Below are 144,179 nucleotides of genomic sequence, written 5' to 3'. Positions count from 1 at the left end.
ATTGTTCCAAACATATCAAGACTGAGGTCACATAGAAATGGGCTTAGAACCCGAGAATTCGTCGAGACGATCTACGGTTTGAACACAGGGTTATCCTACACTCAATCTACACGCAATCTACATTCAATCTAATTAAAATCAGATCTTAGTTCTCGCTACCGCTAAACAAAGATCTGAGGACATCCAAATAGGGTCACGTCTGAACGACCTTTCATCCGACCAATCAGAGCGTCACTTACCAGATCATGAGTGAGTGAGTGAGTTAAAGTTTAACGTCACATCGGCAGTATTTCAGCCATATCGTGACGAACCAGATCATGAAAGTGACAGTCGGAATGTGATTTCTAATCATGCAACCTCGAAAACTTTAACACGGGGTATTCCGAACGATAGTTACGGGCTTAACGACTGAATCCATACAATCTGGACCATCTATTGGCCATTCCAGAATGTTCTTGTGTTCAGGTTTCAATTTTTTTTATCGAGAACTTGTATGTGAAATATGTTTCGAAGCGTAGTCGCCAATTTGAAATTAATGCCGTAAAGAACGAGAAAGCTGCCTTCTGATTGGCTAATGTCGACTTCTTATCAGTCATTCCATTGGTAGGTCAAAGTTCGAGCAAGGTCAGTCTGACGTGACCCGTAATGGGATGTCCTCAGATCTTTGTTTGCGGTAGCGAGAACTAAGATCTGATTTTAATGAGATTGTCCCTACACTAAACATTCTTTTTCACATTCTGTTAAAAGCATGTACTCAATATCGTAACTCTTATGTGTTTAGAATAATTGATCGCAATATTCGTGCAATAATATTGAACGCGACGTTAAACCCATTTCACCTCACTCTATCAAAGAGATTTACATTATTTTTGCATTTTTCTGACATTAAAAGCTTTAGATAGATATTAGCTGAGTGTGTGTTTTTTTATCGTAAATATCATGTCAGGAATGACTATGTTTTATTTATAATCTGTGATATTTACGATGCGGAAACACACTAAAAATTAATCGATGTTTAAGACGTGTTTTCATTGTAGACTGCAGAAAACGCGTATGAATATAATGTTTGAGTAAACCGCCTTATTGATCAAGTAGTGCCAAATGCTTTACAACCATGTTTATCTAAAGAAACACAGTAGGAAGACCAATCTTATCTTCTTGAGATCAGCAGACACTAATATTTACCAAGCAGACATTGCATCGATGTATTGAGCTCAAGGTAGTGTCTGAAACCCCGTTTATCGGATCGGTAAGTCGCATCGATAACACTATCAATATACCATCAGTATCGCAAGCATATGGTTTATGCAATAATCCATAACGTGTCATTGTTCAATGATAAACCTCTTTAAAGGGATTTCAGTGTGGTTCAAGTGGCCACGGATGAGACAGGCGCTACAATCGATGTACAGAGTTAAATCTACATATAAACTGTATGCATACAGTCGACCTCACGTCTTAAAAAAAACAATGTCGTAATGCGAGTTTTGGTCAGATGTAAGCCACGTACTATTAGTGTAATCAAATATATATAAATTGTCAACGCAAGAGAATAACCAGGCCAGATTTCCCGCCAAAACAGATTTCATCTGTCGCAAAGTGCAGATAGCTGTTGAAATTATATGAATGGACCACTAAAAATCAATAATGACACCGGGTGTTCGCGAAAAGAGTGACGATGTCCTGTCCTACAAAAAAATCAAAGGAATGTCTGTCAATCATGTATGGATGAAGAAAGAAATTACACGAGCCTCCACATCCCTGTTTCAATCAGTGTTTCAATATAATACACAGATAATCTCTTTGTCTTAGAACTGTGCATTTAGATCTTTCACAAATAGGGAGTGAGTGATTTGGGTTTAACGCAGCTTTTAACAGTGTTCCAGTTATATCATGGCGTGTCAGCTTAATGTGGGGGAGGAAAGCCCGAAGTGGTATGGTGCTGACAAACCTAGAAACATAATCGGGGCGAACCGGGATTCGAACCCATAATCATAGGTTTCTGGCGTGCCCAAGGGACGCAACTCTGCACAGCGAATCGCGGCACCTTGGACGACTGGGCCACCCGTGCCCCCTTTCACAAATATCCCTGTGCGCTTCAGATATTGTAAGTAAACTTCATTGCAAACATACATATTATCAAACAAAGACAATACTGCCCAGATAATGTTTTGGTGGAATATTGAATAATTATGATATTACACACATGTTGCCCAAGCGTGTTAGGAACCAAGAATAGTTGTCCTGTAGCGAACGCATTGGCAATCATTCTGCTCAATAAGTTCTTTGCGGGGTGTTAATGTATCATGTGATATCACAATTAGCACTACCAGTGCAGGATGCAGTTTGGCACGCGTGGAGCATTAAGCACACACGTGTCATCGCCATCTGCCTGACAATAACAACTGATTGAATCAGTGTCCGTTAATCGTATAGCGAACGTACGTGTCAAGGTGTAATAACGCATTTTGTAAACAGAGTTTGACAGTGTTGTGTTCACAGCACATTGCTGTTTACATTATGTGTTCACTAATCTAAAACATGCATAGGAAAAGCGGGTGGAAAGAATTTGAAATGATTATTTTAAGAGGGGTTTGTTTTTCCATAATAAAGTGACATATTTTGCATTGTCTTGAAATGATATCCGTAGAAGTGCAGTGTAGCTTTATGTCGTATTGCTTCAACGCCTGATGTAGTTTCATACCAGTTGTGACACGTTCGCTTTAAGTTGATGTATTGTAGTATACCGCCCGATGTAAGCGGACCTGGACCGCCCGCGTGGTCAAGTGGATAAAGCTCTCCCGGGGAACGGAAGGCCGGTGGTTCGATCCCCTTTCTAAATCAGACCAAAAGACATAATGTTAAAAGATGGTACTTGTTGTTACCCTGCCAGGCGTTGGGCGTAAAGGGAATAAGACAAGGGATAGTCTGCTGAGAGTATTCGGGGTCTAAGTGGGGTATCCATGTTTGTATCTTCACAAAATTGCAGTGCAATATTCCTTGTAAGTTTATCAAATTTGTTGTGCAATGTTCGTTGTATGTTTATAAAATGTTTTGTGCAATGTTCGTTTGTATGCTCATAAATGTTTTGTGCAATAACCCTTTTATTGTCAAAATAAGTTTTGATTTCATGAAACGTATATGTAGATATGCAACTTTATTTATATTTCATATCAAATTAGAACTAAAGATTGTTGACCCCCTCTGTGTGGCATGATAATGCATGCTTATACCCTGAAATAATGTGCCAAATACCCCCGAGCACAAGCGCCGTGCTTTGACAATGGTAGCCCAGGGCGTACGATTAGGTCATTGTTGCACAACGCACATACCTCCTGCTTTAACAGGGCATTAATGTTCATTACCGCCGACAAAAGCATTTTGTTCTAATTTGGTTTGGACAAATCTAACTTAAATACTTATACTCATATACTTATAACGTTTTATTTTTGTAATCTTTTATTTGATCTTGAATATACTACTCAATACTGTCGAATCCTCGATCTGGGCCTTTGTTGTGACTGCTTCGCACGAATGGTCGTCACGTTCGTGCTCTCTGTATGGGTTCAAAACGCACAATCGCTGGTCCCTCCTACTGCTATATCAGCACCATACCCGTGCTCGTGGGTTTCACCGAAGTGGTACACGTCTGAGACCTGCATCATTTCGGGCTTTCCTCCCATATTAAGCTGACGCGCCGTGATATAACTGGAACATTGTTAAAAGCGGCGTTAAACCCAACTCACTCACTCACTCACTTAAAATTCACAACTTTTGAGGCGCAGCCGAGTATCCTCCTTCAAAAGAACTTCAAAGAGCGTCATCCGACTCCTGCTCAAAAATTGTTTGATCAGGTTTACAACATTCAAGGCCTTAGTTAAACGCTAGTAACCTCCTAAATGATTCCCTTTTTCTGACCAGTACCATATTTGTTGCTTTATTTAGATGAAGAATTGACTTCCCTTTGCATTTGTTTGACGTGTGCCACCGTACGCTTACCTTTTCCCGAAGACCTGGTACTGTCACGAGTGCTTCACAGGCAACTGAGTGAGTGAGTGAGTATTGTTTTACGCCGCTTTTAGCAATATTCCAGCAATATCATGGCGGGGGACACCAGAAATGGGCTTCACACATTGTACCCATGTCGGGAATCGAACCCGGGTCTTCGGCGTAACGAGCGAACACTTTAACCACTAGGCTACCCGACCGCCCCACAGGCAACTGCTTATGATATGGTCGGAATCGTACAATAGACGATTTCTTATGATTATGGAAAGGTTTTTCTACTTTTTTAAATGACATTTAATAACAATTCTGGTACCAACCACAGTATACATTAAGTACGCACCACGTGACTACTGTTTGTTTTCCGTTGTGTTCTCCCCATTCATAATGAATAAAATAACATGTATTTTCATACTTTCTGTTCGATTTTCAAGTTATCATTGGGAAAAACATAATTCGATCAGATTAAATAATTGAATACAATAAAATATGTTATTAAGTAATACATAATATTTACAGCTAACCTGAACTAAATTAATTTGAATCTGGTAGGAATTTTAAGGGACCGGATTAACGGAGAAAACCCAACTATATGCATTATTGTCCTTTCTGTGTTCATCTACTTGAGACCGCCTCCGTGGTCTAGTGGTAGAGCGTCCGCCCGGAGAGCGGAAGTCCGGGGTTCGATCTCCGACAGCGTCATACCAAAAGTCGTTAAAACATGGCACTAACGTACCCTGTCTGGCGCTCGGCATTAAGGGGCTAAAAACAAGGACTGGTCGACTCGGAGTCAGTATACTGTGTCTGAGTGGGGTATTCATCTTCAACTGAGGCATGGTTTCTCGGTGGGCTAGCACTATAAATCGGAATCAGTCCGGACTAGTACAAGCAGCCACACGCACACACATACACGTACATGCACGACGTTAAACCCCATTTCACCTCACCTTATCCCCTTGAAAGTGAGGTCATCAGATTAAGGAGGTATGTGCTATGGGATTCCGCTGAATTTTGCTTGTCATGTTTTACTAACGCCAGACGCCCTAGCGTTAGCGTTGCTTTCACCTGTAATAAATCACTTACGACGCCTCGTGAGTAAACCAAATATCGGATTCCCCTTATAAAGATAATGATACAGTCAGCTGATCAAACAGTACCGAACGTCGATACACAGTTCCTGATGGCCTGCTTTGTCTTTGTCAAAGAAACCACATCGGTACACTAGTAGTCGTCAATATAACCGTGGAAACGATATATGATGGATGATGTCTGGGCACAGCCCCCAAATCACCATCCAAAACAACAGGTCTTTACTTTGTTCAGAGCTACAGGTTCTAGACGTGTAGCGCTACAGTCTGACGTGCACCACCTCTATCCATCACCGCTATCTCGAGTTACAGAAGCGACCGGGACAGCACTTAGCATTCATCACATTGTCTTTACCTGGGTAATGGTTTCAAATGTAACTTATACCTTTGCTTTCATTTTTCCTTCCCCGTTACGATTGATTAAACAATTGTTCGATTTGTGCGGGATGCTTTGGGACCTCATAGTAGCGCCATATTTGATTGCGGAAGCAATTTCTACCGTCGTTCTCTTAAACATTAGGCGAAGCAAAAATTCTGCCGTCGTTCTCTTAAACGTGTAGACGAAGCCTTGTAAATTGTTTTGTGGGATTTATTCGTCAATTATGGATTCGTAAAACCGTTCGAAAGACACAAGTATGATATAATGAGAAATATGGATCGTGTCTACGGTCAGTTACCAACGTTGAATCTTCGATCAGACCGACCAAGGTGTATTGTCCTGTTTAGCCTCGTTCTCGGATCAGAAACATGACCCGGATGGTCCGTTATTACTAAAAATAGGAAAACTGTAAATAAATATTTTGTTGACGTGTACGAAAGTATTTTTTTACAGTTGCCTAGGTAACGGCGCTTGCTTCGAAGTTATTGTGGGAACACAACTCATTGTATTTCCCAGACGGTTTGATTTAGGCAAGGCCGTGGAACATGTTTACGCACATAACGTGTGCGGTGGTTGGTGGAAGTCACGACAATAGAAATAAATAATTTTATAACGGTAACTTAATATTAATATTTTACTGGTGTTATATGCAGTCCGGTTTAGACACACTGCGATTTCAACCGTTAAGATCGGTATTTGAAAAAATGTATGGAGAGATAAAAATTGGTTCAACATGGACAAAACCCATGTGCTGGATTGGTACCCATGCGCGGTACCCTTCCAGGTCCTCTGTCCTGAACCACACCTCTGTGTGCGTGTGCGTGCGTGTGAGTGTACGTGCGTGCGTGCGTGCTTACGTGTGTGTGTGTTTTTTTACACAACAATATTCCAGCTATATGACAGCCGTCTGTATATAATCGAATCTGGACCAGACATTCCAGACTAACATCCTGACCATCGATACGATGACATGCATCAACCAAGTCAGCGAGCCTGACCATTCGACCCTGTTTGTCACCTTCACGGTCGCTGGAGACCAATTAATACCTGGATCTTCACGGGTGCTTCACGCTGAACCACGTATGGTGTCTCTTCGTGTAAATGTCTTTGTTCGAATTATGCCTCACTTCATCCAGCAGCGAATGGATAGGATGAGATGCTAATTTGAATGCAAAACCTAATCTCTAGGTTTTGTACTCCCCAGGAAGCTGATAATGTAATCTGAGTATGCATCAGGGGTGACAATAATCGAACGACATGAGTATGCATAGTACGGTTTGATACGATGTACTGTAAATATGCAATAATAACTATTGTATCAAATAATAACTATTGTTTCAAAAAGAAATGTGCATACCTACCTCGAATTCCGCCACTGCCTCCACCCACACGCTCTGCTGGCCACTGACCAGGGTCAGTCTTGACCAATGGAAATGGAGCATCGTCTCCACCAAGAACGCCGACATGCCCGTATAGGTGCCCGTTGTCCTTAGAAAGGTTGGATAGTGTTCTTTGTTTGACAGGACGTCACTCTCACAGCCGAAACTGACGAGGGGTATTCCCCATTTCCCTGCCAGCCGGCCCGTAGAGAGACACACGTCGTTACAGGAAGGCCCTGTGGGTGGATAGACACGCTTGTTAAAGGGGGTCTAAACTCTGAGAAACTGTCAGTCCTTGCCTTGTATGTTTGATATACTTCAATGCTATGTTACTTCTATAAAAGTTTGGGGCGGTCGGGTAGCCTAGTAGTTAAAGCGTTCGATCGTCACGTCGAAGACCCGGGTTCGATTCCCGACATGGGTACAATGTGTGAAGCCCTTTTCTGGTGTCCCCCGCGGTGATATTGTTGGAATATTGCTAGAAGCGGCGTAAAACCATACTCACTCACTCTATTAAAGTTTAGTACTCTAACACTTGGTCATGACCTTAAATGCATATACACACACAATGTCTCAGGTTCACAACGGAAACTAATTACAAGTATCCTTTGAAGATCCGTATAAGAATCTTCAGCAACCCTTGCCTGTCGTAAGAGGCGACTAACGGGATCGGGTGGTCAGGCTCGTTTACTTGGCTTTGATGCATGTCATCGTATCCAAATTGCATAGATCGATGGCCATGTTTTCAATCACTGGATTGTCTGTGCGGCGTTAGACAACAACAAAGACTGCTTACAAGGTCGACGATTTGGCTGGAATTTGACACCTGGGCCCACTTGCACAAAGCGATCTTAGCGCTAAGACTATCGTAAGCCTATTGTAAAGTATGGGAGTTACAATCATCTTAGCACTAAGATCGCTTTGTGCAAGTGGGCCCAGGCCGTGAAGCAGTGTCCAAGAAAGAATGGATGAGTTGTTGTACACCGTTATCAAGAATATTCCAGATATATTATGTCGGCTTGTAAAGAATCCATGCTAGATCAGGCAAACGGTGGTTGAAGGAACAATTCGCATTGTTGGGTTGAACGACACACATTAGCCAACATGAACCGTCATGATGTCGAACAAGAAGTGGCCTCACTGTTGTTGGCTCGTCACGCCAAAGACTTGAGTCTTCACGCATTGCACCCATCAGGGCCCGTTCAGCAGAGCGATCTTAGTGCAACGACTGCCGGAAGTCTTTGTTAAAATATGGAGTTGCAATCGTCTTTACGCTAAGATCGCTTTGTGGAACGGGCCCCTGGAACGTAGTGTGACGAACTAGCACTTATAACGTCAAGGACGAGTTATTGGATAACAAGGACTCTCATATACCGGGTATTCTGTACGGTATTAACGATACCCGGGTATAATGAATTTCAGTGAGGATTTATCAGATCAACCGAATATGATGCGTTGCTTCTAGACGCAAATGTTATTCAAGGAAAATACGTAACGCACTGAATCCCCGAGTCTATACAAATATCGTTTCTCTATTATCTCTATTAACGGAGGGCACTAATTCTACATGATCATCCATTCTAAAAGCCATCGTCCTGTACCTGCTTGTATTATTCAGACAATGATATTACTTTATCCATACCCGCTTAGAGTCGAATACACTAGTCTGTCAGTGATGATGATGAATTTGAAGGGTACGTTGAAACTTCATTAATCAGGACATGTACAAGTCCAGTAAAATTGTCCGGATTGGCAAGTATCCGAATAAACGTACCAAGTATCAACTGTATGTCTTTCTAAATATACACAAGCGGGCTGACTCCGTGGTCTAGTGTACAGAGACCAGAAGGTCGGGGGTTCGATCCCCGGCCACTTCATACCAAACGACGTTAAAAGATGGGACTTGTTGTTACCCTGCCTGGCGCTCAGCATTTGGGGGCTATAAGGAGGACTGATCGGCTCGGAGTCGGTATATACTGAGTGGGGTGTTCATGTTAAACTGTTAAGCGGGGTATCTCAGTGGCCTAGCACTATTAACCGGCATTATGCTGAACTAGTACGCGCAGTCGAGGTCGCCTGTGTCTCATAGGGGTATTCATGTTAAGAGCAGTGGGCTAGCACTAACAAATCCGCATTAGTCCGTGCCACGCACACACGCACACACACACGTAACGTGACGGGGGGCCCAGTCGTCTAAGGCGCTGGTATTCGCCCTGCAGAGTTGCGTCCCTTGGGCACGCCAGAAACCTGTGATTGTTGGTCCGAATCCTGATTCAGCCCGATTATGTTTCTAGGTTTGTCAGCACCATTTCCGAGCACAAAAATGGTAACGTCTAAGACCTGCATCACTTCGGGCTATTCTCCCACATTAAGCTGACACGCCGTGATGTAACTGTAATACCGTACAAAACAGCGTTAAACCCAACTCACTCACTCACCACAAGACTACTGGGGGCAGAACGAGCATGGCTTCACAGTAATTGTATAAGTGTTTCAAATTTATCAGGATGACGAACAATATACACTCTTATCACCACCATCGCTGGCAACAGTAATTTCAGTTGTAAGTGAAAATGGTTTTATGCCGTTATTTAGCAAATTCCAACAATATCACAGCAGGGCACACCAGACAAAATGTTAACACATTGTACGCACGTTGAGAACCGAACCGACATTGACGAGTAAACACTTCTACCAATCGCCAACACACCGACCCTTATTCAAAATGAAACCGTATTATTTATATAAAGTTGACTATTATTACTGGTGCTTTAATTGTAGCAGGAACAATAGTCTTTCTAAAGCCTACGTGTTTAAGAATCAGAAAATACGGTATTCTTGAAGAGAAATCGCAAAGTTGCAAAGTAGAACAAAAGTTTCAGTTTGATGCCAGACTCTTTGACATAAGAAAATATTAAGATCATAATAGTGTGTACGTTTCCCCGTCGCAATTGCCCACAAAGCATTAATTCCTGAATTATTGTCATTATGTTATTATCTTCGATTTCTAAGATTACCTTGAAACACATTTTCTACTACCAAGTAGTCATTATCGTTTATTGTTGTAAAAGTAAAGTTATCGTCAACTGGGGCACCATTGCTGTCCGAACACTTTGATATATGATGTGAACGATATGTAATCTAGTCTTTGATGTCTTTGCCACAAGCAACGTCACGCTCTATTCCACCAATACCACAACACCAGAAATGGGTTCTACACAAAGTGGGGAATCGAACCCAGGTCTATAGCGTGAATTGCGACGCTTTAACCTCTAGGATATCTCATCGCCCCCAAAACAGATAGGACGCGTTGGGAATAGTCTAGTTGATAAAGCGTCGCAATTCACGCTGAACGCCTGGGTTCGATTCCCCACATGGTTTCAATGTGTGACGCCATTTTCGGGTTGTGATATCTCTACAAAGGACGTTAAATAATACTCAATCACAGTATCTAGATCGGTCAGGTAACCATGCTCGGAATTCTGTCACTAACCACATAGACGTGACGCTCTAATACTGAAAGGTCTTAAACTGTTACTTGAACCTCGAATAAGGCATTTACATCATGGATATCCAATTACGCCCTGAGGCCTTTGCACACAGTTCGAATCCAGACAAACAACCATATGATACTAAACATTGACATAATTAGAATACCCATAAATCCGAACTCCAACAACCCGATATGGCGTTTTAGGCGATGTGATGATAAGTTTCCGCAGATTAATTAACGATCTTAAAAATACAACCCGCTTGTCACGAACTACGGGTTTGTTTACTTGTTTGTTGTTTAATGCTGAACTCAGACTACACAGCTATAGGGATTAAGATCACAGAAACTGAAAACGGCGTAACCATATCTTTGTTCCAGCAATTGCACGACGGTCCATAAGACCCGTGAAGATACGGGATAGAATGGGTCTTCAGCAACCCATGCTTGTCCACGTGGACCATTGCATATATCGATGCTTATGATATCAATCCCTGGATCGTCTGTTTCAGACCGGATTATTTATATTTACAGACGCCTTTATAGAGCTGAAATATTGCTGAGAGCGGCTTTAAACAACAAATATACAAACAGTATCTTAAATATGTGAACACTGTATACATAGTTTGCAATGAGAACCTTTTCGTTTTAATATTACAATTTTTTCAAGATGGTGAAATAGGTGAACTATAGGTTGACAGCATGAGTTCGAATGACACTCCAACGCACGATGACGAATCATTTAGGTATCTCAAGGTGTGCGGGTAGCGTAGTGGTTAAAGCGTTCGCTTGGCAAGCCGAAGACCCGGGTTCGATACCCCACATGGGTACAATGTTTGAGCCCATTTCTGGTGTTCCCCGCCGTGATATTTCTGGAATATTTCTTAAAGCGGCTTAACATCATATTCGCTAACTCACTTTAGGTATCTCTAGTGAGTGAGTGAGTGAGTTGTGTTTAACGCCGCTTTATACCCTATTTCATCTATATTCGGGCCTGTTTCCTTGATGTGCTAGGATAACCCGACGTGGTACAGGTCTTAAGACATTTAAGGTCACTGTGTTGATAACCAGGAACATTATCAAGACGAACCGGGGTTCGAAGCTAAAGAGGCCCTTTAGTATTGAGAACAGGTGAAAATTGAAATCCCTCAAGTGTCACTTGTCATTAATAGCTCTTCAGCAACCCATGCATGCCGTAAAAGGCGACTATGCTTGTCGTAAGAGGCGACTAACGGGATCGGGTGGTCAGGCCCGCGGGCTTGGTTGATGCATGTCATTGTATCCTAATTGCGTGGCTCGATGCTCATGATGTTAATCACTTGACTGTTTGGGCCAGACTCGATTATTTGCAGACCGCCATCATATAGCTGACATATTGCTGAGAGTGGCGTTAAACAAATAAACAAATAAACAAACAAATACACAAACTGCAGCAAATAGCTGTACCTTTGACATGAGAATATATAGCAGTGGTACCTACCAATAAAGGCGTGGGTGTTCTCGAAGGCGATAGTCATATGGGTAACCATTTCCACGAACTCAAAAAGCCCCTGTCCAGAATCGCAAGTTGTGTCTTCAACGACGAAGGAGAATGTGATGTTCTGCTGTCGTAGTGTGGTCAGGTTAGCGTCGTAGTTGATTCGTTCGATGGAGATGTTGACGGCGGTGTAAACCTCTTGTCCCATTCTTTTTGGACCCGTGATTGGCACCAGGATCCCAAGATTTATGACTTTGGGGGATACTGAAGGGACTCTCACCATGGCGACAAGTACCAAAGGTACTATAATCTTAGCCATTGAGAATGACATTGATGAAATATAATTAACAATGATTTCTACCGTTGTAATATCCCATGTTCACTGTGTCTTCATTAGTGACTGAACTCACTGATATTGTTCAATAAGATTTCGTCATGTTTCCACATTTATCCAACACATCCATCGTAACGTATGTTTTTAGACACACTGGACACATCACTGTTTGAACCTTGTCAAAGAGGTTGACATAAAGAGTGGCCTAACCAGGGTGGAGGCAGTAAGCGTTGTCCGACAAAGTATTCCTGGAGAACCAAACTACCAAAGTACAAACTGTATCTATTCACGATCACATAGTCCTTGTAAGGCATTAACTGTGAGCCATTTGCAAGTTAGAAAACTGTGCCAAAGACCCACCCAGCGGCTCGTTCCATTACAAGTAAGATCAATACCTCATCACTGACATTAACCCAAGGGTCATCTCGGAGCATCGCAGAAATAGACATGCATAAATGTTCAACCAATAGACCACCTGCCCCTTCTTTCCAAATTACTGGCTGCCATTACTGTCATTAGTAGAAAAATGACATCCTGGTTTGTAAACTTAAATTATATAAACTCATATCACCTCAGTAATCTTATGTTACGTAGTACAAAGCAATTGATAAATTGATGGTATACATATATTAATTAAAAGAAATAGTCACTCGGTCTCATATTTCAAAGCAAGGAATATGGAAGAGTTACTTAATCCTGTTTTCCATTAGAACATGTAAAAACTATCCTAATAATGGTATATGAGATGTCAGGTAAACTCTTTTAACTTCACGATTATATCGCTCTTCGGAAAAGCTGCATTAAGTACGTCTTAAGAAAATAATAAATTAAATGTCAAATTCACGTTTTTCATGATAAGTGGTTGCTGATTTTAACCTATGGTAACTTTGATTCGAGTAGAAATTGGAATTGTTTATCCAAGTCGTTATTAGATGGAATTAGCAAACAATTCCATGAACACAATGTCTTTTGAGCACGCGAAAACATAAATGCCATTTGTGATTTCTGTAGATCATTTCAAAACTCCCTGCTCCAATGTGGCCTCACATATATAAAGTTGCGGTAAATCTTGTTCTCCAAGATCGCGAATTCATCCACCACGAAACTTACTTGAAGAACAAAACAGTTTTATCCACACCCATTCATTGCGTGAAATATTCCATGAATTTATGTCCTTTCAGCGTCGTAAGCAGATATCACATTATCGGGTCCTCGGAACATTTCCTGTCGGTTGTCGGTACATCCAAATCTCAATCCTGGTCCTTCTCCTGAATGTCGGCAAATATCCTAAAAGTGTCACCCCGTCATTGCTGATCACGTGGTACTTGTATGGCGATAATTACTAGCCCTAGCAGTCTATTAGGTGTTGGATTAACCGCTCCACCTGCTACCTATTTCTGTGCATGCGCTCTGCGTGTTCTGGGAATAAGTGAGACGGAACCAAGCTTCCCGTCATTCGCATGCGAAGCTCAGGCTTTTTTGTTTTTCAATTTCCTGGTTTACGACCCGACCAAAACAAAAGGGAATGTGCAAAATATCTAATTGAACGTTTTCTTATTAACGCCGATAATAATACTGGCTATTGAGAACAGTGGTAAATGATTAATAGTCAGATATTACTTTCTTAAATGCTAATCATAGTTTTATAGGTAGTCCTAACAGTGGGTGATTTGTAGGAGTGTTTAAAACTTCAGCCACATTGCACGAAAAAGGGAGACAGAGATTTCCTATATCATTTTCATCCTATATTCTTACAAACCCACCAAACCGAAAATTCGGATTATAGTTGTATGCTTTTCGACCACCGACTAAATATTTTGAAAGTAAAAATCCGCATACGACTTATATGAAACGAAATGCTTCATGGTAGTACTACAAAATTGCGATATCGATGACACCAAACAGAAAACACGACACTCCCGTAGTGTAGATCTCCACTGTTATGTATACCTCCCAGTATATCTCACTCTCGATCTCGTTACGGCATTCTACGCTTTAAGGGTACAATCCATTTTGTAACAGTGTTACTTTAATCACTTAGGGTCTCACAGTTTTCCGATGATCGTGCAGATAGTGTTCTATGAATGGGACCAGATTACTGTTAGGTGGTGAACGACCTCTGTGGATACATCGTTATATTTGGCGATCTGCCTGAGGGTGTGTTGACACGTCTACCACTACGACCACCTCTTGCCGCTAGTAATAGACACCAGGTGACACAATAGCATCAATGAAGCGGTCGGGATTATCGACTTGTAGAACTCATTGTACAACACAAGTCATGGGGGTGATTTTCACCGATTTGGATTAATGAAATCCGCTGTCGGCGTCAAAGCTCTTAGTCGTTTCTCGGGTTTGGGCTGAAATAACAAAAGGTCCATGAGATATCAGTATTGATATTATTGATGCATTCATCACAGCTGAAGGAGTTAATGACATTTGCTGCATACATGTGAGATGGTGTGTGCTTCATCTTGACGCACTGAATGTGTGATGCATTATGCACGGATTTGTAGAATGCTGCTTTCAGATCAAATAATTAACTGATTTATTTCATTTGTATCTTCCACGTATTTTTATCTTAATATGTATGGAAATATGCAACAGCAGGTCGATTCATGATCGGTTTCTGCAAATTGGAAAATCTATAGACTTTGAAGATTGCAGGTGATATTGAGTATTCGATTCTAAGAAATAATATTTGGAACCGACGTTTTGGACTGGATTGATAGACATCAAGGATATTTTCAAATATATTGATAAGTTTGGCAGATTTCCTGGCTTCGAATCCCGTGTCACAAAGTCTTCATACCATGAGACAGACTCCCGTGGAGCTGCCATCTACACTGGGGTGTTGTTCATAAACTAACATGGTACTTGTCATATAGCCCCACACGCATGTGTTGTTGTTTAACACAATGCACATATCGACCCGATTGGAAGGAGGGGTGAGGGTGAGGTAAGGAGGAGTGAAGGTGGGGTTAGGATGAGGTGAGGTGTGGGTGAGTTGAGGTGGGGCGAGGGTGAGGTGAGGTAAGGGTGAGGTGAAGGTGGGGTGATGGTTGGGTGAGGGTGGTGGGAAAGAGGGGCGAGGGTGAGGTAAGGGTGGGACGAGGGTTGTGGGAAGGTGGGGCGATGGTGAAGGGTGAAGGTCGGGCGAGCGTGATGGGAAGGTGGTGCGAGGGTGAACGGTGGAGGTCGGGCGAGGGTGGTGGGAAGGTCGGACGAGGATGAAGGGTGAAGGTCGGGCGAGGGTGATGACAAGGTCAGGCGAGGGTGAATGGTGAAGGTCGGGCGAGGGTGGTGGGAAGGACGGACAAGGGTGAAGGTCAGGGGAGGGTGATGGGAAGGTCGGGCGAGGGTGAAGGTCGGGCGAGGGTGAAGGTCGGGCGAGGGTGGTGGGAAGGTCGGACGAGGATGAAGGGTGAAGGTCGGGCGAGGGTGATGGCAAGGTCAGGCGAGGGTGAAGGGTGAAGGTCGGGTGAAGATGGGGCGAGGGTGAGGTGAGGGTAGGGTTTTGAAGGTCGGGAGTTGTTGGGGTGAGGGTAGGGTGGGTGGGTAATTTTCCTAAGGTTAACAGATATTTCATCAGTTGTTGAATGCCCTGAAGAAAAGCGACAATACCCTTCCCATATTCGTAAGAAACATCTTCTAAAAGCAGAGTCGATGTTACGATTCCGACTATATCACGAGCATGTGTTTATGAGTAGCTATCAAAGAGTGATGAAGGAAATGTTAGTACTTGTTTCCTCCTTCAAGATAGGTGGGTTCGAATCCCGGTTCGCCCCAATTATGTATCTAGGTTTGTCAGCACCATACCCGTGCTCGTGGGTTTCACCGAATTGGTAAACGTTCGAGACCTGCATCACTTCGTTACTCCTCCCACATTAAGCTGACACGTCGCGATATAACTGGAATACTGTTAAAAGCGGCTCACTCACTCACTCATTCCTTTCAGATAGAAACATTTTTCTTGTTGAATTGATCAAATCGGAAAACATATAAATCCCACAAAAATACCTATATGCTGTGTTCCAAATACGCGTCTGCCCGTAGGCCCGTGTCGGGTAGATCACGTGTCGGGCCCTTAGTTTCAAATTTGTATGGCTCCTTATGACCGGCAGTACATTGCAGTGTTTTTATAGGGCCTGAAGAATTAAATCATGGCCTGCAGCCTCGAAAATCTGTTGGTCATGATGGAAGCCTGTTTTTTTTTTATTTCACAAACTGCCTTTATGTCACTTTTGTACGAAAATGTCAATACTATATAACCCGCAAGTGAATTAAATTTTTTTATGTGGAAATCGAGTAAGTTTTATCCGGAAAACAGTGTTAATAGAACCCCAAATCATATTGAAAAACAATTTTTTTACGTCTGTGACAATTATCGAGACCGGCTGGGATATGACATGACCAATCACCTGTTTCCCCGTGCAAGCTTAAGGAGGACTGACGTACACGCAAGAGTTGGGTGACCAGCCTACTCCGTCAGTATGAGGTCACACTGAAACTTTAGCTGATTTCAAAGGCGAGATTCTGTTTCAAGGAAGTAGAGACTCCAATTAATCGTCTCAGTATGTAATCAGTACGAGAGACCGGAGAAAGGTACAACGATATATATATACAGGGATATCATAATTCCGAGTTAAGGAAACGTTAGAAAAATGCCTCAGACAAGGTACACCCAAACTATTTTTGCAGAATTTGACTACATCTGGTCTTGTTTGATAGGCATTTCTTAGACGTTGATGGATGACAAAGTAGACGAAATGTATGGATAACTTCCTTATAATACTGTAATAGCAACGTTTCGGTTTAGATCCTCATACCCTTGTCAGCCTTGTTTGACAACGGTATAAGTGTCCGTAAGTGTTTCATAAACAAATGCTTTTTATATAGTTGGAATCGTACAATGGACTATGCTTTTGATTATGGAAAGGGCTTTGTAACTTATATTTAATAACATATTTAATTAATGTTGGTATCAACAACTGTAGACAGTAGGTATGGATTGTGTGTCTGATGTTTGTTTTTCCGTGTGTCACCCTATTCCTTATGAATAAAATAACAATGATATTAAAAAATGCCATAATAAAATATGTTTTTGGTTTACTAGCAGAGAATAATAAGTGTAACTGACACTGATTAGACCAATATGACACTAATTCTTGAAAATACAATATCCTCTGTTGGTGAAGCGTATTACTCCAGCGACCGGCTTCAGTCGGTAGGTAATGGTTTTTAGCTCTGAATTTTAAAGTAGGGTAATACTTAGCCTTTGGCATAAAAAGATATTTTTTAAAACATATATTTTGTTGTTGTATTGATAATAGCTTTTCGTGATAGAACTACGCCAACTTTGAAAAATTTGATCTTTCATTATGTTTTCGACCATTGAAACCAACCAAGGTGTAGTATATTGATGCGGAGTATTAAACACCTCATTAAAACCACACTCTTTGAGTATTTCCTCACAAATAATATCCATCGTAACGTTTCAGCAGCATTTGAACCATTTGAAGAAATATATTTGAAACTTAGAAGTTTTGGCGGGGCCACTTCAGAAGACAACAATTTTTATCTTGGAAATAGTAACCACTAACTAACTTCCATTATGAATAATATTGTTTAAATGCATTATGTGGCTTTCGTAATTCTAATGGGTCATCACTAAACAAAACAGCAGCATCAGCACATAATAAGACAGTGACCTGTTGCCGTAGCATTACATGCTTGTCAGCCATATATACTTTTTACCACAACCCGGCTCGCCAGACAGTGTCGAATGCTTTTGTAAAATCTATAAATACGGTTTAATCATACCTATAAGCCAGCATTCAGGGACAAAACCGGATTGCAGCATTAAATTGGGTAAAGTGTTCGCTCGTCACGCCGAATGCCCGGGTTCGATTCCCCACATGGGTACTATGTGTGAAGCCCATATCTGGTGTCCCCCTCCGTGATATTGCTGGAATATTGCTAAAAGCGGAGTAAAACCATACTCAATTACTCAATTCAGTTAGATGTTACGTTTTTTCAATATCTATATTCTGACAGGATTGTTTATACTTACTGTTGTGACACTGATTAGGCGGGCCTGTGGATGTATTGACGTACCCTGGGTTCACAGTGATTTGTGATTGTTCATGGCTGTTTGTGTGGTGCTGTGGAGATGATAATGTGAAATGAAGAGGACAATTGACATCTGACTATAGAGCGCTGTGTTCACCTGTAATTAATCATCTATAAATCACCTATTTGATAGTAATTCATAAACACATTCTCATGATATAGTCAGAATCGTACAATCGACTTTGCTATATGTCAATTTACATATAAATGGAGTACTGAAGTGCGACATAAATACATCATTGTATGTCTGTCTGACAGTTAGGGAAAAATTATCCAATAGTGTGTATACATTATTGCGTTATAAATGCAATTATAATTATTCTAACAAGCGGATTTCAGCAATTAAAACATTCTACAATAGTTGTTGGATAAATTCATTTCCATGTATACCAATGTCTTCTAAATGTATGGTGAAGACACGTCATGAAGATAAGTTTTCAATCAACAATGGCCCCATTTTATGAAGACATCCTTAAAATCTAGATTCTATGAACTTTATACAATTAAAAGACCAGGCAAAGATACCATTAGTTAAAAGGATATGTCCGTTCTGCACATGCACTGACATTGTTGATAAGTATCATTACATCTTAATTTGTTTGTTACCTTTCGTAGAAAATATATTCATTCTTATTATACTGGAAGTCCTTGAATGTTTTAAAATGGTGAAATTATTTAAGTCCATAGATACACTTACCATGAAGAAGTTTTCAATTATCTGTAAATTTATTACAAATCTCTCTAAGTGATTTTGCACACGTAGACAGACAGACAGACAATTCATTACAACACTGTTACATAATAAAATAAAATACATGTATTGGCCACTCTGTACAGAGTTAAGAGAAACCGTTCTAAAAATATATTCTCATATTTTCCTCTTATGTAAAATGCCATTGCAGGTTTCGGCGGTAAGAGGACCCATACCATTATCTGACAAAATATACGCCAGACAGGGTAACAACAAGTACAATTTCTTAACGTCTTTTGGTATGACGCGGCCGGGTATCGAACCCCGGACCTTCCGCTCTCCGGGCGGACGCACTACCAGTAGGCCACGGAGGCGGTCCCTACAAACGATGTTAAACAATATTCTATCGCCGTCATGTACTACAACGTATTTCCAAGTATTATGGTATTGGCGCTGTTTATAACAAGATAACAAAAATACAATATCGTTTCCGAAAACGTCATACCACTTTTTCATTCTTGGAAAAAAACAGAAACGCATAGAGTTGCATGACCCAGTGAACACTCTCTACTCTTCTTCTTTCACCGTTTGTCAGCACCTTACCCGTGCTCGTGGGTTTCACCGAAGTGGTAAACGTCTGAGACCTGCATCACTTCGGGCTTTCCTCCCACATTAAGCTGACACGCCGTGATATAACTGGAATAAAATTAAAAGCGGCGTTAAACCCAACTCACTCACTCTTCTTTCACCCTGTTTAATTTACATTTATGTCCAGTGTTGTTTATGTCGTGATTTATATCCCAATTCCACCAATCGGCGCTCTGTGGCGCTTTTACAAATGGCCATATAGAGCGCTAAGATCTCCAAAAGCGTTAATGGATCGCTCTCTGATCTCTAACTGGTCGTCACGGTCGCAGCCTGTCGACTTCCCTGCACAAAGATCCGTGGCCAAAAATGCCGTCAGATCGCTTCTTGATCGCCGAGATCGCCATCAGAGCGCTACTTAATCGCCAAGGTCGCCATCAGAGCGCTACTTAATCGCCAAGGTCGTAATCAGAGCGCTACTTAATCGCCAAGGTCGTAATCAGAGCGCTACTTAATCGCCAAGGTCGTTATCAGAGCGGTATCCTATCGCCTTAAGCTAAAGTCACACAGACAATGCGACCGCGATGCAACCTCCTAGCGACTGATTTCCTTTGCGACCGACTGCCGATCGCTGAGACCGTTGCAACTACGTATGATCAATCAGCGATAGGTTTTGCAACTTGTCAGTGGTTGATCGACAACTGTTCACCGCACATACGGCGAAATGTTTGCAACCGGTTGAGATCGATCGGTGACTAGTTTGCGAATCTTCGGTGACTTGCTGCAACTGAACAGATACTGGTCGGTGACTCGTTGTCGACCGATCATCGATCAAAACAATGCGTATAAAAAGTGTGCTTTTCTGAATCAAATAATTTCTTTGCAAGTTGTCCAGATGTTAACAGCAGAACAGTTGCAGTTGCTCCGCCTGCAAAGAATAAATCAAAATGCTGCAGTGATGATGTACAGAAGAATGAGAAGGACAAGGCGAAATCAGTATTAGCTGAAATCTTGGATTGCGAGAAGGCCATAGCCAGGAGACTATGAGAATCTGATGGCAGAGTTGGAGAGAGAAAGTCGTGGTGATTTCATGGGCTACCTCAGAATGGAGTCTGCCAACATCGAACATCTCTGGCGCTTCCTCTTCTCTTTTTTGTTGAGAAATTGTTGGCTCTGGCTCAATTGTAGGAGACCTGTGCACCACAACAGTTGTCCCTATTGAATATTCTACAATTTCTGGTTCTTTTAAGTTCCTGCCTTTACGGGCCATAGTGATGAATAAAAATAATTAATGTGAATTCTCTGAATTCTTATGACAAAATGATGCTGTAATGCACAGACAGGTCTTTTTCCAGACGGTAACATGTTGCAAACCCAACGGCGAATGATCGACGCACGCTTGGAAACCACTTTGCAACCGATCGTCAACCAGTCACCAATGAAGCGCCGGTGGATCACCGCCTCATCACTGATCAATCACCGATAGGTCGCCACCAGGTTGCAAAGAGTCAACACCCTTGTGTAGACGACATAGATCGCCGCACAGTGGAAACCAATCTGCGATTAGAATAACACCACTTGGGGACCTCTATGAGACCAATGAAACCTCCGAGCGACCAAATCGGTCGCAGTCAGTCTTTTGTGCATGTTCAATGGGTTTTGCGACCGCGCTGAAACCTTGTATCGATCTCAGTGAAACCTTTCAGAGACCCTTAAAACCTCATTGCGATTGTCAAATAGTTTGGTCGCCAGGAGGTTGCATCGCGGTCGCATTGTCTGTGTGACTGAGGTTTTAGAGCGCCGCCGATCGCCACGAAAGACTAGGACCTGCCCCTATGCTGCCAAGCGTAGAACTGATGAGCGCCAAGATCCTTATCAGATTGGGGTAGAGCGCATTAGATCGCAATGATTGCCATCGGAGCGCAAATAGAGCGCCATTGGATCGCATCCTGATCGCCTTGGATCGCAAAAGCAGCGGGAACTGATCGTACAAGATCGCCACATTTTGGGTTGTTTGGTTAGGGTCTTCAAGTCGCTATCGGATCGTAAGTCAGATCGTAAGTGCCCCTAAAGATAGCCCTAATGAGGAGACCTATGGCGCTCCCCCAAAGCGCGTCGCCTAATGGAACAGGGTATTACTAAACACGGTTTATATGTTACAAGAACCCAGTCCTATCCCCAATCAATGTACAATGTTAATACATGTATAATAGATTAGGTTCCTAGTATTTATGAGGCCGGTACCATTCCGCTGCTAGATAGATAAGACTGACTGATGTTTAGCACTATGTGACTGAACTCATGCAAACAATCAGTGCATCATGCAATTTTAAAATACAATGATCCTAAAAAGTCTAATCCGTTTTTATTCTCATTAATCACTTGTGATACAAAGAGGTATTACCAGTATATATGCAGGAAAGCAAAGCATAAACCAACTACGCACAGCGCAGTCGCAGAACTGGCGTCTCTATGTGCTCAATAATGGACACTACCAACGTACGCTAATGCCAGCTGCAGTTTATGGTTACGTGAGGTTGGATGCCATCAAGGAGTAAGAGCGAGTGCGTATGGTTTTACGCCGCTTTTAGCAATATTCCAGCAATATCAAGGCGAAGGACATTAGAAATGGGCTTTACACATTGTACTCATGTGGGTAATCGAACCCGGGTCTTCGGCGTGACGAGCGAACGATACACCCACTGGGCTACCACACCATCAAGGAGTAATAAATGATATGGGGAAAAGGTGATATGTAAATAAAGTGATGTGGGTGCGAATCTTTTAGTTTTATGTATCTTAAGGATTCGCAATTTGCGGTGCACATTGAATTTTGGTGTGGTGCTACTTATGTTTATTAAAGGGATTATGATTGAGGGATGGTATGAAAAACTGACCTGCATCCTCCGGGGATGGTTGGAGATGCTAAACGTTCTAGAACTGATTTCTGAACTTCGTTCACCTTACCCAATCTGAATAATGCAACTTAACAGTAGCGTGTATGTAGTGCAAATTTGCAAATTTCTTCCCACGTGCCGAGGTGGCAGATGAACCAGTCGTGACCGCCCTCCGAAACAGGCATCACAGGTCTTATGTGCTAAGAATGACAAGGGTCCTAATGTGTCTTCCTTTCGACATGTGTAGCGTTAAAGAGATGATGACAGTTACATGTATGATAATGCTGTGACATGTAGATTTGTGGCCAAGTCCGCAATTTGAATCCGTAATAGTTAAACTCCCCTGCAATCGCACCATGGGTTGCATCTGAAACAATTTACATGTACGAGGCACAGGATGAGGACGATATTCAAAACGTCAGGATGGAGACAATTAACCTCGATTATCTGCCGAAACAGACCCAGCTTGGCACGAAAGGCCAAACAATGACGAAAATCATAAGAATTGATCACTGAAAATCAGTGATGACACCAGGTGTTCGCGAAAACGGCACGCACGTACAGCTTTACCAGTAGCACCCGACACTCACTCAATTTGCATTGGACCCGTGAAGATTCCGGGGTAGAATAGGTCTTCAGCAACCAACACTTGCCGTAAAAGGCGACTATGTTTGTTGTAAAAGGCGACTAACCGGATCGGGTGGTCAGGCTCGTTGACTTGGTCGATACATGTCATCGATCCCAATTGCGTGGATCGATGCTCATGATGTTAATCACTGGATTGTCTGGTCCACACTCGATTATTTTACAGACCGCCGTCATATAGCTGGAATATTACTGAGTGCAGCGTTAAACAACAAACAAACAAACAAACAATTTGCATAGAGAAGTCAGATTTAGAGCCTGTTTGTTTCCACAGGCGGCACCCAACGACAGCGACCTGTGAACAATCGAGTCTAAATCAGACAATCCAGTGATAGCGACTCTGGAAATGTAATTTCATTTGAAGAGCATCCGCCCAACAATTTATATCTAGTTTGATAAATATGTTCCCAATATTGATTTATTATCTATTCACTTCAGTGTTCAGAAACGTTAACAACAAACGCCCACAGCTGCAATTATTTTTCTCAACCTTATATTTTCTGACAAATGATCATATGTATGTCTCATATTTTGTTAAAAAGTTAACCGTCTCTAATATGTCGCCTGTCGCAGGATCGTGTGCAAAGAGCAATACCTGTAATGATTCAATCGATAACGACAATTTGGAAAGTGATAATAAGTACACCTGTCGGACACCTGATGAGATAAATTAACAGCTCATGTTAGAGGTCAAGGACAGATGTTCGTTAAGGAACACAAATAAATAAATTACACATATTTTCGAGCCACTGGGGTGAATCAGTGCATAAGTGATGGACACACCTTCATGAATAATCTGCATCACCGCTTCCTCCGGTACGAAATTAGCTAGTTTCATAAAGGAAAGATACGGTTTAATTAAGGATAACAAACAGAGGCCCTATCATTTTGCACCGCTAAGATGCTAACCCATAGCGAAGCATCGGGATATTTTAAGCAAATGAATTATCTATGAAATGAAAACAGTCATTATCAAGCCATTATCACGTTCCTTCCATGATCGGGATCCAATGCAGAAACCACCAGACTTACACATAGACGGTGATATCCAACTTTCCCTACACAATAACACAGTACATTTATCATTTGACCTTTGACGTTTCAGTGATTCCGTATTCCGTGTTTAAAATGCATGCTGACACGGACGGCTCCGAGTTTTTAGTCCAACCTTTAGCATTCAATATTGACTAACGTTACTCGTAGGGCTGAATTCGTTTTGTGCAAGTTGGCAAAGAATTCTTTTACCCGTAATCAATTATGGACATTCTATACATGCAACAACCGACGGCTGACAACGAACGACCTTTGCCTATAACGGGCACTTCCGGTTGTACCGGATGTGCTCATTCAGTTCAGCTTCAGCACTGCTGCCGACATTATCCGTGATGTTTCAACGATTCCACTTGCCTTGTTGTTGAACCACTGTTTAAACTGTGCCATTATTATTGACAATTAAACGCAGTACAAGCAGTACAATCTGTCAACGGTGCCAGATAAATGACTCTTCTATGCACAGACTTTGGCATGTATTTGCCGCGAAAAGATGGAATATTGCTGATGCGGCTTACACCAACATTTACTTACTCCCTATTTGTTCGTGGAGTGTCGGAGCAGGTAAAGTTCCAATGTAGCACACTGAGTTCAATAACCGTTAAAAGATTAAATTTTTGGAACTCAGTGAGTGATGTCATCGATGGCACTGAATTAAGAATCTTCAAGACAAGTTGGGGCGGTCGGGTAGCCCATTGGTTAAAGCGTTCGCCCGTCATGCCGAACACCAGGGTTCGATTCCCGACATGGGTACAATAAGTGAAGCCCATTTCTGGTGTCCCCTGCCTTGCTGGAATATTGCTAAAAGCGGCTTCAAACCATACTCACTCACTCACTCACTCACTCACTCAAATCAGATGACAAGACTAAAAGCTTATTAAATCTAAATATAGGTACTGAACATATTTACTGATTCTAAATTCACTTTCGCAGCAAATAATACTCAATATATGTATATAGAATGTTGACCAGTGGGAGGAGGGGTCGAGCAAAAGTCTCCTTGTGAATATTTGTTGATGGTCCTGTTCGGACCTGTACAATGTACTTGCAGGGCATGTTTTATAAATAAGGCTTCATTATGATACCCTGATAATCACCTCCTTACATACTATTGCATGACATTGCATGATGAGTGATCGATGGACAGCAAAGGCAAAATCTCATTACGTGATTAAAACAACCATTGTGTTTTCCGAGATCTCACTGTCATTGTTGATACGCATTGCTGGGCACGTCATCACTTGTGTGAAAACATGTTTTGGTGTGATGGAGTTCTAAAATACGTCTGATGAATACGATGATTATTCAAATATCATTCCCTCATCTTTATATATTCTTTGCCTCCCCGACGCTAACTGATGTTTAGTTTACATTATTTATAGGCAGATGCATTAGCACACGTGCGCTGAAGTGGAGGTGAAATTGGTTTGCGATTAGTATTGTGCATGTACAGTCAATAGTCATGGAAGACATGGTTTAAAGTGTGATGTATAATGGAAATTGTGTTTATTGCAGCTATCTGTGAGTTTCATAGTAAAACGTCACACACATGGAATGGTAGTTTGTTAGCTCTGCATATATGCATAGTTTGGGTTGTTGATGAGCAGTGTTAAAACGGTCTTATATCAATACATTATTCTGCGTTTTGAGGACACTTAATGGCTCTTAGGAACTCACTGGGTAATCTAGATACGTGTAGCCACTTGTTGACAAAGATGTTGAAATTTCGAAATTGTGTCTTTCCTATCAAGAATACAAAAGTATAAGTAATTCTGTTGGTGGAGCGACTCGCACTGTACACATTCAGTGAAGGTGTTACACACGTCTAAATAAAAACCCGACAAATCCTTTTCCATTAACATATGAACTCAGTACTAAATGCAGGGTCAATTGTACGATTCCGACTATATCATGAGCATGTGTTTATGAATCGCTACAAACTCAGGCCCCCAAAATCGCCAAAGCGGGTATAAATAGAAACAAAACCATTTCAATATTCAACAGAAATCACTGCTTAAAGCAACGTTGTATGATTCCGACTATATCATGAGCATGTGTGCATGAATCGCTATCAAATAGTGATGACACCAGGTGTTCGCGAAAAAATAAGCGTAGCCTGCTCCATAGGTGACACCCGTCATAAACACATACAAAGGAAAGTCAATTGTTTTGAAGAAAACAGGGAAACATATGGCACACGTCATGAAAGGGAATTTCATCGGACATTATTTTGTCACCGATGCGTCACATTTGGAAATGTCCTCCACGTGTCTACCATAAAACGTTCTGAACGTTACACTGTCTAGCGCTCGGCATGTAGGGGTTAAAACAAGGACTGGTCGGCGCGGTGTCAGCATACTGTGTCTAACTTGGGTATTCATGTTAAACTGCTGCTGTATCTCAGTGGGCTAGCACTATAAATCGGCATCAGTCTGGACTAGTACAAGCCAAACATACACACACACACCGACCGCACGCACGCACGCACGCACGCACACACGCACACACGCACACACACACGCACACACACACGCGTTAGACCCTATTTCACCTCACCTCACTTCTTCTTCAAGTAACATATGCCATATGCGCAGCATGATTCAATATGTCCCATGTACCAAGTTCTATGATCGCAACGATTCATATGCATGTAGTGATGCTTATGTGATGATTACCTTATGTGATGCCTTGCCAATGGAAACGACTACAAACATGTCATGTAGGTCAACCAGACTTCGGATGACAACTAGCTGAGACAGAATGGGTTTATTCTAATTCTGTCTCCTCTTTGTCAGTTTGTTCATTCTGCCAATGGCAGCATCTCACACTCTGAAAAAACATTCAACAGGATCAATGAAACCATTCTATGGCATACACTTCGACAACATCCACAATGGTTTCAAAGTTTGTGATCCATGGCTGTTCGCGATGTTTTAGACCTTTTGGATATCCCATCAGTAAAACGACATCCCGGAAACAATCTAGCTCCCTTACCGATCGAAGGATATCGATGCTAGTGGACACGCATTACGTTTGGAATTGTTTGTAGTATCGATAATAATGCAATACCTAGTCGTTGCTTCAATCGCAATAGATCGCATTACTTGTGCAATTAAGACACGACGAAATAAAGTGAGTATTTATATACACCGAGACATCGATATTCCAGTAAATACCAGCATCACCATTTGTTGATTGGACGAAACAAGACGTCCTTGTCATTAACATCCTCACACAAAGAACATGTTAGACAATAGCTCCCACCAACCTCGATCTCCCCTCAATCCCTGGTATTAACCAGTTATAATGGGAGGTGTGGTTTGATTAACGTGGAGGTTCTTCGTGATAGAATTGCATTGTGCAATTGTACACCGATTTATTTGTCTGATGATCCTGTTAAGCATATCAAGACTCATGATAAAAACAAGGCATTCCACAGTTTTCTTAAACGAGCCAAGAATGAAGGATATCATCTCAATCTCAATAACGATTTTGTTGATGCTTCTGTACTGCTTGACGATAGAGACATAAGTGGCAAACCAAGCGAAGTGCCATGCCAAATTGGTACAGGCAGTGTGTTGAAAGGTGTAGCAACCTTGTAGAGTCCTTCGCTTGGATGAAGTCGACTTGTCTGAAAAGTGAAAAAGAAGGCTTTCTGTTCGCTGCTCAGGACCAGTCACTTCCCACTCGAAACCGTCAATACGCGACTTTGCTCCACATTGTGTACGTGAATTCGACAATTCCGGTGTCGGTAGTGTCATGGTGTGGGGGGCTATATCCTACACCACCGGATCTGACTTGGTTGTGGTTCAGGAAAATTTGACAGCAAATCGCTACATGAATCAAATTCTTCAACCTCACCTTCTTCCAATCATTGTCCGCCAGAGGAAGCTATTTCAACTGGACGCTCAACCGCACACAGCTTGTGTCACGGTAGACTACCTTCATAATGCCAACATCAACGGTTTGCCCTGGCCGTCGATACCTCCAGGTCTCAACCCAATCGAACACCTCTGGGATGAACTCTATCGACGAGTACGTCAACGTCAGAGCACGCCGCAGACACTCCCACAACTGGCCAACGCGTTACAAGCAAAATGGCGCAGAATTCCGCAGGACAAAATTCGTCCACTTATCCAGTCAGTGCCGAGGAAGTGCAGAGCCGTGATTGCTGCCCGGGACGGTCACACGAGATACTGCGTAGCATTGTGGCCTTATGTGATATGACAATGAACAGTTTTCAATACCTTTGTACAACGACAACATGAGGCAATCATGTTCCCATTTTCACCTAAACCCTCTTTACTGCAATCTTAATTTAATCTGTAAAAAGTTTTGTTATTATCATTAATGTGTATAGTGGACGTTCCAATGTATAACTGCTCACATGCTGACCATGACAGTGAGTGAGTGAGTGAGTTTGGTTTTACGCAGCTTTTAGCAATATTCCAGCAATATCACGGCGGGGGACACCAGAAATGGGCTTCACACATTGTACCCATGTCGGGATTCGAACCCGGGTCTTCGGAGTGACGAGCGAACGATTTAACCACTAGGCTACCCGACCGCCCCTTGACCATGACAGATCTTATTATTACCCCGGTGACTGGATCAATGTGCACAAGATTTTAATTCTCAGCATCATCTCCATTACACAACCCAACAGCCTGTGAGGCACTAGAAACCATCTTCCCGAGGCAAGCGAGTTAACTAAGTATTAAAGTCCAGTTTCCACCCTTGCCGAACTAGGCTGGTATTTTGGAGTTACATTTTGGCTGGACTAACAAGACTATGCATAGTCCAATCAAAATCGCGCACCGAAATCGAAATCCGGTTTGTAAAGTGTCATGCATATTTCGGTCGACTGCATGATTTGCAAAGCATGTGCACCGCTAAGTCGTTGTCAACAGATATTTTCTAAATCTTTTCATGCTTTTAATCAAAGTGCTTACGTGATTTGATGCACTTCGCGATGTAAGACTCGTTTAATCGCAATATAGATCTTGATTATCCATCAGATCGTCTTGACTGGGCGCCACCGTTTTGTTTGTAGCCATTGCAAGTTATGCGAGAGGTTGAATCTGATTGGTGAATAGGAGAGGCATAGAAAGGACATAACTCGTAATAGCCACTGGTGGCGCAACGATCGAGCCCAGGAATTCCAGCCTAGTTAGGCAAGGTTGGAAACTGGACTTTTAAAGTCAGTTAACTCTCTTGCCTCGGGAAGATGCTAGAAACTTGCCCAGGGAGGAACCACGTGTTACATTAACATCATATACTCTACCCACCCTGGAGATTGAATCTAAGTGGCGTTAACCCCATCGCACCTACGCACAATTATGCCTAGTAAAATACCAGTACTTAAAACCATCTCGTTACAATACCAATACAATGCGGTGGGATCAGAGAAGTAATAAGAACTGTTTAGGATCTAACCATGTACATTATTGTGTTAAACAGCTGAACGTGTTTAGGGTTAAAATATTGAAGATGCCCGTATGCATCCTAAACATGTTTAGATCATTAGGATAATGCTCAATGATATGCACTTTGTCATAAACATGTTTATATTCTAAACATGTTTCGATAATGAGGATATTGTGTTCATGTGGTGTTTACGCTGTGAGACGATTGTTCATTTCATATGTTCAGACAGGGAACGTGTGCAGCAAATATGTATTCCGTTTCGGATTCAAACAAATTCCTTAACATGTTCAGACATAAATAGGTCTTGTATGTGATTACATTTTTTACAGTGCAAAAATGCGACAAATATTATTTAGACAAACAGGCTACCTCACCTCCTTAATCCTGATTCAAACGAAGCGTATTTAAACTAAACTGCTGGGTAGAAGAAAATTGGATTCGAACAAAATCTACAAACGTTATTAAAATGTAACTACGTTGAAAACAGTCGCCGAAACACTTCAAACTTAATGTCCAAAACAAAAGAGAGAGAGAGAGAGAGAGAGAGAGAGAGAGAGAGAGAGAGAGAGAGAGAGAGAGAGAGAATAATGTTTATTATAGTGTCACATGCTATATACACTTCATACTAAAATACGTATACAAACAATAAGATATAACATCACACACACACACACACACACACACACAAATACACGCAAACCCCATACGTACAGTATACCAGACACACGCACGAGCACGTGCACACACACATACCATACATACATTGTAACCCCCCCACACACACACACAAACACACGCAAACACTCGCGCACACACACACACCATACATACATTATACCCAAACACACATATACACACGCACGCACTCACGCACACACACACCATACGTACATTATACGCCACACACACACACACACACACACACACACACACACACACACACACACACACACACACACACACACACACACACACACACGCAAGTTCTATCCTTAAGGGGGACAGGGGGACGACTGTAGCTCATTTTTTCAATGTTAATGGGGAGGCTGCCACTGTGTAAAAGTACCAAATATTTTCTGGTGTTTCTATGGATATAATTTGATAAGACATAGGGCTCGGGCGCTAGATCCTTCCTTAGCAATCTATAGGCCCTCAGCTTATTACCATTAGGGTTATTAGCATCATTCCACAGCTCTGAAAACCAACAGTTTCATCCACTTGAAATATTTTTTGCTTAATGAGAGTGAACTGACCACATCACCATCGATTAACCATTTCTTGTTGGTTTCATTTTGAGTAAACATGGGTGACTACTTTCTTTTCCCAGTCAGTATAACTTGTTGAATATACAATATTATAACTGGATTATCAAACTAGTGTAAATATATGTTGTCAATGCCAGAGGTGTTAAGAGAGGTTAGAATAAAAAGATCAAATCTTACATTGACAGTGTTTCTTAAATGACCTAGGGCGGTCGGGTAGCCTAGTTGTTTAAGCGTTCGCTCGTCACGCCAAAGACCCGGGTTCGATTCCCCATATGGATACAATGTGTCAAGCACATTTCTGGTGTCCCCGCCGGGATAATGCTGGAATATGGTTAAAACCATACTCACTCACTCACTTAAAATGATGTCATGATTATGTCATTGCAAATAAGGATGTGCTCTTTCTCTTTCGTCGCCACTATAATAATTATTTTCCTGACAAAGTAACAACGCATGACTTGATAAATCATATATGAGTTCACATTCCGATCGACTGCTTCTCGAGAAATAATTTAACCGGATGTCCGAGACGATGTCCTTGCTGCATGAGTGTCAGTTTGATTTGTTTGTTTGTTGTTTTACGTCGCAATATTTCAGCTATACGACGGTGGTCTGAAACTAACCTAGTCTGGGCGTGACAGTCCAGTGATTGATATCATGAGCATCGATCTAGTCAACAGAGATACTCGTTTACGTAAGGCCATATGAACATGACCCTTTTCGTTTCCAGGTTCATGAAGGACTGGACTGACCAAGTTTCAGTTGCAGCAAGTTACATGTAAAATGTTATGTTTACAAAATGCCCTTTTGGACACGAGACCTCCAAGTCCGATATAAAACTTCTTGAACATGAACATCGTCTAGACACACTCTTGAACAGCAGGACAGATTACTCGTGAACACCAGGACAGATTACTCGTGAACAGCAGGACAGATTACTCGTGAACAGCAGGACAGATTAGTCGTGTTCAGACAGATGCCTATACTGGCGCATGTTGCAGTTGTAACAGGGTGGTCCTCCCTGTCTTCACTTCATCGCTGATAATGTCAGCTGCTGATATTCAGTGAGTGAGTGAGTGAGTTTGGTTTTACGCCGCTTTTAGCATTATTCCAGCAATATCAGGGCAGGGGACACCAGAAATGGGTTCACCCATGACGGGATTCGAACCCGGGTCTTCGGCGGGACGAGCGAACGCTTTAACCACTAGGCTACCCGACCGCCCCGCTGATATTCAGTGTCAATAACCTTGACTAATACTGTTGTTCTCAGACACTTGTGCTCATTATAAAAATCAGAGAAACATGAAAAACAACTTTCTGTCTTGCTTGCGAATGAGAGAAATTGCTGTGTCTGTAAGATGATGCGATGGGAAACTTGAAACAACAGCAACACACACACACATTCTACACACAAACATACACACACGCACGCACACACGTACACACACAAACACACACACAAGCCCACGCACGCACCTTACACACACAAACACACACGCATGCACCTTACACGGAGATACACACAAAGAAGCACACGCACGCACAACACACACACACACACACACACACACACACACACACACGCCAGTGTACCACGCTACGACTTCTATCCAGTCATGACGATATGTCCGCTTGCAAATAATCTCTTTTAATTCTGTCCTTGTTAATATTCCCACGTTAATATTCATGGTTCGTGTACAAAAGAATTAATGTATATCGAAGCAATCTTAAGACTGAAACAGTAGCCCACACCGGAAACTTACCTTATTTGCAGGAACCAGAGCAGGTCACACTAACAGGACATTTGCAAGTTTTTGGGATTGACAGGTTGTTGTCGCACACCTGCTTCTCCTGATGCCCTTGAATACCTTGCACGCGACAGTGTACTCTTCTGAACTATATCACTGTCCTTCACGGTATGCCGCTTAACCACAGTCGTGAACATTACCCAACTGCCATAGTCTTAAAACAAGCTCTAACGGGTGTTTAGATATTTAAAAACACAATTACACGATCTGCGCGTGCAAGAAGGTGTCTTCTCCGAGGTCCGCTTCATCTGCTTGTCGCGTGCCGTAGAAACGCAGATCAGGCATTTCTTCCTGTAATTAATGATATAATCAATAGTAGGTCCGAAATGGGATTCGCTAACATTTAGAGTATGTGGATGGACAGGTTGTCTCTTGTAAATCGCCTGGGGGAAAAGGGTCAGCTGATATGATCGAAACTCACTAACATGTGACATGTCTCGCAGCCCGTGTTCAACACATTGGTACATGTAGGTCGAAGTGTAATTGGTATCAGTTACCGTTTGATCGATGTAGGTTGACAGTCAAACTTACTTCAACCATGAAGGACATTGTGTCACGTCCGGGGGAACATAGCAAAATGCCATGGAACGCATAATGGCTATTCTCGAGAACGTCTGGTGTCGGGTATCAGCTAATGATAAAATAAACGATCCATTTTCTTCATAATTTGCGTCTACCTGTCGTCAAACGATTAACTTAATGATGTTCTGATTTTTCATATTAAATTCTTAAGGAAGAGGAGTTTGTGGTTAATTTTATTGCACATTTAAAATGGTTTAGTGTGTATTCTTACCCTTTGTCGTTCATTAAATACATTCCAATGCGTTCTGGAAATCCAGTACCAATAAACCTTGTTTATTCAATACCACGCTTTAATTACTTTGCAATCAAACAAACATAATCGCATACACAAATAGGCTACTTTGCAGATTGTATCTGACAGCTATTAAAATGTACAATGGTAGTAGTATCATTTACGCTTGGAAATGCTGCGTCGGAACCCAGGATGGTTTTTGACAATATGGTTGTGTCCATGAACGATTTAGCTTACAAGAGCTACACATTATTATCACATATACAGCGCGTTCAGAACAATAACCTATCTCTACCTGATTTGATATAAATCAACGTGTTTTTTAATAATTGTTAATGGGTACACAGACGGATATGTTGGAATAGAATTTGAATGATAAAGACAATGCCCCCCACCTCGCCGAATCTGTTACACATTGGTCTTATATACAGACTAATATCCGATGAGATTACCTAATAAAAAGATTTTGATTTAATATCGACCCCCGATCCCGTGTCCAAATACATATTACCGTAGATACACACAGTAGATGTAAGTATTGACCTAACGGGGCGGTCGGGTAGCCTAGTGGTTAAAGCGTTCGCTCGTCACGCCGAAGACCAGGGTTCGATTCCCGACATGGGTACCCTTTATGAAGCCCATTTCTGGTGTCTCCTGCCGTAATATTGCTGGAATATTGCTAAAAACGGCGTAAAATCATACTCACTCACTATTGACCTAACACGCGTAAAACCATGCCCATTCACTCACTATTGACCTAACACGCGTAAAACCATACCCATTCACTCACTATTGACCTAACACGCGTAAAACCATACTCATTCACTCACTATTGACCTAACACGCGTAAAACCATACTCATTCACTCACTATTGACATAACAGGACCCACGTACACAAAGCGATCAAATACTATCTTTGGTAAAATTTGGGAGCTATAACATTAATCTCAGAGCTAAGATCCTCTTGTGCAAGTGAACCAAGGTCAAATGATTGTAGGACCATGTGTCATGTACTGCACATACGCCATAATCAGGTAAAGTTGAACCACGGCGAGTAGTTGGATGGGAGATCGTGTTCGGAAGCTTGAATTATGAGGGTTTCTAGGGCTTCTGTCTTGCCCCATATTGAAGCACATGTATTTGTTTCTTATTTTGTTGTTTAACGCCGTAGTCAGCAATGTTCTAGCTATACGACGGCGGTCTGTAAATAATAGACTCTGGACCATAATGAGCATCTATCTACGCAATTGGGATACGATGGAATGCATCTGCTAAGTCATAGAGTCAGACCACCCGATCCCGTTAGTCGCCTCTTAAGTTAAACATAGTCCACGTAGGCAAGCTTGGGTTGCTGAAGACCTATTCTACCCCGGATCTTCACGGGTCTTATAGACCGTCGTGAAATTGCTGGAACATATATATATATGGTTGCGCTGTTTTCAATTTCTGTGAACTTAATCCCTATAGCTTTGTTCGCTGTGGTCACCAATATTCCAGCAATTATAAACCGTCGTGAAATTGCTGGAATATTGGCGACGACAGCATACACAGCTATAAGGATTAAGATCATAGAAATAGCCAACCAAATATATGTTCGCACACTTTCTGATTGTACATTCAACGTTAGATTTTAATTTAATTCATTTGAAGTCAAGGCATCTCAGATTTGTTTGAAAACATCTGAAACGTGGGGATATAGAAATATGTAGAAATTATAGAAAAGGATCACCTTAATATTTCAAAACATACCTCGGGAATTTCCCAATGGCATTACATGAGGTAGAACCAACAGAGGTTCACATACCTTATCCAACAACGCTGGAGTGCCAGGATCCCACTGGTGTAGAAGACCCGTGAAGATCAGAGGTAGAATAGGTCTTCAGCAACCCATGCTTGCCGTAAAAGGCGACTGTGCTTGTAGTAAGAGGCGTCTAACGGGATCGGATGGTCAGGCTCGCTGACTTGGTTGATGCATGTCATTATATCCCAATTGCGTATACACCATCTCGTGGTTCAGATCATAAAGGTAATGATGATGTTTGAACATAACTGTCTCGTGGTGTAGATCTTTCGGATAGTGATGCAGTTTGAACATAAGCGTCTCGTGGTTTAGATCTTTCGGATAGTGATGCAGTTTGAACATAACCGTCTCGTGGTGTAGATCATTCGGATAGTGATGCAGTTTGAACATAACCGTCTCGTGGTTTTGACCATTCGGATAGTGATGCAGTTTGAACATAACCATCTCGTGGTGTAGATCATTCGGATAGTGATGCAGTTTGAACATAACCATCTCGTGGAATACAGATGCAGTAAAATGGGGTTCAACGTCGCGCGCGCGCGCGCGTGCGTGCGTGCGTGCGTGCGTGCGTGCGTGCGTGCGTGCGTGCGTGCGTGCGTGTATGTGTGTGTGTGTGTATGTGTGGCTGCTTGTACTAGTCCGGACTAATCCAATTTTATAGTGCTAGCCCACTGAGATACCACGATGCAGTTTAACACGAAATATCCCGAGCTTTAGATCATCAAGTTTATGCTGTACTGTATGAAAGAAAGAAAAAAAAATCTCGCGCTTGGTTTAGGGAGCTGACGAAGGGTCCATAAATAGACACATTACGGTAGAAAATCTGCATGCACACAATGCATTCAATCTGAGTAATAAGCAAATGACGCCAAGCAATACACTACTTACGTCCAATTACCGGACAATGTAAATGGTCATTACGCCGTGAAAGGCTACGCAGTTCTTGCATGACGTTAATGGTCCCTAGTGATTCTAAGTAGACATTTTTCAGTTTAAAAATACTGTCCCATGTAACGTTACTACTAAATAGACAAGCGCCGTGCCCGTGGACACAGCCGTGATCATACACCACACGCAGACAGATAAACCGTTATGGGAGTCCATTATACAATTGTGTCTGCTATATGGACGAATGATTGCCTTTATACGCTCGAGCTAATATTGCACATCATGAATATAGATGGACACTGATTGCTCCACTTATACCCCAAACAGCATTTTGATCTCACAAATATCTGACTTTGCTTCACAAGTATAATTAAGAAAAGCTACCACAAACTTGTATATCTATGGAGGGGTTAAAAATTGTAACTTCTGAAGAGGTGAGGTGAGGTGACATAGGGTTTAACGTCGCGTCCAAGAGTATTGCATTTATATAGCGACGTGCATGCACGTGTATGCGTGGCTGCTTGTACTAGTCCGAACTGATGCCGATGCCGAGCGCCAGACAGGGTAATAACAAGTACCATCTTTTAACGTCTTTTGGTATGACGCGGCCGGGGATCGAACCCCGGACCTTCCGCTCTCCGGGCGGACGCTCTCCCACTAGACCACAGAGGCGGTCAGTAACTTCTGAAGATGTTGATTTCAATCAACAAACACATATTTACATTAATTAAATTTCTTGGATTTGATTGATCATATGGAATATGGATTTGAATTTATGAACTAGAGAAATTTGAATTATTCATTTATGAAATATGGAGTATTGATAATCATCAAAGTTATCATCACCAATAAAAAGATTATATTCGTCAAAACTATTGTAACCTTCTTGGACAAGGTTATTGATAGACTATGATCGTATCAAAACATTACGAACTGAAACTGTTAGAAGTACTCTGCGAAATGGGTGTTTTGTAACATCATGGAAACCGAATTAAATTGGTAAACTATAAGAAATCCTACAAGAAAGAAACTGGCTACACCTGTATGATTTAGACACCAACCTCCAATCTATAAGAATTATGAAATGATATTAATTCCTCTTGCACTGAATGTTCCGAATACAGCATCACGAATCAATAGAGCAAGACCTGGGAGAATACGCTGACTGTCAATATGATGTGGAACATCATTAGCAGAATTAGTGTTGCACTCAGTGCTGAGACTATCTTCCCGACGAGATCTAGCATTGACCGTATAAAGAAAAGTGACAAAACCCTCCTACAGCCACAGGACTTCGCTGTTCACGCATGGCGAGGTAGTATAATCTCTGGGCGGCTTTCGACGTGTATTATTATGGATTATATTTTATCATATTATTTTGTTACATAAGCTATATCACTGAACCTAGCCTTGCTATTGATTCAATACGGTTTGGCAGCTGAGGTGGTGCTGCTTATTCTTATAATAATCCACTGGAGACCCGGGTTTGAATTGGTCTAAAGATATTATTACTGTGTATAAGGGTTGACTTTGTTGGATCATTGGTGGAAGTCTTTGGTTTGATTGCGGTCACCGTGACCCGACAGGGGGGATCGCTGCTGACAATTGTGCACGCACCGACTCGATTATCTCGTGGCCTCAGTGATATAGCTTAGAACATCAGCGTCTCGTGGTTTAGATCATTCGGATAGTGATACAGTTTGAACATAACCGTCTCGTGGTATAGATCTTTCGGATAGTGATGCATCATCATCATGGTCGTCATCATCATCATCATAATTATTATTATCACCACCACCATCAGCATCAGCTGCACCATTATTATTACATGTGTCCTTATTTTGATTTTATTCCCACGATCAAATGTGAGAAAACAAAACTGGCATAAAGAGATTTGAGATAACGGTTTTGTAGCCTCGATTGTCGCCTATTGTCTCCAAGGTCTCTACAATATCTGGGATATAGGCACTCAGAGCATCGATATCCTTTCATTAGACTGTTGATGTAGCAACATTTCGTTCAGAGACCAGAGTACAAGTTTTTTATGTGCGTAGACTGTGAAAACAAATTATCATTAATGATCCCATTCAGATGGCAATCAGTCCCCAGGGAACAGTTGTTTGCCATAGCGTTATCACTGGTTGGAGGTTTACACAGCCTTCAAGGAGTCGCGGGATAAAGGGCACGTTACAACAATAAGTCGATGGCGTACACATCATTGTACCTGAATTCCATCCTACAGTCACGGTTACGGAAGAGCAATTATGTGTCGATTTATACTTTACTAAAGTGGGAATATTAACAAGGACAGAATTAAAAGAGATTATTTGCAAGCGGACATATCGTCATGGCTGGATAGAAGTCGTAGTGTGGTACACTGGCGCGTGTGTGTGTGTCTGTGTGTGTGTGTGTGTGTGTGTGTGTGTGTGTGTGTGTGTGTGGCTGCTTGTACTTGTCCGGACTGATGCCAATTTATAGTGCTAGCCCACTGAGATACCATGCCACAGTTTAACATGAATACCCCACTCAGACACAGTATACTGACTCCGAGCCGACCAGTCCTTGTTTTAGCCCCTTAAGGCCGAGCGCCAGACAGGGTACGGGGGGGGGGGGGGGAGATGAAGTGAGTGAGTATGGTTTTAAGCCGCTTTTAGCAATGCTCCTGCAATATCACGGTGGGGGACATCAGAAAAGGGCTTCACACATTGTACCCACGTCGGGAATCGAACCCGGGTATTCGGCTGGTGGAGCGAACGATTTAACCACTAGGCTACCCGACCGCCCCGGATTTTGTTGAAAGAAAACCTGCACGAATCTGTTTTCATCTCTTCTTCTACCAACACGCACGCTGTGACATTTGTTAATAAGCCTGTTTGTGCTGACCTTGTGCGAAATCCATGCACTGCTATTTGTTTGACAATCACAACCAGTGCACGAACCCAGACCGGAACAGGAACGACTTTATCCGTCACGAACATCGCTGCCTGGTCATCAACTATCGAGCTGGGCTAGCTGATTCAGATCGGGTGTCATCAAGTTCAATGATATCGTGAGGAACACAGAACGATTTCGTCATAATCATAGAGTGAATGTGTGAGTGAGTTGGGTTTAACGCTGTTTTGATTTGTTTGTTTGTTGCACTCAACAATATTCCAGCTATGTGACGTTGGTCTGCAATTAATCAAGTCTGGACAAAACAATCTTATATCTCGGCGTGTCAGCTTAATGTTGGAGAAAAGCCCGAAGTGATGCAGGCCTCAGAGGTTAACAACTTTGGTGAAAACCACGAGTATGGTGCTGATAAACATATTCGGTGCGGACCGGGATTCGAACCCACGATCAATGGATTATGGCGTGACCAAGTGACGCAAAACTGCACGACGATTTGCGGCGCCTTGGACGACTGGGCCACCTATGTGTCATCAAAGGACTTGCAGAGTTAGTCTTACGTTGACTATCATCGACTCATACCAGAGGGCTTGAAGACCTGAAATGACACGTGACCTAACTACAATGGAATTCTAGACACGACCTCAGCCCCGACAGATTAAACATACTTCGCAAAACAATCAGTTAATTGACTAAACTGTGTATATAGTGCCCCGTTTTGTTTCACAAATCCGACACCCAAACATATATATATATATATATATATATATATATATATATATATATATATATATATATATATATATATATAAAATATTCCTCTCGATAGCTGTGTTCAAGGTCTAATCTGTTCTCATCGTCTAGATACTTAAACATTCATCCAAACAGGCATCATGAGGCGAGCAAAGCAAAGCAAAGCAAAGCAAAGCGAGGCGTGGCGTGGCGTGGCGTGGCGTGGCGTGGCGTGGCGTGGCGAGGCGAGGCGTTGCGAGGCGTGGCGTGGCGTTGCGTGGCGTGGCGTGGCGTGGCGAGGCGTGGCGTGGCGTGGCGAGGCGTGGCGTGGCGAGGCGAGGCGTGGCGTGGCGTGGCGTGGCGTGGCGTGGCGAGGCAAAGCAAAGCAAAGCAAAGAGAAGCGAAGCGAAGCGAGGCGAGGCGAAGTGAGGTGAGGTGAAATGGGGTTTAACGTCCCGTTCAAGATTATTGCACCCGTGTTGCGACGTGTGTGTATGGCTGCTAGTTTTAGTCCGGACTAATGTCGGTTTTATAGTGCTAGCCCACTGAGATAACATGCAGTGTAACAAGGATACCACACGCGCACATTATAGAAATACCCAGTCCTTGTATTATCCCCTTAATATTATCACCGAACATCAGGCAGAGAAACAACAAGTAAAGTACTTGTTTTGACGTGGCCGGGGGTCGAACCACCGCTCCCGACCGTCAAAGCTGGCGTTCTATCCGCTACACCACGGATGTAGGCAACATTTAAATGTCTTTGTCGATACATTTGGTTAAGCGACGTTCTTTAGGTCTGGCGTCTTTTTTCCAAATATATTTGGTCGCGTAATGAAATCCGACGTCTGCATCGAACACTTAAAAAACATTAGGATGGAACATGCAGAATGATACAAACAGTTTATCATTGCACAGAGAAACACGGATGTTTATCAGGTGAAAGTAATTAATCGTAAATGGTGCCTGGGGTAGGTCGACAGAGTGGACTGTTGTTGTAAGGTAATGGTAAATTATGTATTAATGGGTAGTGCACCATTACAAAACAATTAAATGGACGTAGGTTTTATTATCAGGAATTTACAAAGCATAGCTGTTCAATTAGCATCCTAAATGAAGATACTGAGAAAAAAAATTATGCACATTATGTCATTAGGTGACAATGAAACAATTAAAACACGGTACTAATGGGTCCTTGTCACGCGATAACACTAACAATGAACATATTGCACATGCACAAGGGCACTCCGGGAGAACTACAGCATAAATGGCTGAAGGAGTTCAAAGCAACCCAATACCATTAGTGATTGCGATAAAGTAAAGTAAAATAACTGGAATATCTACAACGACGTCATTTAGGCCGTGGGAATGAGGTCGTTCCAACAGGGATTTGTTATAACAGTTTATAACATTGGAGTATGAACATCGTTTTTATAACGTGAAAACATGGTAGTTTTAAATGAGCTCGTTTCCAGAAGCTATTCCAGCGGCTACAGCCTTTGGTGTTTACGTTTCACAACTTTTGAGATACAATTAAGCATGCTCTTTCTACCAAGATTCCAAAGTGCGTCTTACGACTCTTGCTCAGATGGTTTTTTTTATCAAGGTTACAACATTCAAGGCCTCAGCGAAGCTTTCAAAACGTTTAATGGTCGACATGTGGAGGAAATTCTCTAATTCTGACGCATTAGTGACAAAAATGATGTCCCCTGCAGTTCCCTATTTTGACTTGTACGATATGTTCCCTTGTTTCTTCAGGAGAATAACTGACTTGCCTTTACACGTGTTTGTGCCACCGGTGGGGCAGGATACTCTCACCTTTTCGCGAACACCTGGTGTCATCACTATGTGAAAGTGATTTATAAACGCATGTTCATGATATATTCGGAATCGTATAATAGTATCGTTTGTCAGAATGGCTGTATGCCTGGTCAGTCAACAGATTGGGAGATACCAAACCTAAGGCGCCGAGAACAATGGGAGTCAGACAAATTACTACTTAGGATGCAAACGTGACATTTCGAAAGTGAGGTCCGCATATTTCAAATACATTAGTGTCAAAAGGGACAGAGAATTCAATGAATTAAATGAATTCAATGGATTGAGGAAAAAGGAAGAGATCAGGTTTGTTGGCCTTGATAGGTCTAAGGCTGTATACAGGCCTATTCCAAAAGTTTTTGTATTTATCATTTTCCATCCTGGGTCGTACCATGGATGGACATGTCTCAAAACCACAAGCATGGCGAAGACGGTAATAAACGGATCGAGCCACTTCATCATGTCGCTTAAGATTTTGTGCCAAAGCTGGGCATTAATATTATTCATATTTTTGTTTCAACTGGACATCTGCTAATCTGGAAGACTTCAGTGGGAACGACGACGTCCGAAGTAGTGAGTGAGTGAGTGAGTTGGGTTTAACGCCGCTTTTGACAGTATCCCAGTTATATCGCAGCGCGTCAGCTTAATGTGGGAGGAAAGCCTGAAGTGATGCAGGTGTTAGACGTTTACCACTTCGGTGCAACCCACGAGCACGGGTATGGTGCTGACAAACCTAGAAACATAATCAGGGCGAACCCACAATCATAGGTTTCTGGCGTGCCCAAGGGACGCAACTCTGCACAGCGAATCGCGGCACCTTAGACGACTGGGCCACCCGTGCCCCCCGTCCGAAGTAGCCAGGTTTCACTGTTTACAGATGAGTATTATTCATCAGCAGGTGTACGTAACCTTGTTTTCACCCCTTTCCTCTCTGGTGACCTAACTGATATATCACCTTATACATACATAAAGGGGAACACATAGAAAGAGATACACGGCTGACAAATACAAGGATGGCATTGTATGATAATGTTGTGACACCAGGTGCTAACATGTCACTGTGCATTACTTGGTTCATAAGTAAGAAATACACTGCCGGGCAAAAGAAAGTATACATCCATGTTTGATGGTGGCTCAAAATGAAGCGAACAAGAAATGGTTAATTTATGGATATGTATTTCCTATAATGGTTTTGTTTTGGACTTGAAGTTTGCAGTGTATCGGTGACTGATTTCAACCAAGAAACGTTTTGATAACGTAATTGGAACAGGAACAGGAACAGGAACAGGAACGACTTTATCCGTCACGAACATCGCTGCCTGGTCATCAACTATCGAGCTGGGCTAGCTGATTCAGATCGGGTGTCATCAAGTTCAATGATATCGTGAGGAACACAGAACGATTTCGTCATAATCATAGAGTGAATGTTTGATTGAGTTGGGTTTAACGCTGTTTTGATTTCTTTGTTTGTTGCACTCAGCAATATTCCAGCTATGTGACGTTGGTCTGCAATTAATCAAGTCTGGACAAAACAATCTTATATCTCGGCGTGTCAGCTTAATGTTGGAGAAAAGCCCGAAGTGATGCAGGCCTCAGAGGTTAACAACTTTGGTGAAAACCACGAGTATGGTGCTGATAAACATATTTGGTGCGGACCGGGATTCGAACCCACGATCAATGGATTATGGCGTGGCCAAGTGACCCAATACTGCACGACGATTTGCGGCGCCTTGGACGACTGGGCCACCTATGTGTCATCAAAGGACTTGCAGAGTTAGTCTTACGTTGACTATCATCGACTCATACCAGAGGGCTTGAAGACCTGAAATGACACGTGACCTAACTACAATGGAATTCTGGACACATAAAATATGCCTCTCGATAGCTGTGTTCAAGGTCTAATCTGTTCTCATCGTCTAGATACTTAAACATTCATCCAAACAGGCATCATGAGGCGAACAAAGCAAAGCAAAGCAAAGCAAAGCGAAGCGAGGCGTAGCGTGGCGTGGCGTGGCGAGGCGTGGCGTGGCGTGGCGTGGCGTGGCGTGGCCTGGCGAGGCAAAGCAAAGCAAAGCAAAGAGAAGCGAGGCGAGGCGAGGCGAGGCGAGGCGAGGCGAGGCGAGGCGAAAAGAGGTGAGGTGATATAGGGTTTAACGTCCCGTTCAAGATTATTGCACCCGTGTTGCGACGTGTGTGTATGGCTGCTAGTTTTAGTCCGGACTAATTTTTCGGTTTTATAGTGCTAGCCCACTGAGATACCATGCAGTGTAACAAGGATACCACACGCGCACATTATAGAAATACCCAGTCCTTGTTTTATCCCCTTAATATTATCACCGAACATCAGGCAGAGAAACAACAAGTAAAGTACTTCTTTTGACGTGGCCGGGGATCGAACCACCGCTCCCGACCGTCAAAGCTGGCGTTCTATCCGCTACACCACGGATGTAGGCAACATTTAAATGTCTTTGTCGATACATTTGGTTAAGCGACGTTCTTTAGGTCTGGCGTCTTTTTCCAAATATATTTGGTCGCGTAATGAAATCCTACGTCTGCATCGAACACTTAAAAAACACCAGGATGGAACATGCAGAATGATACAAACAGTTTATCATTGCACAGAGAAACACGGATGTTTATCAGGTGAAAGTAATTAATCGTACATGGTGCCTGGGGTAGGTCGACAGAGTGGACTGTTGTTGTAAGGTAATGGTAAATTATGTATTAATGGGTAGTGCACCATTACAAAACAATTAAATGGACGTAGGTTATATTTTTCAGGATTTTACAAAGCATAGCAGTTCAATTAGCATCCTAAATGAAGATACTGAGAAAAAAAATTATGCACATTAAGTCATTAGGTGACAATGAAACAATTAAAACACGGTACTAATGGGTCCTTGTCACGCGATAACACTAACAATGAACATATTGCACATGCACAAGGGCACTCCGGGAGAACTACAGCATAAATGGCTGAAGGAGTTCAAAGCAACCCAATACCATTAGTGATTGAGATAAAGTAAAGTAAAATAACTGGAATATCTACAACGACGTCATTTAGGCCGTAGGAATGAGGTCGTTCCAACAGGGATTTGTTATAACAGTTTATAACATTGGAGTATGAACATCGTTTTCATAACGTGAAAACATGGTAGTTTTAAATGAGCTCGTTTCCAGAAGCTATTCCAGCGGCTACAGCCTTTGGTGTTTACGTTTCACAACTTTTGAGATACAATCAAGCATGCTCTTTCTACCAAGATTCCAAAGTGCGTCTTACGACTCTTGCTCAGATGTTTTTTTTATCAAGGTTACAACATTCAAGGCCTCAGCGAAGCTTTCAAAACGTTTAATGGTCGACATGTGGAGGAAATTCTCTAATTCTGACGCATTAGTGACAAAAATGATGTCCCCTGCAGTTCCCTATTTTGACTTGTACGATATGTTCCCTTGTTTCTTCAGGAGAATAACTGACTTGCCTTTACACGTGTTTGTGCCACCGGTGGGGCAGGATACTCTCACCTTTTCGCGAACACCTGGTGTCATCACTATGTGAAAGTGATTTATAAACGCATGTTCATGATATAGTCGGAATCGTATAATAGTATCGATTGTCAGAATGGCTGTATGCCTGGTCAGTCAACAGATTGGGAGATACCAAACTTAAGGCGCCGAGAACAATGGGAGTCAGACAAATTACTACTTAGGATGCAAACGTGACATTTCGAAAGTGAGGTCCGCATATTTCAAATACATTAGTGTCAAAAGGGACAGAGAATTCAATGAATTAAATGAATTCATTGGATTGAGGAAAAAGGAAGAGATCAGGTTTGTTGGCCTTGATAGGTCTAAGGCTGTATACAGGCCTATTCCAAAAGTTTTTGTATTTATCATTTTCCATCCTGGGTCGTACCATGGATGGACCTGTCTCAAAACCACAAGCATGGCGAAGACGGTAATAAACGGATCGAGCCACTTCATCATGTCGCTTAAGATTTTGTGCCAAAGCTGGGCATTAATATTATTCATATTTTTTTTCAACTGGACATCTGCTAATCTGGAAGACTTCAGTGGGAACGACGACGTCCGAAGTAGTGAGTGAGTGAGTGAGTTGGGTTTAACGCCGCTTTTGACAGTATCCCAGTTATATCGCAGCGCGTCAGCTTAATGTGGGAGGAAAGCCTGAAGTGATGCAGGTGTTAGACGTTTACCACTTCGGTGCAACCCACGAGCACGGGTATGGTGCTGACAAACCTAGAAACATAATCAGGGCGAACCCACAATCATAGGTTTCTGGCGTGCCCAAGGGACGCAACTCTGCACAGCGAATCGCGGCAGCTTAGACGACTGGGCCACCCGTGCCCCCCGTCCGAAGTAGCCAGGTTTCACTGTTTACAGATGAGTATTATTCATCAGCAGGTGTACGTAACCTTGTTTTCACCCCTTTCCTCTCTGGTGACCTAACTGAAATATCACCTTATGCATACATAAAGGGGAACACATAGAAAGGGATACACGGCTGACAAGTACAAGGATGGCATTGTATGATAATGTTGTGACACCAGGTGCTAACATGTCACTGTGCATTACTTGGTTCATAAGTAAGAAATACACTGCCGGGCAAAAGAAAGTATACATCCATGTTTGTTGGTGGCTCAAAATGAAGCGAACAAGAAATGGTTAATCGATGGATATGTATTTCCTATGGTTGTGTTTTGGACTTGAAGTTTGCAGTGTATCGGTGACTGATTTCAACCAAGAAACGTTTTGATAACGTAATTGTATTTTTGGTCAAAGTTATATTTTCAAGTGTATACTTTCTTTTTCCAGGACGTTTTTTTTAAATCAACAATAAACTTTCTTCTTGTATTTTGCTGCATCTCTCATCTATATATTGCACAGTATGAAACAGAACTGTCTTTTCCTTGAAATTAACTAAATATTACTATCAGGTGTTGATTCAGATTTTACGAGCGCTTTCGGCAATTGCTAATTTCGCTCTCTCGAATGTCAGTGACCCGTGAAGATCCGGGGTAGAATAGGTCTTCAGCAAACCATGCTTGCCGTAAAAGGCGACTATGCTTGTCGTAAGAGGCGAGTAACGGGATCGGGTGGTCATGCTCGCTGACTTGGTTGATGCATGTCATTGTATCCCAATTGCGTAGATCGATGCTCATGGTGTCAATCACTGGATTGTTTTGTCCAGACTCGATTACTTAACAAACGCCGTTATATAGCTGGAATATTGCTGAGTGCGGCGTTAAACAACAAACAAACAAACAAACAAATCTTATCTCAGTGGTTACAACTGTGCGACATGCCCAGTTCTGTCACTCCCAGGGACGTCATAAGCAGGGGTATTAACTCCTCTGTCCCGACTCTCGGCGCCAGCAACATCGCTGTGGGCAACAGTTATAGGACTACCGCGCCGAGGTGTATCGTATTGAAGGCCTGCAGTGTTCTCACGCTCACTGTAACTGACTTGAATAGGGAGACATGTTGCTTCCGTCCTCTGATGATCATTTTCGTCCTTGACCTTGGTGGCTTTAACCTCTGCAAGGTTCACACTCCTTCTCGTTGACCTAGGGGTATCATATCCGGGTGGGTCTTTCTCGCTTTGTTCAGCAAGTGATCCAATGTGATCATAATGGCCTTTGGGCGGTGTCGAGGGGATTCTGTTGACCGTACTAACATCGTAGTCTGTTGAGTTTGCCCCTTCCCCGCCCAGTCGTCTCGTGTGGCTGTACACCCCCTGGTTGTATGGTTGGACGCGCCCATCAATACACAACGCCGCATTGTATGGGATGTGGTACTCTCCCTCCTCCGCAGCGAAAGAGTCCGGGGATGAGGGCATCATGGTGGAATCTCCCACTTCCGAGTACTCCACATCGGTAGATTCTCGTTTGGGACGTTTCCCATCACCTTGACGTTTCCCTTCTCCTATTTTCTTCTTGTGGTTTACCTTAGCGACCCCCTTGCGTTTCAGCCTACTAAAACATAATTTCATTGATGTTGATGATTATGGTCAAACATTAACAGGTACACGGAGGATATTCGGCTTTTCTGTTCAAATAACATGTATATCTCATTGAGCGACTTGACAATTGATACTTTCACGAGAGGCGCACATTCGATTCAAACATCAATTGTGTCATGTCCCATGATAAAGATACACATGTGTTTAACAAGAAAAGAGAAATATTTATATTATGTATTATCTCGCTTATCATACACTTCTAAGTCTAAAACAATAATGCCAATCGGGCAGACTTAAAGCGAAAATTGTTATTTCACACGAGTGGTATATGGGTTTCAGATAATTATAGTATAATTGTATCTCTAAATGCACAATAGATATAGGTATTCGGACTTAACCTCTATAAGCAATCACATTATTTTACAAGTTTGTTTGCTTAAGTTTAACACCACTTTGAACAGTATTCCAGCTTGATGTGGGAGAAAAGACCACAGTGGCACAGATCTTAGGCGTTCACCAGTTTGGTGAAAACCAAGGGCAGGTGCCAAGAAACCACAGATTATAATCATGTCAAATCTGGATTTGAAAAAAGAAGAAGAAAAAAGAAGAAGTAGAAAACAAAGAAGACGAAGAAAAGAAAACAAGAAAAGAAAGAAGAAAACAAAGAAGTAAAAAAAGAAAAAACAGAAGAAAAAGAAAAGGGACAAGAAAAAGAACAAGAAGATATAACAAATATTGCATATAAAAAGTGCATTTTCATTGCAGCTGAAAACCTACCGTGCACAGCATCCCGCTGTGGCGGCGATGATGATGAGAACTGCTGCGGCCCCGGCCACGCCTGTCGGTAGTGCCCAGCCGTACCCCTCACCCCCGGAACTCCCGCTCTCGCCTGGATATAGAGGAATTACAACGGCTGGGATTACAACAGATTATAGCCCTTTGTAAGGCTGCACCTAGTTGTCTTTTATATAGATGGCTACAAATACTTGCCGAATATGTAATATTTCAACATGATATTGTTGATGGAATTTCATATTTCAAACATGTTTTTTTAAATGAAGGTATATAAATGTTTGTTTGTTTACATGAGATAAACACAACACCTAAATTCAACCTGGAAAAGGCTATGTACAGTAACTTTTTAACAGAAGCTAGAAGCTAGTATCCACGTTTCCAAAATTGGATGTCTATAGAATGGTTTAAGTTGGTGCTGAAGTCAATTTTGGTGCTCAAGTCACACTCTTTTATCACGAAAGAATATTTCTCCTATAGAAAGACTTTCTGCATTGTCCCTGCGACAGAAAGTGAGTACATCTTTTTAGAAAGTCCTTTTCATCAAAGCTTAAGGGAAGATATTCTCCTATGAGAATCCATCACAAAACAAATTTATAAGACTATGTACAGCATCAAATACAATTGAAATCAACTTTCCGGCTAAAAAGATATCTTATCATTTGAAAAACGACAAGAGTACCTCGACTCTCACGTTTGACCAGTCTGCTTAAAAAGTATGCTACCATGAAGTGTTACGGTGCTCCAATGCAATTAAATGTAATACGAGGCTACCATGTACTGTTACGGTGCTCCAATGCAGTTCAATGTAATACGAGGCTACCATGTACTGTTACAGTGCTCCAATGCAGTTCAATGTAATACGAGGCTACCATGTACTGTTACGGTGCTCCAATGCAGTTCAATGTAATACGAGGCTACCATGTACTGTTACAGTGCTCCAATGCAATTCAATGTAATACGCGGCTACCATGTACTGTTACAGTGCTCCAATGCAGTTCAATATAATACGCGGCTACCATGTACTGTTACGGTGCTCCAATGCAATTCAATGTAATACGAGGTTACCATGTACTGTTAAAGTGCTCCAATACAGTTCAATGTAATACGAGGCTACCATGTACTGTTAAAGTGCTCCAATGCAGTTCAATGTAATACGAGGTTACCATGTACTGTTAAAGTGCTTCAATGCAATTCAATGTAATACGAGGTTACCATGTACTGTTAAAGTGCTCCAATGCAGTTCAATGTAATACGAGGCTACTATGTACTGTTACAGTGCTCCAATGCAATTCAATGTAATACGAGGTTACCATGTACTGTTACGGTGCTCCAATGCAATTCAATGTAATACGAGGTTACCATGTACTGTTAAAGTGCTCCAATGCAGTTCAATGTAATACGAGGTTACCATGTACTGTTACGGTGCTCCAATGCAGTTCAATGTAATACGAGGTTACCATGTACTGTTAAAGTGCTCCAATGCAGTTCAATGTAATACGAGGTTACCATGTACTGTTACAGTGCTCCAATGCAATTCAATGTAATACGAGGCTACCATGTACTGTTAAAGTGCTCCAATGCAGTTCAATGTAATACGAGGTTACCATGTACTGTTACGGTGCTCCAATGCAGTTCAATGTAATACGAGGTTACCATGTACTGTTACAGTGCTCCAATGCAATTCAATGTAATACGAGGCTACCATGTACTGTTACAGTGCTCCATTGCAATTCAATGTAATACGAGGCTACCATGTACTGTTACAGTGCTCCAATACAATTCAATGTAATACGAGGTTACCATGTACTGTTAAAGTGCTCCAATGCAGTTCAATGTAATACGAGGCTACCATGTACTGTTAAAGTGCTCCAATGCAGTCAATGTAATACGAGGTTACCATGTACTGTTACGGTGCTCCAATGCAATTCAATGTAATACGAGGCTACCATGTACTGTTACAGTGCTCCAATGCAATTGAATGTAATACGAGGCTAACATGTACTGTTACGGTGCTCCAATGCAATTCAATGTAATACGAGGCTAACATGTACTGTTAAAGTGCTCCAATGCAATTGAATGTAATACGAGGCTAACATGTACTGTTACGGTGCTCCAATGCAATTCAATGTAATACGAGGCTAACATGTACTGTTAAAGTGCTCCAATGCAATTGAATGTAATACGAGGCTAACATGTACTGTTACGGTGCTCCAATGCAATTCAATGTAATACGAGGCTAACATGTACTGTTACGGTGCTCCAATGCAATTCAATGTAATACGAGGCTACCATGTACTGTTACAGTGCTCCAATGCAGTTCAATGTAATACGAGGCTAACATGTACTGTTACGGTGCTCCAATGCAATTCAATGTAATACGAGGCTACCATGTACTGTTACAGTGCTCCAATGCAGTTCAATGTAATACGAGGCTACCATGTACTGTTACAGTGCTCCAATGCAGTTCAATGTAATACGAGGCTACCATGTACTGTTACAGTGCTCCAATGCAGTTCAATGTAATACGAGGTTACCATGTACTGTTACAGTGCTCCAATGCAGTTCAATGTAATACGAGGCTAACATGTACTGTTACGGTGCTCCAATGCAGTTCAATGTAATACGAGGTTACCATGTACTGTTACAGTGCTCCAATGCAGTTCAATGTAATACGAGGCTACCATGTACTGTTACGGTGCTCCAATGCAGTTCAATGTAATACGAGGCTAACATGTACTGTTAAAGTGCTCCAATGCAGTTCAATGTAATACGAGGCTAACATGTACTGTTACAGTGCTCCAATGCAATTGAATGTAATACGAGGCTACCATGTACTGTTAAAGTGCTCCAATGCAGTTCAATGTAATACGAGGCTACCATGTACTGTTACAGTGCTCCAATGCAGTTCAATGTAATACGAGGCTAACATGTACTGTTACGGTGCTCCAATGCAATTGAATGTAATACGAGGCTACCATGTACTCTTACAGTGCTCCAATGCAGTTCAATGTAATACGAGGCTAACATGTACTGTTACGGTGCTCCAATGCAATTCAATGTAATACGAGGCTACCATGTACTGTTACAGTGCTCCAATGCAATTCAATGTAATACGAGACTACCATGTACTGTTACGGTGCTCCAATGCAATTCAATGGAATACGAGGTTACCATGTACTGTTACAGTGCTCCAATGCAATTCAATGTAATACGAGGCTACCATGTACTGTTTCAGTGCTCCAATGCAGTTCAATGTAATACGAGGCTACCATGTACTGTTACAGTGCTCCAATGCAGTTCAATGTAATACGAGGCTACCATGTACTGTTACAGTGCTCCAATGCAGTTCAATGTAATACGAGGCTACCATGTACTGTTAAAGTGCTCCAATGCAGTTCAATGTAATACGAGGCTACCATGTACTGTTACAGTGCTCCAATGCAGTTCAATGTAATACGAGGCTACCATGTACTGTTACGGTGCTTCAATGCAATTCAATGTAATACGAGGCTACCATGTACTGTTACAGTGCTCCAATGCAATTCAATGTAATACGAGGCTACCATGTACTGTTACGGTGCTCCAATGCAGTTCAATGTAATACGAGGCTACCATGTACTGTTACGGTGCTCCAATGCAATTCAATGTAATACGAGGCTCCCATATACTGTTACAGTGCTCCAATGCAATTCAATGTAATACGAGGCTACCATGTACTGTTACGGTGCTACCATGTACTGTTACAGTGCTCCAATGCAATTCAATGCAATTCGAGGGGCTGTACAGTCAAATCACCAACCCTAGCTCCCAGACTTAGCCCCCAGTGACTATTTCCTGTTCCGGCAAATGAAATCTGCCCTACGTGGAAGACGCTTCCAGGATGAAGAGGACATAAAGGCTGCCAGAGAGGCGTGGTTAGAGAGCCTCTGCGGATTTCTATAAAAGTGGTTTTGGACAAATGGAAGTTTGCATTGAGGTGAATGGAGATTATATTGAAAAATAAAAGTGCAAAAGATATTCTGCGACTTGGTCTTATAATGAAGTTGCAAAACTTATTGAACGCCCTTCGTATGTGCTTTGTATAATGGGCAGGTGGCCCCTTACTGAAGAAACTCATCTCATAAGAAACATTTGTATATTGATCAGCATTACAAACACCTGCTACATATATGAACCATGCGTTCTTAAAGTTACACGTCGGATGTCAGCAGCACTATTGAGACACCCATGTAGGAATGTGCTTGGTATCACGTTCTGAAGTGAAAACTAGAAACTTTGAACTCAAAATCATAAGATTGATAATTTGTAATCCATTTGTGATAAAACTGTTATTTATAGTTAATGCCTCCACAGATGTCATTCTGTGTCACCAACATTTCCTTAAACGGGTTTCAGATTTAAAGATTCTTCATAGCTGAACGAACATAAACTTCCTACGTTTTGAATCATGACGTCGTTTCGTCATGAACTACACTGCATGGCCAATTGTCCATACTGTATTGTAAGCCTGACTGGTTTGTTTGTTTGTTTGTTTGTTATTTTGTTGTTTAACGCCATATTCATTTATTCCTGCTATATGACGGCGGACTGTAAATAATCGAGTCTGAACCAGACAATCCAGTGATTGGCATCATGAGCATCGATCTACGCAATTGGGATCGATGACATGCATCAACCATGTCAGGGCCTGACCACCCGATCCCGTTAGTCGCCTCTTTTAACAAGCATGGAAGCATTTTACGACAAGCAAGTGTTGTTGAAGACCTATTCTAACCCGGATCTTGACGAGTCCTGAACTGGTGTCAATGCGACGTTAAGTCAGTCTGAACTTAGTGTTTCAGCGTCTGCTGCCTCTATACCTGTTAAACATATGTATCTTAATTGCTTGGCGCAGTCTTGGTTCTCGATCCGAATTGTGTTTCTTCGTCTCCTCACCGACAGACATCGATAGGGTAGTGAAGCGTCCGTAGTATCATTTCCCACCGGTTTCCCTGCAAGGACGGTAAACAGTAATGAACTTGTTGTGTAGATAGTGAGAGAGTGAGTTTGGTTTTAGCAATATTCAAGCATCATCACGGCGAGGGACATCACACATTGTACCCATGCGGGGAATTAAACCCGGGCCTTCAGCTCGACGAGCAAACTTTTTAACCACTCGGCTACCCAGCCGCCCCTAGAGTAGAGAGATACACTGTAGATATAAAGTTGATTTAATTCTGGCATGAACAACTAACACCGTTAATCATTTGTAACGTGACTCTGAATCATTTTGTAAAAGAAATATTTGGACCCTTACATGAAGCATGTTGACTGGAAACGGTTTAGTAATGGTCTGACACAACAAGTTATAACATTTCAATTTTTCATATTTTCTAATTTTCTAAATTCCACCTGAACCAAAGTGCATTTTAACGTTTGACTTATAAGACCATAACAAAATAGTTATCATATTTAATCCCCGCCCACCTCATTACCAACACCCCCTCACACCATGTCAATGTCCCCAAGCATCTACGAAACAATTCCCAACGCATGTTGCCTTGTTTATATACTCGATGAGGTGAGGTGAAATGGGGTTTAACGTCGCGTCATTGCACTTATATAGCGACGTGCACGTGCACGTGCACGTGCGTGTGTGTAGATACTTGTACTAGACCGACCGGATGCCGATTTATAGTGCTAGCTCACTGAGATACCATGCCGCAGTTTAACATGAAAAACTCACTCAGACACAGTATACTGACCAGTCCTTGTTTTAGCCCCTTAATGCCGAGCGCCAGACAGGGTAACAAGAAGTACCATCTTTAACGTCTGTTGGTATGACGCGGTCGGGGATCGAACCCCGGACCTTCCGCTCTCCGGGCGGATGCTCTACCACTAGACCACAGAGGCGGTCAATATACTTGATGAACTACCCCATACACGTAGTCTAACCAACCAGTCATACTCCCTGTGAACCAAATCCGCCGACAGATACTGGACACAGAAATCCACAGCTTGCATGAACATCTAATAAATGATTTATTGTTGCTCCTATGTAGTGCCAGGATCCGCGGCAATAATGATGCTGATTTATCATGGACTTTCCTAACGTGATAAATGTCTACTACCTGCGTTGCCTTCGGTTTTCATTCAACATTAGATCCACACTGAAATACTGTTCAAGGCGGCGTTGAAGCCAACCCACTAAGTTTGAAAATGAAAACGGCTTGCAAGGTTACAAAACAGTACACAGTGCATGTGATCCATATCCATGGTTACATAACAATTCAAATTTTTGGGTGATCCATACCCAAAGTTGTGACCTATATCCAAGGTTACATAATAATAAACATTACCTGTGTCCCATATCCAAGGTTACATAACAATACACAGTACCTGTGATCCATATCCAGGGTTACATAACAATACACAGTACCGGTGACCCATATCCAAGGTTACAAAACAACACACAGTTTCAGTGGTCCATATCCAAGGTTACATAACAATACACATTACCTGTGATCCATATCTAAGGTTACATAACAATACACAGTGCATGTGATCCATATTCAAGGTTACATAATAATACACAGTACCGGTGACCCATATCCAAGGTTACATAACAATACACAGTACCGGTGACCCATATCCAAGGTTACATAACAATACAAATTACCGGTGACCCATATCCAAGGATAAGTAACAAACACATTACCTGTGATCCATATCCAAGGTTACATAACAATACACAGTACCTGTGATCCATATCCAAGGTTACAGAACAATACAAATTACCGGTGACCCATATCCAAGAATAAGTAACAAACACATAACCTGTGATTCATATCTAAGGTTACATAACAATACACAGTACCTGTGATCCATATCCAAGGTTAGATAACAATACACAGTACCGGTGACCCATATCCAAGTATAAGTAACAAACACATTACCTGTGATCCGTATCCAAGGTTACATAACAATACACAGTACCCGTGACCTATATTCAAGGTTACATAACGATCAACAGTACCAGTGGTCCATGTCCAGGGTTACATTTATCAACAGTACCTGTGATCCATATCCAAGGTTACATATTAATCCACAGAACCTGTGATCCATATCCAAGGTTACATAACAATACACAGTACCTGTGATCCATACCCAGGAATAGCCTCGCCGAAGTCCTATCCAATAACGTCCAGTTTGCAGGTTATTAATTGTCCCCGTCACCTGAAGTAAAGTCCCCTGTCTGTTCCCACACGTTGTTCTGGCTGTCTGACGGGTGGTGATGGGAACTATACCTAAGAGGTAAATAAACGTGGTTAGCGTCCCTGCATTGCCTAACTATGTACACTGTATGACACCTATACCCAAAACTTGTTTAAGACATTTATGTATTTCGTGGCAATCATGCATATTCACAAAGCATTAATGAAGAATGCATCCCACCACATCCTCCGTATCTTTAGGGCTCGAATTTCGGTAAACCTACACCAACCATCGATCCATTCCCGAGGTTCTCGCGATCTCAAATTACCCGCCCTTGATTTTAATGAACATTTTACCGACCAATCAAACGTTGAGATCAGGAAAAAGGAAATGGGTAAGGGCGGTGGACATGAAGACATCCTTTCCACAAAATATATTTTTAGGGTTTTCTTTCGCTTCTTTTCGTGTCAGTTAGTTTTTCTATGTTGAATTTCTCGTAAACACTATCGTAATGCGTGGGACCGGCCGCCATGGCGTCGTTATCGCTAAGACAACATTGACACTGTTTTGTAACTCGCATTCTGATTGGTCCGTTAGACTGAGTACCGTAGCAAATCAAATTGCAGCAATATAAACTAAGTGTTTTAGTCTACTCCTCCTTATATTGATAACATATAGCAAAACCCATAAAAATGGCAAATCTCTACTAGTCTTTATGATACCTTAACTATTGGGCAGTTTGGCAAGGACTGTAGGACTAGTGCCAATTTCTAAAGCTGAATTGGCTAATGAAAATCAAGGGCGGGTAATTTGAAAGGTGCACCTATATGCGTGCCCTGGACATATAGGGGATGGTCCCACAATGCAGGACAGGACCTTTCGCTAAACCCTCTTGTTATCGCTTACAATTTGACGTTTAGCTCTGCATCGCTTCCGGCTTCAATCTTAATTTCCCACGGACACGCCCTAGTATATCTAAAACACTATTCAAATCGGCGTTAAATTCTCTTACACAATCACTTACTGATAAGTGAAAGCCATCTCAATATTCTAAACAAATTGTTCATGCCCCCTGTTGCCAATAGCTCTCTAAGATTATAATTATTATATTAACGTCCACAGCCCACAGACACAGACAATCATTGAACGTTAACGTCCAACGTGTATTCGTCATGCCCATAATCCCTTTGAAATATGAGATATGTTCTTTGATTACATAAAAATGATTTCTTAAGGTCAAAAGTTCAGGTAGCTTACCACGACCATCGTGCGATTGGGTGCTACACAAAGCCATCAACATCTCTGTCTGACTGTCTGATGTTGCCACCGTGTTGCTGCCGCTACTGATCTCCAGGACCCCCCAGACGTACCGGAAGTCGTTCATTCTAGCTTTACGGAACTTTTCCAGCCGGTGTAATTCTAAACAAGCATAACTTATATCATGATTACTTCAGAGTTTAGACTAGCAAGATAGGATAAAGTGTCACCAACACAAGGATGGCGTGTCATCGTCACAGAACTTATAATAGTGCCATCCGTTCAAGGAGGTATGTATCCAAGTGTTCTTATGTAAAAAGGCTGTATTAGTTACAAGTGCTGCACACTCATCAGGCACCTGGAGTACGAGTTACGCGTACGGTTCACGCGATTTGAAATCGTCAACATGCACCTCATCACCATGCTCGACGGCAACGTGTTCTGCCGCCCCTTACAAAACGCCATGTTGCCAACAGACGTCAATGGTGTACACAACGTCGAAACTGGGGGATATCGTCGCTAGTCACGCGGCATGTTTTCGGATGAGTCCCTATTCACTTTGTTCTTCCTTGATAGGCGTGGTCGTGTCTGGCGAAGTCAAAATGAACGTCAAGCCAAAGTCAACCTGAGACCTCTAGACAAATTTGGCGGTGAATCGGTTATGGTGTGGGGCAGCATCACTATGAGTGATCGAACCCCTCTCTATATTGTGCAAGGAAAGGTCTCTGTGCAGTACTATCGAGACAAAATACTGACACTATTTCTTGTCCCGTTTGAAAGTCGTGTGGGTCGACGCTTTGTCTTACAGGACGGCGACGCCCTTTCACACCGTGCACAAATCGTCACTTCTCACCTCCAGCAGTACAACATGCATAGAATTCCAGGGTCAGCAATGAGCTCAGGCCTTTCCCCCATTGAGCACATGATAGGGAGACAGCCTCAACGTCATATACCGCCGACCACATTTGCTCTGTGCAACTTGAAACACCTTATTTTGGTGTGAAGTTTGAAACAACATTGACTCCTGTGTACAGCTTGAAAGAACATTTTCCCCTTATTTATATGTGAAGTTTGAAAAAAAAATTGTCTCCGTATTTGCTTGTGCCTTTTGAAACAACATTCCCTTCTCATTGCTGTGTGCAGCTTAAAAAAAAACATTCACTCCTCAATGGCGCTGTGACTTGCAACAACATTCACTCCTTATTACCGCCGGCGGCTATAAAGTACATTCACTCCCTCACTGTACATGCAGGGTACCTACTGTCGCTGTACACAGAGTACCCCCCGGCGTCCCCACAGCTCTCCTCTATGTTGCCCGGACAGAGTACGCTCGATGTGCTGCTGTTCCCAGGTGTTGGGTCATTTCTCAGACAAACACATTCAGTTTCCTGAAAACAAGGAAGATAATGGCAATGAAGCTATGAAAGCTACATATCAGAAAACTCTGCAGAAAACATTGAAACAAAGATAACATTGTTGATCATGTAGATAACTAAGCATTTGTCGGCATAGGAGACGAACCGTTTGGTATTCGAGTAAGCTGGAATTTTTGTGAAGAAAAAAATTGTTCCAGAAAAGATTGTGGTAAAAAAATATTTTGGCTCAGGGTTTATAACAATAGCAACAACATTTCCGCTGGACATTGCCTGTTGTCCAGAAAACAGTTGAACTGTGCCAATCCTGTTTATCAGAGAAAACATGTAATTAAATTTGAAGCAGAGAAAATATATCATGTCACTGAAATGAAAAACACAAATGGCTCCAAAAAGTAATAAATATTTGTCCCCTGATATGTGTTTGAGAAGCTCGCATGCACAGTTTACCTTGAGTGCTATGTAGATGGAGTTACAGAACGTGAAGCAGGTGAAGGCTTGGTTGTCTTCAAAGTGCGTGGTCCTGTTCCTCCCCATGGCGGAGGCGGGGATGTAGCCTCGGTATGTGTACAGGCGATCTGGCCGGAGTATAGAAAGTGTTGGGTACACACAGGATTTCAGACGGAGGATTGGAAGGGGTCTAGATTCAATTCAATTCAAAAGAGCTCGTATTTGTCAGTGTTTACACAATCAGTCTAATTAACTGTTAAAAGAGACTGTGAAACAAACAACATTGTTGTTCACACTTGCTGTTTGGATCCCTCTTTCAAATACACTCCAATACCAGGAAGTGTGACAACCCTGACCTACCCTGTGTTTCCTCCCACTACCAGGAAGTGTGACAACCCTGACCTACCCTGTGTTCCCCTCCCACTACCAGGAAGTGTGACAACCCTGACCTACCCTGTGTTCCCCTCCCACTACCAGGAAGTGTGACAAACCTGACCTACCCTGTGTTTCCTCCTCAGTGCCTTGAAGTGTGACAACCGTCACCCAACCTGTGTTCCCTCCCACTACCAGGAAGTGTGACAACCCTGACCTACCCTGTGTCCCCTCCCACTACCAGGAAGTGTGACTACCCTGACCTACCCTGTGTCCCCTCCCACTACCAGGAAGTGTGACTACCCTGACCTACCCTGTGTTTCCTCCCACTAACAGGAAGTGTGACTACCCTGACCTACCCTGTGTCCCCTCCCACTACGAGGAAGTGTGACTACCCTGACCTACCCTGTGTTTCCTCCCACTACCAGGAAGTGTGACTACCCTGACCTACCCTGTGTCCCCTCCCACTACGAGGAAGTGTGACTACCCTGACCTACCCTGTGTTTCCTCCCACTAACAGGAAGTGTGAAAAAACCTTACCTACCCTGTGTTCCCCTCCCACTACCAGGAAGTGTGACAACCCTGACCTACCCTGTGTTTCCTCCTCAGGGCCTTGAAGTGTGACAACCGTCACCCAACCTGTGTTCCCTCCCACTACCAGGAAGTGTGACCACCCTGACCTACCCTGTGTTTCCTCCCACTACCAGGAAGTGTGACTACCCTGACCTACCCTGTGTTCCCCTCCCACTACCAGGAAGTGTGACTACCCTGACCTACCCTGTGTTTCCTCCCACTACCAGGAAGTGTGACTACCCTGACCTACCCTGTGTTTCCTCCCACTACCAGGAAGTGTGACTACCCTGACCTACCCTGTGTTCCCCTCCCACTACCAGGAAGTGTGACTACCCTGACCTACCCTGTGTTTCCTCCCACTACCAGGAAGTGTGACTACCCTGACCTACCCTGTGTTCCCCTCCCACTACCAGGAAGTGTGACTACCCTGACCTACCCTGTGTTTCCTCCCACTACCAGGAAGTGTGACAACCCTGACCTACCCTGTGTTCCCTCCCATTACCAGGACTGTGTGACAACCCTGACCTACCCTGTGTTCCCCTCCCACTACCAGGAAGTGTGACTACCCTGACCTACCCTGTGTTTCCTCCCACTACCAGGAAGTGTGACTACCCTGACCTACCCTGTGTTTCCTCCCACTACCAGGAAGTGTGACAACCCTGACCTACCCTGTGTTTCCTCCCACTACCAGGAAGTGTGACAACCCTGACCTACCCTGTGTTCCCCTCCCACTACCAGGAAGTGTGACAACCCTGACCTACCCTGTGTTCCCCTCCCACTACCAGGAAGTGTGACAAACCTGACCTACCCTGTGTTCCCTCTCAATACCAGGAAGTGTGACAACCCTGACCTACCCTGTGTTCCCCTCCCACTACCAGGAAGTGTGACAACCCTGACCTACCCTGTGTTCCCCTCCCACTACCAGGAAGTGTGACAAACCTGACCTACCCTGTGTTCCCTCTCAATACCAGGAAGTGTGACAACCCTGACCTACCCTGTGTTTCCTCCCACTACCAGGAAGTGTGACAAACCTGACCTACCCTGTGTTCCCCTCCCACTACCAGGAAGTGTGACTACCCTGACCTACCCTGTGTTTCCTCCCACTACCAGGAAGTGTGACAACCCTGACCTAGTCTGTGGTCCCTCCCAATACCAGGAATTGTGACAACCCTGACCTACTCTGTGTTCTCTCCCAATTCCAGGACTGTGTGACAACCCCGAACTACCCTTTGTTCCCTCCCAATATCAGGACTGTGTGACAACCCTAGCCTACCCTGTGTTCCCTCACAATAACAGCAGTGTGTGACAACCGTGACCTACCCTGTATTTCCTCCCAATACCAGGAAGTGTAACAACCCTGACCTACTCTGTGTTCTCTCCCAATACCAGGAAGTGTGACAACCCTGACCTAGTCTGTGGTCCCTCCCAATACCAGGAAATGTGACAACCCTGACCTAGTCTGTGGTCCCTCCAAATACCAGGAAATGTGACAACCCTAACCTACCCTGCGTTCCCTCCCAATACCAGGAAGTGTGACAACCTGGTATTGTGTTTACTCCAAATACCAGGAAGTGTGATAACCCTGACCTATCCCGTTTTTTCTCCCACTACCAGGAAGTGTGACAACCCTGACCTACCCTGTATTTCCTCCAAATACCAGGAAGTGTGACAACCTGGTGTTGTGTTTACTCCCAATACCAGGAAGTGTGATTACCCTTACCTACCCCGTTTTTCCTTCCACTACCAGGAAGTGTGACAACCATGACCTACCCCGTTTTTCCTCCCACTACCAGGAAGTGTGACAACCCTGACCTACCCTGTGTTCCCTCGAAGTACCAGGAAGTGTAACAACTCGGACCTACCCTGTGTTATCTCCCACTACCAGGACTGTGTGACAACCCTGACCTACCCTGTGTTCCCTCCTTATTCCAGGACTGTGTGACAAATCTGACCTACCCTGTGTTCCCTCCCGAATACCAGGAAGTGTGACAACCCTGACCTACCCTGTGTTCCCTCCCCAATACCAGGACTGTGTGACAACCCTGACCTATCCTGTGTTCCTTCCCAATTCCAGGACTGTGTGACAACCCTGACCTACTCTGTGTTCCCTCCAAATACCAGGACTGTGTGACAACCCTGACCTACCCTGTGTTCCCTCCCAATACCAGGACTGTGTGACAACCGTTCCACCGACCCAATAGAGTGTATCTTCCTCCAGTCTGCGCGTTAAACTCTCAACAGTGTTGTCTGACGTCTCCACGTACAAGTGACCACCACGTCTCCGGCAAGAGGATGCGGACGACGTCCAGTTAAGCGTCTGGTTCATCTCAGACACCTGCACTTCTGCACCGATGTCTTTCTCAGTCACCCAGAAGCCTTCAACAAAAATACACTATCAGCTATATTTCCAATTTTTTTATCTTAATCAAATGCTTCAAACTTCTGCCGGGGCAGTGGGGTAGCCTAGTAGTTAAAGCGTTCGCTCGTCACGCCGAAGACCCGGGTTCGATTCCCCACATGGGTACAATGTGTGAAGCTCATTTCTGATAATGCTGGGATATTGCTAAAAGTGGCGTTTAGCCATACTCACTTGCTCACTCACTCACTCACTCACTCACTCGCTCATACTTCCGCCATAAGTACTAGTCATATTCGACACGTATCAACTTATTTACTGCACTATTACTCAAAGTTATAAAATGACAGTCATCATGAATCAATCAATCGGAAAAGCAGGCTATATTGACAAGTATTTTTTTTTTGGTATAATATCTGATGTACAGGTACACTGGTAACAATCTTTTGCGCAGATCTGTACTTTGTATCGTCCACATTGAACTCACAATGTGCGTAAATGAAAGCATCAAGCAGGTTATAGTTTAGAATTTAAGTTAAAGATCAAAATACGTAGCGTCTATAAATGGAAGTGAAGTGAAGGGTGGGTGAGTGAGTGAGTGATTGGGTGTGAGTGAGTGAGTGAGTGAGTGAGTGAGTGAGTGAGTATTGTTTGCAGTCGTAATCATCAATATTTCATCGATATATCTTGATTCCTCTTTGGCGAGCACTACAGTAAGTAACCAATTTAAACCACGCGATCCCCATTTTAATCCTCCTGTGACACACGACTGATGGGAATCTGTTTTGTCCTTTGTGAGTCGGTAAACAGAATCTCGATGCGTAGGATACAAAAACGTGTCCTCACAAGTTGAGAAGTGTTTACATTATCAAAATAACAAAATTGATGGCATATCGAGTAACATGATGCACGTACAGTTAGTATTTGAAAAATATAAACCGGTTACTCCGTACCTTTTCCATGAACTGACGTGAGTAGCAGAACAGCTAGCGTCCCTTGTGTGAGGCCAGCCATTGCAGGACGCATCATAGGATACAACACATCCTTACAAGCATCCTCGTCGGGGAAGCAGCGTGGGAAGAACTGTTCGGGGGTTAGGAGCCTCCATCATCACGCGAATCAAAACAATGTCCGTGTTAACTGTGTGTGTGGGAAACCCTATTTGACGAGCTATTTTTATTGGCTGCTCATTGACACATTAAACATGGTGTGATAATAATGCGTTACCTAACACTCCTTCTGGCCGTCATATCCGCCTGCTATGTTTATGTATGTGTGAATCAGTGGCGGTGATACAGTGAACCTTTTCAATCTGGACACCAGACACCGTTCCTATTGAAAATGGGTACGGAGTAATGCCTTTTTGTAGACACGTTTACAAGTGTTCCTGTGGTAATCGAAGGTTGGTTGTCCGGATTAACAGTGTCCGGTATATACAGGTTTTGCTGTATTGTAATGGGAGGGATGTGATACTTGAAATATATGTGTACATGCGTATTTATCACAAGCATATGACGGATCCTCCTGTCTTTAACGCACTTGGGTCATGGCGACAGTTGTTTGTGGCGGAAATACAGGCAAGGTGTTGTCTCAAGCCGGATACACGCACGTTGTAGCCTCCCCTCACCGCTCTGCTTCTGGTATATGAAACTGTCTACTTACAGGACTTGTGAGTGAGTGAGTTAAACGCAGTATTTGAACAGTATTTCAGTTATAGGACGGTTATATATCAGTTTGATATGGGAGGAAAACCCGAAATGATCTTCCATCTTAGATGTTTACTTTAATGAAACTCACGAGCACGGACAGGTAGCTGACAAACCTAGAAACACAGGCGAATCTAGGGTTCGAACCCACGACCAAGGTGTCTGACACGCCCATGGGACGCAGGTCGGCATAAGGCCACCCACGAACTCTACAGAGCGTGTGACAAGACGTTTTTCTGTTTAACGGCGCACTCAGCAATATTCCAGCTATATGACGGCGGTCTGTAAATAATCGAGTCTGACCAGACAATCCAGTGATTGACATCATGATTGACGATCGGGATACGATGACATGCATCAACTAAGTCGGCGAGCCTGATCACTCGATCCCGTTAGACGCTCCTTGCGACAAGCATAGTCGCCTTTTACGGCAAACATGGGTTGCTGAAGACCTATAATAACCGGATCTTCACTCGTCTGACAACACTAGGAAGCTAAACGTAAAATGGGGTTTTACGACGTGCATGCACTAATTTTATAAAGCTAGCCCTCTGAGATAGGAATGTGTTTAAATCCGAAAAGGAATGCACGGAATAAACATGTTTAGGGCCTGAGGAAATGAGTTATCATCTCACAGCCTACACCACCTTGACACGATCCCGATAACCTAAACATGTTTCGATTTTAATCACGTTTACATAAAGTACATATCATTGGGCATTAAGTCAAATATGGATAAGATGTATAATATATATTGAAATTAGACGTGAAAATACATGAACAAGGACGCACAACGAACCTGGAGTGAGTGAGTGAGTTGGGTTTAACGCCGCTTTTAACAGTATTACGGTTATATCGCGGCGTGTCAGCTTAATGTGGGAGGAAACCCCGAAATGATGCAGGTCTAAGACGTTTACCACTTCGGTGAAACCCACGAGCACGTGCATGGATTCGAACCAACAATCATAGGTTTCTGGCGTGCCGAAGAGACACAACTCTGCACAGCGAATCGCGGAGCCTTAGACGACTGGACCACCCGTGCCCCCAAACGAACCTGGAACAAAATTAACATAAAATTGTACAAATAAACCACTCTAAGTTCCTAGTGGCAAGTAGGTAGCCTGAAGGACTACAAATCAAGTAGTAAAAGTGTATAAATTTGATGTATTGTTGATGTATAACGAATGGTATTTGTCATACAGGAAACGGAAGCTGACAATGAAAGTATATCTGATTACTACTTTTTAAAGTTGTCCCGCATATTTCTGTATCCCCATTAAACGCTAAAAATCATATAGAAAGCGACCCCTTTTTTAATTACCTACAATAAATTTTAAGAGTGGGATACGGGTCTTACCCACATTTAGACCCTATTAGCTATAAAACACGATCCTAAACATGTTTAAGTCCTAATCATGTTAAGACCCTAAGCGCGTCAAATTAAGACAAGGGGTGTGTTTAGGTGTCTGTTTAGGATCTAAACACGTTTGTAATGTTATAGAATTTCTTCAAGGTGTTTCAGTTTGCATTTATTATTAAATGCCAACAATGAAGTGTCTCCTCCCTCCCAAGTCTCTTTACTATGGAATACTGTAAGGGACATTCTCGCGATCTCGCATTCTCGTGTTTTGGGCATATTTAGCTCGTTTCCAAAGGTCGAGATCGCGAGAATGCGAGATCGCGAGAATGTCCCTTACAGTATTCCATACTTTACACCCCTGAAGCCTTAATTAAACCTTATGTTCTGAAATAAAGAGAAAGGGTCCGCGGAGTGTGACAGCACCTCATTTTAGTCAGCTTGACAACCGTGGTGCAAGCGATGGAGATGCAGAGTTGGGTTCCTTAGCCATGCCCAGCCATAATGGTGCAGGTTCGAACCCAACAATCGCCACATGACCCATAGTTTGTTATCACCATACCCTTCCCTGTACATTTCATCTCTTTGTGTTTCCGTCGATACAGATGACACGTGATATTATGATGTCGTCTCTGACGAAAAGTGACCATATGACTTCCGCTACGTATGCCGCAGTTCCTACGTATCAACGTTCATGTCCGCAAGTCATAGCCTCAGAATACTGGAAGGATGAGCAGATATAAAGGAGATTGTCTCAGGGATGTGAGCAGGTTTTCCCGAAAAAAAGAGGAAAAGTCTAGGTTGGGTTTAAACATTTGATTGCATTTTAAGCAATTTCGTGCAATTTGGACAACGTTCACACCCAGAAATGTGATAGGTCAATGGCAAAAGTCAATAAGTCAAATAAAGTGTCTAGTGCATGGTTAATGCGCTCACGTCACTCTGAAACTCCGCACACAATCCCCGCACACCAGGAAGTCACATTTTTAAGCCCTCCCTTTTTAGCCCTTTAGCTTCAAACATATTGGGTTTGAATTGAATAAAAACATGTTTGATGGCCGTATTATTCAAAAACGGATAATAGTAAGTGAAATCAAGGCACATTTTAGCCAGTAGGGCACTTTAATCGTTGAAAGAGGCTTCAGGTGGCCGGTTACGTGGCTTAGACGTACCGGAGGATCTGTGCGACTATTTTTGTTTGTTTGTTTGTTGTTTAACGCCGTGCTCAGCAATATCCCAGTTACATGACGGCGGTCTGTAAATAATCGAGTCTGGACCAGACAATCCAGTGATTGACATCACGACATGCATCAACCAAGTCAACGAGCCTGACCACCCAATCCTGTTAGTCGCCTCTTACAACAAGCATGGGTTGCTGAATACCTATTCTTACCCGGATCTTAACGGGTCGTGCGACTATTTAAATTCATGAGACAGGCATGTTGTCTTGGTGGTGAATCACACGTCATTTTGGACCATTCTGAACATGGATCACAACAAGGAGACAAGCATGGGATGCGACCCGTTCTTTATCAGTGTTTACTTGAATCCATCAAGGAGACAAGCATGGGGTGCGACCCGTTCTTTACCGGTGTTTACTTGAATCCAACATGGAGACAAGCATGGGGTGCGACCCGTTCTTTATCAGTGTTTACTTGAATCCATAATGGAGACAAGCATGGGATGCGACCCGTTCTTTATCAGTGTTTACTGGAATCCAACAAGGAGACAAGCATGGGGTGCGACCCGTTCTTTATCAGTGTTTACTTGAATCCATAATGGAGACAAGCATGGGGTGCGACCCGTTCTTTATGAGTGTTTACTGGAATCCAACATGGAGACAAGCAGTGTGTGACCCGTTCTTTATCGGTGTTTACTTGAATCCAACATGGAGACAAGCATGGGTGTGACCCGTTCTTTACCGGTGTTTACTAGAATCCAACATGGAGACAAGCATGGGGTGCGACCCGTTCTTTATGAGTGTTTACTGGAATCCAACATGGAGAGAAGCAGTGTGTGACCCGTTCTTTATCGGTGTTTACTTGAATCCAACATGGAGACAAGCATGAGTGTGACACGTTCTTTATCAGTGTTTACTTGAATCCAACTTTGAGACACAAAAGGGATGTGACCCGTTCTTTATCAGTGTTTACTTGAATCCAACATGGAGACAAGCATGGGATGTGACCCGTTCTTTACCGGTGTTTACTAGAATCCAACATGGAGACAAGCATGGGATGTGACCCGTTCTTTACCGGTGTTAACTGGAATCTGACATTCTGTGCTATAATAATGAGGGCTCAGCATAAGTACATTTCCCTTAGTTACGACACAGCGCATACAGATAGAATAGATCTTTATTCAGAAACAATACCATAAATCTCCACCATGTCCATACACATAATTCATTACTGAACATCAGCTACCCCATTAGAAGTCCTCAAGCCAATGGGCAGCTCACAGTTGGAACAAATCAGTTTTAGTTCATATTCATATCCTACTGTCAACTACTATTTCCTGCAATAATGTTACTTATTACCCACGTGGTGAAGATACAGGTGGTAAGATACTAAATCCGTACGTCACACGTGTGTCGTACAAGGTTGACCTTGTTTTATTCGTTTTGATTGGATAACCGTGACCTCTGTCACACCGGGACTACTTTTTTCATTCATAAAAAATCGCGAGACGTCATTCATTTTGCGATTACAAGGCAGAACTGAAGAAATTCATGAGCACGAGAGATATTTACAAACACTTTATTAAACAAAACAAGATAGTCACACGCATCAAATTCGGTTTGCATTCTATATAAGTTATGCATTGAGCTCCTACAGACGTATAATCGAGCTAGATCTATAAATCGATTTACAATGTACGACTGCCGATCGAGCGCGTCCCTTGAGCGTGACGCACCCGACCATTTTCGCAACTTTCAATTTGATGAAACGTAAAAGGATAAGCGTGGTGAAATGAAGTCTGTTTAAACTATCTGGACAGATATCTAGACTTACTTGGGATGATCCGGTTGTGCCATCGGTGTCCCCTTTGAAGCGTATGTTGTGGCGCTGTTTCGGGAAGTGTTGTTCATGAATGAACGAACACAGCACGACCAGATAACTTAAAGTTCACAGTTCCGATACAAATCATTCGAAAACTCCGTGGAAGTGTGCCTGACTTCTGATTTTGTGGCCCAAAACATCCCAAATGTGAACAGTAACATTCCCTATCTCTAGAGTAAAACGCTGTGAGTGGATCGCGGTTGTCTTTTCTTATTCCGGTGGCGACCTTGCCCTTCGATCGTTCGAAGCTGTCACTGACATGCAAGCAGATTTGAGTTTGTTGATTTTCACGTCTTCAGTAAAGGGTGGTACAGTTAACATGAATGTCTTTGGCGAACAGTCTGATTTCCCTCTTCCAAAATGGTACGGACATGATATAAATTCAGCTGATAGATCAAGGAAACCGAACCATTTTGATTGCACAGACGGGATCCCGGCAGTGTGATGCGTGTGACTGTTGGTCCGATATTCAAAGCGCGGCGCTAATGTGACATTTCAAATTTTCTTATCGGTGTCCTGCGTACTAACAACATGGCGCTTGAATTACCATAAGTTGAAGACTTTCTTCCAAAAGGATCTTGAGCGTCGGTGCTGGTTTGTTTGTAAACAGATCAGCAGGCGCATGTTGTTAATGCGTATGCATAAACATGTCAACAATGCCCATATTTGGTCATATATCAATATTCATGCGCAACCAGATTTTGCAACCGGTTTCAGTTTGGTCTGTCAACGAACGCAAGTTGTTATGTATTTACACTTAAATATATATTCAACGTGGGTAATAAATAAAATACCACACTCATTCTCGTTAGATATCATTTTTACGAAACTCGTGAGCTTTCTATGGTATCTGACCTCGCTTTCGCTCGGTCAGATACCATAGAAAGTTCACTCGTTTCGTAAAAATGGTATCTAACGAGAATGAGTGTAGTATTCTCTATTTATCAAGTTTTTCTTTAGCTGACCATGTCTTTCTGGTTAGAGGACATCAGGAACTGGGGCCAGGATAGAATCAAGGAACACAGGGAAAAACATTAATGCCAGCGGTGACAAAACTATCTTAGTATATCATGTACTTTTAGTTGTAAGGCAGCAATTGGTAATAGTTGGCAGACGTTTGTTCTTCAAAGTCAAACACAATCAAAAACTCTGCAAATACAATATTGTAGTTCAAAGACAGTGATGTTCTCCATTTTGGGTAGTGAGTGAGTTTGGTTTAAATCTGCCTTTAACAATATTCAAGTTATATCACGGCGTGTCAGCATAAAGTGGGAGGAGAGCCCGAAGTGATGCAGGTCTCAGACATTTGCCAATTTGGTGAGACCCAGGATCATCGGTATGGTGCTGACAAACCTAGAAACATAATGGGGCGAACAGGAATTTATACCAACAATCATAGTTTTCTGGCATACCAAAGGGATGCAACTCTGCACAGTGAATTGCGGCACCTCAGATAACTGGGTCTCCCAAGCCCTCATTTGGGTAAAGACCATTTAATGCTCTGGGGGTATGAGATTTCTTTTCTTCCCGAGGCAAGCATGTCCACAAGCCTATGTCAAGGCCTAGTGGAAACAAGACTGTGATAAAAAGGGCTAAAGGGCACTCTTGCATCGGGAAGATGGGGATTTGTGTTAGAAACAGAACAGTTTTATCAGGATAGCCAGTGAACATTTTTTCATATTAAACCATATACTTTTTTAGTTTTAATTTTTCCAGTATTTTCTGGAATATTCTTTCTTAAATATCCGGGGGTCACCCTCTCTATGCTCAGTCCCTTGTTCCATGGGAATGATACCATCACCATAACATGAAAATATTCAGTTCGTAAAAAAGGCACATACGGGATGAGACACCATGGGGAAAATAGCCATTTGCACTCATGAATGATAGGTTACAAATATTTGCACTTCAGCATTCATGAATTGAAAAACCTGAAAAAATAACTGCATACTGAGCGCTTACTGAATCACAATCAAATCAAATGGTCAATCATAACTATCAGACACACCCCTCTAAAATTCAACCAATCAGAAGTGAGTACACAACCCTGTTACCTTACTGTAAGTACATGTTGACAATGACAGTCGATATGATTGAATAAAGTTGGTAATTAAAATGGCATACATCTACTACAGTATGCCGTGTTCCTGAGATCAAGTTGAAGTGTCTACAACTGTTTCTATGAGTGTGTCCACATAATAACAGTACTTGCTGCTATTTCAGCAATCACTTCTCAGTAACATATAGCGGATTATATATGCTGTACACAAACAATCTGAACGTGAGCTGCATATTTGCATAAAATAAACACAAGAAATCTCCATAACCCAATTATATTTCACTTGCTCGTGCACAAATATGCAAGAAAAAGTTCTGGAATCTATAATCTATTTACACTATGCGTAATTACCCAATGTTGCGTTTTTAGCTTGTGTTCTGATTTGTCTATGATGAGCCTAATTTACTGATCGAAAGCTTTTGTTTTTTGTTTGTTGTTTAACACCACAGTCAGCAATACTCCACCCATACTAGAGTGGTCTATAAACAATCAAGTCTGGACCAAACAATCCAGTGATTGACATCATGAGCATTGATCTACGCCATTGGGATATGATGACAGGCATCAACTTCAGTAAACGAACACGCTTATAACGAACTGGCAGATATAACAAACTGGTTTTTAGGTCCCTGCCATTTGCTGTATATATGCTGTATATATGCTTATAATGAATTACGGTTACAACAAACTAGAATATGTGGTCTCTTCGCTAAAACCGTAGTTTACTGTAAGTCAGCGCGCCTGACCACCAAATCCCGTTACTCACCTCTTACAACAAGCATAGTCGCCTCTTAGGACAAGCATGGGTTTATGAAGACCTATTCTACCTCGGATCTTCACCGGTCACTGATAGAAAGCAGACGCCATGCACACATCACTTCTACTGCTGTGAATAATGCATGAACGTGCTACGTCTAACGTATTGTGACTCAGACTTTGTTGATGGTTTATTCAACACATGGTAAAGCACAAAAACAGGAGTTACCTGAAACTGCATTTTAAGCCAAAATATTTTTTCAAAAGGGTCTTCTGATTTGTGTATATATATCTAAAAGACTGGACCAAGGAAGTAAAACATATTACATACAAAAGGAAACCTGTCCATACCCAATACAAATGATAGCATGTGAGCAATACTCCAAATCAAAGATCACTTGGAGCCCTCTGTGTGTACATACATGAGTGAGTGAGTGAGTTGGGTTTAACACCGCTTTTAACATTATAAAGTATGCCACCTTGAGGTTAAAACTGTTCATGCTTGGTCTGATATAGAACGATTTTTTCATATGTTGGTATTTGGCTGATGAAAGAAATCCAAGGGACTAGGAATATTTGATTACCGTATTCGACACAATAAGCTCTAATAAGCGCCCATGGCGATATTTGATAATATATTGGCCATAGTGAACAATCCCAGTTAGCACCCCTTCGGATTGATCAATATTCACTTATTTATTCATGTATAATACGCACTCATTTGTTATATGCACCCTTAATTATTGGCAATTAAATTCTAGAAAATATATCTGTCGTGTATAATATGCACAGACTTTTCTTTTGTATCATTTCAGGCTGTCAGCAAAAATCACTTATTTTACGATCTTTCAAAAAGTTGATTTTCTCACCAAAATTCTAATTCTAATAAGAGCCCCCTATTTCTAACTTTGAGAGCGCCCTGGGTGCTTATTACGTCGAATACGGTATCACTAAAACACAAGAATTATGGATATGTTTTTCATGTCTGTTAGTTCCATAACCAAAGTACTCTACTGTATGTAACTAGTAATAGTGCAATAAAAATGAAGTGTGAAAGATCAAAATTGATAGGTAACCTGATTAAATAAGTTCATTTCCTAACAGCGCATAGATTAACTTTTTATAGAGCATCTGCACACTAGCTAGTCACAGGGCACTTCTACACTAACTAGTTACAGGGCACCTGCACACTAACTAGTCACAGGGCACTGCACACTAACTAGTTATAGAGCATCTGCACACTAACTAGTCACAGGGCACCTGCACATCAACTAGTCACAGAGCACATTTACTAGTCACAGGGCACCTGCACACTAACTAGTCACAGGGCACTGAAACTAACTAGTCACAAAGCACACTAACTAGTCACAGAGCACATTAACTAGTCACAGGGCACCTGCACACTAACTAGTTACGGAGCACATTAACTAGACACAGGGCACCTGCACACTAACTAGTCACAGAGCACATTAACTAGACACAGGGCACCTGCACACTAACTAGTTACGGAGCACATTAACTAGACGAAGGGCACCTGCACACTAACTAGTCACAGAGCACATTAACTAGACACAGGGCACCTGCACACTAACTAGTCACAGAGCACATTAACTAGTCACAGGGCACCTGCACACTAACTAGTCACAGAGCACACTAACTAGTCACAGGGCACCTGCACACAAACTAGTCACAGAGTACATTAACTTGTTACAGGGCACCTGCACACTAACTAGTCACAGAGCACATTTACTAGTCATAGGGCACCTGCACACTAACTAGTCACAGAGCACACTAACTAGTCACAAGGCACTGAACACTAACTAGTCACAAAGCACACTAACTAGTCACAGAGCACTTTAACTAGTCACAGGGCACCTGCACACTAACTAGTCACAGAGCACACTAACTAGTCACAGGGCGCCTGCACACTAACTAGTCACAGAGCACACTAACTAGTCACAGGGCACCTGCACACTAACTAGATGCATTGGCAGAGCATAGAGACGCTTCTGGATTATTGTAGTCCAATTCATCCCACAAGGGAAACTTGAAGACAACATCTGATGTAAGCTTGTCTACGATTGGCTGGAGCAGAGTAAAGAGCAAGTGTGAGCCTTTCTGTGATAGGTGGAGACCATCACTCAACATGTCCTCCCATCCCTGCAAATACAGAAATATTCACCGATATAAAAAACAAAGTACCTTATTCAACGTAATAAGTGCCCTGCTCTAATAAGCGCGCATGGCAATATTTGCTAATATATTGGCAAGTGAAGAATCCCAATAAGCGCCCCTTCCAATTGATCAATGCACACAAAACTTGCTTATCCGTGTGTCATACGCACCCTTAATTATGTGCAACTAAATACTGACTTTTCTTAAGCATCATGTCTGTCGTATATATATGTATATATGACTGTCATGATCTTTCATCAGATATAGAATATAAACATCCCTGTACTGAATTACGCAAGTTGCACTATTTCTGTTTAATACTGTTCATTTTATATCTTGACTTATGTTTGTAATCCATTTTATTAATTTTATTCACAATTTAATTCAAAAACATTTACATTATTATTTCAGTGAAATCATGTCCCTACGACTCTTACAACTTAAATTCCGTTCACCCCACTTCATAGAGCCTGCTTTACCACATACCGCGACATACATACTCAAACTTATCAATGCAACAATGATCTATTTTCTTGTTTCATTTTTTGGACGAGTCTATACATCAAGACAAACATTTGTCACGGTTAACTTTCAGTGAGAAAATATCTCAAAAGTCGAAGAACTATTTCCATTTGCATAGTTTGCATTTGTTTAGATCACGTGCTGTCATTGAAGCCATACAGAGAGGTAGCGATATGATCACTTTGGTGCATAAATATATATTGTGGTGCACCTCACAGTCGCAGCTTTAGTAGCAAATAATTATGCAAAATAATATGTAAAGCATCAGTCAGTTCTGATTTCAGCATTTTTTTAAAAACAAGAGAAAAGGCTGGTAATGTGATATGCAAATTAGCCTGTGGCAGTGCTGTTATGCGAAGTTATGTTACTTCTTAAAATGATGATTCATTAAACACTAAATGTACTTTTTAGGATACTTGCATACAGTTTCTTCAGAAAATGTTTTCAAATTAATCTCAGGTAGGTAGTTGTAGTATTTACATTCACAAACTTTATACATTTATTGTTGAACTGTCGCCTGTCATCACCAGCACCGTAGCTGACATAATAACAAAAAACATATTTTGAGAAAGAATATTCATGTTAATTTTACAAATAAGTAGCTGAAACAAAGATGTGGTCATACACATTAAAAACATCATTATATTAACAGAAAAATAAAGGTAAGTAATATAAGGTAAACACAAAGTGGATGTTTTTGTTTTGTTTTTCAACTTTACCTGCTTATTACTGGTACTTCTGGTTTGGAACAATGGGCGTCAAGGATCGTTTTTACTCATCGCTAATTGGGAGTTGCATTATCACAAATAGGTAGATATGTAAGTTAATAAATGCAAGCATGCACATAGTATTACTTGTAAAAGACATATATATCTAAAGGGGTAAAATACTGAGAGAGATCGTTTTCTGATTTTGCCAAACCACGAAATATACAATCTTTCAATTCTGTATTTTGTCCCCAAAATTATATTCTAAAAAGCTCCCCCTATTCCTAATTCTGAGAGGGGCCTGGGTGCTTATAACGTCGAATACAGTATTTAATTTAATGAAAATAATGCCAAAATTGAGACATCTATAAATGACATTCATCAGCCATTTTAGGCTGATAAAGGATCATTTACAAGTGCATCAATATGCCAGCTGTACTGAAAATAAAATTTTAATTATAGTATTCTAAATAATTTAATCATATTGATTGTGACAGTAAATGATTTGGTTTTGGTAACTTTTGACTCTTTTACTGGTCAGCAGAATGAAAAAAACACTGCTCTTAATAATGATAAGAAAGACTCCCCCAGGACGTACTTCTGACTTCATCATGGCCTTGTAGAGATCCACACACTGCGTGCCGCAGTCGCTGGCGGCCTCCACACACTCCCTGGCATACAGCTCCGTCACCTTGTTGTCCTTGCTCAGAGGTTTACCTGGCCACGAGACAGATGTCATAGCACACATGAAGCGTGAGTGAGTTGGGTTTAACCCTGCTTTTAACAGTATTACAGTTATATCATGGCGTGTCAGCTTAATGCGTGAGGAAAGCCCGAAGTGATGCAGGTCTCAGACGTTTACCACTTCGGTGAAACCCACGAGCATGGGTATGGTGCTGACAAACCTAGAAACATAATCAGGGCGAACCGGTATTCGAACCCACAATCATAGGTTTCTGGCGTGTCCAAGGGACGCAACTCTGCACAGTGAATTGTGGCGCCCTAGACAACTGGGCCACCCGTGCCCCCCTGAACACATGAGGAAGGACTTTGTTTGTTTGTTTGTTTGTTTGTTTGGTCACAGTCAGCAATATTCAGCTATACAGTCACCCATCACCATCTATGAATTATTGAGAATGACGCGCCTGCTTTTAATATAATGCAACCTACAAGTGTACACACTTCACTTCAAAATGCCTCCTGAAAATAACTGAGAAGTGGCAGAATTTGGATTAATGTTCCTGTGATCCGTATTTCAGTTGCATCACAGTGTGTCATCTTAATTTGGGATGAGGGGGGCACGGGTAGCCCAGTCGTCTAAGGCACCGTGATTCGCTGTGCAGAGTTGCGTCCCGTGGGCATGCCAGAAACCTATTAATGTGGGTTTGAATCCCGGTTCACCCTGTTTATGTTTCTAGGTTTGTAAGCACCATACCCGTGCGCGTGGGTTTCACCGAAGTGGTAAACGTCTGAGACCTGCATCACTTCAGGCTTTCCTCCCACATTAAGCTGACACGCCGCGATATAACTGGAATACTGATAAAAGCAGGGTTAAACCCAACTCACTCACTCACTCACTAATGTGGGATGAAAGACAATGTAATGCAGGTGATGGTTGTAGGTGTATGTCACAATGATGTTGCTCCAATAATAAGCTGATATCTCTTCTTGAAACCAGGAAACCTACATCTTTCGACATTTTCATCACAAAAGACAAAGGGTAATCTGACCCTCTGAACTAAACCCCTCGCAATGTTGAGATCAAATTTAGAATTTCAGGGGACCTTTTCAAGATTTGACACAAACAATCTGCACTAGATAAACTCATGTTGTCTGAAAATACATGGCAGACAGGGATGGGGGAGTACCTTTCTTCTTGCATTCTTCTCCCCAGGCCTTCTCGTCAAATGCTGGAGGGGTGATGAGGATGATTCGCTCCCTCTCGATGCCGATAGACTGCAGCACAACAACAACAAGTGGATCAAGAAACAGGTGGATTAAAAAACAGGAGATGGAATATTGTCCGGTTTTCAAGATCTGCTCCGAAAAAGAGCACTACAGTCATTTTCAGTCCAGGTCAAAGTTGTTGCTATGGAAACTTGAAAAATAATTTGTCAAAAAATCCCTATCAATCAAAAGGCACCAGTTTACCACTAGACCTATCTATGTGCCAAGTTTGGTTAAGATATCTCTCATGGTTTTTAGGTTCTGCTTCGGAAACGAAATGTGACAGACGGACTGACAGAAAGACGGAAGGACGGAGAGCCATTCCTATATCCCCTTCCACTTTGGGGCGGGGTATAATAATACTAAAAGTCCTGACATCATAAAAAAGGGATACAGTTTCTGCTGAATTTTCCAAGATAAAGAACAGCCAAACAAATACCTTCCCCTCTGCTTTGTGGACACACTTACACACCATCAAAGCTGCCCTTCAAAGGGAGATAACTACTGACCTGCAAATACTCCACCATCTCCATGAGGTCCTCCATATAGTCTTCAAGGGGCACATGTTGTCTGGGGTTCAAGACTTCATCATTGGAGTCATTAGCCCCGAGGAAGATAGTGACAGCAGCCACACCGGCGGCATCATCGCTGCTGAGGATCTGGGGCAGCACAAACTTGCACCACCTGGCATTGTAGCCGGAGAAACCACGATTTACCACGTCACATTTCCTGAAAATAGGAAATCGTTTAGTTGAGAGAAAAATCTCTTTGTATGAGATATTCTTATATCTGCTGTAGGGCTGGAAAGGGTAACTCGAGTACTCGGGTCAGGTTGGTACTGGGTAGAACCCGGGTACCCACAGGACTACCCAGACCCGCGGTTAGTCACGTGATATATTGTTACATGACAAAAATTCACTATATAACATGGTTACACGACAATTTTAAGTCTCAAATGTTCTCATTTCTTTATGACCATGAACATGTTCCTTCTGACTTATATATGTTTGAACAAAGCTAAAACTCCAGTCAACTTCAGTGTATGCATGACCACATCGTTGTATACGTGTCTCTAAATACATTTTGCCAGGGCTACTGTCAAACTATTCCCAATCAGACATTTTGTACCTATCTCTTGACCCCAACAGCGGGTACCCAGGTAGGGTGTTGGTACCTGGGTAGCAAATTTGGACATGTGTGGAACTGAATCAAGAAATATGTCTTTTGTTTGTTGTTGGTCTGCAAAAAAACGTGAGTCATGTAACTATTGCGAGTGTGTGTCCCTCTCAGTTTTCGCAGTGCTTTCCTGCTTGCAAAACATTAAAGATTTACAATATTTCAAACAGGGGCATGGTTGGCCCAGGTGTCTAAGGTGCCACAATTCTCTGTGCAGAGTTGTACCCCTTGGGTGATCGTGGGTTCGAATCCCTGATTATGCTTCTAGGTTTGTCAGTGCCATACCCGTGCTTGTGGATTTCACCAAAGTAGAAAACATCTGAGACCTGCATCACTCTGAGCTGTGTTAAACCCAACTCACTCACTCACTATTTCATTAAACAAGTCAGTCCATGTTTTTTTCAAAGTTATTTTGTTTCAACTACATACACATAACAATTTCGACAACTACCACATCAAACCACTGTCAGCATAGTTTTATTTTAGCTACAATGGAACTAAAAAGTGGTAGCAATTCGTCATTCTGGTTAAAGCATTTGGTGGCCAAAAAGCTCGGACACCACTAGCTCTAGGTTACAGGTTAATTCTATGTATTGTGTACAAGAACTGTAATCTGTTTTTCCTGGAGCGGTGATTATATAAGCCTTGTTTTGCTTGTTTACCAATCCATATCTCATTTATGAAATAAATATATGTTTAAACCCCAAATGATGTTTTTATCCCTGACAATACAAACAGTTGCTAGGTGAGTTCATTACAGCACTTGGGCCAAAAGCCTGTGTGCCCAGTCAGTGTCAGTGTTACCTCTGGAGATGATCTGCTAGCAAGGCACCCCACTGGCCTTCCTGGCTCAGACTAAACTGAAAGAAAAAATACAAACAAAAGTTATGTTTCATGAACCTACGCTGATGGCTGTTTCCAGTTTTTTTTATAGAAAGTAGACTGGATATTCTGCATAACATTTCTGACATGACTTGATGCATGTTGTATTGCTGGGATGAGTCTGAATTTACAGGTAGCAGAGGTACTGTCCCCATGGCCCCCAGTGGGGTCATCTAGCTTTGGTTGCTGGCTACCTGTTGGTCATATTTTCATAGCATAATGTTTAACAAGATGATTGGAATGTTTAGTATTTGGAAGTTTTAGTTTTTAATCTGCTGTATGACATATTGCTGTCAACTTACTGTCCTTCTGACCCATCATTATCTACACAACTTTTCTCGGGACAATATGACAGAAATACTGTCAACGTGACACTAAATTATACCTCGGTCCCTACTTCAGATAATGTAGACTGATATACCAATACAGCCATATCTTGCATCATTGTTTCCACTGCTTGTTCATAAACATGTTATGAAATGTCATGAGGGGAAAATGTAAAGCATGAATGGAGTGCTAGATCTGCCATCTAGCAGTCATTTCAATAACAGCTTGTGGGTAGGTAGCTGCCATTACCATATCTCCTAATCCGTTGATTGTTTTCAATGTTTTTCTGTTGCTTGCCGTAAAAGGCGACTATGCTTGTCATAAAAGGCGACTATGCTTGTCATAAAAGGCGACTATGCTTGTCATAAAAGGCGACTATGCTTGTCATAAAAGGCAACTAATGGGATCGGGTGGTCAGGCTCGCTGACTTGGTTGATGCATGTCATCGGTCCAAATTGCGCGGATCGATGACCATGATAGTAATCACTGGATTGTCTGGTCCAGACTTGATTATATACAGACCGCCGTCATATAGCTGGAATATTGTTGAGTGCAGCGTTAAACAACAAACAAACATACAAACAAAATTGGGGTTATAGATCATCCAGTAAGAAAATTCTGCATTGTACATTTTACAGCACATTTCCACCTGTGCGACAAATCATAAAATATTTTAACAATCTACATATTTCCTCCATTAGACTCAAAGTCTTCAAATATATGCCAGCCTCTAACGCCGAGTGATATGGTCTGTCACAAAAATCGAATGCTGAAGGGGTCAGTGTCGGCATGGGTTCTACAGAAATGTACCCTAGCCAAATTTAGAATACAGAAACATACCTGATACCCTTAACGGCGGACAAGTCCATAATGACTCCATATTCCCCAACCCGAAACCAAAACCGGTTCATGTTGTAGTTCTGGTTCACCTGATTACGAATGCATGCGTACATCACAGAATATTGCCGGAATATTAGATTAATGTACGTACGTGTGTACAGTGTATGGTTCTTTCCTATATGATGCGCTGAAATGCATCATGTTGAAAGTACTCAAGTACAGCCATGTTGAATTAAACTGTGGTTTGGCATACAGGAAGTGATGAATACCTAAAGAAATGGTTATGAGCATTGTGCCCTGTGGCGGAATGGACTCATCCTAGGGTATGTTTCTGTCTTTTGATTTTAGCTAGGGGACATTTCTGTATACATGAACGTACCTGGGGTACATTTCTGTAGAACCTGTGCCGACAACGACCCCTTCAGTGTTACTAATAGAGGCCAGGTCCATCATTTGATCAAATTAATGATTTGTTTAACAAAACCAAAAGGAAGTACAAAGTTTCCTCAATTAATTGTCACTTGTGCTGATGATATGTGCCGACAGAGAATTACATTAGGTCATGTGAAACTTGAGTTCTTTCAGCCTTTGTTTGATTTGATAACTATGTATAGGCTAATTACTAAGCTTGGTGTAAAGGTAATTCATTGATTTGTGTTTGATGTTAATTTTTTACGACCATATCCCTATATATTTTCACATTCAACAGCTCAATCCTGATGTTCAATACGCCTGCTGAAATTGCATATTTTTGCGTGAAAGAACCTCACAGATTCTGTTAATTTTATTCACGTTATGCAAAGATGTCTAACACCAATTAAGGCTCGTTGAAATTTATTCATTTGAGGTCATTCATTTGCTCAAACCAATGGTCAAAAGATTAAAGAAATATCCGGTTGATTTTATCAAACCAGAACAAAGCTTCAGATTTAGAACAAGAAACTAAATAGACAATTTAGGGTATTTTCACATAGGCCCGAGCAAGCTGAGCCATGCTGAAACCGAAATCTGACAGTCACGTGGTATTTACCTGTGTAATCGAGTCTCCAAAGAGAACTATCTTTGGCCATGTCAACTTGTTGTTCATCTTGCTAATTTCAATCAGAACATTTAGAATACAGCAAAATATTCACAGCACGCACTTATAGTAATTTAGAGTTACCCGCCCTTTGTCGTTGACGTAAACAATAAAGAAAGCTTTTACGGGGTCTTCTGACAATCGCTGACAAAACTTTTGCCACTGAAAGAAAAAAATGGTTTGCAATTATGACATTCAGCACGAACACATTCTTTGTGATAACTTCATAATATAATACCTCATAATACTTGAGGTAGTATAAACTCCAAAGACCCCATGCGTTAAAATCGTACACATGTAGCAATACATGATTGAATGATTCGCTTAAATTTACACCGGAATCATACTTAAACACATTAACGAATTTTATCGCCGGAAACGAGTGCATTAACAGGATTTATCGTCCCAAACTGGCTCCCACAGGAGATATCGCTTGGGTGAGATCAAGCGATATCTACACTGTAGATATCGCTGCAATGGAATTTCATCACAATGCTGTGCAGACCAGTGTGACGTCATTGGTTACCATGACGTCACAATCAATTCTACCATGAATTTGGAATTTACTCGATTCTGATTGGTCAATCAGAGGCTATTAAATCCCAATAAACCCCCACTTAATGAAACAGCTGGTTTGACGGCCGCATCACCGCGGAAGCTAATATTCATAGAATAGTACTATTTTCAGTCATTGTCTGTAGGCATATTTGAATAATTATGTCTACAATTACAGGTTACAAAATGAACAGATGCGGTTACTACAATATTCAAAGGGTGTGTGGCAATACATTTCGTGCAAAAAAACACGACAGAAATCAACAAAGGGAATGTATTTACGTTTTGGAGACAACAGAGAGCTTGGAATATTGGCGCTTTTCTATATACGACTGTGACGTCATATTTTTTGCGTCACAATGAGCGATATGACGTCATAATGGTGACGTGCGATGATGAGCGAAAGCATTGCAAAGCTTGCTTTGTTTTCTTTAGGGATTCCCACCTCATGTTAGCTTACCAAGTTGCCGTGCTTATATGCATTCAATGCCTGTCATATGTTCGAGTGAAGTATTACGGTGTAAACAAACTGCTTGAGTATATACAGCACCATAATTTGTTCGGTGATTCCGTAATTCAGATCGATAACCCACTCAAAACACTGAACACATCCCATGCCGCTTCACTCATTATATTTGCTAACACCAAAGAGTTCGCGTTTTATTTAGTCATGGTAGAATGGAGATAAACATACTGTGTTTTCAATGTAGAGCTAGGTTACCTGTAGATTTAACCTCGCTAAATTGAATTTGGAACCGAACGCGCACAGTATGTTTATCTCCTAAATGACATCACTAATGGCTCTGCTACTGAAGCTGTAAGCAGTACTTTTTACACTTAAGTCACTGCTAATTATTGTCTACAAACTGAAAAATTTGGAAGAATAATGTTGGATGATAAATAAAATCTCACCCGCGTGTCTTTTGATATCAAATATATCAACACGAGTTGATAAAAGTGGGAAAACTCCGAGGCTCTATATATTGAAGAAAACAATTGCATTTACTACGTTTAAAGACGCACACGCATGTTGATGGGTCCGAACTACCTTTATTTCCTCAGTAAATTCGTGTTAGGACAATGAAGACAATAGTGTCTGTTTTATGTGAGTGAGTTGGGTTTTACGCCGCATGAACAGTATTCCAGTTATACAACACGTCGTTGGAGGAAATGTTTAGCCACACACACTTTGACTAATGTAGTGAAACCTATGCGTGCAAGTATAATGCTGACAAACCAAGGATCATTATCTGGGAGAATCTTGGATTAGAGCTCAGGACCTACGAATCCTGGTACGACTAAGGGACGCAACTCTGTACAGCGAACTGTAGATGTGCTGCCTTAGACCCTTAGGTACGAGATTTGCTGTGGTTGGACAGATCACTAATACCCAATTGTGATATGGTTTGAATAATGCGCAGTCATATGTAAAAAAAACCACATTTTTTCTCAAATTCTCTGAGGAGGATATGCCATGTTGAAACATAATTACGGATCTAGAAGTCATTGCTTTCAAACTGAGTGAGTGAGTGAATGTTTTAATGTCACAATCAGCAATGTCATACTACTACACTTTTGATAGGGACAAGTTTATCTTCATTACCGATCAGGGGCCACGGGTGGCCAAGTCTTCTAAGGCGCCGCGATTCGCTGTGCAGAGTTGCGTCCCTTGGACACGCCAGAAACCTATGATTGTGGATTCGAATCCCGGTTCGCCTCTATTATGTTTCTAGGTTTGTCGTGCTCGTGGGTTTCACGAAAGTTGTAAAGGTCTGAGACCTGTATCACTTCGGGCTTTCCTCCCACATTAAACTGACGCGCCGCGATATAACTGGAATACTGTTACTGTAAGCGACGGTAAACCCAACTCACTCACTCATATCCGATTATCCCTGTATTCTGTCTATAACACAACGATCTGGAAATAATCGGGCCAAACCATCAATGATTTCGAGGCACGATGACACATTGAGCCCAGTGGTTAAAGCGTTCGCTCGTCACGCCGAAGACCCGGGTTCGATTCCCGACATGGGTACCATGTGTGAAGCCCATTTCTGGTATTCCCGTCGTGATATTGCTGGAATATTGCTTAAAGCGGCGTAAAACCATACTCACTCACATCCGATTCAGCAACAGACGGCAATTATGACAAGCATGGATTACAAGGATCCAAATTTACCCGGGGATTCCCACGGGAATAACTTCAGTTGAAGATGATTTTTGATAGCCTAAGGTGTATTCAGAGATTGACAGTTTCTGTTTTTGCGGTTTAACGATGTGTAAACTTTATGATTAGTTGGTTGGTTTGTTGTTTAACGCCGCACTCAGCAGTATTCCAGCTATATGACGGCGGTCAGTAAATAATCGAGTCTGGACCAGACAATCCAATCATTGATATCATGAGCATCGATCCACTTTATGAACAGGTGGAGATCTATGAACATGTTTTCCTCGTTACCAAGTCAAGTTGCTGGGAATTCTACACTGATGATGTTAAAAGTATTGTGATGTACACTGAAAAGGTACGTTGAATGTTATTCAGAATTCTCATACAAAATCAGGTGGGACAATTACCCCGTCAAGTGGAATACAGCGTTCACTGGTCACACAAAGGACCCAGGTTCCTCACGAGGAACCCCACCATCTCCCCCCTCTTCTCCATACATCTTGAATATTGATAAATGTGTTGTAAAGCCCCACGAACTCTGACAGAAATAACATTAGCGATGAAATATTTAAACCAATATTATACTTCAGAACCAGTAACCATTATTACCTATGGAAACCTGCCAGTGGTTGAATATCGCAGAGTCTTCAGAGTATATAAACTATGTAATTCCTAATTAATAGTAGACACATTTCATATCATTTTTAATTTTTCCTATTTTTCAGATGTAAGAAAAATACTTTAAATAGTTACTATGACATGACCCAACCGTTTTCACAATTTAAGGCTAGAACCCTTAGAAATCTAGCAAAGTTCCAGCCATACATTGGTTGTAATTGTATATTGCCATCTTGCTGTACATGTATTATGAGTGAGTGAGTGAGTGAGTATGGTTTTACGCCGCTTTTAGCAATATTCCAGCAATATCACGGCGGGGGACACCAGAAATGGGCTTCACACATTGTACCCATGTCGGGAATCGAACCCGGGTCTTCGGCGTGACGAGTGAACGCTTTAACCACTCGGCTACCCGACCGCCCCACATGTATTATGAACCATATATTGGCACTCATGTTCTGGCGATGGTGTTTTGTGGTTTTTTTATTGTGTTTTTGTCAGTAATAAAAAGAGATGAACAAAGCCGGATCATGATGTTCGAACAAATAAAACCTTGTTTCAGAGGATTAATAACAGATATGTGTATATATATTATATTGTCCCGACAAAAATGAAACTCATATCACATCCTGACAGTGAGAAAACAGTCGATTTAGAAAACAGCCTCTAAAAATATTTGTATTTGATAATCAATGTGCCACCTGTGACAGTACTGGAACAAAATATTGAATTATACACATAGTCACAATTAATCATTCTTTGATCCAAATGGTTTATATTTTTTCAATACAGCGCTTGTTCTCAAATAGTTTAGGGGGAGCTAGGTATTGTTTATACTGGATATCTATGACTGTCTATGTTGTTCACTGCGTCGTGTCAACACCCAGGAGACAAAGATGAATATTAATAAATTGAAATAAACTGCCTGTCAAAAGAAAGTACACACTTGCAAATTCACACTTCATTCTGCTCATTACTGTGCACTGTGTATTGTGAAATTGCAATCCCTATGTTCCTTGAGACGTCATATGCACGTCACGTGATGCGAGATACTCATTGATGTGATGCATGTAATATCGCCTATGATACCCGTGTCAAACACGTCACCATCGACTGACCATTTCGTTTTTGTTTCATTTTTAGCTACCGCCAAACATGGATGTATACTTTCTCTTGCCCGGCAGTTTATTGACTATTTCAAAACATTTTTTGTGCATACAGTATAGCATACCTACAGTTATTACAGGATAAATAGAGGTTATCACGCGATTCTGTTTTGTGACGGTAAATATCCTGTATTAGGAATAGACATTGTATTTAGCAAACCTTATTATATACTATAAAACAGAAACGCAAGAGTAGTAAAATAGTAAATATCTGACAGACTGTTGGTGATATCCATACAAAATTAATACCAAAAATGCATTCGTCATCTCTGCATAGATTGGGATTCATTTGTGAAGTACTGCAGAAATCTGGTGAAAAGATGGAGACATCGCAAAAACACATGCACGTGAGAGCCTGGCGCTAACATGACATGCACGAGCAACATCACTTGTTGGGCTATAAAAACGTTGGATTTTCATTTACATGCCATCACAATCTTACAGCAAGTGAACAGTGAAAACATGCCATGACTGACGGACGCCCAACGCAACAACGCCATCGGCCGACTGCATACGGCAGAATCATCTTCGGCCGGAGCCAGGTTTTTTCCACGTTGCACCAAGCACCATTATAAGACTGTGGTGCCGTTATCTGGCACACGGGAAAAGACGTGAACTTCCCTGCTCTGTCACTACTTGAGCACGGGACAGATTCATAGGGCTACGTCACTTACGTGAAAGAAGCACCACGGCCACCCCTCCAACTACGGTAATACGGTAGACTATACATGTACCAGGATTGCTTAGGATATCAGCCCGGACGGTGAGGAAGCGTTTAAGCGCTGAAGGCATTCGTGCCAGACGACCACTTCAAGGTGTCATTTTGACGGACATGAGCGACGTCAATGGTCAATGGTGTCAAGGTCACAGAATGTGGCCACAACTGCGATGGAGACACGTTTGGTTTACTTTTGTTTGTTTGTTGTTTAACGCCTCACTCAGCAGTATCCCAGCTATATGACGGCGGTCTGTGAATAATCGAGCCTGGACCAGACAATCTAGTGATTGTCATCCTGCGCATCGATCTACGCAATTGGGATACGATGACATGCATCAAAAAGGTCAGCAAGTCTGACCAACCGATCCCGTTAGTCGACCCTTACGGCAATCATAGTCGCCTTTTACGACAAGCATGGGTTGCTAAAGACCTATTCTACCCCGGATCTTCACGGGTCGTTTGGCTTCGTGACGAGTCACGTTTTATGCTTCGCCGTGCGGTTGGTAGACGTCGTGTTTACAATCGTCGCGGGGAACGTTATGTACGAAACTGCATACAGGAAGTGGTCCGCCAGCTAGATTAACTGTCATTTATCAAAGGGAAGCAACCCAAGCCCTAGTCTATGAGACGTTACGTTTGTTTACAGTCGGCATGGGCTTATAGCTGGTCATAAGGTTACGAAGCGTACAGTCAGATATATACACGCAGCGACAAGTACAAAAGGTAACAAATCGGACATATTTCGGCAAAATCCAAATGTTTTACGTTGGGGAAAAGGTCTACAAATACGCATATGGATCTGATCCAGCTAGGCTGCGTGATGTCTCAGTTACGTCCCAGTTAGATAAAGATTTTCAGTATCGTCAACTATTGTTTTGTTAATGATAACAATTATCCCTGTACTTTCTCAATATCCCCGAAGGTTAATTCTGACACGATCATCAATTGACAAAGGGGACGCCATATTTATTTATCAACACTGAAAGTAGTTCCTACCTGACCTTTCATATTTGAATCTTTATCTGTATATGACCCCAAGTGATACCGTTTTTATCCGTTCCTTATCCTGCTGAGAAACCTACCTATTATGTGATAAACAAAGTAGGCATGATATCTATATTGTGACGTGTCTTCATTACACAAAATCCAGAAGGCGGGAGACGCCAGTGCTACAGTGGTGTTTGTACGTCGAGATTTGTATCACCCTTTGTTTTCTATAACATCCCGATATAGCCATATCGGACAGAGGCCGCTTGGCCAAAGTCCAATATGAGTCGAGGGATAATACCGGACATGATGTGGAAACAGAGTGTCGTAATATTTTTATCACTCAAAACTAACCGAACTTTGATAAAAAAAATTGACATATAGAGTTCAACAGTTTCAAGGTCGATTTCCAAAACGTCCCGCCCCTCGCCTTCCTTCATCAGTCAACTTGTAAACATTTTCTAAACATGTCTTTCTTTTCATGTTTTCTGAAGAATAATGGAGCTCGTCTCTTTAATAAAAAGGAAGAAATCGCAACGATTTGAAATATGTGGACGTATATTAAAATCGCTGCGATTTCTTCATTTTTTATTAACGAATCGAGCTCCATTATTCTTGAGGACAATGTGACATGTGTGCGATCACCTGACATCGTGGGTCGAACGCCCGTGTCTTTGATATCCAATATATCAACATTCGTCGATATTGGTTTAAAAATCCTCGCCAAGGAGTATATAAACTGTATAGACCGTGTAGATATAGTGAAAACATTCGGGTGAGATTCACATACTTCCACCTGTTTGATGGAGGTGGTCCTGTACTTTACATAAATATATAAGATAGCTGCGCGATAAATCGCAAAGAACAGAGAAGAACGAGGCATGGTTTATTTTACGATAAAACTTTTATCTATCATTACGTCATTTCTGGAGAATCGGACATACGCTCGCAACTTGATGACGACGTGCATTGGACGATGCTATTTTTGAGAGGGTAGTGAGTTGGTCCTCTATGATGTAGGCGGGTAACGAACATAAATGCAACGGCCGAACGATGGCTGCATGTAAAAGTGGTAAAGACATAGCAATCTGTAAAGGAATAAAGGTACCAATAATGGCAGTCAATTATCCACTTCGCGCATTTTCTCTGTGTACAGTTACAAATAACCCACCTGTTCAAAAACTGGACTTGTCCGACATTGCCGAAATCGGATTGTATTCCTGGAGTCATCATTATATAAATAAGGGTAATATTTTTAAAGCTTGTTAATTTTCTTAATATCCATAAAGAAGCTCAAGTCTTTGAAAGGCATTCAGAAGCGATGCACATAAGAAAGAGAATTTATGGATGTCAACTTCTTTATTAGGAGGTGAAATGATGAAGAAGGATGAAGGAGTAAGCATATTTAGAGGATATTTCATGTGTCGTGTGAAATATCATGTTTTTCATGAGAAATAGACATTTTCACGAGTGGCGTAGCGTCACGAGATGAGAGAAACATGATATTTCACTTGACACATAGAATATCCGATTTATTACATACTTTTTGTGTACTTGTCTACCAGAAAATTAAATTATTTCATTACAAATATGAAACCTTGAAACGTTAATTCTCCCTACCTAAAACACAGGGACGGTTCACCACCACTTGTATTGACGACTTAAAAAGTAGTTTCGTGTTTGCAAAATCTTAAACAATATAAACAAAAGTATCAAAAAGTATTTAGGGTCACGACAGAAAATTCTTTATCATACATTTAGATATGATTATATACAAAATCAACTTTAACAAAAAATAATCTTGAAAAACTAGGACCCCGCTGTTGGAAGCAAAAGAATGCGCCCTGGTCAAGTAACAAAAATGGCGCTTTGCGAAACAAACAGTCTCGATTGACGAGTTAAATGAGAAATTTATAGTTTATAAGGAAAGATTTTCGAGAGAATAACAAACGACAAGAAGTGATATTAACTCCATAAACAATCTTTATTTTGCCTTGTCAATGTGGACCTAACGTAAAAAGGACGTCAACGATTTGTGTACGGGCTAGTCACGACAAAGGGAGACAATTTAAGGGGAGGTAACTCTTGTGTGACAATAGTTCCGTCAAAGTGTTATGTTCACTGCAATGAAAATATCACTTTTCTCAACTTCGGAAAACTCAGTCTGAAGTATACACTGAAGTATAATATAATAATAAACTCCGAAACGTTGTGTTTTTCACAATAAAGAAGTTGACATGCATAAATCCTCTTCCTCATAAAGAGGCTGTAAATAATCTTGATATCTCATAGAAGAAATAAACACACACACACACCACTACCTCGTCGTTTATTGCTGAAATTGCCACCCGTATAATGTATATGTGGTCATGTCTTCATCACGTATTGCCATCCGTTTGATATACGTAGCCACATACTATTGAAATACACTCTTCAAAAAGAGAAACACACAGGTAGATTTTTAGTAAATTTATTGTACCTAATAAATATCATAGATACAATATGAAATTTTGGAGCTCGATAGTCACATGTTGTCGTTGTACAAAGGCATTGAAAACTGTTCCTCATCATGTCACATAAGGCCACAAGGTTGCGCTGAACTCAGTATCTCGTGTGACCACCCCGGGCAGCAATCACGACTCTGCATCTCCTCGGCACTGACTGGATAAGTGTACGAATTCTGTCCTGCGGAATTCTGGGCCATTCTGCTTGTAACCCGTTGGTCAGTTGTGGAAGTGTCTGCGGCGTGTACTGACTTTAACGTACACCTCAATCCAGTTCATCCCAGAGGTGTTCGATTGGGTTGAGACCTGGAGGTATCGACGGCCAGGGCAAGGCGTTGATGTTGGCATTATGGAGGTAGTCTATCGTGGCACGAGCTGTGTGCATTGGGGCGTTGTCCTGTTGAAACAGCTACCTCTGGCGGTTAATGATTAGAAGAAGGTGAGGTTGAAGACTTTGATTCATGTAGCGTTTTGCTGTAAAATTTCCATGAACCACAACCAAGTCAGATCCTGGCCCCCACACCATGACACTACCGTCTCCCGAATTTGTCAAATTCACGTACACAATGTTGGGCAAAACGCTCATTTCGACGACAATAAACACGTTGTCTTCCATCTCGGCGGTGAAGAAGAAATCGTGATTCATCGCTAAACCACACTCGTCTCCAGTTTCTCAAGGCTGTAAGGTATGGCACCAAGCGTCGCTGTCGATGGATCTGTTGCAAAACAGGGACGATAACTGGTCTTCTGGGTCGGATTCCAACCTCGTGAAGATGGTTCCTGACAGTCTGGTCCGATATCCTCCTCAAACCAGGGATGCGTCCTGCAGTCTCAGTAGCTGTGCGATGACGTAGGTGAGTGAGTGAGTGAGTGAGTTGGGTTTAACGCCGCCTTTAACAGTATTCCAGTCATATCACGGCGTGTCAGCTTAATGTGGGAGGAAAGCCCGATGTGATGTAGGTCTCAGACGTTTACCTATTCGGTGAAACCCACAAGTATGGTACAAACCTAGAAACATAATCGGGGCGAACCGGGATTCGAACCCACAATCATAGGTTTCATGCGTTCCCAAGGGACGCAACTCTGCACAGCGAATCGCGGCGCCTTAGACAACTGGGCCACCCGTGCCCCCCGATGACGTAGGTGGAACAATCGAATGTAGCGATCCTGTGCAGGGGTGATAAGCCTCGGTCGGCCGGTTCTCGCAAGGTCTGCAGTGGAATTGAACTGTGTGTATCGGTCCCAAAGGCGGCAAAGGGTGCTATGGTGGACGTTGACGTGGCGTGCAACAGAAGACTGCGATTCCCCTCTTTGGATACGTCCTATGGCGATGTTCCGATCTGCAGCGCTGAGTCTCGGCATTTTCGAACTTGAAAAAATGTTGACAATTGAATGACACATTATTGGCTTTTGCTTGCATTTTTATAGCCACTACCACGAGTTACGAATGCCATAACTTGCACGTGCATTTTGCTTCGCTGTTTTCCTCCATGACACTTTTGAACAAGTGTGAAAACAATGCCGTTTACAACATTGCAAATCGACAATGGCTGTGTTTTGACGCACCGTTTGTCAAAAATCAGGCCACCAACATTTTCCAATAACATATATCCCTTTTATGTACCATATTTTTTGTGTAGTTAGGTTCAATGAACTACGTACTACCTGTGCGTTTCTTTTTTTGAAGAGTGTATACCTACTAACTTAATGTAGGTAGCCATTCAACCTTTACATAGAGTTTGTTTGTTTGTTGTTTAACGCCGCACTTAGCAATATTCCAGCCAAATGACAGCGATCTGTAAATATTCAAGTCTGGACCAGACAATCCAGTGATTGCTTTCATGAGCATCGATCCACGCAATAGGTGGCATGCATCAACTAAGTCAGCGAGCCTAACCACCCGATCCCGTTAGTCGCCTCTTACAACAAGCATCGGCCCGTGAAGACGCCGGGTTGGAATAAGTCTTCAGCAACCCATACTCGCCGTAAAAGGTGACTTTGCTTGTCGTAAAAAGCGACTAACGGGATCGGGTGGTCAGGCTCGCTGACTTGGTTGATACATGTCATCGATCCCAATTGCGTGGATCGATGCGAATGATATTAACCACTGGATTGTCTTGTCCAGACTCGAATTATTTACAGACCGCCGTCATATAGCTGGAATATTGCTGAGTGCGGCGTTAAACAACAAACCAACCAACTACAACAAGCATCGGATGCTGAAGACCAATTCTAACCCAGATCTTCACGGGTCCTTCACATGTAGGCACGATAGACACCCATTAGAGGAAAGTAGTCATTTATACTTCAAATTTAGCCACCCGTTTAAACTTTCGCCAATATCTTATTTTACACAAAAGTAGTTTTTTTTCGGGACATGCTCGAAGTCCTAAAAACATTATCGTGTCTCTAAGCCACAAAACTCCATTTCCCGGCCTGTCCCAAATTAATATAGGTTTGTCATGCAATGAACATTCCATATGTTACTGTATACAGATCAGAACAGTGTGATATTAACTATGTAATGAACGTATAGCTCGAGGACACTGTACGTTTTTTAATAGGCTGGTTATGTATGATATGTTTGTTTAAATAGATTAATACGAGCGCGCCACTATATCTGTCACGGTGATGTCACACTCCTGTCATAATCACATAACCTGCAGAAGCTGGGGGACGTGTGGAGTGTGAGAACTATGGGCAGCCTAGGGTACTCAGGCCTTCTCCAAGTCTCGGTGAGTTAATGACATAGCAAATGTCGCTTAATGCACCTGCTTGTATTTTATCCCTCAGGAAATTGGTGATTCTATGCCACAAACACTAATTTCTAACTGTTTTTGAGAATACACGTGTAATACCAATGTGATCACGGAAAGCATAATGCGTGATGTATGTTGTGGTTTGTGCAAGGAGAGTACTTGTAACAGGTTGTGGTTTATGTAGAAGGGTACTTGCTATAGGTTGTGGTTTGTGAAAGGAGGGTACTTGCTATAGGTTGTGGTTTATGTAGAAGGGTACTTGCTATAGGTTGTGGTTTATGTAGAAGGGTACTTGCTACAGGTTGTGGTTTGTGAAAGGAGGGTACTTGCTATAGGTTGTGGTTTGTGAAAGGAGGGTACTTGCTACAGGTTGTGGTTTGTGAAAGGAGAGTACTTGCTACAGGTTGTGGTTTGTTAAAGGAGGGTACTTGCTATAGGTTGTGGTTTATGTAGAAGGGTACTTGCTATAGGTTGTGGTTTGTGTAGAAGGGTACTTGCTACAGGTTGTGGTTTGTGAAAGGAGGGTACTTGCTACAGGTTGTGGTTTGTGAAAGGAGAGTACTTGCTATAGGTTGTGGTTTATGTAGAAGGGTACTTGCTATAGGTTGTGGTTTGTGTAGAAGGGTACTTGCTACAGGTTGTGGTTTGTGAAAGGAGGGTACTTGCTACAGGTTGTGGTTTGTGAAAGGAGAGTACTTGCTACAGGTTGTGGTTTGTGAAAGGAGGGTACTTGCTATAGGTTGTGGTTTATGTAGAAGGGTACTTGCTATAGGTTGTGGTTTGTGAAAGGAGGGTACTTGCTACAGGTTGTGGTTTGTGAAAGGAGGGTACTTGCTACAGGTTGTGGTTTGTGAAAGGAGGGTACTTGCTACAGGTTGTGATTGTGAAAGGAGGGTACTTGCTACAGGTTGTGGTTTATGTAGGAGGGTACTTGCTATAGGTTGTGGTTTGTGAAAGGAGGGTACTTGCTACAGGTTGTGGTTTGTGAAAGGAGGGTACTTGCTATAGGTTGTGGTTTGTGTAGGAGGGTACTTGCTACAGGTTGTGGTTTATGTAGAAGGGTACTTGCTATAGGTTGTGGTTTGTGAAAGGAGTGTACTTGCTATAGGTTGTGGTTTGTGAAAGGAGAGTACTTGCTATAGGTTGTGGTTTGTGTAGAAGGGTACTTGCTATAGGTTGTGGTTTGTGAAAGAAGGGTACTTGCTATAGGTTGTGGTTTGTGTAGAAGGGTACTTGCTATAGGTTGTGGTTTGTGAAAGAAGGGTATTTGCTATAGGTTGTGGTTTGTGTAGAAGGGTACTTGCTACAGGTAGTGATTGTGAAAGGAGGGTACTTGCTATAGGTTGTGGTTTGTGAAAGGAGGGTACTTGCTATAGGTTGTGGTTTGTGAAAGGAGGGTACTTGCTACAGGTTGTGGTTTATGTAGAAGGGTACTTGCTATAGGTTGTGGTTTGTGAAAGGAGGGTACTTGCTATAGGTTGTGGTTTGTGAAAGGAGGGTACTTGCTATAGGTTGTGGTTTGTGAAAGGAGAGTACTTGCTACAGGTTGTGGTTTGTGAAAGGAGGGTACTTGCTACAGGTTGTGGTTTGTGAAAGGAGGGTACTTGTTATATGATAGTAGGTATGTGCTATATATCGCTGTTTAAGATATTACTAACCCCATATCACTTCACCTAATACCTGGTGTGGTTACATATTATACTTTACCGACCAATAAAATTATTAATGTTTGAAAAAATGAAAAATGCGGCGTTAAACAACAAACAAACGTTACAAACAAAGTCTTGAGCGACATTCACGTTGAAACATTTACGGCAAAAACTAGACATGTTTACTGTCTTTCAATAGAAGTACAATACATTAAGCTCTTTTCGTGCTTTTACACAAACCCATGTTCTATTTGTCACAACAAGGCTGTATCCCGCTTACTGCGTACTATCCTTCAGGCCACGTGTTCGCGACGTGTTCCGCATTTTGACACAGGTAAATACGTTCAGAATTTACGAGACCCGTGAAGATCCGGGGTAGAATAGGTCTGCAGGAACCCATGCTTGTCGTAAGAGGCGACTAGCGGGATCTGGTGGTCAGGCTCTGAGTTGGTTGATGCATGTCATCGTATCCCAATTGTGGGGATCGATGCTCATGATGTCAATCACTGGATTGTCTGGTCCAGACTCGATTATTTACAGACCGCCGTCGTAGAGATGGAATATTACCGAGTGCGGCGTTAAACAACAAACAAACATAACAAGTATATATCCCGTTCACTGCGTGCTGTCCTTCAGACCACGTGTTCGCGACGTGTTCCGCAATTTGACACAGGCACGGTCCACCAGCGGTACATCCTACTTAACCCTACACTCGACTGTCTCCTATAGGGGTCAGGTAAGTAAACTTAGAAACATTCGGAAATCATACCGATTTGTTTGTTCTATATAACGCCACACTATAGCACTCCCGCTTTATGGCGGCGGCCTGTAAATAACCGAATTTAGACCAGACAATCAGTGATCGATATTATGAATAGCTATCCACTCCGTCGGGGTACGATGTACATGGCGATGTGAAAGATCATTCACAACAAACAGTTGCCGCACAGTGTCCCCAGAGGAAGACGGGTGTCCCGATTGTCTGCGGCACGCCAGAAACCTATGATTGTGGGTTCAAATCACAGTTCGCCTGATTTTTGTCTCTAGGTTTGTCGGTATACCCGTGCTCGTTGGTTTTAAGCAAAGTGGTTAACCTCTGTGACCTGTGTCACTTCGGGCTTTTCTCACACATTAAGCTGACACGCCAAATTACTGTTGAAAGCGGAGTTAACCAAACTCACTAAAAAAAGTAACGCTTACTCCATTTTGAAAGTTTGATATTGACCCCAATGACAGGAACCAAAACAAAACCTTACAGGTGTTCAAATACCTGCGTGGAATCCTCAACCATGAAATCCTGCAGTTGTGGATCTGCACACAAGCGAATAAATTGAACTGGGTCAGGCTGACCGTAACGGCACAATGAACAAGCTTACCCCTGCAGAAGACACCTGCTCTTAGTAACCTGTTTACGACACTAAATCTTAAGGCTGGAAGCTTCACTGGTTTTTCACGATCAGCCGAAGGTGTATTGCCGATCAGGGCCGTGTCACAGCCTCGTCTATGACATTGAGGAAGGCCCAGGGTACGTACGTCGTAACAAACAGCTGAATGTTTACGGGATATTTTTATACTACTTATAAGCACTTTGGGAACATGAACAAGGCAAGTTTGTCCCTAGTTATCAAAACCAGCGTCCTCTGAGTGTTCGCGTTGTATAAGGATGACCCCGTGACTGATTGGGGTCGACTGGCTATTCTTAGTTCAGGACCCCAGTAATCTACGCTGGTCTTAAATAGCGTCTACCTGTTTCCTCGACTGAACGCTGGATCTCTAATAAACGCCGGGTCTCGTTTGAACGTCGGGTAGATTTTATGAACTTAATTCTCCATTAACCGCCGGGGTAAAGTGTGTCTGACAGAACTGAACGCCCGCGGGTTCAACCAAGGAAACTAGGCCCTGCGTAGAGGCCTCATGTATTGTGTGACGAATTTCACTACAGGTACGGAGCTCAGACCAAACATGGTGACGTGTAAATATTGACATTGTAATGCTTACTGTCTATTTATTGGTGCTTTCTTTATATGTGAAGCCGTATGGACACCGAGAGGATAAAATATGATTTCTACACCGGTTATTTTTCTCGCAAGATAGTTACCGCGGTTTTACAATAAACCTGTGCAGGCTCACATGGCGAGAGGTATAGTGAGTGAGTGAGTATGGTTTTACGCCGCTTTTAGCAATATTCCAGCAATATCACGGCGGGGGTCACCAGAAATGGGCTTCACACATTGTACCCATGTCGGGAATCGAACCCGGGTCTTCGGCGTGACGAGCGAACGCTTTTACCACTAGGCTACCGACCGCCCCCGAGAGGTATAGGGAATGGTGTGATAATAACATGTACCAAAATAACAGTTAATTTATCAATTAACTTGTTCTAAGAATAAGTCTATTTTTCAATTAAATCTATATTATTCTTACGTTTGCTACATCGCATGTGTATTATATCCATGAGATATTTTACAAAATTATCAAAAATACAGTTAATTTTTATTAATCTACTCCTTAATGCAATCTCGAGCGTCACGTTGTCGGTAACGGGACTTAATCCATCATGGCGACTGACCAAATATAAATATGTAGTACCGTTACTATACCCATGCTCATAAGGATTAATTTCACGATTTACAGAATTGTCGCCCCTATAATAACACGCATATATCTGGGGAGTGACAATAATTATGAGCATGGTGTATTAAGTAACGTATAACCACAACCTTGGTGGGATATTTACTGCATCAGGAACAGCCTGCAATCTTCTGTTCAGGTTTCCTGTTACGATGGTGGGATAGTTCAGAGGTTAAGCGTTATATCGTGACCTGAAGCCCCAGTTCCATTGCCGTCATGAATGACATTACCTGTGTTCTTATATCCAGTGTACAGGTTGCCCTGTTGTGCGATGGCAGCTCAGGTGTGTTTGCACATCGCGCTGCAACCCGTGGCTATACTATCCAGCGTATTCAATGAGTGTGTGTGATACGCTAACAGTATGTATGTGCATTAATTCTTTACATAATCATGAATAACTAAGCGTCCTTATCTTATTACAGGCCAAGGTAATCTGATAAACTTGTTCACGAACTATTAATCACCTGGACAGGACACTCTCTGTCATTGGCGATACCGGAGACGCACGAGAGGTCACGATACCGGAGACGCACGAGAGGTCACGACCAGACAACACTGAATCCACCTTACGCATGTCATCGACGTGCCTGTAACGACCTCACGGGGTCAGCGGAGGGTCGTGAGTCTGAAATATTACCGTTACATGACTAGGTTGAGTGATGGGGCTGAGGAAGCTGTTCTCCGAGAGTAAACTGTTTGTTCATTTCCTTGTGTGTTGTTTTGGCATCGCTTCCTGGGTGGACATCAACGGGGTGTGGGTGGAGTTGCCGCTGCTGGTGCCGTCCCTGCCGGAGGGATGGACCCTCCCATCCTACATCATCATCGTCAGTCAGATTGCCAACGTTGGACCAATTACATTTGCCGTTCTTGTTTACTGCTACAAAGATGCCAAATTGGAAAACCCGGTATCGGCGCTCATTATTGGTAAGTGCAAGGTCCATGGTTCGTTACTATAGGTCCGTAGTTCGTTACTACAGCTCCGTGGTTCGTTACTATAGTTGCATGGTTCGTTACTATAGTTCCGTGGTTATTTACTGTAGTTCCATGGTTCGTTACTATAGATCCGTGGTTCGTTAATACAGTTCCGTGGTTCTTTACTATAGTTCCATGGTTCGTTACTATAAGTTCCGTGGTTCGTTACTATAGATCCGTGGTTCTTTACTATATTTCCGTGGTTCTTAACTATAGTTCCATGGTTCGTTACTATAGTTCCGTGGTTCGTTACTATAGATCCGTGGTTCTTTACTATAGTTCCGTGGTTCGTTACTATAGTTCCATGGTTCGTTACTATAGATCCGTGGTTCGTTACTATAGATCCGTGGTTCTTTACTATAGTTCCATGGTTCGTTACTATAGTTCCGTGGTTCGTTACTATAGTTCCGTGGTTCTTTACTATAATTCCATGGTTCGTTACTATAGTTACATGGTTCGTTACTATATAGTTCCGTGGTTCTTTACTATAGTTCCATGGTTCGTTACTATAAGTTCCGTGGTTCGTTACTATAGATCCGTGGTTCTTTACTATATTTCCGTGGTTCTTAACTATAGTTCCATGGTTCGTTACTATAGTTCCGTGGTTCGTTACTATAGATCCGTGGTTCTTTACTATAGTTCCGTGGTTCGTTACTATAGTTCCATGGTTCGTTACTATAGATCCGTGGTTCGTTACTATAGATCCGTGGTTCTTTACTATAGTTCCATGGTTCGTTACTATAGTTCCGTGGTTCGTTACTATAGTTCCGTGGTTCTTTACTATAATTCCATGGTTCGTTACTATAGTTACATGGTTCGTTACTATATAGTTCCGTGGTTCGTTACTATAGTTCCGTGGTTCTTTACTATAGTTCCGTGGTTCGTTACATCAGATTTCCTCCAACGAACGAGCACGCTCTGGTATAACTGCAATACTGTTCAAAATTGCGTTAAACCCACTCACTAACTCCCTTGGAAAAAACGAGTAAAACCCAACTTATGTTTTTGAAATTATTGTCCCTAATAACGACATATCTGCTTCAGTCGTAGGAATGGCCGCCTGTATGTTGCTGGCGTTCTTCTGGAAGGAGACGACGATTGTTGCAGGAGAGCCTCATTCCACAGCGCTGCTCGCCCTCAACCTGATCCTGGCTCTGGTGGACTGCACCTCGTCCCTAGCCTTCCTGGCCTTCATGGCGAGCCTGAAGCCACACTATCTACCAACGTTCTTCATCGGCGAGGGTCTCAGTGGGCTGATTCCAGGACTTACAGCGCTTGGTCAAGGCGCTGGGAGTATCAGCTGCGTCAACGGAAGTCACACCTCATCCAACTTCACTAATGGGACCTGGTACAACGAAACTGTCCCTTCTATATTTCCAATGTTTGGAACTCCCCGTTTTTCGGTCCAAGTCTTCTTTCTTATTTTATTTGGCCTCATGATCGTGTCACTGATATCGTTCATTCTCCTGAACTACCTTCCTTACTGCAAGGGGGAACGGGTTGCGAACTACCTGCTTGAGACCGACACGGATAATGGAAACGGCCGTAAGGGTGCATACACTGTATGCAAGCCCAAATATGAATCAACAAACACGACCAACAGCGAGACGTCAAAGGAAACGGTCTTGATAAAAGACCCAGAACAAGGCAAGATCTCAACGCCGACCTTCTGGTTCCTCCTGACTCAGACAATCGTCATCAACATGCTCATCACAAGCTTCCTGCTGTCCGTGCAGTCTTACACCAGCATCCCATATGGCCTCGACACCTACCATCTCGTGGCCATCATCACCAACATCGCCAACCCTGTAGCTTGCTTTTTCAGCCTCGTGTTGCCTGTCACATCTACCATCCTCATCTCCGCCCTCAGCATCAGCGGGACGGGCTTCGGCATCTATCTGATCGTCCTGGCTGCCATGAGTCCGTATCCTCCCCTCACCGGCATCGAGGCAGGGGGAGCCATTGTGGTAAATAATAATATAAGCCGAGAGAGAGAGAGAGAGAGAGAGAGAGAGAGAGAGAGAGAGAGAGAGAGAGAGAGAGAGAGAGAGAGAGAGAGCCTACACAGATTGTTTGTACTTGTTCGGGGCAATTCATTGGTCTGATCATTTATCAAAGGGAAGCAACTCTAGCCCTAGTCTATGAGACGTTACGTTTGTTTACAGTCGGCATAGAGTTGAATCTATCTAAACCGCCAGGATGTGCTGGCAATGAGATTAAAGCCTAGATTCACCAGGTTTTGTGATCCATACATGTTCTCATAAATAAAGGGGCGGTCGGGTCACGTCGAAGACCCGGGTTCGATTCCCGACATGGATACAATGTGTGTCCCCAACGTGATATTGCTGGAATATTGCTAAAAGCGGCGTAAAACCATACTGACTCACTCTCATAAATAAATAACATGTCCTACACCAATTTGGTATTTACCTGGAAAGAAATCTGACAAATCATGATACAACTTTTTAAAGCCGCGCCAAGGTGGACGGAAGGTCTCATGTAGCAGAAACAAAAACATTATCCACAAAAGTCCAATTACAATTAATCTGTTTGAATCTCTACAATTTGTTTTTCAGGTGACATCCTGGGCACTAGTGTCCTTTCTTCTCACCTATGCTAAAGTGTCCATCGCTGGTCGGTTGCGACAGGGCGGCCGCAACCCCATGATATGGTACGGAGTCTTTACGCAGACTGGAGCGCTGATTGGCGCCATCACCGCCTTCCTCATCGTCAACATCTTCAAAGTACTACAGGACGCTCCTTACTGCTGACCGTAAAAGGCGACTATGCTTGTCGTAAGAGGCGACTAACGGGATCGGGTGGTCTGACCCTCTGACTTGGTTGATGCATGTCATCGTATCCGAATTGCCTAGATCGATGTTTATGATGTCAATCACTTGATTCAATCATTTACTTACCGCCGGCATATACAGTAAACTACGGTTATAACGAACACGCTTATAACGAACTGACGGATATAACGAACTTACTTTGCTGGTCGCGACTATTTGCTGTAGTTACGCTGTATAAATGCTACGAACTACGGTTATAACGAACTAAAATAAGTAGTCCCTTTGAGTTCGTTATAACCGTACTTTACTGTAGCTTGAATATTGCTGAGTGCGGCGTTAAAGAACAAATCACAAACAAAACTTTATTGCTGAGATGTTAGAGCCTTTACCCAGAATGAGGCGTTGATAGGAGCTCTCATTGCCTTCCTCACCGTCAACATATTCACATCATAACACAACGCTTGTGAGGTGTATGTGTATGTGTGTGTGCGTGTCTGTCTGTGTCTGTGTCCGTGTGTGTGTGTGTGTGTTTGTGCTTGCGTGTGTGTGTGTGTGTCTGTGTCTCTGTGTCTGTGTGTCCCCATCGACTAAGGCGACACAATTACTAGTATCTATGCAGAGTTGCGTCCATTGAAACCGTCGTGGATTCGAATCCCGGCTTGTGGGTTTCACCAAAGTGGTAAGCACCTGAGACCTGCATTACTTCGGGCTTTCCTCCAACATTACACTCAAACGCCGCGATATAAATGAAATGATTTTAAAAGCGGTTTTCAAATCCAACACACACTCCTTACATCTTACACTGCAACCTATCATACTGAATGTTCCTTGCACTCACTCAGAAATACTCTACGCTGCAGTTGACTGCCTTATTTTCTAGGCGAGTAAGCCAAAAGGCATGATTATATTTTCCTTCAAATATTTTTATTTTCACATTTTATTATATTTAAACAAACTGTTCGAAGCATATGTTGATATATTATTATATACATGTTGTGGGACTAGATTCACAGGAACAAAAACAAATATCCTTATCTCTCTGCCCAGGGTTCATCATAGTGTCACTTATATATATAATCATGTGATTTATGCCTTTATATGCCCTGGATATATTTGCTTATACTGTGGTTAGACCTAAATCGTATGCGTTTAAGTGACGTCATGAGGACCCCTGACAGCATAAATTGTTTATAATACCACTGATATCGCCGTGCTCTCTAACATCTTTTTGAGTCAATTAATAATTGTATTTTTCAATAGGCAGAATCTTTTATTTGATGTAATGTGACATAATATCATAGTTTCGAAACTCTAAATTATGATATTTCCATACCAAAGAAATAAACCGTTTCTGAATTGAGGTATGATTTTGTTTGATGTTTTGTTGATTAACACTGCAATCAATATTCCAGCCACAAGACGGCGGCCTGTTTGGTTTGTTTGTTTGTGGTTTAGCGCTGCTCCCCGCAATATTCCAGCCATAAGATGGCGGTATGTATAATTCGGTCTGACAAACCCCTGGTTGATATTAGCGACAGGTGCAAAAGTAGTAAACTGATGCCCTGTCATTGCACCTCCACAAAAGCAAAAACAATATTGAAGTCAGTTGTTCAGTATTTGTTGTGAAATGGAGTGAGTGAGTATGGTTTTACGTCGCTTTTAGCAATATTCCAGCAATATCACGGCGGGGGACACCAGAAATTGGGCTTCACACATTGTACCCATGTCGGGAATCGAACCCGGGTCTTCGGCGTGACGAGCGAACGCTTTAACCACTGGGCTACCAGACCGCCCATTGTGAAATGGAATATTTGAGCGTAAATGTCCAGTGCACAGTCGTATAAACGTGTTCCAACATTTGGAGCTTATCTGAATCCAGTAAAGATAAACAGATATTATGTGCAGAAAAGATGGTCGTGTTTTGTTTGTTTGTTTAATCAGTCTTCCAGCTATATGAAGGGGCCTGTAAATAATCGAGACTGGACCAGATTACCCAGTGATAGTTATTGAGAGCATCGACCCGTGCACATGCATCAACTAAGTCAAAACCTCTGACCACCCGATCCCGTTAGTTGAATGTTACGACAAGAAAAGTCGTCTCACATACAACAGGAGGACAAGCATGGGTTGCTGAAGACCTATTCAAACCCGGATCTTCACGGGTGCGGTCCGGAGAGCGGAAGGTCATACCGAAAGACGTTAAAAGATGGTACTTGTTGTTAACCTGCATGGCGCTCGGCATTAAGGGGCTCAAACAAGGACTGGTCGGCTCGGAGTCAGTATACTGTGGGGAAATCTGAGTGAGGAATTCGAGTTAAACTGCGCAATGTAAGTTAAACTCTCAACTCAAATATTTCCTACATGGAGATATCCTATTCTGAAATCCCTACATGGAGACGTCCTGCTCTGGAATACCCACATGGGGACACCCTTCCATGGAATACCAACATGAGGACATTCTGCCCTGGAATACCCACATGGAGAGATTCAGCCCTGGAATACCAACATCGGGGACATGCAGCCCTGGAATACCCACATGGAGAGATTCAGCCCTGGAATACTCACGTGGATACATTCAGCCCTGGAATACCCACATGGAGACATTCAGCCCTGGAATACCCACATGGAGAGATTCAGCCCTGGAATACCCACATGGGGACATTCCTCCCTGGAATACCCACATGGAGACATTCAGCCCTGGAATACCCACATGGGGACATTCTGTCCCGGAATACCCACATGGAGACATTCTGCCCTGGAATACCCACATGGAGACATTCAGCCCTGGAATACCCACATGGGGACATACAGCCCTGGAATACCCACATGGAGACATTCAGCCCTGGAATACCCACATGGGGACATTCAGCCCTGGAATACCCACATAGGGACATTCTGTCCCGGAATACCCACATGGAAAGATTCAGCCCTGGAATACCCACATGGAGACATTCAGCCCTGGAATACCCACATGGAGACATTCAGCCATGGAATACCCACATGGAGACATTCAGCCCTGGAATACCCACATGGAGACATTCAGCCCTGGTATACCCACATGGAGACATTCAGCCCTGGAATACCCACATGGAGACATTCAGCCCTGGAATACCCACATGGAGACATTCCTCCCTGGAATACCCACATGGAGAGATTCAGCCCTGGAATACCAACATGGAGAGATTTAGCCCTGGAATACCAACATGGAGACAATCAGCCCTGGAATACCACAAGCAAATATACAGGGAGCACAGGTGGCCCAGTCGTCTAAGGCGCCGCGATTCGCTGTGTAGAGTTGCATCCCTTGGACACACCAGAAACCTATGATTGTGGGTTCGAATCCCGGTTCACCACAATTATGTTTCTAGGTTTGTCAGCACCATACCCGTACTCGTGGGTTTCACCGAAGTGGTAAACGTCTGAGACCTGCACCACTTCGGGCTTTCCTCCCACATTAAGCTGACACACCGTGATATAACTGGAAAACTGTTAAAAGCGGCGTTAAACACAACTCACTCACTCAAGCTAACACAGGCAATTTTTGTTTTTGGATTACTTGATCTACAGAGCCATCCATCTCCATCAAAAGATTCTCGAGCGGAAATTATATTTTTCTTAAAAACTCATGACAATATTGTAATCAACATAAACACTCAAAGCATTTTCCTTTTCCATATTTCAACCTCCTGGCAATACTCTGAAGAGATAACTTTATATTTGCTTCTCAAATGAAGTGAAAGAACATTTTCATTTACTGTCATGTTAACGACCATCTAATTCTTTCATATAACTAGTAACTGAGTATGGCTTTACGCCGCTTTTAGCAATATTCCAGCAATATCACGATGGGGGACACCAGAAATGGGCTTCAAACATATCGGGAGTCGAAACCGGGTCTTTGGCGTGACGAACGAACACTTTAACCACTAGGCTACCCGAGTGAGTATGGTTTTACGCAGCTTTTAGCAATATTCCAGCAATATCACGGCGGGGGACACCACTAGGCCCCTTTCGTATAACTAGGGGGGCGGTCGGGTAGCCTAGTGGTTAAAGCGTTAACTCGTCACGCCGAAAAACCCGGGTTCAATTCCCGACATGAGTACAATGTGTGAAGCCCATTTCTGGTGTCCCCCGTCGTGATAATGCTGGAATAGTGCTAAAAGTGGCGTAAAACCATACTCACTCACTCACTCACTCAGTACACTGAAGTCCAACATCAAGTACACTGAAGTCCAACACCAAGATTGGATAGTAATCGTGAAATGTAGCCTGACAACATGCACAGCTAGCTGGTCTGGAACCCGAAATAATAAGTCAAGATTCTGCTTTTACAAACAACCAAAACAGGACATACACATTTACAGTTTATTTTTTCATTGGGTTTTATATGCATAAAATTATCCCACAAATATACAGTTATCCATAGTCAACATGTACATGACAAGTCATCAACACCTAGCAACAATCATTCAAAACAAACAATTTGTAATTAGCAACATGCTAAAATAACAGACATTAAAGTGCTAGCCCTGGCATGATCTGAGAACGTCTTTCATTCAATCTACATCTTAATGTTTGCCTAGGAAAGGGATTCTAATCAAAGGACTGTAACGATTCACTTCATTGCTATGTGATACATACCCCGATAGTGAGGACGATATGTAACATACCTTGATGGTAAGGTTGCGATATGATCTTGATAGTAAGGTTGCCATGCGGTATATATCTCAATAGTACAGTTGCGATGCGATACATATCTCAATAGTAAGGGCAGCACGATACGTATCTTGATAGTAAGGTTGCAATATCATCTTGATGGTAAGTTTGCAATGGGACACAACTTGGTGATAAGGTTGTGATGCAACACAAATCTCGATGGTAAGGTTGAGATGTCCTATCCCTACCTGATACGATGGATTTTGACACCTTTGTTACAGAGACGAATTCCATCATCACACACTGATGAACATAAGCCTACGTAGATGTGAGACATAACAGCAGCTTTGGACCTTTTGTATATGCCAGCAGAAGTATTTTACAAAAAATATCCATGCTCATTTACAAGTTAACCTTAAACACACCATTATTGCTTCTTACTGAATACATTGATGAGTACCGGAATGCAAGAACGTTGAATCAGTGAATCGTTACATCCCTAATCAGCCTCAGTTTGAGAGAGAAAGGACAGCACAGATACATGCCTAGTGACTAGAAAATGGAGCAAAGGAACTAAATCAATGTACAACTTCATCAGGAATTTAGTTATGAAAGGTTCTGAGTTTCATGAGTGAAACCAATACAGCACTCGTCAGCACTGTAGGAACAACAATGGTGATGCTTTTGATTTTATTCGGTTGAAATGTTTCCGACCCATAGCTCTCAGCTTGAACTGGCGAACCACTCCACTCACCAAGTGGCACAGTGTGAGAGAGCAATCTTAAACAGAACTTCATGATGTAGGTTCAGGCGTACTGGCTCAACATTGGAGGTGAGGTCAAAGCAACATATGTCACAGGAGCCAATATGTCACAGGATCCCCCTTTGATCATATCCCAATTGTGTAGATTGATGATCATGATGTCAACCACTGGATTGTCTGGTCCAGACGATTATTTGCAGACCACTGTCATATAGCTGGAATATTTCTGAGTGCAGAGCTAATCAGCAGACAAACTTCCAACATTGGTCCCACCCAGGATCATAAGCTGCTGGGCACAATCAGTGATTAGAACTCATGACATGACATGACATGACATGACATGACATGACAAGGGACATGATTTCCATCAATTAGAGGATAATATTCCTGCACAGACATACAATCCCAGTGGTTGTCACTCAGACAACTTGGCCACTCATGTCCCTCCACTGAGAGGACACATTATCAAGGGGCCATCCCCTCAGGGGACAGTGGTTCCCTGTTTTATGGCAAGAGCTATAAGACCATGAATGAGTGAGTGAGTTGGGTTTAACGCCGCTTTTAACAGTATTCCAGTTTTATCGCGGCGTGTTGGCTTAATGTGGGAGGAAAGCCCGAAGTGATGCAGGTCTCAGACATTTACCACTTCGGTGAAACCCACAAGCACGGGTATGGTGCTGACAAACCTAGACACATTATCAGGGCGAACCAAGATTCGAACCAACAATCATAGGTTTCTGGCGTGCCCAAAGGACACAACTCTGCACAGCGAAATTGCAGCGCCTTAGACTACTGGGCCACCCGCGCCCACTTATGACACCATGAGCACTCAACACTGTTTTCAGGGTGTGAGCAACAACAGTATTAAAACTAGATTCCTGTATCAATGTTGATCAGGGTTTGTGCTCACCATGCGGGCATAACTTGACTTGAGGAGTGCAAGTCTCAACTGTATCTACTCTGGTGAAGGATGAAGGTTCAATGAGGTTCTAAGTATGGATTTTATGGAATGATTTTTACAGAAATGAAAAAATTAAGAAACCAAATGCTTGACCATAGTTAGAAGTTGATTTCAACACACATCCCATAACTTAGTAAGTCTGATTTTAGCGGTAATAAGTCTGTTACCGATATGGTCTTGTGCTACATACACTACACAACATTTGCCAAAGATCCAAATAGTGACCCTTAGCAAATTTGAGCAGTATATAAACACAAAGAAACCACAAGGTGACTACTTCCTGTGAAACATACAGATCGAGCTTGTCCATTTATTCTGCCTATAGGACACCAACATATTGAAAAAAAATTTTAACACAATAAAATAAACATTCACAAGAAAAAAATCAAACTGCCTGCAGAAGAACCTATTTGCCAACCTGAGATTTGTGGCTACTATGACAAGGAGTCATAACTGACTGGATTTGGAAGAACTTTTCAATGGAGCTGGCAGACTTTAGACTGCCCAATAGGCATGTGTCTAGTAAGGGTGTGATTAGTCTTCGAATGGCATTTAGAAGTGATATCCATATGGAAGAGAATTTATGGATGTCACAATAACGAAGTTGACATCCATGAATTGGGTGAAATCAGTGCTTCAGCCAGGTACCGTATGAAAGCCAATAAATAACGCCTTGTGAGAGTAAACAGAATCCATGAACACAAACATTATTTGCTCTTCCATATTCACAATAGCTGCATTACTGTATATTGGTGTACGTATTTCAGTTATATCATGGGGAGGCTCAACTTCCCCCTGCATGGAACACATTTCAAATTTATTTAACAATTCAAAAGCATGTACGGAATGTCGCCAGTATCTAAGTTCTTACTTCCATCCAAATGCAATATGAGATGGTATATCAGATCAATATTTCAATGTAATTATTGCACACCAATAATGACAACAAAAACATCACCTCCTCGGAAAGTACAGAGTGGAAAATGCAGGTGTAAGGCTAAAAAAAATAATAGTCTTGGTTCTCAGGTACAGCCCACATCATCAAAAAGTCCACTGCATGTTTCGTTTACATTTCCATTTTCTAAAAAAATAAAAAAATCATATCTTAAAAACAAAGAGATCCCATATAGCACACAGTTACTTCCCTTTACATGCGCAGTGCTTTACTGAGCATCTCTGTTATGGAGTTTGTATGCTTGTTTATGTAGGTAGGCCCTTTCCCAGTTGGAACCCCCAAAATACCACATGTACACACTATATTTTCAAAATTCATTGCCTGAGAACCATTTCTTCTATATTTTTAAGCCTAAAGTTGGTAAGTTGAATGTCAACACTGTGTTCATTAGGGCTGTAACAATAAACCGGCACTAAGTTACTCGCGATACTTGAATCGTCAGTTTGTGAGATCGCGATACACCATAAAGAGAACGCAGAAACTAATAGAGTTATCTCCCATATTGCAGAAGTAGCATAGCGCCACCTGTAAACATGGTAGAACATGAGGTCATGGTAGCTGAGGAAGCACCGACCAACTGTTACATTTAATAACCACCCCTTCATTTTAACTGTTTTCTTCTTGTGGTTTTCTTTGTGAAAGTTTTTGAGATAACAATAAATAAATGTATGAAGAAAGATGTTTTAGAGCTGTATTTTTTAATGACTTCATCATTTCTTACTATTTGATGTGGTGTATCGTGATACCAGTAGTATCGTCAATTGTGATACGAATCGTACCGCAAGATACGAGGCGGCGATACTCAGCCCTAGTGTGAATGGGGTGGGACAAGTGTACAGATAGTCCATTGTTTTAGCTGAAATGTTGCATCAATGGCACAACTAGGCATCTTTGACTTGGTGGAAATTAATTCAAGTTACACGGGTTATTGTTAGGTTCGAGCTTCAAAAAATTGCCATCAGAAAAGGTCTGTACTGACCTCAAAAAATAAATTTAAGTAAAATGTTTTTCCCACGTCACCAGATACGGCTCCACCAGATAGATCATTGAGTTTCAAACACAGCTTACCGTGTTGCAGAGATAGAAATACCTTGAATATGAAATAGAATGTAAATATCAGATTTGAAAATGTCACGTCAAAGGAAACATGAAAGTTTCACAGATACATCAAACCATGCTGACAGTCTTGAATAAGCCCCAATACCATGTATAGTGTTATTGCTCTGTGGGTGAAGTCATTGGATTACAACTCAAGGCATAGGAGTTAGGGCTGGGACGGTAAACTCAGGGCCTCGGGTCGAGTGGGTACTGAGTTAGACCCGGGTTTCCACAGGACTACCCAGACCCCTAGTTAGTCACGTGATATATTGTTTTAATGACAAAAATGATCTAGAACTATATGGTTACACTACAAGTGACTAATGTTTGCATTTCTCTCTGACTATGCACCCATTATTTCTGACTTTTATGTTGGAATAAAAACAAAACTTCAGTCAACTTCAGTGTATGCATGACCAGATCATTTTATACGTTTATCTAAATACTTTTGGTCCTGGGCTCAATCAACTATACCCAATCAGACATTTTGTACCTATCTCTTGAGTGAGTGAGTGAGTGAATACCTGCATAGGGTCTGGTAATAGTGGGGTGGGTAGCCGGGTAATAAATTTAGCTTCGTCCCAGCCCTAGGAGATATGAATATGACACCATGCCGAAGCACTGATGAAGGACAGACTGCACTGGACATGATCAGGATGATTTTCTAGACAACAGCAGGCAGCATGAGTCTTTGAGATACATGGTCAGGTTAGGATGTGTGTGCTTGTTACAGTTTTGTTATTAAACTAGAATGAAAGATGAATAGATATCAGCACCATTGGCAGAGAATTCACAAAAAAATATCATCTATCTTACCAGGAAACTACTGTAAAATTCATAAAATTGGGTCCTAAAATTTGTTTTAACCGTTTTCAATGCCACAAATTTTAACACAGAGGACTACATGACAATGTACATAGGAGTTGGTCTCCTTTACAATCAAACTGCTATTGGACATAAGCTTAGCACTTTCACATCTCAACAACCACAACTAAATCTCAGGTCCAGAATATCTCTCTCGATATCTGGCCACTGTAACAATGATCCATGTAAAGGGAGGTTACTCTGGAGCAATATTCTCCAAAGGGAGACCACTCACCCATCATATACACACACATTCATATAATACACCCACACTGACAATCATAACATTATCGTCACCACTGATAATGACAAACTGATCCGTTAGTGGTGTTTGACCCTCATAATAGGGGGAGATAACCCACATGGACTCCCTGCAGACAACAGAAGAGTTATGTTTTCTTGGATTTCTTCACGCCTTTTTTCACAATGGGCTTGTACTTGATTGATCCAGGTCTTTTCTTATTTGTCTGCAAGGGAAGTGGAAAATATTAATGAAGATGCAACTGGCCACATGTCAAATGACATTTTCTCAATGCAGCAAATGCAATTCTTATAATTTTGAGACAAATGTTAACGTGTACAAAAGAATCTGAAAATTCATCAGCAGTTTCCTGAGAAGAGTAAGTTGCACTTTTTAAAACGACTATTGCGTCAATGTTTTTACAACCTTGACGTTTCATGAGTGAGTGAGTGAATGAGTATGGTTTTACTCCGCTTTTAGCAATATTCCAGCAATATCACGGCGGGGGACACCAGAAATGGGCTTCACACATCGTACCCATGTCGGGAATCGAACCCGGGTCTTCGGCGTGACGAGCGAACGCTTTAACCACTAGGCACCCCGACCGCCCCTGACGTTTCATGAACGACAATAACAATGGATACTTTTGCTTTTATATTTGGCATATTCTGTCATGAGTTCGATGTCTTCCCAATACCAGTCAGTCAGTCACATTTCCATTCATATAGAAGTCAGTTAGTTTGGTTTTACGCCGCTTTTAGCAATATTCCAGCAATATCACGGCGGGAGACACCAGAATTCGACTTCACACAGTGTACCATCATGGGGAATTGAACCCAGGTCTTTGGTGTGACGAGCGAACACTTTAACCACTCGGCTACCCTACCGCCCCTAATTCATTTTGAAAGTAGACGTCCCATGTGCATATTACTAAAACAAAACTCACGCAACTGTGATAAGCATACTGCCTGATGATAATTGTTCCATGAAAGAAAACTGTGTTTTTAGTGATCCACAGACTTTCTTATTCTGTAAATCATGCTTAAATTACGCAAAAACGTGTTCTAGATGCAACACTGGAAACTTGTCTCAAAATTCTGTTTGTTTCAAAAGCAAGGCACGGACATCATCCATAGGATGACTCTATACCCTGCTTCATCTGTGGGTTTGCTGCCACTATTCCAGCCATATGACAATGCTCTGTAACTAATCAAGTTTGACCTGAGAATTCAGTGACTGATAGCAAAGCCAAGATCCATGTTGTCAGGGTACAAGCCTGACCAATTTTAACCTGCAATGTCCCATACTGTCAGGTACAAGTCTGACCAATTTTAATCTGCAATGTCCCATACTGTCAGGTGCAAGCCTGACCAATTTTAACGTACAATGTCCCATACTGTCAGGTACAAGCCTGACCAATTATAACCTACAATGTCCCATACTGTCAGGTGCAAGTCTGACCAATTTTAATCTGCAATGTCCCATACTGTCAGGTGCAAACCTGACTAATTTTAACCCGCAGTGTCCACAGTGGCACTGCTACACTTGGCAGGGAAATGTTGCTTACTTCAGAACATATGATATACTGGAAATCAAACTCTGTGTACTGACAGTAGAACTCACCTGTGGTGTTAGAATAGGTCCCAGCAACCAATGCTGGTTGTAGTGTGTGAGAGATTTTTATGTTTTACGCCGCTTTTAGCAATATTCCAGCAATATCACGGCAGGGGACACCAGAAATGGTCTTCACATATTGTACCCTGGGTCTTCGGTGTGACGAGCGAACGCTTTAACCACTAGGCTACCCCACCACCCCGCTAGTTGTAAGGGGTGACTAAATGGATGAGGTGGTCAGAATTGCTGACTTGGTTGATTGCATGTCATCGACCTCAACAGCATGGAACGACACTCACAATATCACTCACTGGATTATCTGTCCGGATTTGACTATTACAAACTGATGTCGTATAGCTGGATTATTGCTGAGTGCGGCTTTAAACAACTAATCAATCATTGGACACAACCAAGGGAGCTTTAATCAAGACTTCTAATTCAATAAACTCACTTTTCTATTCTTCTTGCGTGCAGTCTTCTTCACAGGTATGTGTGGTTTCTTGACAATTTCCCTGTTGTTCAAGTCCTTGACCCTGTAGATGCGCACCAGCCAGTGCTCCGTAGTGTACGCCTCCTCCAGGTGGGTCAGGTCAAACTCCTTGTTCCCGATCTCAACGCCACGGGTCCGGTCAAATCCTGCAGGGGTCCGGAAGTCCAGCTGTGAACATACAACCCACAGATAACACAATATCGGCTACAAAAATCACTTTTATATTAATGCTTGATGGAGATACCAATACTTTATAGCTATAGCTATCATTCATCAAGTGTTATCAATTCAATGTATAAACAAGCATCAAATACTCATATCCCCCACCAATATGACATGTCCGGTTGTGTGCAAGGTAAGAAATAGTGTACATTTGTAAAAATCCGCTGTGGAAATGAGCACTGCCACCATTTTCCATGTAAACTCGAAAATAATTTTTTCAAAAATCCCAAATTATCAAAAGGCAGCAGTTCACCACTAGACCTATCTATGTGCCAAGTTTGGTTAAGATATCTCTCATGAATTTTGAGTTCTGCTCCGGACGAATAGACAGCACCCATTCCCATATCCCACTTCCCCTTCGTGGTGGGGGATAGTTATGCCAGAAATACCAACTCTAACTGAATCTTTTCACAGGCCGCCATCATACAGCTGGAACATTGCTGTGTGCAGCGGTACACAACAAACAAAGAAGAAAGTGTAGCAATGCATGAAACCTTTGGTACTCTCCCCACAGAGACCCTTTAGAAAGCTCACCTGCAGCTGTCCGAATCTGTAGTAGGACAACTTGTACATGAGACAGTTGAGCAGTGTCGACGAGCCAGCCGAGTCCACGCGGAACTCTCCCTGGGGCGTGAAGTAGTCCGACTCCTGAAACACAATCACTTGTTCGTCACATGTTTGTTACTGCAGTTCCGAAGATAACAACTTGCATACCATGGCATCTAAAATCTTGTAGAAAGCATACAATCTTTTCTTATCAATCGGACCAACATACTGTCATGATTGGTTTCCCATCCATTAGACATCTAATCAACCAGTCAAGCTTTATTCTGGGATTTCTTTTAAAAGAACAGTTTCCATGCCAAAACAATTATTTATTTCCAGTGTAAGGCTGATCCTAATCGGCATTATCATCATACTTCTCTACACACCAGAAACTACCTTTGAGTTCACTTTGAGGCAACTGAAACTAGGCAGCTGTGTGATCACTGATAACTTGCTTGTCATTACAAGAATATGGGGAGCAGGCATCATCAGGGGGGCAGCTAGGGAGGGGCAACAGGGGGCAACAGAGGGCAATGAGGGGGGAAGCAGGAACAACATGGGGGGCGCAAGGCAGCAATGGGGGGAGCAGGATGGCAACATGGGGGGGGGGGGAGCTTGGGCAGCATGGGGGGGGAGCTTGGGCAACGGGGGGGAGCAGGGGCCACAGAGGGCCACAGAGGGCAGCAGGGGGGAGTAGGGGAGGAGGAGGAGGAGGAGGAGGAGAGCAAGGGAGCAGTGGAGCTCTTACCCTTATGTCTTTGGGATGCTCTCCTTCTGCGATCCTGACCATCCACAAGAACTTGTTGATATCGTCCCCAGAGTAGCCGATGACTCCACCAAAAATGACAAGCACATAATCCACATCCAGACTACGCATGATGTCATAGGCAGCGGTTTCATTCGACGACATAGCTTTGCCCACCTGGAACCAACATAATTATTATGCACAGAGAGTGGATCATCCATGGCGGTGGTCATACATTTAACTGTAAATAAACATGTTTGACACTAATAAGTACTCCAGACCAAAAAGTTATTCAAAATCTATGTTGTAATGAAACTTTTTTACTTTGCAAAGTGCATCAAATTCTGTGAGCACCTTGATAAAAAGCATGAAAAGATTTGGAAAATATCTGTTGACGCTAAGTTGACATTACACATGCTTTGCAAATCCTGCAATCGACCGAAATCATGGAAATCTGAACGTCAGTTTACAAACCGGATGTCAATTTCTCATTTTTGATTGGACTATGCATAGACTTGTTCATCCAGCCAAATTGCAACTCCATAATTCCAGCCTAGTTCAGAAAGGGTGGAAACTGGACTTTTATACTTGGTAAACTCCCTTGCCTCAGGAAGATATATCCACTACAGCCATCTGAAGGACTTACCAAGGCTATGTGACTATTATTCCACGTGTTGTTATCCACTAACGTGGTTCTGTTCCCCATGCCTGCTATCTGGTAGCCGTAGTCCCACCAGGACATCACCCGAGCCTTATCGTGTGTGTTCTGACGTAGCCAGTAGTACGCTTCACGGAAATCATCCAGAATTGTGCGGCTCCTGACAAACATACAAGTGACAGTAATAAAGAGAACTGTTTCAGTTGTTTACATGGTTTAGTCAGTGAATCTTTCAGTATTGAAAGCCACAGCATTGTTTGTTTGTCTGTTGTTTAACGCCACACTAGCAATATTCCAGCTATATGACGGCGGTCTGTAAATAATCAATTCTGGACCAGACAACCCTGTGATTGACATTATGAGTATCCATCTATGCAAATGGGATACGATGACATGCATCAACCAAGTCAGGGAACCTTACAATTTGATTCATGTATTCACCTCTTACGACAAGCATAGTCACCTTTTAAGGCAAGCATGGGTTGCTGAAGACCTATTCAAGCCCAGCTCTTCATGTGTCACTGAAACACCCTTCACTATCAATCATTTGCAAGAAACTTTTATATTAATGATATAAATTCACCATTATCATTATCACATAGCTGTAATGACATGAGTGATGCTGAGTAAAACACTCCCTCATCTATCTGAACGATGACAACCACTGGCAAATGTACTACTGAGAAAAGGTTAAGGATCACCTGATTCTTTCATATATCATACGGATATGGCATGACATATTTACTACAGTAATACGAAATAATTGGATGGTCTGTAGTGAGAGTATGGTATTACACAATCTTAGCAATATCCCAGCAATATCACTGTGGGGACACATGAAATCATCTTCCTGATGCAAGGGAGTTAACTGACAGTAAAAGTCCAGTTTCCCTCCTTGCAGGGACATAACTAGTAATACCCAATAGATCGACAAGGGTGGAAATTGGACTTTCATAGTCAGTTAACTCCCTTGCCTCAGAAAGATGACATGAAATGGGCTTCACACATTGTACTCATGTCAGGAACTGAACTCCAACATTCGGCGTGAAGAGCGAACGCTTTAACCACAAGTCTGCCCCACTGCCCCTCGTGTGGTCCCTAACTTTTTTTTTGAGTTGTTGTTGGTTGGTTTGTTGTTTTATCACTCAGCTATATGACGTAGGTCTGTAAATAATCGAGTCTGGACCAGACAATCCCGTAATTGACATCATGAGACATCGATCCATGCAAATGGGATACGATGACATGCATCAACCAAGTCAGCGAGCCTGACCATCCGATCCCGTTAGTCGTCTCTTACGACAAGCATAGTCGTCTTTTTTGGAGTAGTGGTTCAGTTCTGGTGTCCAAAATGGATATAACGAGATGACATACCCTCCTTGTCCATATGATGCTAACACAATGCTGGGGCTGGAGTAGGCACTGCTGGTCACCCACGTACAGTGGACAGCAAACAACATCAGCATCATCAACATCGCGATGACGATGACACTCTTGATGTTCATGCCGACAGACTCTTCATCCTTCGGCTTGTCCTCCTTCACCTTCTTCGTCTTCCCCACCTGGACAAAAGGGAGATAATCCTCAAGTCTAATAGCACATCTTTATCAAGAGAAATTAAAGGTAAACCACAGTCCAATGAAGAATCAGGCATTCTTAACTTCTTTAGAGTCGTACTGGTACTTAATGATACCCAGAGATTTGGGAAACCCTGCCTAACAGAGGATTAAAGTGATGCAGGCTGACGACATCTACTTCTGTTGTGGCAGAATCACGTTTAATGCTATCATCAATATCACAACTACATCCCCATGGCCTGTTAAGAATGGAATTACAATTTTTTGCATTTATGGAGGCATAAACATAAAAGAGATGGTGATTATTCTGTGAAAATCTGTATAGTGGATTTACACAAAGTGAGCACACTGCTTTTATGCATTTATAATTCCAAACATATATTGGAGTCAATTCTTATAGATATAAATGCCAAAAATACGATCTTCATTGGATGCACAGGAGACACAAATTAAAGTCCAGCCCAGTTCATTATCAACCATCAGGAAATGGAAGTCTGTTAGTGGCATGGCCATTTTTTTTCCATTTTTTTTATTAAGAACCATCAACATTGTTTTCCCAGCTGTATCAACCCAATGGACGCTCCCTTAGTCGCCTCAGATGACAAGTATAGGTTTCTGAAGATCAACGTTAACCTAGAATCTTCAAGGGGAATTGAACACGTGAATGAACATGTCTGAATGTAAAGTTCCTCTGGGTCAACGGAAATGACATTCACCTTGTCGTACAGCCGGTCGTTCTTGTTCTCCTGGTTCTCCTCGGACGTGGATCTGTGGGACTTGGGAGTGTCGTCTTTCAAGTAGATCTCGAATGTTTTAGAGAATGCGATAGCTGCAAGGACGCACACGATAGGGGTGAGCGTGAGCATCAACCGCACCATCACCCCAGCGAAGTAGCTGGCAAATATTGCGTATAACACCACTGGAAGAGAAATCAGAACGATATGAAGAACATGTGAATTATGAAAGCCTATTAAAACTTGGAAAACGACAAGAAGCTGAATGAGATTTTTTATGCATGGGGAACTGGGGACCTATCCAAACACAAAAATCTCCAGGGGAGACAAGAATGGGATACTGGGGACCTACTGTACCCCTGAATAATACTGAGAGAAAAACAAGGGGTACCGGGGACCTTTTCTTAATCGAAAAGGGAGACAAGCATAGGGTACTAGGGGCCTATTCTAATCTGGAATTCCCACGAGAGACAAGCATGGCATAGTGGGGGACCTCTTTTACTCAGGAATCCCCAGGTGCGAAAAGGATTGGATACTGGGGACTATTCTATCCTGGAATCCCTGAGAGAGACAAGCATGTGACACTGGGAATATATTCTAGCCAGGAATCCCCAGAAGAGACAAGGATGGGACACTAGGAATCTATTCTACCCTGAAATCCCAACAGGAGAGACAAGCATGGGATACCGGGGATCTATTCTACTATGGAAACCCAAGGGCAGCGACTATCCCATCCAGTAAGACTCACCAAACACTCTCTCATCATTGATGTTTTTGATGCAGTACCACACCCCTGCAGGGAAGGCGCACACCAGGATGTGGAGATCAAAGAAGAAAGACACCCACGTCGTAGGCTGATGCTCCGACACGGATGCAATTATAGGAATGTGAATTTTGGCATAACCAGTATCCCATAGTGAGTAGAACCGTCCACTCCAAGGAGCTATATAACCTGAAACACATACATACCATACATGGTTCAAGCGAAAAGACTCTCAAAAGAACAAATGAACACTAAAACAAGCTAATTGCAAATACATTTTCTGTTCCTAAATTGATACTATTTATTTATTGTTTAATGCCATACTATAGCTATATGACTGTAAATAATCGAGTGTGGACCAGACAATCCAGTGACTGATAACATCCCGAGATGCTGGAATATTGATGATTGCGACGTTTAACAAGCAAACAAACTTATATTCCCCTTAACCAGGGATTGTTCAGCAGTAAGCATGATGGAAAGTGCATCAACAGTGGAGACAGACTCACCTGCCCAGGTAAGTCCTACGACCCCCACGAACACCAGGCCTGCGGCAGTGGTCGCCGCAAACAAAAAGAAGTACTTGAACTCAGACTTGGTCATCATAGTCTGCAGGTACCGGATGCAGGAGTAGGCATTGAGCAGCACAAACACACCTGCAAGTAGGAACACAAACACCTGCAAGTAGGAACACAAACACCTGCAACTAGGAACACAAACACCTGCAAGTAGGAACACAAACACCTGTAAGTAGGAACACAAACACCTGCAAGTAGGAACACAAACACCTGTAACTAGGAACACAAACACCTGCAAGTAGGAACACAAACACCTGTAACTAGGAACACAAACACCTGCAAGTAGGAACACAAACACCTGCAAGTAGGAACACAAACACCTGCAAGTAGGAACACAAACACCCGCAAGTAGGAACACAAACACCTGCAACTAGGAACACAAACACCCGCAAGTAGGAACACAAACACCTGTAACTAGGAACACAAACACCTGCAAGTAGGAACACAAACACCTGCAAGTAGGAACACAAACACCTGCAAGTAGGAACACAAACACCTGCAAGTAGGAACACAAACACCTGCAAGTAGGAACACAAACACCTGCAAGTAGGAACACAAACACCCGCAAGTAGGAACACAAACACCTGTAACTAGGAACACAAACACCTGCAAGTAGGAACACAAACACCTGCAAGTAGGAACACAAACACCTGCAAGTAGGAACACAAACACCCGCAAGTAGGAACACAAACACCTGCAAGTAGGAACACAAACACCTGCAAGTAAGCAGATGGGGCTTCGTTCATCAGAGGGAGCTTAGCACTTAGATGATTTATGCATGCTCTAACACAGGTTTATAAGTGGTAATAATGACAATGTGAAGAAGACGATTTATTCTCCTAAATCACAACAATGATACAGAGAAGGGTGTGAACTAGCATACTTTTCTTAACACAGTCTGCAAGTTGAACAAGTATGGACTTGACATCACCTGACATTAAATATGAAAACAGTTGTTGGATATTTCCAAGATTAATCTGGCAACAACTGATTTCTAACATCTGACAAATTGGGGCAATCCAAAAGAAAATTCATTTCATTACCGATTGCATTTCAACACAATGTACTTAACCGACACCCTGATTAGCATGACTAGCCAGCTGTTTCAAAACAAAGTTCAAAACATGAAAAAAATCTTATTTTTTCAGACAATACACACATCAAAATCAAACTTTGCACTGCACCTCCCCTATTAGTATAGAAAGTGTTCCATAAATTTGAAAAGAATCCATGAAGTGGTTCTCAAGTTATAGGTCGCACAAATGTTGAAGTAAAAAGATTCTAAGTCAAGAAAAACAAAATAGCTGTATTTTTTCTCAAAATCCAAATATTGAAATCAAATTTCACACTGCACCCCTCCTATTGGTAAAGAAAGTGTTCACCAAGTTTGAAAAGAAGCTATGCAGTAACTTTCAAGTTATAGGCACACAAAAAAATGTCCTCAGAAGAAATGATGGACGGAAAGAAGGACAGACGATGTTGGATGGTTTGTTGTTTTACGCCGCACACAGCAATATTCCTGCTATATGACGGCGGTCTGTAAATAATCGAGTCTGGACCAGACAATCTAGTGATTGACATCATGAGCATCGATTCACGCAAATGGGATACGATGACATGCATCAACCAAGTCAGCGAGCCTGACCATCCGATCCCGTTAGTCGCCTCTTATGACCAGCATAGTCACCTTTTATGACACACATGGGTTGCTGAAGACCTATTCTATCCCGGATCTTCACAGGTCTCACAATCGGAAGGACAAACAGAATTCCTTGGTATTACTATACCCCTGCCCTTTCAGGTCTTGTAATGTGTAATCTATCGTCAGTTCACTCCAATACGTCAAATGACACCAAGTCCTTCAGTCACGGATGCTAAGATACAGCCAATATTAGGATGTCCACCCCTACCTGCTGCTGCCATGTGCTCGCTGGTTCTGATTGGCTGGAAGCCGACAAACGGGACTTGCATGGACAGGATGAGACCCACAATAAAAAAACTGGAATATGCTGAAACAGAAAACACAAGGCTATCATGAGAAACATCCACAATCACGCTGAAGTCAGACAAATACAGTAAGCAGTATTTCCCCTCATTTTTCAACTAAAACTGTTTACGTCAAAGGAACTTTTAAAATTCTCAAGTAACCCATGTCCAGGATTTTTCCAGTTCTAGCTAAAAAACTGATTCTTCAAATATAAAACTCATGGGTTTTCTGCATCCCCAAGCATGTAAAAACTAGTTTAATTCATTTATGAAAAGCAAGCTCTCAACTGGGGACCTAGTCTGCCCTAGTTTCACCATGGGGGGACAAGCATGGGATACGGGGACCTAGTCTGCACTAGTTTCACCATGGGGAGACAGGCATGGGATACGGGGACCTAGTCTGCACTAGTTTCACCATGGGGAGACAGGCATGGGATACGGGGACCTAGTCTGCACTAGTTTCCACATGTGGGGACAAGCATGGGATACGGGGACCTAGTCTGCACTAGTTTCACCATGGGGAGACAAGCATGGGATACGGGGACCTAGTCTGCCCTAGTTTCACCATGGGGGGACAAGCATGGGATACGGGGACCTAGTCTGCCCTAGTTTCACCATGGGGGGACAAGCATGGGATACGGGGACCTAGTCTGCACTAGTTTCACCATGGGGAGACAGGCATGGGATACGGGGACCTAGTCTGCACTAGTTTCACCATGGGGAGACAGGCATGGGATACGGGGACCTAGTCTGCACTAGTTTCCACATGTGGGGACAAGCATGGGATACGGGGACCTAGTCTGCACTAGTTTCACCATGGGGAGACAAGCATGGGATACGGGGACCTAGTCTGCCCTAATTTCCACATGGGGAGACAAGCATGGGATACGGGGACCTAGTCTGCACTAGTTTCCACATGTGGGGACAAGCATGGGATACAGGGACCTAGTCTGCACTAGTTTCACCATGGGGAGACCAGCATGGGATACGGGGACCTAGTCTGCCCTAGTTTCACCATGGGGAGACAAGCATGGGATACGGGGTCCTAGTCTGCCCTAATTTCCACATGGGGAGACAAGCATGGGATACGGGGACCTATGCCCTAATTTCCACATGGGGAGACAAGCATGGGATACGGGGACCTAGTCTGCCCTAGTTTCCACATGGGGAGACAAGCATGGGACACGGGGACCTAGTCTGCCCTAGTTTCCACATGGGGAGACAAGCATGGGATACGGGGACCTAGTCTGCCCTAATTTCCACATGGGGAGACAAGCATGGGACACGGGGACCTAGTCTGCCCTAGTTTCCACATGTGGGGACAAGCATGGGATACAGGAACCTGCCACCAACCTGTGTATATTCTTGTAGAGTACCGCCCCATCAGGAGCAGCACGAAGACATGGAGCGGGATGAGGTTGATTATAAAAACATAACCGCCCCATGCTGACACCTGCAACATCCAACACCAAGTTTCAAGAAACACACACCAAATACAGCATGGGGAAAACACAATAACATGACTGATCAATAGTGAGCGAGTTGGGTTTAACGCCGCTTTTAACCATATTCCAGTTATATCATGGCGTGTCAGCTTAATGTGGGAGGAAAGCCAGAAGTGATGCAGGTCTCAGACATTTACCACTTCGGTGAAACCCACGAGCACGGGTATGGTGCTGACAAACCTAGAAACATAATCAGGGCAAACCGGGATTCATAGGTTTCTGGCGAGCCCAAGGGACGCAACTCTGCACAGCAAATCACCCCAGCCCCCACTGATTGAAAGAAACATGAGAAACACTTCTGGTTGTAGATGACTTGTAAGAAGGTAAAGAAAACCTGATTTTTTTCATATTACTACAGTTAATCTGTTGCAGCATGAGGGATCATAATAGTAATTAAGGATGTCACGATACAACTATCTACCGATATGAAATGTATCGGGATAATCTATTTACAATACGATACGTATCATGATACTTACTTCGCAGCTATTTTGTGCTAATTTTTATATTTCATGGGGCATAAACTCTATTAAATAGGCTTAAAACTTTCTGAGTATCTGGAAAAAAGGAAATGTTCTACGTAGGTTGGTCCCATTTTGCCATTAAAGTCATTCCATTACTGTTTTAAGTGTTCCCGGTGTGTAACGGTATGGTATTAAAATCTGAATTGACTCAGAATTAAAATTTGAATTAAATTGAAGTGTGTATTGCGTATCATATCGTTAGAGAATATCGATGCACTGGTGTATTGCCGAATCACAATATTTCTAATAGTATTATTGCAAGAATTTGGTGTTTTATAACTTTTTTTGAGTAGTACAAAATACAGATTCTTCAATAGATACATACCATGACACAATACATCCTTGTATAGATACTGTCACTATGATCATGATGCTATTACATACTTTCCGTCACATGGAACATTTCTTCTGAATTGCTCATATTATCAATGCTTTTAAACATTCATAATTTCAAACATTCTCCATTTCTTAGCATTTTGCAAAAATTGGATAATAGAAGGCATGGTAAATATTAGCATGTTCTTGACTGTTGAACATGCAAAAAACAGTTTACTTACCATATAAAAATAAGACACTGCTGTGCAAATGGCCCAGAATAACGTTCCTGTTTTAACGGCTTTAATCTGCAAACAGATGGAATTCGTCAGAGTGAGTGAGATTGGGTTTAACCCCTTTAGAAACAGAAACTCATTATTATCAAGCATAACAGTAGTTCGAGTAGATTAGAAAACGTGGACTTACCCATAAGAAATACGTAAACATGAGGGCAAAAATGGCAATGCCCTCGTTATCGTAACTCCCCGCCACTGACCGGCTTATATAACCAGGGACTGAAACACAAAAATACACAAGAATGTCACCACCTCAATGAGAGTCAAGTAGACCTAATTCTAGCCAGAAATTAAAATAGTGCTGCTATACATAACTGGATATTACATTTAAAAACAATCCGTGCATGAATAAAAAATCTGTCTATTTAGCTATCACTATATTTCATCAACAACCAGACCTTTTCGTCACGTGTGGAACGAGCATTCATTGTTACAGCCATCTGCATAATGCTACCCCTGTGTCACAGGGCCATATGACACAGTTGAACCAATCAACTCAACTCAACTCAAAAGGTTGCACGGGAATCACACACGGTGAGACCCCCAAAGCTAACACCGTATTCATGTGTGTGTGATTCCCGTGCAACCTTTCGAGTTGAGTGACGAACAGGTCTGGTTGTTGATGAAATATAGTGATAGCTAAACAGACAGATTTTTTATTCATGCACCGATTGTCTTTAAATGTAATATACAGTTACATATGACTGTTTAATAATCTCACTTCGACTGGAGTAGGTCTGATAGTTTTTCAGATATTGTTGTAAACGTCGGTACCTTAAATTACATTCCAGACTATAGCCACAGATAGTTCTTCCCGATATTCCCTCCCACTTACCAATGGCAATGAAGCAGGCAGCAAACAGCCCAGCCCCAGCATTCCAGACTTCCTTGGTGAAGAAATACACAGCAAGTGCTGTAAGGCCACTGTAAAAAGCAGGCATCTTTATTACACCAGGGTCCCAATTTCCCACCAATATTTATAAGGTAAAAGCCACTTGGCTGCTTTACGAAAAAAATCAAAAGAAAAAAGAAAATCCAGATAGCGACCTGGCATCAGTAAATGCATAGAATTAGAGATAGGAATAGGATGCGGCGTCAAATACTGATGGATGGAATTAAAATTCAATTTCCAAAATTCTGACATAGGCTTCATGTAAGTTCTAAGAACAGTATTATGCATTACTGATATTACTCTTGAAGCTTGGCTCCTTTTATTTCCCCTGGCTCCGTGAAGAAAATGTTAGGAGCCATTGGCTTGTTAGGTAACAACTAAAGTTTAAGCCTGCCTATTCTAATCTGAGTCCCCACGGGGAAGAGAACCTAGTTATATGACATTGAACTGAGAATTGTACACTGTCTACAAAAGGATAATAGCACGACAATCAGCTGCCTTAGCATGCATAGAGCTTTTGAACTGCGGACATGTCAGTAGATCTTGAAGATTACATGATATTCAGGACAAATGCCTGCTGATGGATGCTGCAAATTGGGTTATTCATCAGTCAGGATACCGAGGTGCGCCTGTGTGGACTTACCTAAATATCGGAGCTAGGAACACACATATATCCCGGATGTGGACTGGGATGTTGAGAGCATTGAGGACCCAGTATATGGAGCCTGACGTCACCATCAGCCCGGGATACACCTGCAACCGATCAGTCGTACTTACATCTTTACACAACAGATCAGTCGTACTTACATCTTAACACAACCGATCAGTCGTTCTTATATCTTAACACAACAGATCAGTCGTTCTTACATCTTAACACAACAGATCAGTCGTACTTACATCTTAACACAACAGATCAGTCATACCTACATCTTAACACAACAGATCAGTCGTACTTACATCTTAACACAACCGATCAGTCGTTCTTACATCTTAACACAACAGATCAGTCGTTCTTACATCTTAACACAATACATCAGTTGTATTTACATCATAACATAAACCAACATCAATTGTAAAAGCACATTGGCAATACTTTGTAACACAATATCATACTTACATTGTAAAATAACACAATAAGATACTGACTTAGAAACATTACACTTCAATCGTAGTTTGCAGGGTCTGATTTAATACACTTGATCTAACTAGCGCCAGGTGCAAGTTGACATGAAAACCTAATGGAAACCAGACAATAACAGGTTGCGCCTTGGGCCCATAATTTTATCAACGGATGCATAAACTAGTCTAAATAAATATTCTCTCAGACAATATCGCCCAGTGGGTACCCTGTTGTAGAGTCTACTCACTGTTCCTTGACAATACAGTCCAGAGGGTACCATGTCGTAGCATGTACTCACTGTTCCTCAGACAATACGGCCCAGTGGGTACCATGTCGTAGCATGTACTCACTGTTCCTTGACAATATAGCCCAGAGGGTACCATGTCGTAGCATGTACTCACCATTCCTCCAACAATACTGCCCAGTGGGTATCATGTCGTAGCATGTACTCACTGTTCCTCAGACAATATGGCCCAGAGGGTACCATGTCGTAGCATGTACTCATCATTCCTCCGACAATACGGCCCAGAGGGTACCATGTCGTAGCAAGTACTTACTGTTCCTCCGACAATACGGCTCAGAGGGTACCATGTCGTAGCAAGTACTTACTGTTCCTCCGACAATACGGCTCAGAGGGTACCATGTCGTAGCAAGTACATACTGTTCCTCCGACAATACGGCCCAGTGGGTACCATGTCATAGCATGTACTCACTGTTCCTCCGACAATACGGCCCAGAGGGTACCATGTCGTAGCAAGTACTTAATCTTCCTCAGACAATACGGCCCAGAGGGTACCATGTCATAGCATGTACTCACCATTCCTCAGACAATATGGCCCAGAGGGTACCATGTCGTAGCATGTACTCACCGTTCCTCCGACAATACGGCCCAGTGGGTACCATGTCGTAGCATGTACTCACCATTCCTCAGACAATACGGCCCAGTGGGTAACATGTCGTAGCATGTACTCACTGTTCCTCCGACAATACGGCCCAGAGGGTACCATGTCGTAGCAAGTACTCACCGTTCCTCCGACAATACGGCCCAGAAGGTATCATGTCGTAGCATGTACTCACCATTCCTCAGACAATACGGCCCAGTGGGTAACATGTCGTAGCATGTACTCACTGTTCCTCCGACAATACGGTCCAGAGGGTACCATGTCGTAGCAAGTACTCACCGTTCCTCCGACAATACGGCCCAGTGGGTACCACGCTCTGTCATCAAACCAGTTGAGGAAGTTATAGAATCCATTTGTCACCATGTAGTGGGTTGAACGATAGTTGAACCTAGAACGCAGAAAAGATCATACAGTTTTGCTTTTACTTAGGTCTACAATGTTCATTGACATTCTTGATTTACAACATAAGCTTGTTTGTTGTTTAATGCTGCAATTAGCAATATCATGTGGACATGGTGGTGTGTAAATAATCGAGTCTGGACCAGGCAATCCAGTGATTGACATGAGCATCGATCTGCGCACTTGGGACCTCCCAGTCTCACCTCCCTTCCGGTTGGTCGACAGATACGTCCAGCATAGATTGCTGAAGACCCATTCAGCACTTGTGCTTGTGGTAAGAGGTGATTAAATGATTTACAACAAAGCATTTATCCAACGTCACTTACATTAGCACACATAGTATTCTTCACAATTGTGGCATAACAAGAAAAAAGACGGATTAGAAGTGTGGCAATTGACTGAAAAAAATTGAGATTGGTCAGAACCAACTAACATGACAATGGAGTGAGTGTGTAAGTGAGTGAGTGAGTGAGTGAGTGAGTGAGTGAGTGAGCGTTGTTTTATGTCTTTTTTTAGGAAATATTCCAGCAATATCACGGCGGGAGACACCAGAAATGGGCTTCACACATTGAACCAATGTGGGGAAGCGAACCTTGGTCTTCGGTGTGATGAACTAATGCTTTATCCACTAGGCTACCCCACTGCACCAGAACATATAAAAGGGGGTAGTTGGCAGGTGCGAATTGAGAGGGCAGGGGATTGTCTGGGTGTTCTGATTCCGAATATATTTTCAATGTCGACATGGTCCAAAACTAATGTTTTCAACATTTGCAGCATTGAAATGTCACATTTCTGGTCATCATAATCATAAGGACCAAACCGAAGAAGTATTTCATACACAGTTTTATATTATCATCATTATTGCATCATGAACTTTAGGAAATATAAAATGCCTTTGAAAGTGTTGAATTAAATAAAATAAGGACTTTGCAAAATTACCAATTTTTTACAAAATACCGAAAGCTTTTTGTTCGGATGTTCCTGCCACAGGCACATATCCTATATAAATCCCTGGGTCTGTTACAAGTCAGCAAGCCTGACCACCCGATCCCCTTAGTCGCCTCTTACGTCCAGCATGGTAGCTTCTTAGGACAAGCATGGGTTGCTGAAGACCTCCTCTAATTTGGACCTTCATGGGTCTACAAAATCAGTGACATCATTCAGCAACCCCCCCCCCCCCCCCCCCCCCACACACACACACACACAAACACACTCTATTACAATTCAATCAAGAAACAGTAAGTCTAATAGTGTTAGTCTACTTAGTAAGCATGGCCTAAGAAAAAAATGTTTACAGGAACAAACACAAAAAAATTGCTTGGTGAGCCCATCAAATACCACAGAATGACTTGCTATTCATATTCCAGGGACAAGCTGCTAATTTTGATATTCCACATCCTTGAATCAGACTGAATCAAATTGAATCATGTTAACAGGGTGATCATTGTCTCCTCTTATCTCTCATGTTGACAGAGCTGTTAAACTGTTGCACCAAGAAATGATATTTCACATGTATGAATCAGTGTGTCCACTTGATGTGTGATATTGTGATGCTGCAAGCCAGTCAGACAGCAGACAATCACGTTAAACGTTGAGATGATTCCTGCCCCAGACATGATAAATGTCAGATACCATCCACTGAACAATGTGGAATATTACACAGCACGATCTCTATGGGTCAAACAGCGATGATGGCTCAGGGACCGCAATAGGACAACTACTGGTGTTTCATGCAACATGTCAATAACAGATATACTACAAAAAAAAAGAAATAAACCACTACCCAACAGATTAACTAGAGTTTTTGTTTGGTTTGTTTGTTGTTTAACGCCGCACTCAGCAATAAATAAATGTAAATAATCCAGTCTGGACCAGACAACCCAATGATTAACATCGTGAGACATCGATCCACGTAATTGGGATCGATGACATGCATCAGCCAAGTCAGCAAGACCGACCACACGATCCCGTTAGTCGCCTCTTACAACAAGCATAGTCACCTTTTACAGCAAGCATGGGTTGCTGAAGACCTATTCTACCCCGTATTATCATGGTTCGATTAACGATAGTAATATTAAAGAATGGGTGGTTCTAAACTTCAATTTAGTAGTATTTTCTTAAAATTGGTAGAGACAAAATAAAATATTTAATTTTCATTTTATTTGAAAAGAAGGGGTGAGGGACATATATTAGTGTCAGGCTTGACATTAGCTTAAGTTCCACAAAAAAGATTTTGCAATTAATTAAATCAAAATTGCAAACAACTTTTTAAATATTAAAATATTCATACTTTTCAAACAAAGCATCTTTAATTTTTTTTAGGAAGCGAATATATGGATGTCAACTTCTTTATTATGAGGAACACAACGTTTCGGAGTATATGCTTACTCCTTCACTAGGTGAATGAATGACATGAGGCAGAGAGCATATATGTACATGTAAGGACAACAAAATAAGATAACAAACGGTGGAAACTAACAAGGGAAGCCAACAGATGATTGGCGCTGATAGGTGATTAGCAATAGACAATGGAAGCTAACACTTTACAGTAATTAGCGCTGATAGTATGGAAGCCAGCACTTAAGTATCATAGATAAGTTATAGGTAATGGACACTGGGCAAACGGGAGGCCGGGGTAATTAGCACTGATATGTGAAAGAATGGACATAGCACAGGGCAAATTGAAGCCAGCTGGGTGATCCTAGTCAGTGCTAATTCCCTCGCTGGCTTCAATTTGCCCCTTATCCATATATTCTCTTCCTTATGTGTATCAATTCTAAATGACTTTCATTGATTTAATTTTTTGGTTTTACAAAAGCCAATAAATTATATACAGGTAAATAAAATACACTGGTCAAAAATATTTATTGGTGTAAAAATAGATTTGTTAAAAAACACAATTAAATAGCTAACCAAAATAACAACTTGAATTATCCCGCTCACCAGATGTTTCTGACCTCCTTGGCATGCTTAGTATTCAAATATTCATGGCATTATTTTGTCATAACTCACCAACGTAACTTGCAATTCATGCTACTGAACCTGCTCAGGGTGTCTAGATAGACAAGACAGATACAAGGCTGTCTCACTTAGTTACCAATATCATGAATAAGATGGAATAGCGTATCGGGCTATAACTCTCTCCTTACTAGTGTGTGTTTTCTGTATGAATATTAAACAGCTCAAAAATAACCAAAAAATGACTTCAGCATGTTCAGTATCCAAACCAAACTACCACCAGATCAAATATTGACCACTGCACCAAACTGTAGCTCACCTGGGTGTGTAGTCAACAGCATCAATTGACAAGGACAGACATTTAAGATACTGTCAGCATTGACATCAAAGTTTCTTTTCAGCATGTTAAATACCTGACTTGTTTTGTTGATTCAACAACCATAATAACACTTCAACCTTAGACTAACACTTAAGTCTCCTAAACTATGTATAATTCTAGGGGCGGTCGGGTAGCCCAGTGGTTAAAGCGTTCGCTTGTCACGCCGAAGAACACGGGTTTGATTCCCGACGTGGGTACAATGTGTGAAGCCGATTTCTGGTGTCCCCCGACGTGATATTGCTGGAATATTGCTAAAAGCTGTGTAAAACCATACTCACTCACTCATAATTCTGATAGAAACAAACAACTCTATTCATATTGAAAAGGAGCCCAAGTGAGATGGGAGATTCAGAACCTGTGGAAAATCTAGACTTGCTTCACTTAGAGCCATAGCATTACAATAAGAAAGGGACAATAATATGGTCCAGGGGCTGTGAGACAGACACTCTACTTCAACCTTGCTATCTAGAGAAAAGCATTAATGCCGAGTTTCAGTGAATTTGGTTCAAAATATTCAGAGATATATGTTTTTATGTTGATATGTTTTTTGCAACAATGTTTACATCAACAACTGTTAAACGTCTTCAAAATGCCTTCAACCGTCACCCACACCATCAGCTTTTGGCCAAATTTAAATCGTCATGTGGACATTTGACAATCATATCGAATTACCAATTACACTCGGAGCATACCATTGATTCACCTTCTAGGACAGAAGAATAACACATGACTGCACTGTTTCCTCTACAGCGCAAGCTGCTATTATCACCATTATGTACCCTCCCAAGGGGATTTTCTGTGGAAAAACTGTGGCGCTCAGGACAAATTCATCACCCCAACACCTACATGCTGTCACACACCAGCTACAGTTCCGGCAAATCACCCAACCTCACAATGAATTATTAATCACAGAATCGCATTCCAGTCAATGCAACTTTGGACAGAGAAAAGTGCTCTTTACTGTCAAGGTGCTAATAAAATCAAGGGTGTCAAATATTCATGAGTATTTTTCTAATACCTGCAATAAAACGGTAAATCGATACGATTCCTTGATTCTCTCTGCATGACACTTGCGGTTTGTGTTGGGCAGTTATAATCAATGTCTGGGTCGTAGAGTCTAAAACTTGTGTGTGTACGATCAAGCTTTTTTTTTCACGTCAAAAATGTTTTTAAAATTGAAATTTATTTTAAATTTATTTTAATTGAGTTTAAAATGTTCAATGGATATCTTAACATGAATAAATGACATTTTGTTTTATGGATAACGACTTCTTGTACTCTTCGTAAGGCTTTTCGGAGCTACTTCTTTCCCCTTCATCACGTAAAGGATGTTTTAACGCCAACACTTCTAATAAACATGTTATACTGCACAAATATGAGTAGTGAGTGAGTGAGTTGGGTTTACCACCGCTTTTAACAATATTCCAGTTATATCCTGGCGTGTCAGCTTAATGTGGGAGGAAAGCCCGAAGTGATGCAAGTCTCAGACGTTTACCACTTCGGTGAAACCCACGAGCACGGGAATGATGCTGACAAACCTAGAAACATAATCGGGGCGAAGCAGAATTCGAACCCACAATCATAGGTTTCTGGCTGGCCATTATCAGAAATCATCCATATTAGCTTGTATAGCCTATTTGCCCTTTTTATGACCCACTCAAGAACATTAATTATCCACAAGTCTTAGTTTTCAAATTATCACCAGACATGTCTGGCAACACCTATAACCATGTTAAAGTGTTGAATCGTTAATGAGTGCTGATTGTGTCTCTTGTGATTCCTGTGACTTTCATGGCAACTGTCCAGAGACAATAGACGGAAACCTTTAGAAATTTCTGATTCCTGACACTGCTGCCTCAAACTGTTTTCTCTATCATCATGATCATGAAGGAAAAATCAGTGGCATCCACACAATTATCATAACAAAAGCTGACACCAACATGATCAACACAATACCATTTAGAGGCGAGGTAAAATGGGAGTTAACATTGCATTCAAGATGACTGCACTTATATAGCTACATACATGCATGTGTGTGGCTACTTGTACTAGTCCAGACTGATGCCGATTTATAGAGCTAGCTCACTGAGATGGGCTGCCGCAGTTTAACATGAGTACCCCACTCAGACACAGTATACTGACTCTGAGCCGACCAGTCCTTGTTTTAGCCCCTTAATGCCGAGCACAAGACAGGGAACAAGAAGTTACATCTTTCAATGTCTTTTGATATGACGCGGCCAGGGATCGAACCCCGGACCTTCTGCTCTCCGAGCAGACGCTCTGCCACTTGACTACGGAGTCAGTCATACCATTTAGAACTTTGAAAAAAGAATCTTATCTTTCTTTGACTTAACCACAACGTCACCCCCTAAATATATTCTCATCAAAATTACATGAGTTGCATCCAGTTTTAAAAAAATTAAATATACACAGAGAAGTGAAATTTTGACCAGCCAGGCGGGCCACCTACTTTACGTTTCAGCAAGTCCTTCACAAAATTAACTGGCCACAGGCCAAAAAGGCCTGCAGTTAATTCAACCCCTGCTATAATACTGATTTATGTACAACTATTGTAATGAATATAAACACCCAATGAACTAAAATAATTAAAAAATACCTAAAATTTAAAAAAATAAAAAATAAATTAACTGTGGAGTAACATTCCCAAAATGCTTAGATCATGTAGATCGGGGTTCGTGACTTATATGTGTTTCTGAAGACAAATATGGCTACAAATCATTTGGCGCCACATGGCATAAAATGGCGCACTTCACCATGTTCACTCTAACTTTGTATGCAAACGCAGATTCTATTGCTACATCATTGGCTGAAATTCCATCCCAAACATGTTAAACATTGATTACTTCAAGAATGACATTTATGATAATGAAACTATTACTCTCATGTGTTTCTGTATATTATTACACGGAATAATGGTATTATGCTCGCAAATAGTTCATATGATACAACTTTTATTCCATATATATATATATATATATATATATTTATGATGCAGAAACAAAATCAGTTAATAATCTTAACGTGTTACTTGGTCTTTCTATCGATACAGATCTTAGATATGGATAATCGTTAACGAAATCAGAAAAAAAAAAAATATCGGAAAAGTAACTGAGCAAATATGCAAAAATCTCAGGGACAATACAACATACTTCACATCACTGGTAGTTGGTGACACATATATGCATGAATTAATTTGTGGACATTTAACACGTTTAACATGTGTAAGATATACATGTATTATATATATTTATATATATTTATATATTATTAGATATAATTTATATATGACACAATTTTCACATCGATAATCATTAATATTTCCGCCCATCGGCGATAATTCCGATTATTGATCTATTTAGCAAGTACTGTAACATGTATTGCATTATAGCTTGTTGTTAAACACCACACTCCGCAATATCCCAGTATTTTATGTTTTTAATGAAGGTGCTCACATGATTTCCCCCACTTCGCGAAGTAAGACCAGTTTTAACACAACATATATCTTCATCATCGATCAGATCATCTTGACTGGGTGCCACCATTTTCTTTGAAGCAAATGCAAGTGATATGAGAGGTGGAATCTGATTGGTCAATAGGAGGGACAGAGAAGGGACATAACTCGTAATAGCCACTGGTGGAGCTACGTTCGAGACCTTTACAGTTAACTGCCTTGCCTCGGGAAGATGAATCACGATAGGCCTGGACCATGACTGGAATATATGTACGTTAAAACACAACCAATCTATATATATATATATATATCTAAAAGTAAGTCCAGCCAGCTTTATTCCACATATCAAATCAGCATCAGAGAAATTAATGGTTTAAATTTTGGAGGAAAGAAAAGTATTTTGTAACAAAAGATTTCATGGACTATAAGTTTATCTACAGTCATGAATATCATGAAGCATGACCCATCTATTCATTTAAACACAGAAGCCATTAGAGAGGACTGCAATTCTTTTTTAATAACACCATCAATTTTGGCCGAAAACCAATTGATGCATTACATGTTTAGACTTGACATGACATCGTTCAGTTATTTCAAAGCCTGCTTTTCCAGCAGTTAACTGTTAACTAGGATACTTTCAACAGAATACACCGCCACACCGCTTCGCTCTGCATAGCTCACAGTTGGCCAGCATGCAAATATGAACCAAGCTGGAATAATGTTAGATGCTAATTGATCGGCGTCAGTCAGATGATATTTAAGGCTCAAGGCCTCCTGCAAGCCCGTACCATAATGGCAACAAGCTTTTCGTACCACCCATGGTCAATAAATGATGATTAATAAAAAGTTGACACAAGCAAAGCTTCTCTCCTTTTTTGTCTCAGGATGGAATATGTACCCAGTAGGTGTCCAAACTATTTGGTTGACTGGTTGAGTGAGCATAGGATTGACTGGGTGAGTGAGCATAGGATTGACTGGTTGATTGAATGAATAAGGGCATGGTTGAGTGAGTGAATGAGTGGTTGAGTGAGTGCATGTTTGAGTGAGTCATAAATGCTGATTAATACAAAGTTGGAAACAAGCAAAGCTTCTCTCCATTTTTGTCTCAGGATGGAATATGTAAGTGTCCAAACTATTTGGTTGACTTGTTGAGTGAGCATAGGATTGACTGGTTGATTGAATGAATGAATGAATGCATGGTTGAGTGAGTGAATGAGTGGTTGAGTGAGTGCATGTTTGAGTGAGTCATAAATGCTGATTAATACAAAGTTGGAAACAAGCAAAGCTTCTCTCCATTTTTGTCTCAGGATGGAATATGTAAGTGTCCAAACTATTTGGTTGACTTGTTGAGTGAGCATAGGATTGACTGGTTGATTGAATGAATGAATGAATGCATGGTTGAGTGAGTGAATGAGTGGTTGAGTGAGTGCATGTTTGAGTGAGTCATAAATGATGATTAATACAAAGCTGGAAACAAGCAAAGCTTCTCTCCATTTTTGTCTCAGGATGGAATATGTAAGTGTCTAAACTATTTGGTTGACTGGTTAAGTGAGCATAGGATTGACTGGATGACTGAATGAATGAGTGCATGGTTGAGTGAGTGAATGAGGGGTTGAGTGAGTGCATGTGAGTGTCATACATGCTGATTAATACAAATTTGAAAACAACTTTCTGTCCCTGTCACTCAGGGTGGAATCTTTAAGTCTCCAAACTGCGCTGGTATGTCCGACCTCTCACACGTGTCAGATCGCGATGACATATGGAGTCGTCACTGCCGATGTTGCTCTCAGGGTCGTCAGAAGCAGCATGGTGAGAGAGGATATCTTCTTTATTAGAACACGCATACCTAGAAATCTGTGTGTGTGTATGCGTGTGTGTGTATGAATGTGTGTCTGTGATTGTCTCCGTGTGCATGTGCACTGTTCGTGGACTCGGGCATGAGTCTATGGAGAGTGGGTGGTTGACTGACTGGTTGAATCAGTCAGTGGTTATCTGGATAGTTCAGTTAGTGAGTTGTTGATTGGTTGGTGAGTGAGTGTTTGGTAATGTGAGTGTTTGGCTGGTTGGTTGAGTCAACAAAAACAGCCACTTCAAGTTCAAGTATCATGACAAAAACGTAGTAATAGAATTTTCTTACATCATAATGTAGCCAGTATGATGTTCAATACAATGGCCAAGGAACAAAAGCATTAAAACGTAAAGTTAGCGCTGTTGCACTTCATTAAAAGTGAGTATTTTGAGGTCTGTATTTGTCACAACCCAAGCAAATCTTACAAGCGTTCACCTGCAGTCACTCATGCTACAACATGTAACTGCAGTAGATTGTTGCATAATGTATGCCGGTAGTCAGTCCAGGTATCATAAAAGACTGAGCCATGTGTACAGTGTAATGTGACACGGATATACAGAGTCTATGTCATGTCGTTTCGTCTTTGTAGTGCTATTTTAAGTCTACAATGGGATTTTGTGATTTGCAGCATTAGAAATGGGCAAATGTGGGAGGAAAGCCCGAAGTGATGCAGGTCTTAGACGTTTACCACTTCTGTGAAAACCATGAGCACGGGTATGGTGCTGACAAACCTAGAAACATAATCAGGGCAAACCGGGATTCAAACCCACAATCATAGGTTTCTGGCGTGTCCAAGGGACGCAACTCTGCGCAGCGAATTGCGACGCCTTAAACGACTGGGCCACCTGTGCACCCGTTCTTGACACAGGACAGCACTGGGTGACAAAATGGCTATGACACTTGAGTGTCAAATGGATCCAAGAGAGGCTACTCTCGTTTCCAGCACATCAAGATCATATGTAAATGCTTTGAAAACATCTTCCGCTTATTTCAGTATGGTCAACATCTGTATTAGTAGCTAGAGCAAAGGACCATGCCTTCTGCAAACACTCACACCATGCATGATAAGGTCATGTCAACCATGTCAATAAATCAGGAAAGTTTTGAAATGCAATCATTATGTGTCAAAGACATCCTTGGGGTTTACGGAAATTAGACAATGTTAGAAACGTCTATCAGGAATATATAAATCAACTTGCAGCAGAGTTGACATTGTGTACATCTGTACAGTGATACCTACGTCCCCTTTCAACTGACCAACAGATGACAACTGATAATCCCATCTGCACTTTGTCCCATACACAATAGGTGTGACTACCCAACAACGACGACTTCACCATAAGCATGATAAGTAACTCATTCCTCATTACTTAGCAATGGAAATTGTCATAATAATAACATAGAACTTTGAGCACTGGTGTAAGGAATCTAAAGCATAATAAATACTCATTAATATGTTTATTATAAATATCATATCAGACCAAAGGATGATGTCCATTCATTAGGTGTGGTGAATTGAGGTTTTATGTCGTGTCCAAGATTATTGCACTTATATAGCCATGTGCATGCACGTGTGTGGCTACTTGTACTAGCCTGGACTGATGTCGATTTATAGTGCTAGCTCACCGAGATACCATGCCGCAGTTTAACATGAATACCCCACTTAGACACAGTATACTGACTCCGAGCCAACCAGTCCTTGTTTTAACCCCTTAAAGCTCTCAATGCTACTGTCGAACCAGTTCGACAGAGTTTGTCACTAGCCGTGTTGCTACTGTCAAACCAAACATTGCAAGTTTAAAAAGTTTCAGCCAGACTTCTTTGCACACAACTACCAGAAACGGCCATTGTTGACTTTTGGCACTTCACGCTGAGCGGCATGCAGTCCGATATTTTCTTTATAATGTTATCATTTTTCACATTTGATCATAATTTATTGTTTGTTGACGTAAGGAAAACACTTAAGTTCCTTAATTTAAAAAAAATAGCAAATTTCAATGTAATTAATTATAAACAAAAACAATCTGAATCGTAACATCATCGATTGGATGGAACATTTACTATTATTCATCAACTATTTACTATTTATTAATCTCCAGAGCAGTCTTCACTCCTATTTGAATTAGTATTTGCTTCATATTTCTTCGTGATTGTCGCCATCAAATGTGTCAGTCTAAATCCGAAACCGTAATGGATTTCTGGCTCGCTGATTTTAATTTTAAATTATTTTCTAAAAACGAACGCTACGGAGACCGATATAGCGTATTATATGCCATAATAATAACATGATATTGTTTTTAGTCTAACATTACAAAAAGAACAATTTAGAATATTAAAGATGTTGAAAACTTTCTGACAACCTGCCGTCCTCTGAACCAAATAAAATTTTGGTACAGGACGACTGTATGGAGATAGTGCAAATATATATAGGCTCCTATATGTGATTTTGTACCCAAAACAAATTAAATTGTACCCAAAATACTTTGTGAATTTGTACCTAAGAAAATAAGACAATAGATCTATAATTATATTTGTTTTCATGTAGATGAACAGAACACATAATAAAATATTTCATCAAGTTCATAATATGATTATGACTGTGATCCTTGAAATTGATTGTTTAGTTTTGATAGAAAATTGACGTCTTGTCACTGAAGAAGAGGCCAGTTAACAGGTTAAGTTGGTTAAACCTAAGTTAGAATGTATTGTTTTGATAGTAGGTTAAGTTTAAGACACCCAAATTAATGCATATCTTTGAAATAATTCTAGGTAGATCTACAAAATCACATACCTACTTGGGTACCAAATCACTAGAAACTTTGGGTACAAAAGTCACTAGATTTACTGTACATTTAAACTTGTTTTCGTGAATCAATGGGATAAAAGAATTTTCGTCTCAATGATTCCTTTTCTCATTTTACACTACATCTACACGTCTCACATTTTGTCCTAAAATTATATAAATAGGTGAAAAATATGGACACCTCAGAAATGAGGGCTTTTAAAGTCATAATTCTACCTAACTTGTCACATGGTTTGACTTAGGTCTATCTCAGAAAAGTCCTCCTTATAAAACATTTATGACACTGACAATTTCTGGCACTTCGACAAAGAGTATTCAAGGAAAGACATATGTTTTTAATTGTAAATGGGACTTTCCTTTATAATTCTTGTTTCATGATGACAGGTGAACTTTTACACACACCAGCTGAGGTAGTTGTGAGACTGTGATTGCATACAATAGGAAAAACAGGTTTGCAGCAGTACCTGTATATGCAAAATAGACCACATAAGGTGAACTAAAGTCATGGGGCGTGGCTGACCAGAAAAAAATACATCTGGCAAGGGTAAACATGTATACAGGTATATTTCTTTTCACTCCAACCAGAAGACTGAGATAGCATTTTCTTAGAAACATATGGCTAACTGACCAGCTTATGTGCAACCATGGTTCTTGTGATTAAACAACAAAAAATTTCATGTACTGTTACAAGTAATGTATCATATTCATATTACAAATATATTTTAGAATAGTTTTATTTGGAAACAAACCACTTAATGCACAAGATGAATGTCCATATGAGTTTATTATATGTTAAGGATCTGATCAATTTATTCATTATTTATGGAATACTAAAATTAAATGACATAGTTACTTAAAATAGTTACTTATTCACTGACTGGTGTTCAGAGTGAAAGATAATAATTGTAGAATAAAATATCTTTAAACTAAAGATAATAATTGAAGTTTGATCAGTAACCATGGTAAGATTGTGTTGATGCATTGACCAATATTTAGTGTCCATACACACAATCATTGTGGAAAAAAATAACTACTAAATATAAAAAATATAACATAAAATCTTAAAACCTGTAAACAGCTGTAAATAATTAAACAATTACAAATCTATAATCAATATGCAATCATGGTGGTCTTCATATTTTTGGAATAATTTAGAAATGCTTGGTGAAATTGTTCTAAAATCATGTTAGAATCTATGAATGTATTTTGAAAGGCAAACTGTCCCAAATGTAATGTGGAACTAACACCGAAAATATGTATGTAGCATTTTATTGCTTATACATGTCCTATCATATTCAACAACGCAGGAATGTTATTTTGAAACATGTTTTGTCAAGCCCATTTTCGCGCACCTGTTGTAGAGGGTGTTCTTAAATTGCTGATTGAAGATATCCATAGACGTATTGCATGGAATGTTGAAACTTATCAGCGTGTTCATCGCAGAAATATGAAACATGCTCATTTATATTCACTGTAACATTGAATGGTGTGTGGCTGCTTGTACTAGTCTGGACTGATGCCGATTTATAGTGCTAGCACACTGAGATACCATGCCGCAGTTTTAGCCCCTTAATGTCGAGCACCAGACAGGGTAACAACAAGCACCGCGGCCGGGGATTGAGCCCGGACCTTCCGCTCTCCGGGCGGACTCTCTACCACTAGACCATGGAGGCGGTCTTACATTCATTAACAATGCTACACAAACAAAAGAAGACACCGTATTTCCTCCATTAAGCGCCCAGACATATACAGTAAACTACGTTTAAAACGAACAGGCTTATAACGAACTGACGGATATAACAAACTGTTCGTTTGGTCCCAGTCATTTGCTGTATATTCTATCATACAAAATTGATGGATATCACGAATACACTTATAACAAAATAACAGATATAGCAAACTCACCCTGTTGTACTGTTTGTACTCTGTCTTACTTACTTACTTACTTACTTTGGAGATTGAACGTGCCCTTTCCGACTGATGCGTATTTCGCACACGGGCCCGGCCAGGCCATTTAAAGTGTTTTTGAAAGGGGCGAAAGTGGTGTGTGCAACCCAAGAGGGGGCTTTAGGGGTTGCTTATATAGAATTTGGGAATTTTGATATTTGGATTAGATGCCGATGGGGTCGGAGAGGAGAACTAAGGCAGCTGGGTATGGTGGATGTTTGTTTGTTTATGTGATTTTGATTTGGTAGATTATAGTGTTTTTAGATGCGTTTTATTAGTTCCGTTTTTATTAAGAATACGCCTCAGGCCTTGAAGTTTTCTAGTTTATTTTGTGGGTTTAGTATTGCTTCTAGAGTGAGAGCCTTGTTTAGATTGAGGGTGGTTTGTAATGCGGTTCGATGTGTTAGGTAGTGTATGCAGTGGATGAGTGCATGTTCTGGGGTTTCTATTTGTTTGCAGTGTGGGCAGTTACCTGTAGTGTGTTTTTTTTTTAAATTTTAGGTGGTTATTTAGGTTGGTGTTTGGAGTTTAGTGATTATGATTACTCTGTCGATTTTGTTTTTGATGGATGTAGAATTTTTGGTTTGGTTGGTGGTTTGCTGAGTACTTTTTTGATTTGGCTATTTGAGTTTAGATATAGCTTGTGCCATTTTTTGGTGATTTTTTGCTTGTTTACGCTTTTAATTTCTGATTTTGAGATGGGGAAGTTTAAGCTTATTTCTCTGTCTCTGTACTCTGTCAACGATAATGTTTAAATGTATAGCGAACTGTTAATCCCTGAGCTGAGCTCCTCTCGTAACCAATCTGCCTATCAAAACACCCACAGCCAAGAGCTGCTGTTCAAAGCGGCAATAAACAATTGAAGGCAGTTGAGTTACTCTTAAGTACTGACACCTTGTCCTCAAATTACACCCTCAATTAACAATAGTAACACAGTGATTAGGCTATGGAATTAGACAAGTCCATGGAGTGACAGAAGAGAAATATCCTGCTACTGGTCGACAACAGCCCCGCCCACCCAAAATGTTCCAAGATGTCTGACGATCAAAATGCATATAACAACGACGGATATAATGAACTAAAATTAGTGGTCCTTTTGAGTTCATAATAACCATAGTTTACTGTATATATTTTTTAACCGAGAACCAGTGTTTATTGTTTTCAGATGCCCGATACCCTAGTGTTTTATAGAGGCCAGGCGTTTATTCCAGAAATATGGTACAATTGTTGAAGATTCAAGATACTCAGATCCTTGGCCTGAGAAGTGGCCCACGTGACTGCAGTCTATTGTCTACAGCCAATGAAATTCAAGCTTGATTAGAGCCTGCATCAAGATAGCGACAGTCCAAACTTACCACTACCAGATATGCAGGGAACCAATTAGCAAATGTTAAGTACCACTGAATAGACATTGATAGACAATAAAGGAAAGCATTATTATCTCTGATATTAGTCTGTGACTTTAACCACTAGTGTGTAGCCCCAGTCTAGTAAAATTACCTTCGTTCTAGTAAGCTTTGCTAATTATAGAAAGTGAGTGAGTGAGTGAGTATGGTGAGTGAGTGAATATTGCTTAACGCCGCATCAGCAATCTTGCAGCTATTCGCGGCGAGAGTGAGTATGATATTACGCCGCCTTTAGTAATATTCCAGCAATATCACGACTGCGGACTGAACCCGGGTCTTCAGCGTGATGAGCAAACACTTTAACCACAAGGTGACCCAACCACCCTGCTCTGCAAATGAAGGTCTATGGGGCATGTATATACAGGCACACACAAAGATCTACCGAAAATAATGTCAAAGAGGCAATTAAATGCCCTTGACTTAACTTGTGCCAGGTGCATGTTGACATAACCTAGTTGCACCAGACAAACCCAGGCTGCACCCTGGTCTGATAAATGTATCAAAGTTAAAAGAGATGGATGCATACATGCTAAATAAATATAATCTCAGATCTCTGACCATCCTAGTGACTATGGCATGATCTTACATAATTTGTTTATGTATTGTTGTAAAACATCATTGGAACATGTGCACATAATCTTGGAAGTGCCCACAGTTTGATGACATCAAGCCCAAGAAAGTATGACAAAGTACACATAACACGGGGAATAGTGATGTAGTGTGGTACTAAAACCTGAGAGTGATTGAATGTGTTCACTGATCGACGTTGTGTGGAAAAGTAAGGGTCGACACAAATCTGAATTTTTGCACTTGGTGCATGTGGAATATATAGTCAGTTGCACTTTTCAATAATTGGTTGCTCTGGTGCATGTTTTGTATGGTTAAATCGAGCCCTGAGTAGGCTCTAAAGATGTTGGCACAGCCTGTGATATTGATACAAAACAAATGCATTTCTCGCATGTGCTGGTGTCAAACAACGTTAATTCCCATAGATCATAGATTATTTCATTGTTGTTATATTACACAGCTTAATCCATACACAGCAAAACTTTCTAGTGTTTGGAATCTACCTCTAAATCCTTGATATAACGATATCTACAGGGTAATTGAGTCTGACCATGTGAAAAGGCTCATTCATTATCTGAAGCACATTGAATTCTGTATCGTATTGCTGATGAGAGAACATGAACATGGATGAGTATTTTATCTTCCTATATCTCTGCAGTACTATGACATCTTATTCTTAGTTACCATGGTTACCACATCCCTTCATTTGTTTCTAGTTCTTATCAGTTCACATGTTTTAGCTGATAATGTTATCAGTTTTCTATTGTCTATCAAAGCCACATGAATTAAGCATACATTTTTCTAAAAAAGTGGTTAGAAAATGGATAAACATGATAAAGTAGAGATAGGTAAAAATATGTCAACACATTATAATACAGGATTTGCATTAAACTGGAAATCAGGAAGTGTGGTGTAAATCATATCAGCAGGCTTTTCCAACAGGTCGATTTGTAGACCCAAGTGTGTGAGCGAGTGAGTGAGTGAGTTAATATTTAAAGTCACATTGGCACTGTTTCTGCCATTGTGACTTGAACAAGTTAAGCATTTATATTATATATAAAAACGTGTTGTCAAAGGGCAGTACAACAACTAGCAATATATCACAGATCATAATTGTAAAACTATTTTTAGAACAATAAAATGATCAGATTATAACAGACGACACATTATAAAAACAGGCTGTAGTTCGCCAGCAACAAAAGTTAGGCCACCATACTAGGGACCATGGTACCCCAGCAGGATTTACACCATTCCCCTGGCTACGGGCGATGATCAGAAAGATTAGCCAAACAGTTAAAATCAACAAAAATACTATGATTAAAATCACAGAGAAATGAAAAGATACTTTGAATGATACCGGACTTACATACCCTCCCATTTGTTGTAGACCCAAGTAATGAATACAGAAAAGCTTACCGTATATTAAACGATGCACAAATGTGTGTGTGTGTTAGTTATATTAATAATTGCTTACACTATCTTAATGATAATGGACTTCCCATTGTCAACATTGTACATGCCAAATGTAAAGGGGAAGGGAATGTTTTGTGGCATAGCGTGATACTTTATGCTACATTCGTCATCTTTACTTGGACTTCAACTAATTCTGTCAATGGTTCTGTAATGTGAGCATTGGACTTATAGACCAAATTTCCATTATCCACTTCCTCGCATTTTTGGCAAGAGGTACAGACATTCTCTAGGATTAACTTTTTTTAACCCAGTCAGATCTGAACACATGAACTAATGCTCCTGCTTATTGCCTGAAATCATTCTCCATTTAAAAATACAACTGCTGCATTCGCGAGCACGCAAAAACATGAAACACAAAGACGGAAGTGTTTACAAATTGTGCATCACAAACAGAACTGTGAATAGAAGAGATCGCACGCTTCCTCGCGAAACTCACCAGGGGTCGAATTCGTGGATAATGCTCTCAAATCGAATGACAGCGAACAGTCTAGAGCTAAAACCACCAAGCCAGGCAAGTGCAAGGATGAAGAAAGTGAGGAGACTTTTCCAGCCACCGGGGTTCCACATGGCAGAACGAATGTCTGTTTTCACAGCCATGCCGGTGTCCGCCATCTTGCAGCTTCTCTACACGTCATATATCAAGCAACCAATCAAAACACGGCACGCAGCTGCCCTCCGTCGTCGCTGCTATGCGTCCACTGACTGCTTTGTATGATATATCGACTAATGTCTGGCGAGCAGTGAATTTATTCTAGCTGCGACCCCTCTGATATAGCTTTGGATGATAATATGCCGCGTAAAACATAAATTGAAAAGGGAAAAAATGTCAGATGGACATTTTATAATCGCTCTGTAATAAAGCATCGCAAGCATTTTCTCTGTCATCCCCATCTAATCTGCTGTGTCGTGACGTATTTGAAGAAACGTAATTCAGCCATTTAACCCCCCCCCCCCCCCCCAACACACACACACAAAAGTTAAAAGAAAAGAAAAGAAAAGAAAAGAAAAGAAAAAGCAATAAATAAGGAAAAATAGATGATGTTTTTTTAAAAAACACATAACATATTTGTTAATGCAACACTCTAATTCAGTTTGTTAATGCAACACTCTAATTCAGTTTACTTCCTCTAATTTTCAGAATTATATTTTGTTCAAGTATCGAGCTCTATTTGGAATCTAATATATCGAGCGATCACTTTAAGAGTAAGAGGTATACGCATCACCTGAAACATATATGTGTATGAATTGAAGGCTTGCATGTTTTTCACTACCATTTGCTGTGTTTGTGGAACATAATCTCAAAATCCTATTTTTATTCCCACGTGTTTTTCGCAGACACAACTATATGGAGCTCGCGGGGACAGCACGATGCCAATCGAGTTCACGGACAATGAATAAATGAATCACAAGTAAAGTGAGATTCGTTGATCAGAATACGATATTAATTTGTTTTCTGGGCTAAATGGAAAGTGATACTAGTATCAAATATTTACATGCTGTTATAGTGTGTAAACAGTCGACATCATGCATTGTTATCCGTAGTTAATTTTTAAGTTAATCTGATCCACATGCGTATAAGACAAACACTCTTCATCAATTTAGGGGATATAATATTTATCAATATACAAGACATCTCGCACAACCTAATAAAGTCGATATCTAGGGCGTTTCCTCACCACAAAGACACAATATATACAATCTACCCACGCCTGTGGGTTTCCCCCAAAGTTGTATACTCCCCATGGAGCTGAGAATGAAATTCGAGTGCATACTGATCCATTGACAAGGGTAATAACAATGCAGGGTCACAAGCATTCAATGGAATTGGACGAATTATATACATCTATTATTAGTAGTAGTAATATTA

The 144,179-nt window shown here is 41.8% G+C and overlaps 5 protein-coding genes across 8 annotated transcripts in view; 1 reads left to right on the top strand and 4 right to left on the bottom strand.

Moving 5' to 3' along the window:
* Positions 1-12,149, bottom strand: part of LOC139465302 (atrial natriuretic peptide receptor 1-like) — a 48,524-nt gene extending 36,375 nt beyond the window's left edge. The window contains exons 1-2 of the mRNA XM_071246986.1: positions 11,822-12,149; positions 6,834-7,087 (exon numbers count right to left, since the gene is read on the bottom strand). Of these exons, the coding sequence (XP_071103087.1) occupies positions 6,834-7,087; positions 11,822-12,149 (582 nt within the window). The remainder of the gene's footprint in view (positions 1-6,833; positions 7,088-11,821) is intronic.
* Positions 12,150-44,637: 32,488 nt separating this feature from the next.
* LOC139465301 (uncharacterized) lies at positions 44,638-62,975 on the bottom strand. 3 transcript variants are annotated; one of them, XM_071246983.1, is made up of 9 exons: positions 62,896-62,975; positions 61,732-61,962; positions 58,642-58,769; positions 58,080-58,206; positions 56,819-56,980; positions 55,501-55,653; positions 53,227-53,358; positions 48,350-48,461; positions 44,638-47,585 (listed from the first exon to the last, which is right to left on the bottom strand). In XM_071246983.1, the coding sequence occupies exons 1-9, from the start codon at positions 62,969-62,971 to the stop codon at positions 46,898-46,900; spliced, it is 1,809 nt and encodes a 602-aa protein (XP_071103084.1). In that variant the 5' UTR covers positions 62,972-62,975; the 3' UTR covers positions 44,638-46,897. The 3 variants fall into 3 exon arrangements, with proteins under 3 accessions (XP_071103084.1, XP_071103085.1, XP_071103086.1); XM_071246984.1 differs by having other exon boundaries at positions 44,638-47,582; XM_071246985.1 differs by lacking the exon at positions 62,896-62,975 and having other exon boundaries at positions 61,781-61,844.
* A 9,442-nt stretch (positions 62,976-72,417) lies between these two features.
* On the bottom strand, positions 72,418-80,585 carry LOC139465300 (isoamyl acetate-hydrolyzing esterase 1 homolog). Its single transcript, XM_071246982.1, has 6 exons — positions 80,489-80,585; positions 78,214-78,269; positions 76,743-76,962; positions 76,155-76,242; positions 74,885-75,003; positions 72,418-73,042 (listed from the first exon to the last, which is right to left on the bottom strand). The coding sequence occupies exons 1-6, from the start codon at positions 80,543-80,545 to the stop codon at positions 72,857-72,859; spliced, it is 726 nt and encodes a 241-aa protein (XP_071103083.1). The 5' UTR covers positions 80,546-80,585; the 3' UTR covers positions 72,418-72,856.
* A 13,450-nt stretch (positions 80,586-94,035) lies between these two features.
* LOC139465299 (solute carrier family 52, riboflavin transporter, member 3-B-like) lies at positions 94,036-100,546 on the top strand. Its single transcript, XM_071246980.1, has 4 exons — positions 94,036-94,395; positions 96,713-97,214; positions 98,307-99,229; positions 99,839-100,546. Exons 2-4 carry the CDS (start codon positions 96,950-96,952, stop codon positions 100,031-100,033), a joined length of 1,383 nt encoding a protein of 460 aa, XP_071103081.1. The 5' UTR covers positions 94,036-94,395; positions 96,713-96,949; the 3' UTR covers positions 100,034-100,546.
* Positions 100,547-104,405: 3,859 nt separating this feature from the next.
* Positions 104,406-142,924, bottom strand: LOC139465807 (dolichyl-diphosphooligosaccharide--protein glycosyltransferase subunit STT3B-like). Of its 2 annotated transcripts, XM_071247736.1 has the most exons (17): positions 142,749-142,924; positions 125,339-125,447; positions 123,681-123,790; positions 122,981-123,069; positions 122,276-122,364; positions 122,092-122,157; positions 120,859-120,958; positions 119,430-119,528; positions 117,451-117,597; positions 116,927-117,130; positions 116,161-116,363; positions 115,242-115,429; positions 113,856-114,027; positions 113,213-113,386; positions 112,453-112,566; positions 111,658-111,864; positions 104,406-109,818 (listed from the first exon to the last, which is right to left on the bottom strand). In XM_071247736.1, exons 1-17 carry the CDS (start codon positions 142,922-142,924, stop codon positions 109,741-109,743), a joined length of 2,325 nt encoding a protein of 774 aa, XP_071103837.1. In that variant the 3' UTR covers positions 104,406-109,740. The 2 variants fall into 2 exon arrangements, with proteins under 2 accessions (XP_071103837.1, XP_071103838.1); XM_071247737.1 differs by lacking the exons at positions 125,339-125,447; positions 142,749-142,924 and adding an exon at positions 125,027-125,053.
* Positions 142,925-144,179: the final 1,255 nt, after the last annotated feature.

Source organism: Haliotis cracherodii, unplaced genomic scaffold, assembly GCF_022045235.1.
Source record: "Haliotis cracherodii isolate W230 unplaced genomic scaffold, xgHalCrac1.p SCAF_18, whole genome shotgun sequence".
Lineage (NCBI taxonomy): Eukaryota > Metazoa > Mollusca > Gastropoda > Lepetellida > Haliotidae > Haliotis > Haliotis cracherodii.
The sequence above is the reverse complement of the archived record's forward strand: the minus strand, read 5'-3'. Positions and strand labels throughout refer to the sequence as shown.

Excerpts from the sequence above, each read along its gene's own strand:
- LOC139465300 (XM_071246982.1), bottom strand. The coding sequence starts at position 80,545 with ATGAACAACAAGTTGACATGGCCAAAGATAGTTCTCTTTGGAGACTCG. Across the intron at positions 78,270-80,488 it reads TTGGAGACTCGATTACACAG|TTTAGTCTGAGCCAGGAAGG; the intron begins GTAAATACCACG and ends TTTTTCTTTCAG. Across the intron at positions 73,043-74,884 it reads AGGCCATGATGAAGTCAGAA|GGATGGGAGGACATGTTGAG; the intron begins GTACGTCCTGGG and ends CTGTATTTGCAG.
- LOC139465301 (XM_071246983.1), bottom strand. The coding sequence starts at position 62,971 with ATGATGCGTCCTGCAATGGCTGGCCTCACACAAGGGACGCTAGCTGTT. Across the intron at positions 58,207-58,641 it reads CCATCTACATAGCACTCAAG|GAAACTGAATGTGTTTGTCT; the intron begins GTAAACTGTGCA and ends CCTTGTTTTCAG. Across the intron at positions 53,359-55,500 it reads TTCCTGGGTATGGATCACAG|GGAAACCGGTGGGAAATGAT; the intron begins GTACTGTGTATT and ends CCGTCCTTGCAG.
- LOC139465807 (XM_071247736.1), bottom strand. The coding sequence starts at position 142,924 with ATGGCGGACACCGGCATGGCTGTGAAAACAGACATTCGTTCTGCCATG. Across the intron at positions 115,430-116,160 it reads ACGACCGGCTGTACGACAAG|GTGGGGAAGACGAAGAAGGT; the intron begins GTGAATGTCATT and ends CCTTTTGTCCAG. Across the intron at positions 109,819-111,657 it reads CACGCAAGAAGAATAGAAAA|ACAAATAAGAAAAGACCTGG; the intron begins GTGAGTTTATTG and ends CTTCCCTTGCAG.
- LOC139465299 (XM_071246980.1), top strand. The coding sequence starts at position 96,950 with ATGGGGCTGAGGAAGCTGTTCTCCGAGAGTAAACTGTTTGTTCATTTC. Across the intron at positions 97,215-98,306 it reads GGTATCGGCGCTCATTATTG|TCGTAGGAATGGCCGCCTGT; the intron begins GTAAGTGCAAGG and ends TATCTGCTTCAG. Across the intron at positions 99,230-99,838 it reads AGGCAGGGGGAGCCATTGTG|GTGACATCCTGGGCACTAGT; the intron begins GTAAATAATAAT and ends TTTGTTTTTCAG.